We start from the raw sequence: 141,337 nt of genomic DNA on the forward strand, positions 1-141,337 counted from the left end.
CTTCCTTTAAAAAACACAAGTTGTGCTGTATTTTGGCAATATAATCCCCATACTTGTAGTCACACAAAACCCACCAAGAACATTTGGCGTGACCTGCCAGTCTGCTGAGAGGCTTGGCAGAAACAGCCATTCCTTCCCCACAGTGATGACATCACAAGTGATGTCGGCATGAAGTACAAGGACGAAGTAGAAATCCCAGTGAAAGCTTGGTCGGATGCTGATGTTCCCTTGTGGAAGCGGATGAGGTGCCACTCTCTGGGGTCTCCAGCTAGGACTACAGGTCCCTGGCAGAAGCCCTCAGTGTTGGCTGTACCTGGGGAAACAGCACCATCTATTTGCAGCGTTGTTTTACGAGTGCCTTTGCAGAGAAGACAACGTGGCCTCCGCGACTGGGTGTCTGTGACCCATCGGCAGGGCTGGGGAACCCATCCTGGAGCCAAAGGCTTGGCGTAGCATCCTCTGCTGTCCTAGGTCATGTTGGGTTAGACCTTAACTCCAGGCACCTCCCTCCAGCCCAAAGGTTAATGCCTGATGTTTGCTCTGAGTTCAGGGTTATGAGTACGAGTTGCACAACGTGCGTGCAGGGACCAGGGGAGGGAAGAGGCAGGAAGGGTCCACAGACAGGTCAGACAGCCCCAGGCTAGGGGCTTCGTCTCAGATTTGGCTCTCCCTTTCCAAGGCAGGGTCTGCCCTTCTGCTCCCACGCACAGACATGAAGACACCCACCCTGAGGTCCAACACCCGTACGGGTCTCAGCCCCTGCCCCACATTTCCCCATAGCTGCCTCGGACAGACGCCAGCCCATTGGGGTCCCAGAGCTGTCTGGGGGGGGCAGAGGTCCCAGGAAGTTGTTGGCCTCACAGGACCACGGGGTAGAAAGTCAGCCTGCCCCCAGCTTTGCTCCGGCCGGGAAAGCTGTCCCCACCCCAGCACATCCCTCCTCTGCGGGGAGAGCAGCTGGGCGAGGGGCAGGGGGACGGGGCTGCCTCCAAACTCAGCTCAGCACCCCTCAGGGTTGGACCCCCATGTGCTCCGGGTGACAGAAGTGACCTAGGACCCCCCGTTTCAGCTTTAGCACAGGCTTGGGAGGAATGAAAAATATCTGCTCTGTTAAACCTGCTGGAAAAAGGGTACAACGGGTGGTCTGGGGCATCCAAAGCATAACGCGTAGTCTGGGGCATGCAGAGGTCTCGTGGAGCAACCGCTACTTCTTCCTGCCACTTTTCTTCTTGCTTTCGATCAGGTGCAGCCCCTGCTTCTTGATGTCTTCCCGGGTAAGGACAAGGCCATGGTCTTTGTCAGCAAAATCAAAGGGGTCTGGAGGAGAGAGCGGAGAGGAGCGGGCTGGGGAGGGTCTGCGGGGCCACCTCCGCTATGCCCGTGTCCCCAGGGAGAGCTGGCACATTTTGGAGGGCTGGTGGCATCCCGGAGAGCCATTGTGCTGAGCCCCTGGGCACAGACACTGCCAACTGGCTCTTCCACCCCAGTGTCCCACGGTGACCAGCAGGACCTGGTGATGCCACCGCTGTGGCCCATCTCCAACACTGCTGGGGATTCCCATAAAGATCTGGAGCTATGGGGTGGTGGGTACAGCTCCTGCTTTGTTAAAATAAGGTGGTAAGCTGCCAAAAGCTCATTGTCTCCTCCAAGAGCATCCAATAGGAGGAGGCCACAGGCAGAGCCAAGCACTGGTTATTCTTCACAACCAGGTGATTTTGAAGACGAGGGTCTCCCTCCTTGCCCCACAGCATCTCTCCTTATTCCTGCTGTGGTTCAACACTCACCACCCTGCTGGCTGCCTTTCTTCTCCCACATCCCCAGCTAAAACCACCACCCATGCTCAAAGCCTCGGAGACAGCCACGGCCAGCCCCAAGGTCTGGAGACAACTCATGGGTTGGGGTCTGCTGGGACAGTGGGAGACGGGCAAGGATGCCCAGAAATCCCAGCGGGCAGGGGCTGGGACCGTCACTGTGGGACGTGTCCCCACTGTGCTCTCCTACCTTGGACCCTACTGCCTATGTCCTCCAAGGAAATCTTCAGGTTCTGCGGATCATTCGCGGTTGTTTTCTCCAGAAAATTTCTGACCTTCACAAAAGTCTGTGAAAGACACCCTGGGTTAATTGCTGAAGGGGAGGTGGGTGTTACGACCCAAGGGGTGCCCCACCTCGATGTCCCCCTGCGGGGGACTCTCGGCAGTGCCCAGTGCCGCCTGGGGCTGAGCTGCTCCATGGCTTTTCCCTGGGGCCACCTCCATCCTCCCAGCTGGAAGGATGGCTTGGGATGGGCCATCCGGGAGAGCCCCGTATGGGTCCCCAAAGACCACAGCAGGGATGGAGGCCCCGCAAACCTCGTTGTCCTCGTCAGGGCTGTGGCTGCGGGGGGGCAGGTCAGCCAACCGCTGCACCAGGTACTGCAGCTTCTGCTCACAGTGCTGGAGCTTCTCCTCCACTCCCCTGGCCTTGACAGAATCATCCTGGAGTCAGAGAGAGAACAACAACCTTGGTGGGGAAAAATGAGCTACTTGGTGGCTGCACCAAGTGTCACCGTGCTGTGCCGTTGCACTGCCGAGCACCGGCCGGGGCCGTGCTCTCCCAGCGCCGCGTGGGTACCTGGCCAGGCACGGTGATGCCATGCAGACGGACGAAGAGGTTGTCGATGCCATTTTCAAACTCAAGCAGGAGCTCCTGGTTCCTCAGCATCTGGGCTCGCATCTGCTCCAGCCGAGCCTCTTCCCACTGCAGGTTCATCCTCAGCTCCTCCTCCAGCATCCTGGAGCCAACCACATTCACATCCATACAACTGCACAGGGGTGCAGAGACACCCCAAATCTGTTGCAAAAGCTGCTCAGGTTGCCCCCCCCAGCCCCAACTGCAGAGCAGAGTCGCTGCCTGCAACCCAGCTCCACGCTGCTGGTACCACTTCCCACACCAGGCAAGGAGCAAGGGTCCTCCTGCTGCCACAGCGGGAGCTTTGGGTGCTCTGCCAGGACCAGAGCTGGGGGAGCACCCTGCTCAGAAAACCTCTTGGTGCAGGAGGGGTGGGTGCCTGCAGTGGGACGGAGGAAGGGGTGCCCTGTTGGGACACCCATGATGCGCATTTCCCCCCCTCAAGGATGGTGGCCCGGTTGGCACGACTGTCCCGAGGCCAGCAGCACCTGGTTGTGTTGGGGGGCTGGCGAAACTTCAGCTCAGCCTGCTTCAGCTCCAGCTCCTCCAGCGTCTCCTTCAGCACCTGCTTCTTCTCCTTGCACTCCTTGACGTACTGCTCCAGGTCCACCGAGGACTTCTGCTGTGCCAGGAGCCTGCCGGGGATGTCCTGGCCGGGGGAGAGCATGAGGACTCAGCCCACGGTACTCCTGCACTGTACAGGATCCGGGCCGTGGCCTCGGGGAGGTTTCTGCACTGTGGACCGCTGCAAGCTCATGTCATGGAGGAAAGCAGCTCCATCCCTGCCCACACAAGAGGGGCTTTGGGGGGCTCCAGGGGCAGAGGAGAGCAGATAACCCCGCAATGAAACAAGGTGAGCAGAGAGGTCTCAGCTCCTCGGGGCTTGACCAGCCCAGGGTTTTACCGGAGATGGGTTTTTATGTTACCCAGAGGCGGGAGCACTGCACTGCAGCCTTGGCCTTCTCCATCTTCTCGGTCACCTGGGCCTTGCCCTCCATCTGGGACTTGGTGGCCTCCAGTTTGCTGCCTGGGGTGGGAGGGAAGCGGGAGGGAAGGATGCCTGTGGCTGCGCCCATGTCCCACCCTCCTGCACCCCGACAGGCACTCACCCACTGGCAGGTCCTCCGGGTGCAGGGTCGGGAAGTCCACGGCGAGCTCGTACCTGGCTTGCTGCAAGGATGTTCATCGTCACCCCCCGAGCTGCTGGCACCCTGGGGGAGCTGGCCCTGCAGCCCCCCCCACCCATGGGGGACTCGGCACTGATGCCTGCCATCTGCCCACAGCCCTGCCTGCGCTGGGTCCCCCCCAGCTCACCGCTCTCAGATGCCTTTCGCTTGCTTCCTTGAGCCAGAGTCTGTCGATGTGCACCTTCTGGGCTGCCAGGGAATGGTACCTGAGCTCTCTCTCCGCAAGGAACTGGGTTTCCATCTCGGTCATGTCCTCCTGGAGCACGGAGAGAAGGGAGAAGTGGCTGCCAAAGCCAGAACGGACCTTTGTGAGCCAGCTGAGCTTCTGGAACGGCCAGCATCAAAAATGACACCCCCCCCGCCCACGTAAACAGGCTGGGAAGGAAACTGGGCAAGGAGGGCTAGAGGATGGAGCATGCTGCCTTCACCATGGCTGGTGCTTCGGGCAGGCTGTCCCCAGCCCCAGGGCAGCCTGGCCCAAGAGCGAGACCCGGGAGGAGCTATGGAGGCATCTGGGTGCTGCGGGCAAGCCCAGCTCAGTCTCTTTTGCTCTTTATTGCAGGAAGACTCACCAGCCCGGGCACGTGGTGCTGTCTGTGGGCTCTGGAGGGCGGCAAATGGCCCCAAGGTGCCCCGGACCATCTTACCGTGGTTACATCAGCAGCTTTGAGGGCTTCCAAGGCCATGAGCTCCATGTCTTCCAGCTCCCCATGGTACAACTCGGCCATCCCACACAGGAGGTCCAGGTGCAGAGGCAGGTGGGCCAGCTCCTGGGACACAGGGAGCCACAGCACGTCACCCCACCGAGCCCCAGGGGTGCCCCACGCTGTGACAGGGGATGGAGGAGAGCAGGACTACCTTGCCAATCGAGGAGGGCGTCCCACCACCGCAGCCCCTTGGGCACCTCATTGCCTTTGCAGGGGGAGCGGGTGGGACGATGGCACGGTGAGGAGGAGCTCACCTTCCTCAGGACATCCCGCACCGCCAGGTACAGGGCGGTCACCTTCTGTCCAGCGTGGACTTTTGTGAGCATCTTTGCAATGTTGTTCTCCAGCTGGCGAACCACCTGGGGCAGAGACGGCGGGGGGGACACACATGGGTCCCAGGACCCTGCATGCCAAGCCCTGCACCCACCCAGGGGGTGCAGGGGTTGGATTAAAGCCCCCCACAGGTGCTGCCACCCCAGGAAGGGGTCCTGGGTACCTGCCCCTGTGCCTGGTGCTGCTTGTCAACCGTCTCGGTATCCTGCAGCTGCTGCAGCCGCCTCTGCAGCTCGTCCATGGCTTGGCTCCGCTGCCTCAACTGGTACAGCAGCATGTTGCATGTGTTCACCTGGTCATAGATTTCAGCCCGGAGCTTCTCCTGGGCCACCTGGATGGGCATGCGAGCATTCGCCAGGCTGGAGGCAGGGCTCACTGGGCACCCGCGGGAGAAGGGGGTCCTGCCTGGAAAACTCCCCCCAAGGTAGAGCCGGGGACACTGGGACATTGCTCCGGGACATCGTCACTCCCTTGGCAGGATGGGGTCTGGGAGAGCTTTGCTCTGGGGGGCTGGTTGGGGTAAGGCAGAGGTGAGCATCTGCTCATGGCAGCGGTGGGTCGGGCTTAGGGACTCTGCATAACGCAGACCCGGGGCTGGGTGTCAATAAAATCGATCAGCGCCCCAGATGTGGATGCTGGCAGAGAGCGGCGGCACCGCTCTGTCCCCGCAAGAGGCCCCCAGGCAAAGGCAGCTCTGCAGTGCCACTGCCTCTGTCTCCACGGGCTTATAACCAGGTCATAACCTTGGGACAGGCAGTGAAGGGCAGAGACAGCATCCCCAGGGATGCAGCTGGACCCCACAGGAACCCAGGCAGCCCCGGTGACATGCAGGGTTGGACGGGCCAAGAGCTCAGAGAGCTAAAGGAGGACCTGCATGGATGGGTCCTGTGGTGGAAAGGGACCCATGGGACCACACGTGAACACCCCATGTCTCGTTGCACCAGCCCTGTGGGGCTGTCCTTGTGCCGGCACCAGGTCCCTCCACCATGCACCCTCTTCTTCTGAGCGTCCCCGGAGCTCCAGCCCCCTGCGACCCTGCCGTTACCTCCACCGTCTTCCTAGCCAAAGCGATGCCCAAGTGCTTCTGCGCTCCGCAAGCCTCGGAGATGGTGAGCTTGTTGCACTGTGGGCAGGAGAGGGGCAGAGAGAACATCACCGCCAGCCTGGGGACGGTCACATCCTAATGCTGGCCTGTGCTGCCTGCTCCCGGAGAGGACCGGCAGAGGAGCCGGCTCTGCAGGGCCAGCACCAGGCAGGGGTACAGCAGATGGGACCTGCCGGTACCTTCTGGACAGTGCCCAGGGCATGGACGTCCTCCTGCACCGCCTCACGCAGGCGGGGGAGCAGCCCCCTGTTCTGACTGAGCTTTTCTTCACATGACTGCGTGAAAAACTTCCTCCCTTGCTCTGGAGGACATTAAGGCGCTGTTGGTACCATGCAGGACGATGGGGGAACCAAGAGCCCCCCGCCCGCCCCGGACCGTCCCCGCGAAGCCGAAGGGGCAGCACCTTGCAAGGCGATGAGGGCGCGCAGCTCCTGGACGCGTTGGCTGAGGTTCGCCTTCCGGCCCCGCACGGCGCTGGCGCTCCCGCCTCGGCTCTCCAGCCCCGCTGCACGCGTGGCAGCCATCGCGGCTCCGCTGCCCGGCGCAGACGTCGGCGCGGACGTCGCCGGGCTGCGACCACGGAACCGTCGCCGTGGCACCTGCAACTGCCGGACGCCGCACACCTCCTGCTCGGCCGTCGCCTCCCGCTCGGCCATCGCCGCCCACAGCCCCTTCCTCTCCGCTTCTGCGGGCAACAGATTAATTAATAACCAATTACTGAGCTCTCTGAGGCAGCCGAAGGCAAGGCGGGCAGCAGGACGGGCAGCGGGGATCCCAGCTCTGTTTCCCATCACCGTGGCTACGGCAGTTGCCACCCGCCCAGCCGGGGGAGCCCCCCGAGCCCCACCACAGACAGGGCGAGGACAGTTTCAGGGAAAACAGGCGTACACGTACACCCAAACACGCTGCCAGCGCTCTCCTGGAAGCCGCCGGCTTATTCCAAATGGCCCGAGGAGGCTATTACTACCTAGATACGTACCTTCGGACATTTCAGTTAATTAACGGTTGTGTAGGGAGTTACGCTCCTGTTGAAACAGGCAAGAACAAACCAACTACCAATACTGGTATTTATTTTGATGCTTACCATACATTCTTGCTGAACTACAAATATGACAAGAAATGCAAGCATGTACATTTATTTGTTGATAAACAAAACCAAGCTTCCTCTACCAGAGCAAATCCTTAATGTTTGATTTGCAGAAAAAGACTCGATAAGGAAATTGCCTTCCTAGCACCCAGCTCGTAAATCAGCTTAGATTAAGTTTCTGTAACTCAAGATCTTTAACCTGCAGCCATCCTATTGTGCTCTAGGTGCTGAACATCAAAAACAAAGAAATTACGGGATTGTGAAATCAAGTATTACCAACACAATATCATCTGAGGCTCTTACTCAGTGTCTCACTTGCAGATTTATGAATTGCACATTAGCGCTAATTGCCAGTGACAAGTGAAATATCATCATTATCATCTTCAGTGCTTCATAAAGTATGCATGAAGAGATGGCCATTTGAAAAACGAGCAGTTAAGGGTTTGTACACACAAGGAACCTTGCCGATCTGACCACACATGTAGAGATCTCCACATCGAGGCTGCGTCTACATGGCAAATACAGTAATTATGCCACTAAACTTTCCTAGGCAGCATTTAAACACCATGGAAGATTACCTTGGGGGCAAGAGAAAGCATTTTAAAATGGATAAAATGGTTCAAGAATCTCCATTTCACTGGCCCTCAGCAAAACTCAGACCCTACAGTGGCAAGTCCTTCCACAATATTACTACAGAAATTTAACCCAACCTTGCACAAGCTCATGTCAACAGACTGCTGCGGAAATCAGCTTCCAAGGCGAAGCCTTTGACTAAGGATCTAGTCCCGCAGGCCCTCTGTGCCTGACACGGCAAACCTCTCCTCCTCCAGCTGACTTCAACTCTCCCTGCTTAAATTCTAGAAAATTCACAACGTGTTAACGGTACGAAGGCAAAGGTCACATCAAGAGTACACCCAGAGCTCTGTTTAATTCTCCGACAGCAGGCAGAGTCACGCGCTCTAAAACTAAACAGCAAAAAACGAACACAACACATGCTCATCTGGGAGAGAGGTCCGGTCGTCGGCTAGCCTGCAGCTCCTGACTTGCTGCGTACTATCAGCACGGAAACAGGTACGTAATGCTACAGGCTCCTTAAATTCCTGCTGGTTTAGCTTTCAGTCACCCCGGCACATACACCGTGCCTGGTGGTATGTATTTTTAGTATCTCCTTCTCCAGTTGTTGTCCTCTCTTCCCCTCTTCTTTGAAACGCACAAGTTCAACTTGAAAGCATTTCTCTAGCGCAGCTGAAACAAGATTTAACAGAATTATCAAGAACTATATACCGTGCCTCAGGAGCTGGCTGGCAATTCTGTGCATGTATTAGAAAGCAGCATAAAAAGACAGAGGATAAAAGGACAGCTGCCCGAATTGTTCTCTCTCGCACTAAAAAGGGGCACACACAAACAGTTGCCGCTAGGGAATTACAGCCCAACAAAAGCCTGTCTAGTCCAATGGCCAGAGGCCACCACTGCTTGTTCGAGATTCATTTTATCACGTGACTGAGAACAGCTCACAAGCGCAGGCTACCCCTTCAGCCTACAAAAAGCATCGCCACGGCCAGAGATACCTCCTGTACTACTAACAAAAATAATTATTTTATTTCTTTCTGTATCTATCATATATAAATAGACAATAATTCATTTTTATTAATGTAGCTAAATATATTTTACGAATAAGTTATTTGGAGAACATTTTTTCTAAGTCAGCAAGTACTGTTATATCCAGTGAAGGAACTCTCTAAGAATGGTCCTTTAAAGTACTCTTAATTATCAAGCCGCCAATTATGGAAGTCTAAGTCAGTTTTCACGCTGCCAAGAGATTGGTTTTTAGACATGATCCACACTTTGCACCTGTTTAGAAGTGAAATGCAGCTCTCTCTTCTTAAGGTTCCTCTCCTCACATACAAAACCCACCCTTCAGCGACCTATGCAATCTTCCACTCAACACTTAATGTAAAAATGATTGGCACCATATCAGTCAAACACTCTTCAATAGCAACCTGTAAATTAAACCAAAGCTAGAGTAACTTCCGTATTGCATCTCAACTCCATCCTCATTAGTGCAACTCTGACACAAAATGTTCCTACAGGCAAAGACATCTGTAAACCAAGCAAGTGTAAAATGATAAAAAAACCCCACACCGCATGGAAAAATCCCAAAGGATTAGTGTCAGAAAATATTTGGCAGCAAGAGATTGGAAAAAACATGAAGGCCTAACAGAACAGGGTGGCTAACGCCAGTCATTTTGTAGGGTGTTGTTAAAGTAGAACTGCTGCAGGAAGGTTTTCATTATTCAAGCTTTTCATCTCCTTCCTCCACGTCTTTCAGACTGAGCACTTCCAGTGTTCCTTTCCCTTTTGTCTCACTCCGGATCAGCTCATCAATCTCTCTGAAGCAGCCCGGGTCAATAAGGCACACCTGAAACGTTTCACATTTCATCAGTCAAGCAATAGTATTTGATTTTCATCAGCCCCTTTTCAAGGTCTAACATTAATTTTCATTAAAAAAAAAAAGTGTTTAGTTACTAAGAAGGACTTTGCAGAGTTGATAAGCAATTTCTATCAAGTAATCTTTCCACAGAAGTTCTGCAGTTCTGTTTACCCATGCTGGCCATGTCTTTTGACAGCTGGGATTGCTAGATTCTAATCTGTTCTCAGAAAGATTTTTACTAATACTAAATTTTGCTTTACCACAGCCTGTTTTTTAAAAAACTAATTAACCACTGTCCAAATACAGGCCTGACCCACCAAATAAATAAGAGTAACATTCCATATATGCAGAGAAACTCATCAGTGTTGTTGGATAATTACTGCTAAGAGAAATTACACTGTGCTTCTCCTCGGCCTGAAGCAGCAATCTCGTATATACGGCTACTTTCAAGCTTACATCACTAGGATTCTGTGAAATTAAAAACTACAAACTGCACCTCTGATTTAGAATCTCTGGTAGACTGGCAATTTATCTAAACAACTTCCATATATTAATTCATCTTCTAGTAAAATGTACAGGTGTAGTCAAATCAAGTATGAAACCCAAGGACTGCTTTATGGCTTACAATTTCCAACTGTTCATGGAAATCTTCATTCTCAATAACTTTAATCAGTGGCTTGAGCTTCTCTTTCAGTTTCTTCCCCTCCTTTGCCGGAAGAATAAATCGCAGCCTCATGTGAGCACGTTCAATTTGCATGGTCTCCTTTAACTGTCTGATCACTTCCAGTGCCTGTAAAGACATTAAGAAGAAAGCATTTACACACCTGCTTAAAAAACGCCACACAGATCAAAATCTCAAATCCTTTGCATTAGCTTCAGACACATTTCTCAGTACTGATCACTGCCACTTTGCTGCAGGGAGTTTGCTATTACGCTATTTTGATAGATTAACAGGAAAAGGCAGAGTTCTTGCTGTTTGTGATCACTTCAAATACTTAAAAAACCTGTCTGAAATAATGTTAAATAGCAGTTATACTGCAAAACAACAGAAACCCATGCGACTCAGATGCAAAGCCTGATTTACTACCTCAATTAAAATAAATGATAAAACTTTTATTTCTGTTCCAGGCATATCACTGTTGCTGCTTAAATTAGTTTCTTTCTTTCTCAGTTCCCTGAATTGTCAGAAAACAAACTGCATGAGCTTCAGAAGCTGCTTATATCTGGCATTCAACTGCCAGCCGGCTGGGTAATCGCTCTGCGGGCTTTAGACCACAGGGCTTTGTTGATCCTTCTGTGACTGCTAACAGAGAAACTACACTTGAAGACAACACCTCTGAGCAGAAGCCGATTCTGCGAGAAAACTAACCTGCTGCTTCGTGCTCTTGTGTGGTTTGACGGAGTAGTGAATATCCTTCATGGCTCTTTCTATAAGGATTACTGTGTATGGCCTCTTTGTTTCAGGATTCACACATTTGTCAGCCACAATAGTTGCGATGTCTCTAAACATCTGTTCCAGCTGTGTGTGTCGTTCTTTGTCGGATACCTGCAGCTCCCCTTTTGATAAAATCTGTACAGTAAAAATAATCAGTTAATAAACATCACAGATTTGACTAAAGAGTGAAAACTCCAGTAACTTTGTTAAATTTAACAATTGCTTGAATGGTTTGGTTAGACGTGAAGTGCAGAAAAAGAATCACCATGTTAATAATGTACATCATTATGACAGACAACACTGGAATGACTACAGACAAAAACCTCACCACAGAAACACTAAACTACAAAAACAGAAGCGCAGATTTACTTGAATTCTCATCACCCACAACAAGTCCACAGTTCATATCCCACCAAGAAGGACTAAGAAATTAGATCTGTTCTTAACACTTCATTGAACTGTCCAGAGTAAGCAACTGTCCCCTTCCTTCCTCTGCATCCTTAATAATATATCTTAGGTGAGAAACTCTTCAGTGCTGGCTAACCTTTTTCCCGTGTCTGTAGACATCAGCGCATAGAAGCTGTATGTTATACAGAACACTCAGAACTCTTTTCAGCCAGATGCATATATAAAGTTTAAGACTCTACCACAGAGTTACCACTCCTTTCTACCCATTTCTTAACAAATAAACAACCCTTTTGCCTACAGTAGGGCTGCATTCTACGAAAACCTTCCAGTACCTTTTCCATTACATAAAATACTCAGAAAGTCTTCTCCCACCTTTTATAAAGCAGGTAACTGCAAAGCGGTCGAAACCTACCATCTTACAGATTTCTGTTTGGTCATCCGTCCCAAACGCTTGAACGAGATCTTCCTTCTTCGCCACCTGGCCTTTGGAAACGTTGACAAACACCGTGTGTGTCTGCAGGACCTCGTCGAGGTCTTTCTCCCTGGGGATGAGGACAGGGTTAGAAAACTTGTGAAGTCAGCAATGTAAGAAAGAGCGCACGAGTTTTTAGCGAGGACGAGCAAGCCCTGCTGCCAAGGGCTGAATCAGTGGAGCCTGGAAACTTCTATTACCGAAATGTCACCAGGAAGGGCAGGGGGAGTGCCCCGCGGCGCTCCCCGCTCCACACAGGCCCCACCGTCTCCCCGGGCTTCACAGCCGGGTACCATGCAAGCTCGCTGGCTCCACAGCCAGGCCCCAGGCGGGCCGCCTCTGCCTCCCTCTCCTCCTCCTCCTCCTCCCCGGCTCCCTCCACAGCCGGGTCCCACACGGGTCTCCCCCCTCCTCGCCACAGCCGGCTCCCCACACGGGTCTCCCCCCCACACCCCCCCCCCCACACCCCCCCCCCCCCGGCCGGCCCCCCTCGGCCAGGCCCCGTCGGCGGCGGGCCCGCCACTCACGCTCCGCTGCGCCATCCCATGACCTTGTTGCGGTAGCAGGCGATCTCGAAGCGCTTGCCGCCGCGCCGCACCCGCACCACGGCCACGTTGGTGAGGCGGATCTGGTTGGTGGGGGTGAAGATGGACATGGCGGCGGCCGCTGCTGCGCCACCGGCGGGCGGGTGCGCGCGGGGCCGGCGGGGCGGGGCCGCTCCACGCTGCCTCCCCGTTGGCCGCCGCTACGCCTTCCCCTCCCACCTGTCGCGCCAGCAAAAGCCGTCCGGAGGGAAACGGGGAGAGGCGGCGGGTGGCGGCCGGAAGGGGAGGGAGGCGGCACATGGCCTGAGGCGAGGGGGGACTCTGCCGGTGAGGGCGGCGGGAGCCTGGTGCGGCGGAGGGCCGAGGGTCAGTGCGGGGGCCGCGGTAATAACCGGGAGGGAAGGGTGTGTAGATATATGTGTGTGTGTGTGTGTGTGTGTGTGTAATAACCGTGAGGGGGTGTGTGGTGTCTGTGTGTGGGGGTAATAACCATGAGAGAGGGGGTGGGGGTGGGTAATAACAGTGTGGGGTGTAATAGCCGTGAGGTGGTTACTGGGGGGGGGCAGAGGGGAATGGGAGGTCTGCGTGAGGGGCTTGTACGGAAGGGCAGTTACGTGGGTGGGGGTGAGTACAGAGGAGGAATTAAATGGGGTGGGCTCGGGGGGGTGCAGAGGGGCAGGTACTGGGGTAGGCACAGGGGTGAGGGATGGGGGGCAATTCCAGCGGAGGGGTCAGGCAAGGGGGGGGGGGGGGCTGCCATGGGGTAATTGCAGGGGGGTGAGGTGGAGAGGGGTACCCGGGCTGCTGCGGGTTGCTGGAGCCCCCCTCGAGGGGTTTGCTGCTTGTGTGGGCTGGCAGCACAAGGGCGAGCGCTCTCAGCTCTCTTCTTTTGGGAGGTTCAGTGTTGCTGGTGGAGGGGTGAGGGGCATGCCCTCAAGCTTTTGATCTGGTACTGTAAGTAACAGCCCAGGGGAAAAGTAAGATAAAGTTGCCAGCCTCTTGGAAATACTCTCTTTCTGTGCTCTGGTCCGATGTCTGCAAAAACAAGAGCCAAGAGGACTGCAGATAACAGAAGGAGGGTGTCGTCTGTGTTTCTCAGTGAATAGGTGTCACAAACAAGCCTTATTTAAGCTCCTGAATGTTTCGTATGAAATAGGTAATTGCAGGCACTGCACAAGCACGCTCCTGGCTACAAATTATGTACCCTGAATGTTCTGAACCCACTTGAAAAATCTCGGTTGTTCTGAATCAAACCTCACGCACATGATAGAATTCTGAAAAAGTACTTTCAATTGAATCTGGGTTTCAGTCTGGCCTTGAAACTCTGGGTCAAAGCTGTTGCAATCAGTGTGGTGTCTAATGCATATAAACAAGGGTTGTGTTCAGCAGCGAGCTCTGTGGAGATGATTTCCCCCTTGAAATGGAGCTTTCTGGCTCCGGAGATCTGCACGTGTCGAGTCTGTGCAAAGCTAAGGCCAGTACAATACAGTAGATGTTTCACAAGGACTTTTTACTTTCAGACACTTGCACAGCGCAAGTGTTTTCTGCCTTTCCTTATAACAGAACCTGCCCTATCTAAGAAAAACTCGGAGTTTCTGTATGACAGGCTAAAATGTTGGCTTGGATACACAGATGAAACTCAACTGACACACCTCTGAGGAGGTGAAGGCTTCTTGATTCAATTGTACTGTCTCATCTTTAGCCCAAAGCTGTTTTCTGCACAGCCTGAGGAACAGCTAATGGCATGAGGCTGTGGGTACTGTATGATTATTTTTTGTGTGCTCGTTCTAAATTCATACTGTAGGAATCTGTTCTTGCTAAGTCTGTGATTCATTCTAGATTTAGATGTCTCAATGGATACATGGGACTTCTATACTTGCCTGGTGTCCTTATGGCTGCACAGATGTTACATCTATTCTGCTGTTGCTTTTGGGATCAGCATTTGGATGGTCATTCAGTTCACCACCACCAAAACCAAAAAGAAGGTAACTGAACATGTAAGCACTTTTGTCTGAGAAGACCCCAAGAATCTGTGTGTGGAAGTGTGAGTAGTTGCTGGGTAAAGGTACCCACTGGTTCAGTGGAATGTGCTGCTTCACTGTGGGCCCACCTAGGTTGTTGCAAATCCCAAATGTAGCTTAGTTCATCTGATGGTTATAATCCTCAGTCTGGACTGTCATATGTTTGTGGGTAACTAAATGCCCTCGTTGCTCTGATGTTAGAGCAGATCTCAGCTGAACACTTCTCACTTCGTTACTGAGAGAATGTGTCAGCCTGGGTTGCTCTGTCACTTCAAGTAAATCGCTCTGCTTGTGCCCAGTGTTTTCATGTTCATGTTTCCAGTGATGTTAATGGCAAGGTTGGACTGGTTTTAGGATGGGAGTGGGATTAGGCCATTCAGGAATTTAAAACCTGCTCGCGCAGGTGAGTGAAGTTCTGCTGCACGAGTTGGGAGGTTCTCGGGTTCAGCTGGATCCTGTTATCTCCCCAGTGTGTGAGATGAGTGTATGGTAGCATGGCCTAGTTCAGAGAAATAGTTACTCGTGTGTTTCTCTAGGTGTGAGAGAAACTAAAATGCTTTGACTGTTGCATTTGCATAGTGCTGAGAGTCTGGTCACGGGATTTGAATTTTAAATGCTTTTGGGAAAATGGGGTTAACATCACTTTGAAAAGGGGTTGAATACAACACAGCGCTTGTTTCATAGGGTGAAAAATCCAACAGGAATCCCGCTGCTTCTGAAGGAATAGAAGACAAACTAGTAAATGGATATACCACCCTGCAGGCAAAGGAGCTCTATGTTGCTGGGGTAAAGATTTTCTATGGGTCTCAGACTGGCACAGCAAAGGTATAAGTTACTTTTTTCACATACGTGAAGTTGATTTGAAATATTGTTGAGATTCAAGTATGTTGCTTGACTTAAATTTTTACACAGTGCAGTGTTTCTGAAAGTTCATCAGAAAGTTCATTAGCTCATTAGATGTCATTGCCCAACATGAAAGATAAATGAAAATTATATAAAAATAACAATGTTTCTACTGCCTTTAAGTGGGGCATGCAGTAGAGACATTGATTATGAAGCTTAAAGTTTACTCTTAAAATATACTCTTAATTTGCTAGCAGGTCTTCTTGGAGAGAAGTGCTGTTTTAGGTGCTTTCTCAAAAAGAAATTTAATTTGTTTGTGTAAATGTGAAACCATTAGTCATTAAAATTCATGTAACTGTTCTTTCAGCCAGTGTACTTCTTTTTTTTTTTTTTTTTTTTTTTTTAAATGTGAGGACTTATAGGTCCAGTGTCCAGTTCTCATGTGTCGTTGTTCTTTCTGTGCTGGGAGAAGTCTTGTGACTGGGCATAGCAGGGCTTGTTTGACCCTTACGACAGTTGGGTTGAAGTAATTGATAACTTTCTACGTTTCTTTTTTCAGAGATTTGCCAAAGGTCTGGCTGAAGCAGTTATTTCCCTTAATTTGCCTGTGGAAGTCATTAGCATGGGAGACTATGATCCAGATGATTGTTTATCAGAGGAGGTAGGTACATCATAAATATGAATAATAAATACAAGTTTTTCCTGGGATTGTGAAGGCTCTCTTCCTCTTATATTTCTCTCCTGTTATCCTGGAAATCCCCAAAGCTGTGTGTTGAGAACTGCTTTCCTTCTACATAAGCAAGTATAGCCCATCAACCCTCAGCAGAAAATACCCAAATTTTGAAAATTTCTAGGAAAGGATCACATAGAGTATTTTGATGCTGACAGTGGCTTTGTAGGAGCTAGTTCTGTACTCGGGTGCGAGTTATGTGTGAGTGGCTGCACCAGGTCCCCCTGTTCTGTCTCTGACAGTGTGCACCTGGGGAAGGGTTCAAAACCAGAATAAGTAGATGGTGATGCTTCTGCAGCCTTCATAGACTTATAAGTTAGAAACTTCTTGTGAGGCGTATTTATATTGAGTAATCCTTGATGGATTTTTCTTCTGTGAAGATTGATAGTTGCTTTTTGAATCCATGGGAGACTTTATTGCTGCAAGAGCCTGAAGAAGCTGTTGATTGGGGTGGGGAAGGTTCAGTTCTGTTTTACCACTGTGTCTCTGTTAAGTAGGGGAAAGACAGCTTGATATCTCTTGGCTAATTTAAGATGGCTTTGCAGAGAGGATGGCCATTCACCACCATTGGGATTATCACCTGCAGCATCCCACACCGAAGACTATTAACCCGCTTAGCAAAAATCTTGTCTTTTGACTTCTTCCAACTGCCCATGTGTTACAGCTCTCCTCGTGATGTAAAGTGTTCTGAAAAAATGCAGTGATCTTTTCTATTCTGTTGTGTTTATATTATTAGACAACCAGCAGGAACATTTGTGTGTTCTTGGTAGCTACGTACACAGATGGACAGCCAACCGAGAGTGCAGCGTGGTTCTGCAAGTGGTTAGAAGAGGCTGCGAATGACTTCCGCTTTGGGAAAACGTATCTGAAAGGCCTCAGATATGCTGTGTTTGGCTTGGGAAACTCAGTTTATGTTGATCATTACAACACGGTAAGTATCTCCGGTGCACCTTTGATTTCTGCTCCTCTGAAAGGCTAAGCTTTCTTAAATGCTACAAAACTGAATGATATGGGTAGTTTGTGTGAGAATTGCAGCTGTTGTGCAGACTTGATTAGGGACTGGGTTTAGGGCATGGGCAATGCAGCTTTGAAGCAATTGTGCTGCCCTTTTAAATGGGAAAGGAGTCCTGTAAGTGCTGCATTAATGTGGGAGGTGTGGTAATACACTTGATAAGTCCTTACTGAGTTAATTTCCCGGCTTTGAAAGCTTTCTGTCAGTGCATGAGGGCACAGTACTGTAAACCCTCTCCCTTGCTACCTTCTAGTTTAGAGTGCTTTTCTCGAACTTAGGTACTTTGCTGTATTGTGTGGATCTTAGCTTTATTTCCTGATGTAAAACATGATGGTGTCTTAGCCTGGTAATTAGTTTCATCTCAGTCAGAAAAATGGCATGACTTGTCACCAGGTTGTTATGTTTGTATAGCTGGGGCCACATGAAACGTGTTACGCGTGTGGCCATTTTGACCAACAAGCATCGCACAAAGAAGCTTGTTCCCAGAGCTCATCTCTTATCGCATCAGTGTGATAGCAGGGGTATTTTCAGATGGGAGCCTGAGGGTGTGTGGTGATGTTCAGACTGCCTTGTGTCTGCGCGCTGAGTCAGCAGGTGAGAGGGAGTCCAGAAATCCCTGCCTTGCAGTCCTGTGCAGCTCACTAGCCCTATTTCCAGGCTTGGTCCTTGCTTTCTTAGTTGCCTGCTTTGTTTAACTTGGGCTTCATTTAATTTCCCTCTAACTTTCATCCTATCCTAGGTTGGAAGAAATATTGACAGGTGGCTGTGGATGCTCAGTGCCAGCCGTATCATGACTCGTGCCGAGGGGGACTGCAATGTGGCCCAGAGCAAGCATGGCAGCATTGAGGCTGACTTTGAAGCCTGGAAAGCCAAGTTCCTCAGCCGGCTCCAGGCACTCTGCAGAGGGGAAAAGAAGCCCTGCAGTGGGAAGTGCAAGAAAGGGAAGTGCAAATCTCCGGGGAAGCAGAGCAAGGAGAGCTCAGATCATGAACACAGGGCATCAGAATACGAGAATACTGAGGTAGAGCCAAAATCCATGGGACCTTATTGCTGGTTTAGTGCCCGTTGGGAGCACTATTTGACTTCTCTTCTTCCTCCTACAGCCAGAGGGGTGCTGTGGGAGCTTGATACTTCTTTGTTCTGGAGCAGGGGGGGGAGAGGGTGAGATCCCATGGCAGATAATGAGTAAGCCATCCAAAAAGAAGGACCAAAGAATTAGGGATGGCATTTACGTGATGAGGGAATCTTCCTATTGAATAGGGCGAGGTATATGTTGTGACAGACGCTCCAGGGAGCCAGTCTGGGTTCTCATCAGAGTCTTTGCTTTGTCTCATGGCCAGGTCAAGCATTTAGTTCCCTCTGAGCCTGCTTCCACTTCAACTTGTGGAAGCTTAGGTGCTTTGCCTGCATCCCAAGGTTTTTCCAAAGGCAGTTGGGGGAGTGTTATCTGAGCAAGCCCTGGATTTCCTCTGAATGTGTCCACTGTAATCATTTGTGTATCTTCTGGAGTGTTTGTTGATTGCAGGTTTTGAATAAGAAATCTTCTCTTGCTCTACAGTGCAAGACGCAGACCTGCTATGGCACTTAAGTCCTCCCTGCAAGCCATTTATTGTGGGTTGGAAATGATTGCTATGGCCATGTTGAATTTTGTAGGAAAATAGGGGCTCTTCTGGCTGAGTGCGTTGGAGAGTCCTGTCCGCTGCAGGAACAAGAGGAATAAATCTTGCTGTTGCACCAATGCTGTTGTGCTGTACCTTGGCTGTATACAGAAAGGGAGACAACTTTTCTGCTCTGTGAAGAGTTTGACTTGGAAAGCAGATCTCTGACTCCCTGTTCCTTCAGACAGGGGCACTTGGAGGAGTTAAAGGGGTTTAGGCTTCCGGATCATCATAGTATGCAGTGGGAGTTGGACTCTTCTGTATCGCTTCTCATGTGCTCAGATAGGCACATGAGGAAAACAGAGCAATCTGGAGGCAGGATATCTGGACTGAGTTTCAGGTGCTCTGTGTGCTACTGAACTCTTAAAAATACACACTGATAAAAGCCCCAAGTTTAAATGCATCTCATATGTGTTGTACAGGTTATTGGTAGGCTATTCCTTGTTTTTCAGTAGTCTTTACTGATTGTGAGAACTGATTTCACTGGTTAGCAGAGACAAAGGTCTTATGTTTAACATTCAGATACATTCCTAATTTATTTTTTTTTCTCTGATCTCTTACACAGGCAGAGGAGTTGTTTGAAACCAGTAGTGAGGAGGAGGCTGATGCTGAGGAAGCTGGAGGCACGAATTCTGTCATTGATGTTGAAGATCTTGGCAATATCATGAGCCACATGAAGAAAGCAAAGGTACTGCTGTTACAGCACGTGTAGGACTGTCAGGTCTTTGTCACTGATCAGTTGCATTGATTAAAATATTACTTGCTGGACTCAAATCTGTAGGGTCTAGCTAGAGGGAGAGTAAAATATAAGCTATGGGAGAACCTGTCCCAAAAAAGAACATACTTGGAGGTGTGTTGGACATAGTTACCAGCTAACTGTGACTTGTTCACCAAGCAAATGCTGCAATGGTAACCTGTTATTTTCAGTCTGAGGAAAAATTACTTCCACAGCTAATATTCAGATCTGAATGTACATCTCTGCCACTGTGACTCACAGTCGAGTGTCTAAACACAAATCTTGTTACTGTGTCTGCCTGTGGGTATGTCGGCTGAAGTGCAGGCGTGTGTTCTTCTGGTATGTCATGGTGGAGAGCAAAGCTGCAGCTGAAGTAGTAACACACTGCTGCAAGACCTTCTGTGTCTTGCTCACTGCTGCCCTAAGATGAGGTGCTCTGCAAGCATAGCAAGCCAGTGAGCTTGATCTGACCTGTGCTGAGCCTGTCAAAGATAACCGTAATTCCTGCTTCCTTTCAGGGTGTTACTATCTCTGTTCCTGTGCGGTTCTGTTCATGTTTCTTTTTCTGTGTTCAGTCTGCAAACAGGATATATCAAACTCATTTATTTAGTTAGCACACAAAAAGGAGTGAGGATGTGAATAGCTGCTAGGCTAAGCCTTAGCGTGCTCCCCACACTCTTTGCTGGCCGAGCAGTTGGCAGTCGGGATGGGAAGGCTTGACCCCAGGATGGACCTGTGATGTATTGTGTTGCCGTCTGCTGACTGTTTCCCCCTTAGCAATCTTTCCATGGTGGTGTCTTTCCTCATGAACCCTTGAGCTGCTATCCATCCCCCTCTCAACAAACCTGCCTCTGTCTGTAATTACACCTTCCTTATCTTGCATGCCTCTACGGTGTGGACTTCTCGCAGCTCTTTCCTGAAGCTGAACAATTTCTTCAGCAGTCTGAGCCGAGATGACACCGCTGGGCCACAGCAAGCCAGGCCGTGGATCACAGGAGGCTGCGTCCGTAGGAGGGGAGGAGGTTACAAGGGGAGCATGGGGATCTCTGCTCCTCACTTTAGGGAGGGGGAAGGAGGTAAAGTACTCCCTGCTGCTTGTAACAAACTCTTAGGAGAGTGGCCGCACTGACTTGGGGGCAAGGCAGACTGCTGTGTGAGAGCTCCTGTCCCTGAGCTCGTATGGACTTGTGCACTGCAGCTTGCCAGAGAAGGGTGGATGAACCGTTTGGCTTTCCTTTGGAGGGAGAACGGATCAATCTTTCTCCCCGTGTAACTGTGCTGTGAAGTGGTCCTATTTCTCCTCTCCTGCGTGTGCTCACCACTAGAGGTCACTGACAAAAAGGGAACTGCGTTTTCTGTAGCAGCATGCCCTGAGAGATGATTTAGACCAGGGAAGGGAGGTGGTGTCGTCTAGAAGTTTAATGAAAAATTAGGCTTTGACTTTTCACTGACTGACAAAATATGGCAACACCATGATCAGAGAGTAGTGCAAACCAGGAAAACCACATATCATAGTCCAGTTTATGAATGAAAAGTGAGCACAGCAATAAAATACTTCCTGCTTTTAGCTTCTCATGCTGATTGTTCTGGTAGTGAGCACGATTGAAGTCAATGTGGTATGGTTTTATATGTAGGCAGTGAAAATTCATTGCTGTCTATGACTTTGGCTGATGCATGATTCAAACAATTAACTACTTTCTCCTTTGCTTTCTTGTTGCTCTGCTTGAGTGATGAAGAGGCCTGTATGTTGTACATACAAGTTACTACAGAAGTGCAGGTATCTCTGTAGATCAGGTTCTTGTGGCTCTGACCCAAGTAGCCCCTCTGATCTGAGGGACAGCTTCTGTCTGAGCACAGACACTCATCTGGAGTTGTAAGCTGCAGTTTTTGATCTGCTGCCTTTTCCTTGGAGGAGATGGCAAACGGTTGTTCTCCCATGACAGCTGGATGCTGCCCTTTTGCATCTGCAAATGGTTAAATCCTGGGAGCACAAGTGTTGGTGTGGGACTGGAAGTACACTCTTACTGTGCATGGAAGTGTCCTGGCCCTTTTGGATATGAGCTATTGTCAGCTGATGAGACAGGAGGCCCTAAAACTGTGGATCAGCCTTTCTTTGTCACTGATGCCACTGAACTGTGCTGCCGTAGTCATGTCACAGGTTTTTGGATTAATTTTGAAGCCTTGAACGATGTAGTTCTCATCACTGGCCCCTTTATTCCTGTTCTGCATGGTTGATCTGCCTAGCTGCAATCTACGTTTCTGGTTTCATGCTTCTGTAACCAGAGCAGGTAATGGAGAAAGGGCCCTCAGCAGTGACTTCGATGTAAATCCTCAGCTCTCTTGAATGGGGGTGTCGTTTCCAGCGTGATGGCAGGATATAGCTGTGTAAATATTTCATGAGGGAGCCTGAATTGATGGCTATCCCTATCATTAGCTGGGAGAAAGAATGACTTTGTCTCGGTGGTGAATCTCCTGGGGAATGTACGCATTGGCTTGCAACAGGTTTATGCAAACACTTGAATTGTAAAATGATCCCGTAGGTGCAGTTATTCACTATAACGAAAATAAATGCTGAATACTTGATATGAAAGAGCAGGATGATCTGCATTTATGAAAGTAATTTGTCATGATCAGACTCTCTTGCTCCCAGGCGGGAAGATTTAGTTGTTTAAATCCAGTGCATCTCGGTTTAAGTCACATCCTCACTTTAGTGGCTATGAGTTTGTGCTATGAGAAGTTTTCTTTTTCAGATGAGTAGCATTGTCCCTTTAGCCGTTTTTTCTCTCGCAAAATGCTGAACTGTGTAAAATTAGTCTGACGCTTTTGTTTTACACTGATGTAATCTGTTGTCTTGCAGTAATCCCTACCAACACAGGCAAGTGCTTTGGGTTTTTGTATCTGAACTATCCATATACAAGCTAGCAAGTTTGAAGAAAACTTGTGTATTTCAGGGTTATATCACAGACACTCCTTCATATGCAGAGTTACTTGGATTTGAAATGTGCCTAACAGTTTTTAGCATGGGTTTTGTGGATGTCAGTGTTGTGTATTAACTCCTCTGCATATGGGAGATAGAGTAGCAGGTTCTGCCTAACTCAATATAGTTAACTTGAAACGTTTTAGGGTCCAGCTTTGATCTCTTTTGTGGGCACGTATTGCCTCTTGTGAGAATCACTAGCAGATAAGACAGATGTGCAGTCACAGATAGTCATAATTCCTTGCTGTCCTGCCTTTTATGGGATAGCAGAGCGAGGCTGTGGAGGGTGGGTGTCTCTACTAAATGTTTGCTCGCATCTCTGCAGGTGATCTTAACTTAATTTTACATCCATCTCCTGTTGCTTGACTTGATGGAAATCAAGGCTGAGTTTTGTTTTACAGCTTTTTTTTCCCATATGCTGCAGCTTCATTGTACTTTACAAAGTCTTGTCAAAGGGCTTGAGACAGGTACTGGATTCTTGCAGTCATTTGGATCAGGCAGATGGATTCAGGAGTTCAAGGTGAATGCCAGAACCTCTCTTCCTCGTAGAGTTGTAGCTATTACATACTCTCCCTTGGAAAAGAGATGGATTTTTAAAGAGCTTCTGAGGGTAAAGTACACAGTTCAAGGTGATGGTGCCTTCTGCACACTGAATCTGAGCACAAAAACTGGCATGAGGTTGGGTGGCAACAGAAAATCATTCTATAAAATGATGGCTGATACAAAGGTAAATTCCACACTTTGTTTGCCAAATCTCATACTATGTGGTGATGACTACTTCATAGCTGCTAAAATCCAGCCCTTTTTTTTCCTCTGAGTAATTAAATTTTTGGAACTTGTTGCAGGTGATGCTTATTAGGGTCCTGAACTGGAATCAAACTTTTATGTCAGTACAGATAACACCTATGCTTTCATGAAGGGAATTGCTAGGCATGAAATTCCAACAGTGCATAAGATGACCACGGCCTGACAGAGGGCTGGGGAGGTCTGATGCTGTCAGCTCTGAGGCTGCTTCTCTCAGGTGCCTGATGATCCAAGGCTGTGGTGCCAGGCGGGGCTGGATGATGCACAGCTAGGTGGGTGAAGGTCTAGGTTTTCTCTGCATTTACTACCCTTCCAGCTGCTTGTTTTTAGGCTGAGAACCTGGGCCTGTTCTCCAAATTGCTTTTATGCAGCAGCAGAAGGCAGTGGTGGTTCTTAGTGGATTTAATAACTAAGTGGACTTCTAAGTTTTACAATTGTGGCACACTTTCCCTGTCCTCCAAAGTTACTCCCCTGAAATGTATTTATCAGATAAAATGTGAAATCTAATCGGTATGTTTGTGGCCTGCAAGACTGCTATTAATCATAGGGACACCATTTCTTAATGTAGATTATCTCCCACAGCTGGGAGATTGTGATAAACTAGAAAGACAGATCAATCTAGACTTGTTCCCAGGGAATGAAATGGCTTTATTAACCTTCATGTTTATAAACTGCAGGCATGAGTAATAGTAATAATAATATCCTAATTTTTTTGGATGGGTTGGGAAGTAATCGAACGGGCATATTTTTTGACACAGTTTTGAGATTAATGTTCTTGTTTTCTAAAACAAAGAGTTTAATGATGCTGATAGTCGCATTTGCAATGCAAATATGGAGGAGGGGGGTGTGTGAGAGAGCAAGACTGAGACTGAGTTTACAGGAAACAAAATAAGTCCCAGAGAACATGTTCAAGAAGCTTGTTTACTTCTATGTCCATTTGCCACAGGGGAGGTTTCCTGATCCCCTTTGGCACTCTTCCCTAAAAAAAATCATCCTACGTTAGCCATTTACCACCACTGGGACTGTAAATCACACCACTCGCAATGTTTCCTAAGAGCCCTTTGGGAGCGTATGACTGCTATGGAAGACTAAACTTTGCTGACACTGGGTGAAGAAACTTCTAATGAAGTTGGCTGGAGTTTTATTTGAAATGGGGCAGTGAGTGTTAAGGTATTTAAGGTATAAGGTTTACAGACAAACTGTTGTATGCAACTTTGTGTTACAGGCAGAAACTTTTTAGAGTATGCAAGAATTGTTAGCCATATTTTAACTGAATTGAATAAAGCTGGGGTACTTCACTGTCAGATCTAGAAACAGCTAAAAATTACGTGCACATTCAGAGCTCTCCAAAAACTTTCTCAACTTTTAATGGGTGAAAGATTCCTATAGGAAAAATGTGCTCTTATCTGCAACAATTCAGTCTCTGGGCTAGATTTTGACCTCTGCTACTCTGGCTCAGAATTCAGTGTGATCCTACATTTTAAAATAAGCTTTAAGAAATGTCATTTAACTGCTTGGGGACTACTTCTAGCATTAAAATCTGGATTTGTCACAGGGACACTTCACCCTTCCCCTTTCCTGTGTTCAAATCTTTCTTCTCTAAACCTTGGCTATTGAAAAGAATCACAATTCATAAACAACATTACAGGAGATCTTGAGGCTTGCATTTTCTATGTAAGACTTGGGAGTGCCCAATGAAAAAGAGGAAAAAAATAAAAAATTACTTTAAAGGTCTTTAAATTGGAGACACATGGATTTGACGGGTGGACCACTTGGTGGATAAGGAATTGGCTGGATGGTCACACTCAAGAGTTGCGGTGAACAGCTCGATGTCCGAGTGAAGAGCAGTGATGAGTGTTGTTCCTCAGGGCTCGGTATTGGGACCGGTGCTGTTTAACATCTTTGTCGGTGACATGGACAGTGGGATCGAGTGCAACCTCACAAGTTTGCCAACGACACCACGCTGTGTGGTGCGGGCAACATGCTGGAGGGAAGGGATGCCATCCAGAGGGACCTTGAGAGGTGGGCCCGTGCGAACCTCACGAAGTTCAACAAGGCCAAGGGCAAGGTCCTGTACATGGGTCGGGGCAATCCCAAGTGCAGATACAGGCTGGGCGATGAGTGGATTGAGAGCAGCCCTGAGGAGAAGGACTTGGGGATGTTGGTTGACAAGAAGCTCAACATGACCCGGCAATGTGTGTTTGCAGCCCAGAAAGCCAATCGCATCTGGGGCTGTGTGAAAAGAAGCGTGACCAGCAGATCGAGGGAGGGGATTCTGCCCCTCTACTCTGCTCTCTCGTGAGGCCCCACCTGGAATACTGCATCCAGCTGTGGGGCCCCCAGCATAAGAAGGACGTGGAGCTGTTGGAGCGAGTCCAGAGGAGGGTCATGAAGATGATCAGAGGGCTGGAGCACCTCTCCTATGAAGAGAGGCTGAGAGAGTTGGGGTTGTTCAGCCTGGAGAAGAGAAGGCTCCGGGGAGACCTCATAGCAGCCTTCCAGGACCTAAAGGGGGCCTACAGGAAAGCCAGAGAGGGCCTTTTTACAAGGGCATGTCATGATAGGACGAGGGGTGATGGCTTTAAACTGCAAGAGGGTAGATTTAGATGCGATATTAGGAAGAAATTGTTTACTGTGAGAGTGGTGAGGCACTGGCACCGGTTGCCCTGAGAGGTTGTGGACGCCCCCTCCCTGGAAGTGTTCAAGGCCAGGTTGGATGGAGCTTTGATCAACCTGGTGTAGTGGAAGGTGTCCCTGCCCATGGCAGGGGGGTGGGAACTAGATGATCTTCAAGGTCCCTTTGAACCCATTCTATGATTAACCTCTGGCTGGACATTTTGTCTTTGACATGTGGTATGATACTGGCTTCCTTGCCGAGCCTTTGTAAAGGGCTTTGAGATATATGAATGAAGATTCTTTGCCCTGAGTGGTAGATCCCATATCCCTTGCTGTTCTTTAGTCTGTTGTAAATTAGTCAGTAAATGGGTAGTGAAGCAGAGCTGATAGATCTAAAAAATTCTGGAAGGCTGAAGTCCCCCTGAGTATTGGGCTTCCTCTTTATTTGCAGCCTTTTCTTGGCCACATCTGTTGTTGGAGATGATCAGGGCTTAGCCTGCAGCAGTCCAGCCCATCTGCTTACCATTTCTCACAAACTTTGTGCTGCATTTCTCAGGTGGCTTTTTTCCTGTGCATTTTTTTAAGGTTCTTGCCAGCCAAATAACCCAGTTGAACAGAAGTCCACAAATCAATGCACAGAGTAATTATCTGCTGATGGTAACTACTGGGAGAAGCATGGAGGAAGTGGCCCATTGATGTCATTGCTGTATCCAAGTAGCACAAGGATGTCCTGTGGGAGCACAGCATCTGTTGCCAAATAAATACGTTGTTTGAATAAGGTGTTAGGCGGTACAGTAAATGCGTCCATTTTCTGCTAGACAAACCCTGCAGATTGGTCATTCAGCAGCGCAGCTGGCAGTAAGCCTGTCCACACGTAGTCTCCAGTCAAACCATCTTTTTTGCTGGAAAAGCAGCTTGTGTGGTTGTGTGCATGGAACTGCGCTGTGTTCCCCTTGAGAGGATGAAGCACTTGAGTTGTTTCCAACTCTTCTTTGGCCTGTAATTTTGGAAAGTGGGGCTTTGGGTCTTGAGGGATGCTCTGCAGGGCTCCTGGATATGTCTTGGTCTGTTTTCCTAATTGACTAATTTACATTATCTTACAGGCAATGAAGATTGATTATGGTAGAAACCAGGCAATTTCCTTTTGACTTTAATAATGTATTCTTATGATAATCTTGTGGCCTCTCATCTAATAGTTCTGAAAAGCTGGTTGATGCATATCATTGAATGGGCTACAGACCAAAACTATTAATTTGGGTGCTTGGAAGACTTGTACGCAGCTCCCACTTGGGGAGGAGGCGGGTGGAGAAAGTGCAAATAGGGACTTTCCCATGCTGCTCTCCAGTTAGTGCTGACTTCTGCTGATTATGAGCTTGCCTGTAGTCTTTGGCAAAATGGCCTTCCTGGGAAGGCTAATGCAAGTGAGGAGTTGTGCTTGGGACTCTCATGGTCCTAGGAAAAGTGTCTCTTGGCTTGACACTTTTCCTAGTGTTTCATAACCTGTATTAACACTTTATGGTTAGATGCTTTCCTGTGTTACGAGAATTCTGAAGACCAGTGAAAGCTAAGGCAGATAGGAGAACCGACTGCTGCTCGCTGATGTCTGACTTGTGTCAGTGCACTGGATGCCTTCCTTTCTGTGGAAGGCATTCAGGTTTCTAATACAAAATAGCAGTCTGCAGTCCAGCCAGGTGCTTTGCTTATAAGAGCTGGCTTTTCCACCACGGATACTGCTGCTAGGAAATGCACCTCTAGCTGGTATTAGCTCAGATTGACTGGAGGCTTCTTCAAACATAGCAAATGATTGCAGAATCAAAATTCATCACACTTTCTTTTTTTAAATGTGTGCGTAGCGTTTTGACCACTTGAAAGATTGGTGTTGAAATGAAATGCCCTTTTAGTCCTAAACTGTAAGGAAAAGAAAGAAATGGAGTGGAGAAGTCTTACAGAGCCATTTTAAAAAAAAAATCTGCAAAATATGGCAAGACATTGTGAAAGGATGTGTGCTGCGTGCTCTGTGTGTGAGAAAGCAGAATAGACTGAAGTGGAAAATCTTACTGGTTTTAGGCTGGGCGTTTCAGGACAGTTGTTAAATCATGTTACCTGGATTTCAGTTGTGATTATTGTAGCACGGAAGAAAGGAATAAAAGTGTGAATATATGGCCCAATTTTCAAATACAAGCTAGTCACTTTTGGGTGGAGACAGACACATTTTTTAATTTTCATTGTTTTGCTTCCTTTGAAAATCAGTCTTCTTTATGGTGTGTCCAAGGAAGTTTCCCAAATCAAACAAATGTCAACAGAATCATGCAACACTATGTGAAATGGAGTTGTGGTTTAACGACACCTTGTAAAAACCTTCCCTACAGCAGAGCAGTGATGTTATAGCTCAGTGAAGCAATCTTAAAGCCCACTGTAGCCCTGCAGATATATTTTTAGAGTTGTGATCTGGGTATTTTTTTGTCCTTGAGGATTCTGACTGATGTTGAACCTACAAGAAAATGGACGTTAGTGGGATCATTTATCCTTCTGCATTTCATAGAAGATGTGCAGTGCCCTTTCAGACCGATTCAGTCGGATAGCAGCATAAGTCTTCTGGTCTTCATTACTTGTTTGCATGAGTTTGGGTTTTAAAATGCTGTTGTATACGTCCAAAAATCTCCGCATTGACTTTTCAAACAAAAGAAAATGCAAGATTCCCTCTGTGGGGGCTGAACTGCAGCTCTGTTTGAATAGCATCCTTTCTTTGGATGGCAGGTGGTACCTGCTGCCTTGGAATAATGTGAGGGTACGCTACAGTGTAGTAAGGTAGATGTGGATGGAGACTTCTTTCCAGCTCATTATTGAAAATTCACAAAGGTTTCTATTCCAGGAGAAGAAGAATCTCTCTTCCTAGTTTTGGGTTTGGTTGGGGGTTTTTTGTTGGTTGTGTGTTTTTTTTGTGTTTTTTTTTTTTTGTTGGAATCAGTCAGAACTACTCAGGGGCTTTCCCCATTTTAGGGACACTTCTTGAAAAGGCATGCCATGATTTTTGCTTTTGATCAAGCCACCTCCTATTTCAGTCATGGCAAGGTAATGGATTGCCAAGTTCCCCATCTCTCAGCTGTCGTGCTTTCAACCCTTGTCTGCTTTTTGCTTCGGTTCAGGCTTTTGTGCTTAACTGGGCAGCGATGTATGGAGTGGGTATGTAGCCTGTGATTATGTCGACTCTAGTAGCTATTTTAATAAGATTTTCTTGCTGTTGGGGTGTTTGCTGGTTCACCGATTACTCAATTCAAGTTTCCAGTATTCATCTTTGCTCACTTGCAAATGCTCAAAGCCATTTTTATTGGTGACTGACAGCAGCTAGAGTATCCCATGTTGCTGTAAGATTGGCAGGGTGTTTCATCCGTGGACTGAGCAAATTGCAGTTCTGTCTCCATTTGTTATGGCTGGGTTGTGACAGCCGGAGTTTTGTACCTGGAGCAGGAAGGTCCCCACAGTGCACTAGCAGTGTTCTGCTCCTCTTCTGTTGTGTTCAAGAGTATCTTTGTGGAAGCCTGCTCCCTGTCCCGTTCTTTTTCCGTGTGTTTTAGTCTTGCAGGACGGTTGCTTTGTAAGGAAATGAGTGCTGTTCCTGTGGGCAGCCTGATGTCTAATCAACTTTCAAAAAACCCTCATGCGGTCCTTGCCTATGGTGCCACTGACAGATGAGCCTGAACTAGGGGAAAAGTTGTCAGCTTTTTCTAGCTGTCCTCTTGCCACTGGAGTATTGCTTCCAGAGCTCTGCTTGGTGTGAACTTTAACTCTTCATTCATGTAATTCATAAACTTTAATACTTCATTTAATGACTCCCCTGGGAAAGTTTTACTAATATTTCTTGCTGCCAGGCAGTCTTTTCCTGATAGCCTTGCCAACATTTTCCCTTAGCACTGGTTCTGTTAGTCCTGGCTCCAGCCCCTGATGTATTACTGTTTTCTTAATGTTTGTATCTTTCATTTGTTAAAAGATCCTGGAGCCTTTTGATGGATGAGGCTGTAAATCACGACAAGGCCAGGGGTTCCCTCTTGTTTGACCACTGGGAGGTTAAGCAGGAAAGAAGTTTAGTCAATATTGAGATATTCGGGGTGTCATTTTCCTTCTGGGAGTAAAAACTTCTTGGGGAATGTGTTTTTTTTCAGCCATGGCACATCAATAAATAGAGCCATGAGGCTAAAAATGCTAAATTAAGTTAATTTAGGGAATACTTCTTTGCATGGAGTTTAGGGGTCTCTTCTGTTTTTCTCATCCCTGCAATATTAGTTTGAAGAGTGTTTGATGTAATAAAATGGAAGACACAGGGAGATACCAGGCACCTTGACATCCTGGAGAGAATGCTTCAAAGAGGAGGAGAAGTGGCAGTAGCACACCCTGTTGGTCATATTTGGATGTGTCTGTGGATGAGTTTGCTAGGCATAATTGTAGGAAATCCTTTGAAAAACTTGAACTCTGATTTATCAAAGGGGCAGCAACACCTCTGCCTTGGCAGGGAATGCTGAGGTCCTTGCTGGTGTCTGTGCCCTGTGTGAGATACCCTCTGCTCTTGACCCACCAAAAAATGGGCTTCTGCCTGCCCATAAAGTATGTGCTGCCTCTGCTTGTATGAAGGGAAGAGATTTTTTTTTTTGCTTTCACCTGTAGAGGAGGTGATCATAAGTCCTTACACCTGAGGCTCAATTGCCTTTATTCAGGTCTGCTTCAATGGCAGTAGCAAAACAAAAAAACCTCCAGCAGGCTGCAGCAGGAGCTGTGCTGAGCCTTGAGGTACCAAGGAATTGGAGTGTATCCCTAGGTTTTCTCATCTGTCGGTTCTTTCGTTTGTGAACACAAACCGGAGGATGACTCTTCAGTTTTTTGGCAGGGAAGTATTTCAAGGGCATGAAAAGCTGGCTCTTGTCACTACTTGCTTGATTTGTTATGGAAAGACAGTAATTTGCCTTGGATTTACTACAGGGCTTTCTGCTAAATCACTAGAACTTGAGAAGTTTGCTCTGTGCAAAGTTAACTTTGTTCTCTCCACTCAAACCCTAAATAATAGATATGACAGGTTTATTAAGCAAATAAGTAAAACTCCCAGGGCTGTGAATTCCATTTCCCACAAGAAATATCTGAAGCCAGTCACTTGCCAAACTGAGCAAGTCAGGTATTACAGTTCAGAGAAAAACAAATGATTATTTTGTTTACAAGCTTTCACATCAGGATGGGGGGGGGGAAATATTATCATCTCTGAGGGGGAAAATTATTATTGAGATGTGTCTCTGCCTGCCAGTAAGGCACTTTTACTTGTTGTTCTTAGGTGCTTTTCTCAGATATTGCAGTAACAGGCAGGTAGAAATGCAAACCCTTTAAATTCAGAAAGACTTTTTCTGTATCTGAAGGCTGTCATGGATGGGATGTCTCATTTGTACTGAAGTCAATCACTGCATTTTTAATATTATGATGTGCTTCATGATGCATATTTAGTTATTCTGGGAGAATTAACCTGGCGTGAGATTGTAGAGCAGACAGGCCAGGATGTGTCCACTTGTAAATCCTGCCTAGTGTTTTGCTTTGAGTAGCTAACAAATCTGTGCTAAGATAGTGCCTTTCCTTTTTAAGTGGACGGCTGGGCTTAGTTCTGGGTTAAATGATAGCTTGTGGGAGGAGAAGCTCTATATTTAAGACTTAATAGTTAAAAGATGAAGATTTTTATCTCCGTCCTTCCTTATGCATGAGGCTTTTCCAGTAATATTAATATTTTACCGTTGAAGCATCTTGCTGATAAATGAAGATCAAGTCTCAAGAAATGAGCTCTTAAACCCAACAAATGACAAAGTACTTAATAGAGCTAGCCTTTCAGAGAAGTTTTGGTATGTTATAGAAACCAATGAAATCTGGCCTAAAAACTCAGCAAACTGAGTGAAACAGTAGAAGATGGAAACAGCTTTCTCCTTCGGTAAGGACCACGTTGTGTTACTGGTTATTAGAAAATACCTTCCTGCACAACCTCCCCGAAACTGTGAGCAAAGTCTTACTCAAAATGAGTAGGAAAGGTGGTAACCTCTGTCCCTAAATGTTTTACTTTCCTATTCCCTTCTCAAGTGCTTATTAGCAACTCTGTTTTGTCATTGAACCTCAGAGTCTGTGTGGTTTTTTAATTTTTTTTTTTTTGCTTCTGAGGCACCTTTTATTTTCTGAAATTTTGCTCAGGTACAAAAGAAATCTGTCTGTGTCTAGGAACGGCTGGATTACTTTCCCTGTTTGTGAAGAACACAGTTTGGCAAGTCAAGAGCACTGGTTTCCTTAGTGATGCTAATAGTTGGTGGGTGGACTCAAACTGGAAGTGTTTGTATGAACTTCTTGATGTCTTTGGCACAAAAGAGGCTTGGATGTGAAATAGCCTCAGTTTTGTGAAAACAAAATGTCCTCTGCTGGTTTTTGTTTGTTGTTTATCCATAACTCCTTTAATATTTCAAAAAAGCCATAAAGGACTGACAGATTACAAGTTGCATGAAATATCAAAGTAATTATTTACACTTTCATGCTTCTTTGTGCAGACATGAAACAATAAATACCCATAAAGTCTCAGAAGTGACACTTAATACAGCGGGGGATTCACAATTTCTTATGTGCTAGGGTTTGCTTCTCCTGCTTGTAACTTTATGCTAATACGTGATATTCCTGCATTTGGTTTTAAGTAAGCTCCAAGGGCTTAACTGTGTCTATAAAGCAGCATCTGCTGGAAGCCAGACTTAGGTGGGATGCTGCAGCTCGTGTATCTGGAGTTGGCTGCGGGGCAGGGGGGAACAGCCTTTTCTTACAGGGCCTTCGGTGGTCACTGAATTTCGGTGGTGCACATGGCTGCTGCCTTGGGTGACTTGTGGAGAGCACAACTTGTACTCTGTAAACTCCTGGGCTAAGTCATTGTAGTGATATGGCTTTCTTCCCCGACCTGTCCCAAATAATTGGGACAATAGCTGCTTGTCACTCCAGGCAATTGTGTGTCAGGCACAAAATGGTTTGTTCTCTCTGGTTTGCGTTCTGCAGAGAGATAAGGTTATTGTGCAATCATGAAACACTTGGGCTTAAATCCTGGAGTCCCTCTCACTCTCAGATGAGATTCAAATACCTTGTTTCTTAAAATGTCCTAGAGAATTTTATTGCTGTGTTAGTAGAACAAATCTAGTGTGTTGTGGGTTTTTTTCTTTTTAAATTTACTGTCCTGGATTACTGAAGGGTCAGAGTCAGATGGGAAGAGGGATAAAATGCAGGATTACACGAATGCAAGAATTCACGTGTGGGCACTTGCATCAGTTTTAAGGTTAGCAGGTCTGTGACTGAACTGTGCCACAGTGTTTAAAACGTGATGCTTGAATCTAAATGGTTGTAATTCACTGTCTTTAAACAGAGAGAACGTGAGCTCGAGGAAGGAGACGTTGGAACGAGCTTGACTCACGAGAACGCTAGGAGGACAGAGGAGGGTGAAAAGAGAGAGATGATAACCCCGGCTCTGAGAGAAGCGCTCACAAAACAAGGTGAGGTTCTGCAAAGACCAGATGGTGGACCAGGCTTTGAAGTCTTAGTGGTAGACTTTTAATGGAGCAAGTGAAAGATGGTGTTCTTTATGTTAAAGATACTGCTCTGGACCCTCAGTCATGGTTGGCTCTAACCAGAGACAGGACAGAGATAAGGCAGGGGCTGTTTGTACCTGATTGTTGCAGGGGAAGAATCTAAAGCTGGGTAATGTGTCTCAGCGTGATGCATGCTATAGCATGTGGAGAGTGATCAGAGTTCACAGGGTTTAATGTATCTGCTAAGGCAGCTTGAGAGAGAAGATGATAGTCCCACATGCCTCTGGCTCCCAGAGTGTAGGTTTCTCAAGGAATATTTAAGATCAGCGTTGCATCTCTGTTTTGCATCTTAGTCCCCTGCTTTTATTTCAAACTCTGATTTTGTTACTGAAACTTGATTTCCAGAAAAGGAAGTAGTTCAAATGAACTTTAACAGTCCACTAGATGATTAGATCAGTAGCTCTCCTATGAGCTGTAGAGAACAGTTTTAATGAACTTAATGCCTTTTTTAAAACAAAGGACAAGCATGAGAAGAGCCAGACACAGCCCTGCAGTTCAGAAGCCGCACTTCTGAGTGGCAGAGCCAGGAGAAGGGTGATGTGAGCTTCCCTATGCTGCTCAGTTGGAGACTAAAGGGAGTTTAGTCTAATTTCTTCTATCTCTTAGGATGAGAGTGTGCTCAGTCTTCTTGCTTGCTAAATCGATAGTATCTTTCCTTATGCTTCTGAGAACGCACTTCTGGTTATTGCAGTGGAGGCACCTTGCTACAGAGCTGGTCTCTGAAGTTCTAACCACGTCCTGTGTGAGTCCGGCAGCTGTGGGATCCCAACACCTTTGCTCCCCAGGATCTCAGCCGTTCTTTGGCCTGAGCTTTTGTAGGTGACTGGTGTTGTGTTCTGCCCATCAAGTGTCTGACATGTTTGGTCGTTGGGTTTTTTCATTAACCTTAGCACAGCTGTAAAATAAAGAGCGATTCTTTATATTCATAGTCTGAAGGAGTAAAGCAAAGGCTTAGCGAGGAGTGGCAGTGACTTTGCCTCCTCTTTGTGTCCAAAGTGATGCTGCTGCCGGCTGGGACCAGTGGAGGGACTGTAGGAGGCTGGTTCAATACATCTTTTCAGCTTCAATTCTGAAGGCTGTAATGTGGTGGCAGTTACACTGCAGCGTGCTGCAGAGCAGCTGGAGCACTGTTACAGCCTTTTATTTTTATTTAGTTAGTTACTACTGTCTGTGTTTGATCCAGAAGTCTAATTGTTCTGTCTGCCTGCAAGGAAGTTTAGGGGACAGGTGGATTTGGCTAGCAGGCCTGCGGGAGTGGGCTGCTGGAGACATGGCTGTCTAGAAATGGGCAGCGAGGAGGTAAGCATGCTTCTCTGCTGCAAGCCCCCTGTTTTGAGAGGTTTGAGGGGCTACTGACTCTATGGAAGAGTGCACCAAGTCCCCCAGACATCTCAGTTTTTGCTTTGGGACACAGGAACCCTAGATGGGCTGTGGAGACTGCCTGTGGTACTGACTTCTGAGAGGGGAGTAGCAGGTGGTTTTCAGCACCCTGCCCTGGCTTTTTTTTGTGGTGCAGGGCTCTGTGCTGGCTCTGCGTCGTGCCGTGGTAGTCACAGGAGTGTTTCACACTGGCCCACTTTCTGACCCAGTCTGTATGGGTTCAGTTTTGGGGAGTGAATGAAACTGTGCTTTTCTAATGGTATACAAAAAGTGGTCATTTGGAAATGAAAACAGTGCTGGAGGGAAGGTCACCTTCCTACCGTAATTTTTTTGACACAAAGGCAAGCTCCCCAGAGAACTCAGATTTTCTTGTGATGTTCCAGGGACAGGAATTCATTATTCAGATAAGTAGGTATGTGTTTCTCCCTTCCTTCGACATTCGGAGTAGTGCCAGCATTGGATCAACTAGTAGCATCTACTTACATAAATCTGCAGTTTCAAAGACTTAAAACTATTGTGTCTGTATCCTTACGGTTACAACTGCCTCTTGTTGGCACAGCCCTCCCCTCCTTTCCTCTGCTGCTCACCTAATTCTTTAATGGTCACTCAATAGTGAAGAAGAGAAGCTGCCTTTCTTTTTTCACATCATATAACATTTGTTTTCTGCAAACACACCAAGACAGGCTTATGTGGCTATAAAAATAAACCAACTCCCTCCTTCCCTCAGCACCATTCCCCCCAAACTAAAAAGTGCAATGTAGTCAAAAGATAATCTAATTGATGTAGCAACAACTGGTTGCTTTGGGTGTAGGTTCGGTGGTTTCAAGATTATCCCTGAGGGCATAATTAGCCCAAGAGAAGGAAAAACCAGTACTAGTGATTCAGGAGAAAGCTGTTCTTTTAAATTGTAGTTGCATAACAGAAGTTTGCCTTTGAACAGCATCTCTTCAGACTATTGTAATGCTCACTCTTTTTATTTCGATTCACCTTCAGACAAATTTACCTTCCTGTAGGCAAACTGAATATCGCTTAAACAATGGTTTTATTTTAGCACTGGCGTTGAATTTCAGCTAAATATAGCCTCACCTATTGGGTTGTATAGGTGTTAGCCCTTGTAGTTGCCTGGTTGCAAATACCTTTATAAAAGATGCTCTGTAATAGTTGTTTTTTAAAGTCATAGCCAATCTTGTGTTGTGAGAAAACGCTGATTCCCTTTCCATCAGTGTTCAGTCTTGCATAAAATACAAATACAGCACAAACTATTTAGTGCCTCCAAGTAACAAATATAGTGGGAGAGAGAGGCTGACAGTTTAAGTATATGGCTGTGTGTTATATCTGCAGTGGTACCATTTTGCTGTGTTAATGCTTTAGTAATTTCATCTGTTTAGGTAGATGTCATGAAATAAACTGAAAATAGAAGCAAACTTTTCACGTTAGTGTTTCCTGTGGTGATCAGTAGATACAGCCTAACACGTTTGCATTTGCTTTCTGCAGTTGTTTGTAGATTCTTGAAACAACCCCTGCTGGGCTGAAAGTTTTTTTGCTTGGCCTGGGTACCAGGAGGATTTTGTACATGGCGAAGTTTGCCTTTCCAGAGCTCCCGATTTTTCAGGAAGTGCATTTAAATCCTTCTTTAGCTTTAGAGGGAGTCTCAAGCTGCTGTTTTAATAGGAAAGGTGACTGTAAAAAACCCAGTGTGAATCCATGGGGGTTCCTTCAGCGTCCCCTGTATCAGCCGTGCTTATTTTACGAGTACAAAATATTGACTATCTTTCACGTTTTCCTGCTGCTATAAAGTCAGTATAGCAATAGCGCAAAGACCTGTGCTCTGTTCGGGTTGTTAACCATCGTTAGTCTTAACCGCTCTTTGATTTGCCAGATGTTTTATTGATAGTGATGGTCAGACTGAAAGCCAAAGAAATTGTCATGCCGAATACGAAAGCAAAGGCTGGCAGTTGAGGGAATCATGGTTTTAGTGCAGCTGACTCTTGACTTCTTGAAATATTTGGAGGTCAAACATGATGTCGCACAGTGACAGCCAGTTTCATCATCCCTATCAAGTTATAGTTGTATTTAGCAGTGCTTCAGGTCTTCTTTGATGTGCTTCTCTTAAATGTGCAGGAATAAAACAGAGAGAAAACAAACTCAAACCCCTGAAGAGCTGATTGTTTGCTTAGGAGATTCCAAGGACCTGGATTTCTTAAGCTGCTCATACTGTGTATTTCTGACATGCTCTTTGCTTTGTTCTTTTCTACTGTAGCACTACTAAATAAAACTGCTTTTCGTGGTAGGCAACACAATGGGAATGGATTAATGATACCCAAAGACTGACCCCACTGACATTGTATAAGTTATTCTGTTGTGTCTCTGCTACCACAGGTACAGTTTTGCTGCAGTCCAGTTAGATTGTTCTGTCCTTACTGGTTAAGTAAGCCTACAATTTAGCACCGGAGTGTCCAGGATACCTCTATTTTACTTGTATCCGAAGGCAAGTGGTATTAGGAGGCAGCTTGTATCTGAAATAGTGTGGGCTGCTTCAGTAACCACTTATTTTCATGCTTTGACTTCATGGTTGATCTAAAGATATACTTTGATCTATGTTTTTCAGTGTGTATGGGCAATCAAGAGGCTGACTTCAGAAAAATGTTGAAGACTGGGCTTTTCAAGTGCTTACCAACCTTGTTTGAGATTAGGTTTTTAGAAGTACTTGATGGCTTTTGCTGTCCACTCTTGGACTGAGGTTTCTGGTGCCTGCAGCTCTGAGCTCTTCTGACCATCTCAGCTTGGCTCACTGTGCTGAGCTTTTTGAGTGTCCAGACTTTGGAAATGAGATCCACTGTGCAAAGACGTTGCACAGAGATTGGTGCTGCTGGATGTATGCTTTTGCAGGCCGTGTGCTAAAATGTTTGCATGCATCTTTGGGATTTGGCATGCTTTATGTATGGCTATTAAACTCCAGGTGGCACTAGCAGCTCACAGCTGGGTCAGGGATTAGTAACACTGGTGCAGTCCCTGAAATGTACCACAGAATTCAAATGTTGGCCATGGGAAGATTAAAAATTAGTTTGCAAAACAGCAGATTATTCTTAGTAAGCAGAATAAATACAGTGACCGAAACCAGGCAAAGTTAAGCCTACTAAACTTTCTTGCAGTTCCTTAGAAAATGTCTGTGTAAATAAACAGTGAATACACAGTTAAAGAGGAAGAATTCAGGAAGCAGAAGATGCTGAAGTCCCACAGTGTGGAAGCTGCCAAGAGCTGGTGGTGAGCTGACTGCAATACTAATCTGCTGGCACAGATGTAGCAGCTTATCAGGAGTAGAGTAGATGGTGAAAGCTCTGGTTTTGCAGGCCTGATTCTTCCCTTGTGTAGTTACTGGAGGTGGTAGAATTACCCCATGTATAATAGAGGAAAATAAGCATAAATGCGTTTATATTTGAAGTGCATCCTTTTTTTTCCGGTTTTGGAAGGGCTTTGGCGAGTATTGGTCTTTGAAATTAAGTCTATTAAGCTGGAACAAAATACAAGATATATTCAGGCAAGGATAAAATTTGCTGTCCTTTCTTCATAACGTGACACTCTCCCCAAGAAAGGGGCCACTTTTATACAAATGGAAATGTGGAGAAAGAAATGTGCCCGGAATGACTGAAAAAGAGCGACTCAATAAAACAAACAAACAAAAGATCTTGTCTGTAGCAACTTGTAGTTCTGTCTCTTTATGTATTTGTTCTGAGCACTTGAAGAATAGAGTTGTGCAGGCTGGCTGCCTTCTTCCACTTGAAACTTCAGCCGAAGTTGACACTGATGTACAGTTCTTAAAGACATCAAGTTCCCGAAAATTCAGAAAATCTACCTATGAATAAAGAGAGACTGAGGCTCTCTTCCTCCTCACTGAACATCATGACCTCTGAGTTATGACCCATCCTGTTTGGCCAGCTGGTTACTGCTAGTTGGCAAGGATGAGATTTTAGGCTAGGCATGCATTTGCTGTCTCCTGCCCAGCCATCAGGCCACCCAACATTGGTAGAAGATGCGAGGGGAGCTGGAGGTATGAGGCAGGGCTACAGAAGGCACTGGAGGGAACCAAAGGTCCTCTGTGGGAGAGTAGGTGAGTGTGAGGGGAGAGCCCAGGGTCCTGGCAATGGCGCGAGCTGTTGCTCTGGCCCTAGCAGGGGAGCTGAGGCAGCGCGAGGCATGTGTTTGTGGGGAAACTGGTTCTTCTGCGAGACAGCCTGTTCAAGAATCCCATCATGTTTTCTTTTATTCTGCCTACTTTGCAGCCAGAGAGTGAATTGGACGTGCTCTCCTCCTCAGTGGAGCTTGTGTCTTCCCAACCTCCCAGACAGAGGCGTAGGGGTCCTTTTGCTATTCAGAATATTTGAGGGGCTCTTATCTTGCAGGTCTTTGTCTTGGATGCAGTGTCTGAGAGCAGTTGGAAGGTGACTTCTGGAGATGGCTGGTTAGTTCTGTTTTCTTAGGATTGTTCTGGTGGATGGTGATGGATGCTTGCTTGCCAAGCCCCAAAGATGCCTTTGTGGGAGTAGGGGAGCAGCTGTTCTTTTCTTGGGATGGCAAAGCCAACGTAGAAGTTAGTGAAACTACTTGGGCTGAGGGGCGGACATCCTTTCTCCATCCCACCTTGGGTGAGAAGAAGGCTCAAGAACTTGCAGTTGATTTGGGGGGGCGCATTAAAATAGGATGGGCTGCCCTGTTGTTAATGCCCATGGCCTCACTTCTATAAGACATACTTCGCTGTGGTTGCTACTAGTGGAGGTGGCCAACATGACGCGATCATGGCGAACATTTTGCAACAGTTCAGCAAATGGTCTGGCTTACCACGTTGCTCTTTGTCAAAGGTGCCAGATACAGAAGGCTTTTCTGGTTTTTCTTCAGTATTAGTTGATGTAGGTGAAAATATCAGTGGTCTCTGGCTGTTTTTGTCAAAGGCATAGTTTGACAAGAAATTTTGCATTTGAATATTGGAGGTTTTATATTCCTACTGCGCAGGCCGTTCTGTGCTGCATAGGAAAAGGTGCTCTTGCATTAAAATGGGCATCTGGGTTTAAGTGAAAAGCCAGATTTAAGAATTTTTTAGCTCTCTTAGGATTGGCTGTTGAGGCTGGAATTTATTATAGCTACTGGCATTCCCACCCTTGAACTTTGCCGGTCTCATTTTCTTGACAGTAGGTTAGGTTTGGTTTGCCTGCTGAAGCAGCTGTATTTCCTTCACTAACCTTAGTAGGCTTTTACTATGTGTTTAAAAATGTTCAAGATGTTCTTTGTTTTGTGTATGATGAGAAGGATCTGAAGCAGCGTTTCAGCAGCTCCACTGAAAGACCGAACTTTCCATCCGTTTTGGAATGACGGTATTTTTGCATACAAGGTGCATTCCTGCAATCCTTTCTCATGTCCTCATTCCTGCTTTGAGTTCATGGAAGCAAGTCCTTCCACAAATCACAAGCCTTTTGTACTTTTTAAGAGCACTTCCTTCTTTTTCAAAAAAAAAAAGAGAAAACCTACAGTAGGTCTTGATGGGCTTGGCAAGGGTTTCTTGAAGATTGAGCAGTGCTAGGAATGAAACTGGAGGTTTCTCGTATCATGCTTGGGCAATCTGAAAAATTCCACTGCCAAGATTCCGCTTCTTTCTGTATTTGTATAAAATACTGATATAACTTGAACAGGTTCCTTTCACCAACGGCATTTCTTGTTTTTTTTTTTTTTCTTAATTTTCTAGCTTTAGTCAGAACATTGTCTTTTGGGTGGTGGCTCAAGTGCAGCAATTGTTACAACTTTCAAAATGGTCCTTAAAGTGGTGGTGATGGATTACTGCTGTGTTGCTGACCTTCAGCTCTGGCCCTTTTAAACTGCACTCTTGCAAAACAGCAGGAAATGGGAAACTTTTTTCCCTGTAAACATTCTCCATAGTGTGAAGTTCCCCTTTCTGCACCGAGTTTCAGCTCTAACAGATAATCATTGCTTCAAACCAGAGGGCTTTTAAGGAGATTGCTTGATAGAACCACACTGATTTGTCAGCTGTATATTACTTTTCTTGGAAAAAAAGCCTTCTGAAAGTCATTTGAGTTTGTGAAGCACAATGTGACATCAGATTGGCTTTCACCAAGCTTACGGTGACTGCACTCTTGGAGAAGGATGGCTAAGTCTTTCTTGTACCTTTTGGGGATTTTTCAACCACTGATCTACTTTGTTCTTCCATAATTAAGTCTTTTGCTTTGTGCTTTCAAAGTCTTCTGTTGAAGCAAGCTTTTGGTGCTGTGAAGATCTGAACTGGAAGCTGTCTTTGGGTTTTCTTCTGGACATTTTGCCACGTCGGGGTAGTCAGCAATCTTTGAAAGCTGTTCAGTATGGCTGTCTTACAGATGCGGTTTTTAGATAGTGCAGATATCATGAAACTGCTTCTGATAGGGACAGTTGTACTTGTAGAAATTTGGTTTATCTTATATGCTCTGCTTTCAAAATTAAAATAACATAATTGCTCACATATGCATATAATTCATCCACGTTCAGGAGCTTAGAAAGACTTGTTATGTGTATGGCACTGGTAAACTAGCAAAATCACAACCAGAATACCTTGATATCCTGGAATGTGGCATGGGTGTATAGGCATGGGTGTATAGGCATGGGTGTATAGGCATGGGTGTATAGGCATGGGTGTATAGGCATGGGTGTCCTGTCTCAGTGGCTGAGAGCTCAGTAGGGTCCCTTGATGAATTCTTTGAATTTCAGAGAATGGACTTTTAAAACTATTATTTACATGATAGAGTTGAAATGCTGCAATGTAGTTTTAAACGGTCGCAGAACAGTTTTGCCCCAGACAACGGAGCAGTCACCATCTGTCACGCTGGCCATCTCTTCGGTTAAAAGTCTGTCTGTGGTCTATTAAACTCCAGTTGGATTGTCAGGGCGAGCAAACACCAAATGTTTATCAGCCTAGTGTTACTGCCTGATAACACTCATTTTGCCCAAAAGCTTGTTTAAAAGCTTAATTCATGTCTTATTATAGTAAAAAATGACCCTTAATTTCAGTGAAGTTTGGCAGGCTTCTAGGTCATTCAAAATTTATCATCTAGAGCAGCATCAACTAATACACAGACTTCAGATTAGACATTCTTGTGCCTTTAGTCAGGAGCTGAGCTGATTACTATGAGCCTGCTTATAATTTAAGGAATCCTTTGAATATTAGGCTGTAGAAATAATAAATGGATTGGTTTTGTCAGCCTTAGTATCTGAAAATACATAGGGACTGTGAGCAGAGTCCCATCAAGACAACACACTGTATTGTTTGGAAGGTGTTGTACCCAAATATTCACTTAAGAGTTATTGCTCCCAAGTAATATACCTTAAGAGCAAAGTAGTGAATGTGTTCCCAGTGAGCCTGGGCATACATAAGTGCAGACTTCTGGGCCATCAGTAAGATTTGATTCAACCACCATTTCCCTTGACAGAGCCACAGTGAAGTTGTGGCAAAGCTGATGGAAGAGATGAGCTAGCCTGAGCTTTCAAAAGGCTTGTTCAGCAGAAGCTGGGATGTGGAAACAGAACTGAGAAGACCCTCAGACTGGTTCTTGAACTCATTTTCTCACATGTTTGGTTCGAAACTTAGCACTGCTTGGTTCTTGCTTAACCCTTTGTACTTTCTTTTAGCCCAAACTGGTTTGCTGCCTGTGTTACTAGCCAGCAGTTAAGCACGTGCTTGAAGAAACAGGCTTTACAGGGGTGGAAAGCCTCTGCTCGCCTAGAGTAGATGTGTAAAAAGTGTTCAGCCTTGGTCACTGATACTTTATCTAATATCCAAGTCTGAAAAAGCATGGCATGGCCAGTGTTCACTGCGATGGCTTAGCAGGGTAACCACACTTTCTACCAGAGGAACCTATGTGGTGGAGACCTGAGTTCAACAGCTTCGTACAGTGGTTTTAAGACGTTCTGCCTGCAAGTATATGCTGTTTCTTCCTGTAACCATAGCTGTGTCTCCTGGCAGCAGCAAACAAGATGAGTAAACCCCTTCTCATCACTAAAGCTGGCTGAAGTTTGTACGACTCTGTTTTGATGTTGAACATGTACAATTTTCTTGGCCTTTAAAGGAAGCTGTGGGCGATCCACATGGTGGAAGTTGATTTAAGTAACTTAAGAGAAAATGCTGCAGCTTTGGGCTCCGGAGCTTGGCACCTTGCTCAGTTTAGCTGCTTCCTCTCTTCCCTCAAACAACTCAGTAGCAGATCTGGGCAAGCATGTCCTATTTCCAATTTTAATCTAAAACCTATTTTAAAGCAGCCATATTACTTCTACTGACAAGTGATCTGTGAGAGAATAATCTTATATGAATGCTGTTGCTGGATTCTGAAAAATGGAAAAAAATAAGGCTAGGGCTGTGCTGGTTGACATCAGCAAAGAGTCTGGCTTGGACAGCTGTATTAGAGGGAGGAGGAATGCAGCACCATTTTCAAGGCTCGTCAAGAAATCCTGTAAGGACACAGATTTTAGCAGCGCAGGGAGGTCTCAAGTGAGATTAGACCTTGCTGGACAAACCTGTTTGCAAAGAAATGTTGAAGAAATAGGCAGGACAGACCCAGGGTGGGAGAGGTGATGTGATGCAGCCAAATGCAGTTGTGCGTACTTGGCTGTGCCTCTGACAAGAATCAGTCAGAAGTTGCCACAAGGTCTTCTGGGTCTCATCCAGTCCTAGATAAAGGTGTCCCCAATATTGCATGTGGCTTTGGAGACTATCAGTTCCATGTTAGAAGTGCTGAGCAGGGTTACACTGATGTCTTTCTCCAGGAAAGGATTGGATGATCTGCTATGTGAAATACCAAGGCTTTTTGGTTTACAGCAGTTCTTTCTTCCTTGCTATATTGGGGGTTATTCATTTGGGGAGGAAAATGTTGAAATACTGTCTATTCCCACAGAGCTGGAGGGGGAGAGGGAGCTCAGGACATGGGAGCAGCCTGACAGTGAAGTCCCCAAAGCCTCACTTAATCTGGCAACTGGCCCCTTTGCCATCCAACAGGGGATCCCCACTGCTTGCTCCTGCCAGCCACCTCCCCTGTGCTGGCCCAAGTGTTCATACAGTCTCCTGGAGAGTCACCTCAGGGAACTGATCAGGCTAAAATCACATGTGTCCTAACCCCCCAGCAAGCTTAGAGGCGGTGGGAGGAGACAGGAGCAAACAGCAGGTCAAGAAGAAAGAGGAGACTGGGCAGATCTCTGCTGGGTTTAAGTGACAGAGTAACAAGAGCAGTGTGCTCTCTAGATGCTGTGTGATTCCTTGTTAGCCATGTGTGTCTTCACATGGTTTAATTTTTAGCTGGTGCAGTTGTTGTGGCATCTGCTGTCACTGTAGTTCCTGGCTGGCTCGGTGTCCTTGGAGGTGTGGGGGACTTTGGGATGCAGTCGCACTCCCCTGGGACCTTGCTGTGCAAGAGATGCACGGTGACAAATAGGCAGGGCAGGGCAATTGTGCTACTTTTCGTTGTAGGAGGTGAAGGCCAGTTCTTCGGCTGAGCAGAAGGCTTTTTTCCCTATTAAGTTCATGCTGGTTGGCAGGAAGGAGACTTGATACCTAGAATTTGATTTTTCCCTTGAAAGTGTTAATATAAACATCAGCCTAAAGCAGCTGGTTGAGACGTGCTGGGTTTGGGGACAACCAGGCCATTGACGTATAAACACTGCCATGTGAATGACACAGTGAGGCTTCTCAAATCCCTCTTATTTTTATGCTGATTTTGAAGTGACTTTTAATCCTTCAGACATACTGGTCTCTAAGCACTTTTTTCAAAGAGGAAAATAACCCAACTCAAGCAGTTTGGGTAATAATAGTACTTAGTGCTTAACGAACGTTGTGAAATTAATCCTCCTGGACCAATAAATTTAAATGAAATTGTGTTGTTCTTGGCTGGGGAGTGGGGAAGTGATGTGAGATCAGCTTTCCTCCGGGCACAGAGCAGTGGCTCCCTCACTGCAGCTCCACCCCGGCCAGTGGAGATGGAATTGGTGAAGCTGTGAGGTTTGGGTTCAAGCTGAGCCCTGCGTTTCAGTTCTCTTCCTCTGCCCTCGCAGCTGCGCTGTGCGTCAGATGTTATCCTCTAGGCTTGGTCAGACCTGCCAAGGAGCAGTGGGAATTAGATCTCCTTGGTTCTGGGGAAGTCTGTTCTAGGGTGATGGCTTAGGGCCAGGGAGATGCTTCTGGTTCCCTGTCCTGCTCCCTCCCATGTGCTGTCCCTTGGGGTCAATGAGATATCCCACATGGCTGGGCTAGACCTGTTAGTCTGCTGTCCTGTTATATGGAGAAGTCTTCTGGCCACCCCCTGTCGATTCAAACAAGACTGAGCAATATAAATAAATCTCCCATTAAGAGAAACCGTTTCAAGTTGGCCAAAGTCCCTTGGCTGGCCATGGCCTTTGCTCTGATGTTCAGGCTCCCAGAATCAAATGGAGAGTGCTGTGGGTGGGCACTGATATCTTGGTGGTGGTGTCACCTTTGGGGCAATGGGGAAGAGCAGCATTGAGACTGTGATGCTTAATAATTTTGTGTATCAATTTGTATGTTTTGTGTATCAATTATTGCAGGTTAAAATCAATTGTTTGATTTTTTTGTTTGTTTGTTTTCAGGTTACAAATTGATTGGAAGCCATTCTGGGGTGAAGCTCTGCCGATGGACAAAGGTACGTTCGCTTTTCTTTTCTCATCTTATAAATTAAAAAAAAAAAAGCTAAAGGCTTATTCAGGTATTACAATTTCCAGATGACACATCCTTTAAAAATGTGGTATTACTTGCACAAAAACAAATTCCATCTTCCAAGCTGTAGTTTTGCATTTCAAGCTATTAAAATCCCGCTGCGAAGAGTGAGAATGCGACCATGGCAAAGAGCTGGGAACATAATTTTCTGTTGTTTTTCCTGTTATTCTGCTGTCTGCTAAAGTATCTCCTGCCTACTGAAATATATGGCAGGAGCAGAACACCGCAGAGAAAAGTGGGAAGGTTACGTCACCAGTGTGAGATCTTCGGAAACAAAGATAACACAGTCCGTCATTACACCTGAATGGGCACACAAGGGCATTTGAACCTGTTGTTCTGTGACTGATATATCTGGTTTGCGACAGTCAGTGCTCCTCCACTGGTTTTCAGCATTTGTCAAGTAAGATTTAGATAGCGAGGTAACTGTCACTTGTTAATGCTAGGACTTTTTAAAAATTACTCTGTGGGAGTGTGTGTGTATGTATATGGTTGTGTATAATATGTCCGTGTGTGTGTATGTACACATATATATGAAGAAAGTCATCCTCCAAGCCCTGCAGTTGTGTATTGTAGGCTATGTAAGCCAGTAGCTTTTCAAGTAGTTTGCAGACTTAGAAACGTTCCCAGCAGAGGCACGGAGCCCTGTAGAACAAACTTCAGCAACTTCAGTATGTTTATTGTTTCGGCTGTCCTTTGCAGGTCCCTGAGAAGCTCACAAGTTGAAAGCTGGTCTATAATGTTACACACTTGGGGAGTAATGTTGATATAACATACTAAAGCTTTCAGCATTCGTGGGATGATAAACTAGGGGAATCATCACCTCATTAAAATGCCAGCACATCTCTAATTCTTGCACTGTGGCAGTGATCAGTTCCTTGGTCTCTCAGCGCTCTTTTGCTGCATGATTAACTTTGTTTATTTTTGAAAAGACCTCTTTGAATGGCAATCACCAAAGTGGGTGGCTGCAGTGAGGTTTTCTTATTGAAATGCCTGGTATCAATGAACTCTTTCATCAAAAGACTTGTTCTGGTGAATAGTTTAAAGAGCCCACCGCTGTATTGCCATGAATATTTGTGAGATGTACTGATCCCACTGATGCTTCTGCTGTTTACTCTTACAAGTATTTCTCTGTTCTGTCATTTTTTAGCGTCAGAGAAGGCCATGAAATGTTTAAAGAAAAACTTGTCAAACTTCATCAATGCTGTGACTGAGAGAGAAAGCCAGAGAACCTCTTTTTATTAAAGAACCGGAATTTAATGCAGCACTGTAAAGCCATTTCACAAAATAAATAGCAGCTCTGTGTGCTCAGAAAGAACCATACTATTTTTAGCTTAAGCAGGAATTGAATGTAAAGTGTTCTAATAAATTGAGCTGAAATTGGTTACAGGCAGTGGCTTTGGCTCAGATTTACACCAATATGTGAATATCTTCAGGAGGCTTGTTTGAGATTTGTATCAGTGGAAAGCAGGAGCAGGGCTAGAAGGATTAGTATTAAGTAGAGTTTCATAGCGATATCTCAGATTAAAATGACTGTGTTCTGTCATATTCTGGAAAAGAGCATAAAAACTGCCAATTTTAGGAAGAGTCTGTTGATTTGGCTGTCTTATGAAATCCAAAATATAACTTGCTCTCCTAGAATTTGTGAATCTCCTGAAATCTCTGTTGGGGAATGGGTAGAATAAGCAGCATTTTCCATTTTGTTTAATCTTCCAACTGTATAACAAGGCTGTGCATATGTTAGGGGTTACCTGTATATTCTTTCCCTGCTGCTCCTTGGAGACTTTCTTGTGGATCACCAGGACTCTTCAGGTAGAGGAAGGTAGATTAAAAGTTCCTATGTCATATTTCAAATTTTCTCTTGAGAGTAGTAAAGATTCTTTCTCATTTATTATTATTTAACTGAGATAACGAAAGACAGTCTTTGCTCCAAGCAACTTGCATGCTAAATAGGAGTTAAATCCCGATGGGAAGGCTGCTGTGGTTCTGCCGTGAAGGAAAGTGCAGCATCCTGCTGGAGCCGCTGACTGGTGTGAATGAGGGTTTATAAGGTCAGGGTATTTATTTAATTTAGTGCTAGAAGAAATACTCTACCAGACAAATGAAGAGAATTGAGCGTTCAATAGGGCAGCCTTGAAATTGATCCTTGTTACTCTTTAGTGAGCTTTTACAATAATATTTCTTGCAGCTTAAGTGGCTTTACCTGCTTTCTTTTGTTGGCTGATTCAGTTAAAAGCTTCAGTAAAGCACATTGTTATGCTGTGGTTTTGCAAGTGAGAAGTTATTGATTATGTTAAAGTTTCTCTCCTCTAAAACAGTTGTAAATTTGACATCATAAATGCCTCTTTTTCTGTAAGGATGTATATAAACAGTCACGCTATATACTGATCTGTGTGCTATGAATTTCTTAAAACAGACTGCATCTGTCATTGTTCAGACCTGCTCTGCAGCCGTGACCTCGCTTGCAATGTCTGTCGCGGCTGACTTTGAACACCGAAGTTACTAGTGACTGAAAACTGCAAATACGCCCAGGGAGCAGATTTCAAACCTTTGCACTCAGTTTGGTTACAGATGGTGTGTTTTAACTTTCTTGGTATTTGTATGTGTCTTTCTCTGCTGTTAGTCGATGCTTCGAGGCCGAGGAGGCTGCTACAAACACACGTTTTACGGAATTGAGAGCCACCGCTGCATGGAGGCCACACCGAGCCTGGCTTGCGCAAACAAATGCGTCTTTTGCTGGAGGTAAAATACCGATGCAGTTTTACTTTGGGATAGGGGCTCTGTTCCACTCTGTCCCTGGCCTGTTCCTCAATCTAGGGCTGTGTTGCTTGTGTGCCCTTTTCACTTGGAAATCGGGGGAGGAAGGGTTTGGAAGGGAGCGGCGTTGCTCCCCCTTCCTGCCTGTACGCCTCTGCTTCCGAGAGCTGTGGAGCCTGTGGGTCAGGGATGGCAGGAGGTGAGCTGGGTGGGTGGGCTTCACATCTTGGAGGCTGAAGAGGATCTGAGGGCTCCCCAGTGCCACCTCCCCTAGAGCTCTGTCCTGTGCAGCCAGGTCTTGGGCCCCAGCAAGTTCAGACTAGCTGGGGACCAGTGGAAGGAGGAATCAGGGAGGCAGGAGACAGACACCTCTCTATCTACCGCCCTGCAATTCCCACTGCCACCTGCACCAAGCACTTGGTAGGGGTTTGGTTCCCTCTGCAGATCACTGACTGGGACTCCCCGTGGCTCCTGGTGCTCTGGAGAACATGGGCTGGCTCATGTTGTGCAAAGCCACCAAGGTGCTAAGCGATGTGAGTATCTTTGTTTTGAAATTGGACCATTTTTCTTATTTAAAGTACCTTCACCCCCACCAATTCAGTTGCATTATCAATGAGTGAAAAGTGATGATGACTTGGTAACTGTTGCCTTCCTAAAACAGTAGTTAAGAAATGACTTCCCATTTTAGTCAGTAAAGTGACCCCCTCTTCTCAGAGAAATTACTTCGTTGTTAATTCTCTAAAGGAAAAGAGCTTTGCCTGGATCTAAACTGAGCTGCTCTAGCACTGCTTACTCACTGAAATGCCTGGGTTTCCGAGGGAGGTTTTTGCTAGGCTGGGGGAGTGCAGGATGGGATCGGTGAGAGAGACTGAGAGGCTCAGCAGAAATAAAAGCAGTGACGTGAAAGTGTCCTGAGTGGGAGGACGTGGAGGTTATTCTTTGAGCTCTTTTGTCTTGTACCTTGCTAGCTAATTCAAACCATGGGGGCTGCGCTTCCTTTGGTATTTATGCCTACCCCAGGGGGCTGGCTGCCAATAACACCTATTCCATCCCTGAGTGTCCAACATGGCAATATTTCCATGCAAAACCAGCCAAATTCCTCTGAGTACCACTTTCTGTCTTTCATAGTCTTCAAGTTTAATAATGGAAATATTTCATGAGAATATTTAAATTACAGCATCGGTGCGAAAGGACTGCTATAATTTTGAAGGCACTTTGAAGCTGTCTCCCATGTTAGGGTTAAGTATAAGCGTTAGACACTGGTCATCCTGTTAAGTTTGCATTTGGGAATCTATTCCAAAATGTTAATTGGTGCTCTCGATGGGATTTCATCGAGTGGCGTTCCTCAGGGGTCGGTATTGGGACCAGCACCGTTTAACATCTTTGTCGGTGACATGGACAGTGGGATCGAGTGCACCCTCACAAGTTTGCCAACGACACCAAGCTGCGTGGTGCAGTCAACATGCTGGAGGGAAGGGATGCCATCCAGAGGGAACCTGACAGGCTTGAGAGGTGGGCCCCGTGCGAACCTCACGAAGTTCAACAAGGCCAAGGGCAAGGTCCTGCGCATGGGTCGGGGCAATCCCAAGCACAGATACAGGCTGGGCGATGAGTGGATTGAGAGCAGCCCTGAGGACAAGGACTTGGGGATGTTGGTTGACGAGAAGCTCAGCATGACCCGGCAATGTGTGTTTGCAGCCCAGAAAGCCAATCGCATCCTGGGCTGCATGAAAAGAAGCGTGACCAGCAGATCGAGGGAGGGGATTCTGCCCCTCTACTCTGCTCTCTCGTGAGGCCCCACCTGGAATACTGCATCCAGCTGTGGGGCCCCCAGCATAAGAAGGACGTGGAGCTGTTGGAGCGAGTCCAGAGGAGGGTCATGAAGATGATCAGAGGGCTGGAGCACCTCTCCTATGAAGAGAGGCTGAGAGAGCTGGGGTTGTTCAGCCTGGAGAAGAGAAGGCTCCGGGGAGACCTCATAGCAGCCTTCCAGGACCTAAAGGGGGCCTACAGGAAAGCCAGAGAGGGACTTTTTACAAGGGCATGTCGTGATAGGACGAGGGGTGATGGCTTTAAACTGCAAGAGGGTAGATTTAGATGCGATATTAGGAAGAAATTGTTTACTGTGAGAGTGGTGAGGCACTGGCACAGGTTGCCCCGAGAGGCTGTGGATGCCCCTCCCTGGAAGTGTTCGAGGCCAGGTTGGATGGGCTTTGATCAACCTGGTGTAGTGGAAGGTGTCCCTGCCCGTGGCAGGGGGGTTGGAACTAGATGATCTTTAAGGTCCCTTCCAACCCAAACCATTCTATGATTCTGTGATACCCTGGCTTGAAAGGACACAGCAAATAGCATGTTTAATGTGCAAGTTTTGTTGCTTTTCTTCAGAGCAATCTAATGACTGGGAAAAAAATGTACTGCTCATGTCTTCCCCCCCCCCCCCCCCATGTATCAGCTAGCAATGGTGCATTTAATTCTTCAGTGGTGACTGTACTGGTAGGAAGAAGACTGCCATGCATATTACTGTCCCTCTGTCCCTACACAGAAGGTACATCGTAAACAGCAAACAGAAAGCAATAACATCAACAGAATGAGGCATTTTGTTCCTAGTATTGCACTGCAGACCATTTAACACTGTTCCCCTTCAAAATGACCCAACTCGGTATTTCTTAGCAGCAGCAGCCTGCGTCTGGAGTATGGGACTGAATCAGGGAAGTCAAACAAGTGTAAATTGAAAAGTGCAGTAATTGGGATAAATTGCCATGTGCGATACATTCCATGTGCCTCTAACTCATCATCCTGTAACTGTCATTTGTCACTTCTAAGAGGAATCCTGGAAACAGTAGCCCTAATGATAACGAATGCTAGAATGCTTATTTTACTAATGGTAACAACCTGAATGCAAGGAAACAGCTTTCCAGGGGACTGTGCTGAAAAATGTTCTCATTTATTTACCTTCTGCGGGTGAAATGGGTTGCAGTTGTTTGACTCTTCCATATGGACTGCAGCTGTCTGTCTTCTATTCTCAGGCCTCTATCGAGTTGGAAGACTTAAGGCTCAGTTCGAGACTAATCCCAAGGCTCACTTTATGTACACCTTAAGCCTGACATAAACCAGAACTGCTGCTGAAAGAAGCTTTCTTCACTTTGGTTGCTTTTTCAGATCCTGTGCTTGGGCTGCTACAGCCTTCATGTGGCTGTGAGCTGTGCTGGTCAGGTTAATTTGGTGTAGGAAGAAGGGACTTCCAGATCCCCTCTCCTCCCTACTGATTGCATGTCAGCACAGTTCACAAACTCTGCAGCCAGGGCTATCTATATGCTTTTTATTTTAAACCCACCATGCCTTACAGCTTCTTAATCATGTGAGACTAAATGTAGAATTGCAGGCACCGGTGGCAGGGTAGGATAAACGTGTTACCTGCTTATTAGCAGTTACCATCTGTGCTGTTGGAGACACATGAAGCAATAGTTTTGATCTACTGTTGGCAAAATGTTTTTAATACAGGTTTTATGCCTTGCTGGTCTCGTTGTGCAGCTCTGCACACTAAGTTGCAGATAAGACTGCTGTGATTCTTTTTTTCTTGATCTCTTCTTTCAGGATTGACATTTGTAGAGTCTGCCAATGTTTCCAGCTGCATAACCACTGCAGCTCTCCCAGGATTGCTGAGGAAAAGGCCAAGGAGCCTGTTTGTTTTCTCTTCCTCACTTTGGCAAGAAACGCTGTAGTTCAGCCTCTTTCCCTGGGAATTGGATGTCATTGTAGTTGGCTGGTCGTGACTGACACACTTTGGCCCCGAACCAGGAATCATGGGTGGAGCCAGCATCCAAACACACTCAAAGTTAGGGTTTTTGTAAAAGATGTAGCTTGACTCTGCACTGGAGACCTTCCTCGTCCCTGGAAGCAATATGTCCCTGGTAGATATCAAGCCTGCCAGTGCCCCCTTACTGGTGTGACCACTGGCTTGTGCTTCCCTGCCTCTCCCCTTCAGAGAGCTGGCTGAGAGTTTGGTGATGCAGGTTTATAATGTGGCAGCTGCTTTGGAGGACAGGAAAAGCAGATCGTTCGTTTGTATGGTGTTCCCTCTGCAAGGCAGCAGTCATGCTGTGTTGAACTCCTGAGCCTGTTGCATCAAGAGCATGGGGGTGGTGGGGGGAAAACCCCACACCTTAATTACTGCACCATCCCTAAGTCATAATTCTCCCTACAGAAATGGTCTGTCACTATCTGTTACTGCTCTCAGCTGGTCTCGCTGCGTTTGTAATGTCTCTTTAGCTTAATTGCCCCAATGGAAATGTGCAAGTGACCAAATCTTATAATCAATTAGAGCAAGTGTGGGGAGTGAGGCTTTCTGACACTCCATTGCAGCACAATCACCAGGCAAACCTGATTTGATTATGTTTTCTGGCTGAGTGTCTAAAGCCCAATCAATTATTGTGGAGAGATGGAACAGCTACATAAGATTTAAATTAATAGGGTTTATTATTTTTGCATCTGAGGAGGAGGAAACCAGACAGAGTGGAATATCCTGTAAAGAAATTGGTTCATATTTCTTCTTCTGTAACTCTATGATGTTTATACCTGTACTGAAGATTTCAGCTTTAGCTTGTACAGTAGGCAACAGCTGAAGTTCTGTTCAGATGATCTAAATAAGTGTGGCCAAAAGCTAGTGAATCACAGTAAGCCCTGCAAAATTATGAGGTTAAAAATTAATAATCTCTCACAGGAGAGGTACTTAATAAGGTCATTAAAAAATTAAGAAGAAACTGAAAACATAGATTAAAACAAAAGCTTCTTCTCATTAAGTAACTTGGCTCCAGAGGTTAAATTCTTCAGGGAAACGTGAAATATTATAATATCAAAGGAGTTGACGCTGCAAGTTTGTAAAACTTAGAACCTGAGCCTGAAAGCTCAGAGTCTCCTTCCATCTCCAGCCACCAGTCCTTGTTCTGCTAAGTTAATACTCTCTTCTCCCAGTGTTTCAATTTGGTTATTTTTTTGTTTACAGAATTAATGTATTGTGACCCAAGGTTCATTGTTTCCTTCAGATTTGATTCTTCACTGGTTTGTTGAAGCCAGTGGGCTTTGGGCCTGTCTGTCTTCCAGGAGCTCTTGCAATAACCATATAAATGGCGTGGGGGACAGGACATCATAGAATATACCGAGTTCCTGCCCCTGTCAATGGTTAAAAAAAAAAAAGTCTTGGTGCCTTTATGTGCTGCTCTGCCAGCACTGTAATAATCTGAGGCATTTCTAGGAGAAGATGTTACTGTGGCCCATCAGGTGAGCTGGGAGCAGACGCTGGTGACTGTCTCAGCTGGGTGCATGTGTGCCAGCTCGCAGGAGCGCTGGCACTTTGAGGCGCTGGCAGTGCTGTTGGTGCTTGAGGTTTGCGCAGGGTGGGGTGGCATCAGTTGCTCAGTACTGTGCAAAAGGGTGTGCTGCTCAGGGTGGCTCTCAGTATTAGTTAGACACTGTTTTGCCAAATCAAGCACAAAAGTGTGGGGGTAAGGTCACTGTAAATGCGGTTAGTCCCTGAAGTAGTATCAGCCGTGATGAGGATTCCCGGCTTACGCTGTGCAGTGGGCAGTATTTTCATTCCTGTTATGCAAAAGGGTTATGATAGGAAGGAAAAGTACCCTGCCAGCAACTTACTGTGATTGAAATCTATGCTTTTCATCTTATAGCAGTACACGTTTTCCTGGTCTTGGACTTGTTGAAGGCTTTTGTGGTTGTCATTATTAGTTTACATATTTATGGTATCAGTAGTGAATATGAGCAGATGATTGGCTATGAAATGCTCACATGTGCCTTGATAGTTACTGCAGGTGGTTGGTGACTTGGTACCCAGTTACAGTAAGTGAGTAACGTGATGGAGTGATTATGGGCTTTGAAAGCAACCTTGTACATCTTGACATTCAGGATAGTTTTGAAATAGTCTTTGAGACTGTGCTGAGCATGGTTCTGCTGGGAAGGAATGAAATACGTTGACACAAGCACCGGGCAGACATGCTCCAGCACCTCAATGTCTGTCTTGTAGTGAGGGGCCCAAAACTGAACACAGTATTCAAGGTGCGGCCTCACCAGTGTCGCGTGCCAGTACCAGAAGTGGGTTCTTCTAAAAATCTTCTGAAGTTCAGTCCTCTCTTAGTTCAGAGGAACTGGCAAAACCAACCTGGTCTAAAGTCCTCACTATTGGTACTATCATGAGTTGCTGCCAGCTGTTGTAATATGACCAAGTAATCTTACAAGGAGAAGACTAAATTTATTTTGATGGAGCAGCTGATTTGAAAAACCTTAGGAAGTTAGTGGGAGTCCAGCTGCAATGCACTCCTAGTGAAAACGTAGAAGTTATGGGTTGATTTATTTTAAGCTAAAATTCATCAATTCATTTTGGGCTTTTTCACCTGTTTCTGAAAAATCTTTTTATTTAAGTTGATTTTCAAACATGAGAAGTCCAAATTTTCTTTTGAAAATACTGAATATTTTCTCATTTTTAAAATGAGAGTTTTCTTTGGATGTTCAGATATCCAAACATTTGACTTCAGCCTTATTTTCCCCAATTTTTTCTTCTCTAAAATTGTTTAAATTTATCAGCATTTAGGAATAATTCCATGCCTTTTGAAAAGCTTTTTCCTCTTCCTGAAATGATTCATAATAAACCATTATTTTTCTGATTCCTACAGCTAACAAAAGATTGCTTAGAGCAACACGAGAAATAATTGTCTGTTATTTAACAGGAAATTTCTATAGAAACATTGTGTTCCTCTTCCTCAGACAGCAGTCTAAATAGGGATTTTTTTAATTGTTGTTCCTATCAAAACTTTTCTTTTTCTTCTTAAGGTGAGTGTCATCCAATTTGTAGAAAGTAGATCCGAGAGACTTGAAGTCTCTATCCCCACCACAAGGCATTTTGCAGTCAAATGGAAGTTATGAGTGTGTAATACCATCAGCGTGGTGATCTTTTTACTTGCGTGTTGTCCTCCCTGAGTTTGCATCTCCAGCCAGGTTGGTTCCACCTCAGATGTGGTAAGCCTGCCTCCTGAGCCACCATTCAACTCTTGGGAGCTGCTGAATAGGACCAGTCCAGGACACAACCCTGCAGATGCCTTTTGGATAGATCTAGTGTCCTACTGAACCAGTGGTAACTAATCTTTGATTCAAGTTTTCCACCCTGATTTGTGCTCTCTTACAGAACAGTGCTACTTACAGAGCATTTCTTTGAGCAGATTATGAGAATATTGGGTAAGATGGTGTCAAAAGCTCAACCTCTTCTCCTTTCCCTTTTGCCTACAAGGACCCATGATGCTCTTGGCATGAAACATTCTCAGCAGGTTCATGTTGGCCGTTACCTATTTCAGTGCTGTGTTCTGGGGCTCACAAGCACTGATTTAATCTAGGATGTCCTGAGGAACTGGAAGTTAAGAGGGGCTGGTATAGAAGTCTTTGGCTCCTCCTAAAGTGAGCATTGCGTTTGCACTTTTCCAGTGTGTTTTCAATCACTTTTACATGCTCCTCGCAAACTTTCAGCTTATTGCTAGTGACTCTGATACTGTCAGCCAATTCATCCAACATCCTCTAGGGTGAGTTTAACCATCCTAGTGAAAACACTTCATTTAGATTAAATATCTCTAACCTGTCCTCTTCCTAGTCCAGTCTGGGCTCTTCCCATTGCTGTCAGGAGAAAGCAGAAGAAAAGGTGCAAACAGGTTTCTTGTCATCACAGAGGAACATTAAACATTGTTTGCTTGTGCACTGGACAAGCTTTTTCTTGGTCTTCCTCTTACTCCTCACATCATTATAGGGAAAGTCGTTCTTGTTAGCCCTTTTGTATGTCCTTTGCTAGTTGTATCTGATTTTTTGGCTTGACCTTTCTGATTATGACCCTGTGTTCTTGTGCTCTTCCTTTTACTTTCAGCTGGAGGATCACAAGGTTGCAGAAGAGCCTGTGATTCTGCCAGATGGGTTTCTTGTTGCACTTCATATCTTTGCTTTTTATTGCCTCAGTTTGCAGTTCTGCCTTAGTAGGGTTTAAAAAACTGCCAGTTCTCCTGAACTCCTTTGCTCTTAAACTCCTCCTCTGGGCTCTCACCTGCTGGTTCTCAAGGTTCACTGAAGTCTGCTTCTTGAACTCTCTTGTTTTTATTCTGCTCTTTCCCTCCTGTCCCTTCCTGGGAACGATGTGCTCTGTCCTCTCATGATCACTGCCACCAGCGTTTCCTCACCTTCATGTTCCCCTCCAGGTATCAATATCAATCAGTTGATCACCGGAATAAATGATACTTTATACCCGTGCTGCATTTTCCCTCAAATTTTCTTGAAAGACTTCATAATACTAAGCAATGTTCACAGAAGACAGCGACCATTTTACAAAGGTATAAAGCAAAAGCTGATTTATTGAAATAATACACACGTGATCGGGGAGGCACTGCCCCACTGAAGCATACACCTTCACAGAGGTCTGACTGACTGCCAGGGACGCTTTGGTAATGTGGGCAAATAATACTGGTAGATCAAAGGTCTGATGAGAATGCAAATAAGGCTGGATTGGAGGCAGTTTTGTTAGCCAGGGGAGAGCGGGAGCGAGCTGGGAGCTCCCCATCATGTTTCATGCAGTCTTGCATTGCTCCATCGTGGTGGGGTGCTGTGGCAGTGATGGCTTGTCTCTGAAGTATCAAATCAAACCTGTTTCACACCTGGAATCTCTAATAAAATAAAGGTTTTCTGGTGTGTGTGGTTTTGGGTGAGATTTTTTTTTTGCTTGTGTTATTTTGGGAAGGGAAGGAATACTGTGCACAATTACCTGCTGAAGACTTGAGTAGCTGGTGAGGTGGATGATGTGGAGGGTCACAGAGCCTGCAGGGGAATGGGAAGGTGACAGTGAAATTCTCTCTGTGCCAGGGACTGTGAAACAATCTCATCAGCCACAAGACATTACTTTTTCCCCCCTCGATTAGAAGAGAAACTGCTTTTTGCCAAATAAGCTGCTTTGTAGACATGACCTGGTATGTTTATTAAACAGTTAGAATGTGTTAAAAATTCAAGGACTGGTAGACACTAATAATTAATAGCTGTCCAGCATGCATCAAGAGCCTATTGATTTTCTGCCAACTTGCCCTATTAAATACACAAGGTACAAGTCATGTAGTTAAACATGTAAGAGTTTTATAAATGCCTTTTATAGTTGGCCTTCAGAAAACTTTCCATGTTGGCAGACAGGAAAAAAAAAAAAGGGAAATTAAAACAGCTTTGCTTTTTGAGCTTAAAGGATGTTTGAGATGGTAAACTAGTTTGAGAGCAGCATTTGAATCTTCGCTCTTGAAGTGGATGAAGAAATGTTTGGGCCAAAGGGCTGTTTTTATTGATGCTGAGTCTAGAATTTGTGTGTTTTAGCACTGTCAAAGCATGGAGCTGCAGGTCTTTCTCACTTGGAGAAGTCAGTGGGAGTCTTCTGATTGTCTTCAGTAAGCGCTGGACCAGCCACTCTGTTCTGAAAAAGCGCTTCCCTCTGTCTTTTCTCCTTTAGTTAAATGCTGGGCATCATGTCCTAATGCCCGTGTAGCTGGAAGGCTGAATATGGCAGGTAACCTCACAGTCATCTCCGTGGCTGACTTCAAGGGATGATGGAGAGTGGTAGAGGAAACAGAGATCAGCTGGTCAGAAAACAGTTTCAGAAGTATATATTGCTTGATCTTGTTTTCTTGTCCAGAGCTATGTTAATCCAATAGTGCTATTTTGAAAGGCACTGCAAAATATGCTACTCTTCTATTAATAAATTATTCTATGAGCTGCAGTAGAATTGGTAGGGGAAAAGTGGAGGAACTCTTGTAGCATATTTTGGAAGAAACCATGAGAAGACGGTGAGAGTACAAGCACAGAAATTCGTTGATTTTTCTTAGGATGATACTTAAAGGCTGAATTATCCCTGTTGGATACCAATCTAAGCGCAGCAAGGTTAGTGGGAAATTCTTCTCACCGGGGAGAGGTTTGCGCCCTTGTACAGGCGCTCTCTGGGTTGTCTTTGTCTGGGTGCGAGCATGATGGGTACCGTATCAGTTGCTTGTAATATTTCATTTGTTGGTCAGGATGCATTTTTTCCAGATGACTTACAATGGCCTTGTAACGTTCTCTCATGCTCATGAAACAGGGAACGGGGAGAAACTCCATATATCTTCCAGGTGCTTGGGTGGATTTGCCTGGGTAGGCTTTTTCTGTTTTTGAAGAAAACAAAATATGGGTGCAGTAGTCCTTTCGGGGTAGGCGAGGTTGGCTTCCTAACCCAAGGTGACACAGGCTGTCCCTCAGATGGAAGATCAGTGTTTTTATCCTGCAATCTGCTTGGCTCAGAGAAATTAATATTTTATTTTTATTTTTTGCATTTGGGTTTCAGTAACATGGTAGCTAGCAGATCTCAGAAGTGATGACAAGCCCCTGTTGAGTATATCTGGGAGATTAACCAGATCCACCAGCAATGCATCTCCGGCATACTGCAGACTTCCTAATCTCTTCATATAGTTTGAAGTAGTCTGCCCTCATCTGTCTTGTTAGTAGAGCATACACAAAGATTGGGTTAGAAACAAATCCTGTCCTTCTCAGAGTGGCAGTTGGTACCTTCACAATGGAACTAAAATGGCTTAGGATCTTCCTTTTCTGGTGCTTCGCGCAGCTGTGGTCAGAAGAGGAGGTAGAACCAGTTTTCCTTTCTTTACAGAGCTCTTTCTGGCTGCAGAGCATCATTTTAACTTAGAAACCTTTTACCTGTGATTCAAAATAGGTATGTTAAGTTTAATATTAAACTGCAAGGTCCATTCTTTCTTCTGGGGAGACTAGAGCCTGGAAGGAGAGGGGTATGAGAATGGTGTTCAAAGATGACATCTGAAAGTTGTCAGAAGCAGGATATTGCTGAGAATTTCTTGTTGCTTTTAATATTATTAAACAGTGCCGAAGTCCCCAGGGCAACAGATGGGTTCTTCCATGTATGTTACAAGTGACAGTGAATAACTCTGTTTTTCCTTCAGACATCATACAAATCCAGTGGGCACAGAGTGGCGATGGAAGATGGACCAACCTGAAATGATCTTGCAGGAGGCTATTGAGAACCATCAGAATATGATCAAGCAGTTCAAAGGTAACTTTTCCCACTTCTTCCTCGTTAATGATGCTTTTGGAAGATAACCAGCGGTAGCATCTTCAAAGCATGTTCTGGTCACCTGTGAAGTGCTGGGAAGGAGGCATGAGATTTATAATATCAGAAAGATGAGTAAGTGAGAAGAAACTTTGTGGCACACTTGTTTTCTGAGATGTTCTGCCTTGTTTTTGACATGAGAACATGAGTCAGCCATTGGGTATCTACCGCTGCCTTGAGGGAGCAGAGTGGAGTTGCCTCTTGTGCATCTTGGTAGTTGTCATATCCTTTTCCTTGGTGTGCACGGAGGCTTCTGCAGTGGTTAAAGCCGGCCTGGATGATGAGGAATCTTGATTCTTATGTAAAAATAAGGGCAGGTAGAAGGCAAAAGGAACTGACCTCTAACCTGATAGGAAATGTACTGCCCAGCCTTAATCCCCTGGGAGCTTTTGTGTTAGCTCTGAAACTTCTAGACTGCATTTTTTCTCTTTAATGAGTGAGCAGTAGCATGCAGGGTATTATTATTATTATTTTCAGGAATTATTCAGTACATCTGTTTGTGACTGAAGCTGCAGTTACACAGCACCTCTGAGAAGTACTGTATTTTGCTTCCCATAGGAACTCCTTGTGAGTTTGTTATTTATTCATTAAGTATCTGTATCTATAGATGGTTGGGGTTTTTTCTGTTTTCCCAAATGTGATAAACTTGGTTACTCTGCCAAGGTCAGCTTTGTGTGCTGGGAGGGCTGGCCAGCTTGGCGGGACAGGTCTAGGACTCCACTCTTCCTAACTGACAGCGGAGGCTGTGTGAGCAGCAGGAGTGGAACGAAGCATCCATAAAATGTGCAGAGTTGAACCTTAGTCTTGGCTGTCATTTTGGGAACCCATTTGTTTCTGTTGGCTGTGCACAGAGAGAACCCAATGGATTAAAAATGTGACAGGCAAAAAAACCCCTTCTGTCAGCAGAGCAAGGTTGCTCTGTCTCATTCACTGGAGTTATACAATAGGCGGAAAAATAACTCAAGTTAGGGCCTCATGAGCTTCATTTTCATCAAGTGGCTGGTTTGAATCATCTTGCACTGTCAGACCAGCAGCTCCAGGGAAGCCAGTTCCCTAGGAGCTCCCGTGCTGAACTGGATAGGCAGCAGCCGGAATAACCAGACCTGGCCGCACTCTGCCTGTTGCACACATGCGGTCTGGTGGACTGGATCGCAGCTCTAGAGCTCGTCCAAGGGAAAGCAGTGAAGGTGCTATAGTGGGATAGGGAAAAATGATGTTAATTTGGTAGGGGAAGCTTTCTTTGGGGAAGAGGCAGTGAGATGAGAGGAGTCGGTGGAGGAGGTAGTTGGTGTCAGTAGTGCGTCTTCCTTCAGACTGAGCAAAGCAGCACTGTCAGTGCTTGAGGCAGGGCAGTCTGTAAGGAAGTGCAGGTCTCGTTTCCTAGCCTGGGTGTTTCTTTTGCACTGCAGCCGTGTGGGGAGAGTGCCGAGTTAAGGCAGGATGCCTGCAGCAGTGCTGCCTGGCTGGCTGGGCCAGAGCTGCTGCAGGGTTCGTGGCTGCCTGTTAACTCAGCTGGTGGGATGCAGTGCCAGCACAGCAGGAGTTTGGGTACAGGTGGTTTGCATGAGCGAAGAGCATGTAGGATGTCCAGTCTTGTCTGGAAGGCTGTAACAACCATAGAAGACTGTTACAGCTATAAATAAGAGTATTCATGTTTAACGCTTAAGGCACTGAGCACTTTTCAAGCTCTACTCTTCTACTCAGTCTGTTTTGGATACCCAGGCTCTTAGATGAGTTGAAATGTGGCTGGGCATGCTGAAAGAATTATGATCAATAGCTCGAGGTCAGTTTGGTGGCTAATAACAAGCAGGGTACTTCAGGGGTTGATCCAGGAAGCTATGTTGTACAAATCTCCATCAACAGATGATGGGGATGATGATACTGAATACACCCTCAGCAACTTTGCAGGCGATACTAATTTGGGGAGGGTGGCAGGCACGCTCAGTGGCACAGCTTTTACTTCAGGGGGACCTTGAGAAACATGACTGTTGGGCCAATAGGTGCATGTGGAGTTCAGCAAGAAGTGGAAGGTTCTGTATGAATGTGTTATAACCCCATGTCGGTCCATGCTGGGAGACCCACCTGCCATGGTAGAACAAGGGACAACAGACTTGGGTTTCTGTTTGGGAGGTTCAACGTAGACATCAAAATAAGCTTGTCCAGCCAAGGTGGTGCCCAGAGAGGTGGGAGAACCCTCCAACCTTGGAGGCTTTCAAGTCTTTTAAGTAAAGCCATTATCATCCTGGTCTAGTGTTGGCAATTGTCCTCTCTGAGCAGGAGGCTGGACTAGAGACCTGCAGGAGTCCGTCCTAACCAGTAGTTCTGTGACTTTTGTTATGATTGTTAAAATTTAAAGTCTTAACAACTCCCTTCCTTTTTATGAGGCAGGACTTGACTTAAAATAGTAATTTATATTTGCTTAGGAAGAAGCCACATGTTGTTTAAAGTGATGACTAGATTTGCACGCAGTTGCTGATGGAGTATCGAGGGTATAATTGTGAAGGCAGGAATTGCCCTCGAGCTGTGCAGTACTGGTGCAGTGTGATGGCAGTGTTGCCCCTGTATGGCAGAAATGTGTGTTGTTTCCACTAAAGAAAGGTGAAAAGCAAAAGTTATTTTGCAGATGCTTGAAAGCCCTACCTTCTTCTGAAAGCTGAGTGCAGGAATCTGTTTAAACCCAGCTTCAGACTAAGGAATAACCCTCTCCTTCCCTTATTACCCCCGGTGTCTTCCCAAAAAGGGTTGGGGAGAAGGAAAGATTATAAATGGACTTGGCAGCATCTGAAAATATTCCCAAAGTGTCGAGAGGCCTGTAAGGACATCCCAATTCTCTCTTTTTGGAGCTTATTTTCTACTAAGCAAATTTGCAAATATTCCCTGAAACTTGCTTGTGCATCCTCAGCACAGTTACCCTTGACTTGCAACTGTGAAAGGCGAAAGACCAAAAAAAAAAAAAAAGCTCTGGACTAGAACTGTGCTGCCAAGTGGAAAAAGAAAAGATGTGTTACTTTTTCAGAGTGATAGATGGCAACGTGCCTCCTGTCTTGGGAGCCTAAAAGCAAAAGGCTTATTAAGGAGAAGAAAAATCAGTAAGAAAAGCTCAGTAGCTCGCTGTTACATTTTGTGAATTTTACATTGTCGCTTCCCTGAGGTGCATGTGAAAATATTGTTAGAGTAGAATCAGTGAAAGCAAAATTGAGTTGAAACACTGTGCCGTAAGCTGAAGCCAGGGAGAGTTAAAAGATGCGCAGTGTCTTGCAGGACATAAGTCCCCTGCGTGCCATGCCAGAGCTGTCCTCTGCCGGGTTGGAAGTGCCTCAGGCAGAAAGCATGACTGGCTACTTCCAGCAAACTTAGCAGCACTCCACAAATAGTAGGTCGGATTTTATTATGATTGATTTTAAAAGAAAAAAAACCCACCAAAACCCCACAAACCACCCCAAGGCTTGAGCAGTGAGATGGACTAGATTGCTTTGTTGAAGAAGGAGGACAGGTTGCGGCTGGGCTCTGCAGCGCTGGCTGGGCAGCCGCAGGGCCTCCAGAGGAGTTCCCAGCAGGGTGCTGCGCCCATCTGAGTTGTTTGAATGCTGAGCCCCAACGTAGAGCAGACCAGCCTATTTGGGCTACTGGAGAAGAAAAGCATAGGGAAAATGTCTTAGCTAGAGAGCCCTCAAGGCTCTTGAGTGTCTGGTAATGTTGTTCAGATAATACCCAAAGCTATTTGAATAAATTGGTGCTCTTTCTAGTACCAGTACTGCAGCTTTGCATTCAGGTACACACATAGACATCTCCATGTGCCGCAGGGAATGGTGAGCTAATCTGGTGCTTTCTTAATTCCACGCATTGTAGTAAAAATGAGATCTTTGAAGGAACAGAAGAATTCTTGGGGACCCTCTATCCTATAGGATATCCTAGAGGATAGCCCTCTGTCCTGTAAGAGTCCCTGTGCATGCTTTTAGAGGTGATGATGTGTCTTTTATTGTCGCCATAGTTTGTACTGTTTTTGAAGACCATAGATGTTAGTTTGTGTCACATAATTCTCTTTTAGAGTAACTGATGGAGAGACATCTTACTGACAGGGAGCTGAAGTGGGAAGGTGTGAAGTAGTTTGTTTGATGAATATGTCTTTCTAGGTAGCGGCTAGTAAATCTCTGTGCCCTTGCAAAGGGCACACACAGAATGGAAACGTAATTCAAAAATAGGAGAGTGGGAGTCTCTGATAATACAGCCCAGGTGCAACTTGGGGAAAAATGAAAAAACAAACAAAAATTCATGACCTGAACTAGGAAATCCTAAGACTACCTGTGTGTCTTGCTGTAAGAGTGGATAAAACAGGTTCCTTGTCTCCCCAGCCACCCAGGAACTTGTGATGTCTGGTGTACAGGGACTTGCAGAGGGGTGTCCGAAGTCAACAACCAGCCTCACCAGGGTGATGTGCCAGATGATGCTTTTCTTTCACAAATTAAAGTGCACCAGTAGGAGAGCAGCTGGAATCAGCTTTTCAGAGGAGATGTACTGACCAAAGGAGGCTTGGCTGCGTGCTCTGCTGAGATCTGAGCTCGGCAGGAGCTGAAAGCTGTATGCCACTGCCTCTTGCAGAGGCTTCTCAAGTTCCTACGGCTCCACGCTCCTGGACCTGTGTTGGACCTGCTGCATGCCATACAAAATCTGCCCAGGCTCTGACTCTGCTGGAGTTCATTGAAGGCTCACCTACAGGAGCAGAGGTTGAGTGCTGTAGCGGTATGGCAGCCGAAAGTGCAGGAGAGTTCATGCGCTCCCTGGAATACCCACTAATCCTGTTTAGTTTATCCTGTCTAGCTTGTGATTTATATGGTCAAACGATTGCATACAAAACCTCTACCCTCCTCTGGAGTGTATTTACTATATGCCAGATTTGCTGTAAACTGTTTGAGAAAGTTACTCTCAAACTTTATGTGATGTTGGAATTCTTTTCTGTCTGCTTATAAAGCTGGCACGGTAATTATCGTAGTCCAGTTGGAAGATGCTGAGAGAGAGAAATTAATTAATTCCAAAAATGACTTACAGTAGCTTTAGGAATAAGAAAGTTAGTCCTTTAATCTCAGTGTGTGGTTGAGATGCTTCTTTCTTTTCAAATAAAGTCCTCATTTAGTACTGTCAAGTTTCTGCAGCATAAGCATTAGTCCTGTCACTTATTCAGGACTGAGCCTGGCTGGTTTAAAATGCACTAAGCTTCACTCTGATCGCAAACCAGCTTTTCTATGTGAGGCTGAAGCAGTATCCACGAACACCTCTTTTTATCCTGGCTTTGCAGCATAGCATGTAATTTTCTGTACTGATTGAGCTCCAGTGTCTAGGCAACGAGAGGTGAGCTGAGGACCTGGTTTCAAACTCAAGTCTTTGTTTTTTTTAAAACAGACCAACCCCCAGTCTAAAACCTCAGATATTATTCAAGTACGTCAAGGCACGTCAAGGAAATGTGAAGTGACATATTTGGAACAAAGCTTGTTTGTAGTCAGGTGATTTTGTATGGGGTCCTGAGCACTTGGTCAGATACAGATGGACTGGAGGAGTATTCGCCTCTCCCCTGCCCTCCTGTGCGTATAATAAATATGGCTCAGATTGGTTAAACCTCCAGATAGCATTTTCACGTGGACACTACAGTTGAGCTCCTTGTGTTTTCCTCTTCGTTCTGAAATGTCTCTCGCTGTTCAGGACGGTGTCATGTGTTGGGTTTTCTTTTTGAACGCATCCTCTGTGGAGTTGCATTTCCTGTGGTTGCCAGTATGGATTCAGACCTGGCGCTTGGTGCTCTGCTTGGCGAAGGGTGCCCAGCTCCTCTGGGGAGCTGGTCATCCTGGGGCTGGGGGGCCACGGGGGGTCAGCAGCGGAGACAGACATAACCTGGTTTTCTTTTTTAAGACGCCTACTTGAAGTAGCATTAAACTGGCTCTTGTGTTTCAGTCTCAGCACTCAGGCAGCATCATTGAGGTCTTAGCAATGGAAAGCTTGACTCAAATGTTACTAGAAAATTGCTTGCAGTAGTTAATTGGGCTTGCAGTAGCTAACAAAGCCCCAAGCTCCGCCTGTCTGTGCATACACTGTTTTGTGCATTCCTGCAGAGCTGGCTCAGTGGGCACTGGCTGTGCCCTGGTGTCCCCTCTGGTTCAGGTGGGCTCCAGCTGGTTTTGCTCAGTCTTCCTTGTGCCAGGGTGTATTTTAGATACAGATGCATGGTTTGGGAGGGGGTTTAGTTGATTTTAAGCCTGTTTTCCCCTCTTTTTGCAGGTGTGTCAGGAGTAAAAGCGGATCGCTTTGAGGAAGCAATGACAGCAAAGCACTGTGCACTCTCACTGGTGGGAGAGCCCATCATGTACCCGGAGATCAACCGGTTCGTGAAGCTCCTGCACCAGCACAGCATCTCTAGTTTCCTGGTTACAAATGCACAGTTCCCAGATGAGATTAGGTAAGAGTTGGACAAAATACCTCCCTACTAAAACATTTGAGTGCTGACCTGTGTTTTAATTCCATTTTATCGCTCATCAGAGTCAGCTCTGCGTGAGCACTGACAATGAAAAAGCCCACTCGGCGTCTATTTGATTTTAACCTTAATCTCCCCATGCTCTTTCTCATCTCTCTCTCCCCCCGTTTGATTTTCTTTTCTATATCTCTTAAACAAAGTGTGATTACTTCTGAAAGTGAAGAGAATGTAATATAGTACCTCCTGGAGGTCCGAGTGAAGGAGAACAGCAAGCAAGCTGCTTTTAATGCTTGGGGACACAGATAACTGGTGTGAGTGTTTCCGACAGCTAGAGCAGGAGACCAAACTCATAAATTGCCTTTTTGGTTTGTGTACTTCTCTTGCAGTCTGATCTTTGTTCTAACGCCTTAAGACCAGCCATAACGGCTCAAACCAAAGATCTGTACAGCCCAGCATCTCCAGCAGGACCCTGAGTGCAGGATAAGAAAAGGTGAAAAGCGCATACTCAGCTGCAAAAGTGGGATCAGTAGTTTTTAACATCCCTCTCAGAGGGACTTGAGCTAAACGTTCAAAACATTTTAGTGAACTCTGAAGAAAGAGTCCTTACAAATGCAAGGAATCCCTGCTTCTGATGTTCTTGAACATCCAGGCTGCTTTTAACGAAATCTGAAGCAATGTAGCAAGGAAACGCAGCACGTGGTGCGAGCTGCAAGGTGGTTGGGAACTCGTCAGAATACCGTCAGCTAACAACGCTGACAGAGTCCAACCCTGGAGTTACGTGAGCGCGTTAGCGGAGCTGTGTGCGGGGTGGTTTGGGTATGTCGCTCCGCTTGTCATTTCAGCTCAATACCTCTCCGTGTTAGCGCTTTCTGGTAGAGCTTCCTTTTCACTTCCTTCTCGTGGTCTGAATATGGCAGTGAGGGGGGAGGGCACGCAACTTTTGAGTGAGTAATTATACGCTACAAAGGCATTCCAAATGATTGAATAATTGTGTAATCAAGTTACTTTTAAGTCATGTATTATGTGCCTGATAGACAGAAGTTGCTCTTTCCTAAAAATAGCATTTTAAAAAGAGAGCACACGCTATATTTTGAAGCTGCGTTTCTTAGGATCTGCTGAATGTTTTTTAAAAAGAAACAAAAAAAGTGATAAAATGCTAGTCTTGCTGTCTTAAAAATTGCGACTGATCTTTGGCTCATCAAAGCAAATGATTTGCTTAATATGGGAACTGAAGTATGCACCAAGCTCGCTTTTCCGTTGTCAGCAGAGGGGAGCTATAGCCTGAAAGTTAGTCCTAAAATAGGGAGCATGACCTCTGGCATCCAGCGCGCAGATGGGGAGCGTGGCCTGGGGTGTTCGCTGGGTTTAGGAGAGGGACCGGCTGGCTCTGCAGACCCCCTGGCTAGGTCTCCGGCATGGTGCTGCCGGTGCCTTCCTCTCTCCTCTCCTCTCCTCCTCTTGTATTTGGACTGCAGCTTCATCTGCCTCCAGGCATACACATGTTTTCATAAAGTGAAGGAGTTTTTATAGCATGTGAGCTCGTATTGAACGGTTACCTGGCTCTTGCCTTCTTCCTCCTCTTGTTTCTGATTAGCGGCTGTGAACAAGAACCCTTGCATATGTGTTTGCATTTATGAGCATCAGTAATAATAATGAGCAGATGCTTATTATTGCTCATAAGCAAATGCTCATTTTTATTATATTGATGTTTCTGTTCTTTGTATCATTGACTAGGCTGTGTCCTGTCTGGCTTGTGAAACCACCTCGTGGCTGGTGGCCTGAAGTCAGTTTATTGCTCTCGAGTTGTGCTATGCTACTCAGTCATGATTTCTGCCCAATTGCATATGTGGTAAATGCCATGAATTTGATCTCCTGAATGCGATCTCAGCTGTCTAAGCTAGCTTGGAAATTACAACCAAAAATTAAGGAGGAACATTGGAAAATCCATCCTAGTACCATGCAACTAGATTTCCTGTTAATTATGAAATGTAGCTGTGTTCCAGGAACATCAGTTTGTGCTCTGCTTCTCCCTGGTGCTGGCTGGACCCATGGCTGCCCTTTCTCCTTGTTTCCCCTTTGGCAGAGCATGCACGAGATCGTCCTGGCTCCAGTCCCAGCCATGGCAGAGCCCTGTGGACCGCTCCATTTCGGAGCAATGTGGGGCAGAAATCCCTCCCTGGGGTCTCTTCTAATTCCTTGATTTTCTCCAGTATAATAGGGAGTCTGGTTCTTGCCTGTCGCTAGGATTGAGATCCTCAGAGAAGAGGTGATTTTTTTTTTTTTTTTTCTCAGCTCATGTTTTGAAAAACACTCACTCCATTTTCAGTGGGGCCCCTTTTAATTAGGCAAATGCAGCATTAGGTAAAGAAAAGAGTATTTTGGCTATGTTCTTTGAAACTGAATACTTTAATCCACTTATGCCTAGAACATTTGGTCATTTTTGGAGATTGTGGCTTTGGGCTGCCAGTCCAGATGAGCTTGTTTACAAAACAGGGTTTTTTTTAACCTAAAATGTTAAATTTGTTCTGGGCTATTTCATTATTCTGTCTAAATACATACAGAGAGAATATGTTCAGATAGGTTGTTTGAGCGTCGATGTTAAGTGGATTTTTCTGGACACCAAGAGCTCTGCTCGGTCTCATTCTGGACAGTTCTTGTCACTTTGTCACCTTTTGGGGAGGGCAGGGGCTTTGGTGTATTTTTAGGTGGCACTGTTTGGCAGCTGAACAATAGTTTCTAATTTCTTCCCATCTTCTATAAAGAACCAAATCAAGCTGGGACTATAGCCTGCTCATTAACAGACTTCACAAAAAAACGCTTGCAAAATGTTGTCCTAAAACTGTTAAGAGCTAGAGAGTTACACGGTGCAATTAGGATGCTGGCATTTCATCTTGGAGACACCAGGGTGGAAGATGCCATGAGGGGTGGATGTGTGTTACACTCACTGGCTTTATCAGTTTTGTCTGTGACAAGGGAGCTTGTTTTAGGCTGTTCCTCTTAATGTCCTTCGTTATCCCTTTGCTAATGGACTGCAGCGTTGCTGCTTCTCCTTTATACCCTTGGGGTTTATGGAAGGGATTAGACTCAACCCGGGCTCTTCACACAGCAGAGGAGGTTTAATCTTTTTAGAAGTTACCGCTGTTGGGCTCACAGATGCTGTGCTCACCAGCATTATGTGACCAGGAAGACTATACTGCAGGATTTATATGAAATGAGAGCCTTGGAAGTGAAAGGAGAACACATTGGGGGATTGTGCTTGGTTTTATTTTCTAAACAGCTTTGTTTTCCCTTCAAAAGTTTATTGGACTGATGATGCCAGCTGCAGGTCAGGTAAGTTCAATGTGCCCAGCAGTAGAAACTCGCTGAATTATGGCTGTATTTCTATTGAATGGGAGTATTTTTCCATGGGCCAGGGCAAATAGAACTTGGGGAAGGGGCTGAGCTTTATGGTTTTTAACCATGAGGGCTGTGGTGAGAAGCAGAGCCTTTCAGTGCCTTACATGAACCCCTGGCAACCTGCTCTGGGAAGCCTTTCTGAATGTGTTACAGCTACACTGGAGTGAAATATGTTCCAGTTCAGTGAGGAAAAGATAATTAAAATGTCAGCCAAGGCCTCTGTATGTGACGTTCTCAGCTTTGGGGTGTATTGTTCAAAGTAGGTTCTAATGTCTTGCTATTAAGATGATGGTCACTTGGCAGAGATGAACCACTGGACTTTGATAGTTTTCCCTGTAAATACTGTATAGTTCCTGTCACTACTGGACCAGCAGAGCAGCTTGTTCGCAGATACTGTATTTTATTTGTGCTTTGGTAGGAAAACACAAGTTCAGCTAGCAGTAATGTCTGAAAACAACAATTCCCTTCTGCTTTTTATTTCCAAGGAACCTTGAGCCGGTAACGCAGCTGTACGTCAGTGTGGATGCCAGCACCAAAGAGAGCCTGAAGAGAATTGATCGACCCCTCTTCAAGGATTTCTGGCAGAGGTTTCTAGACAGTTTAAAGGCCTTGTCTGAAAAGGTACTCAGTTAAGAATGTATTTTTAAATATTTTTTCTTCCTTCTGCACCTTACCTATTCAGGACAAAAGTAAAAGACTTGAGAGGCTTAAAATGCACTGTGGAATGGGTTCTGGATGTGTTGGGAGCATATTTACATGTTTTGTACATTAAGGCATATAAAGTCCAGCAAGTCTGGTTGGTTTTCCATGTGGGGAGAAATTTAATGACAAAAGGAGAGCAGAATGTGTGTCAAATGGGACAGTAAACTCTGCTGTGAATATAAGATGCTATGAGTGTTGAAGAGATTATAAAATAATAGACGACTTCCTAATGAAGCCTTTACTCTGAAAGGAGGCTGCTGAAGGAAAACTGGAAATTCAGGGAACCCTAGGAAGAGTCATAAATCCCCATGTGCACTTAGCACTGGTTCTCAAAGGTTCCCTTGAAATTGTGGTACATAAAGGACATTAAAGTGTGTGTGCTGGAGTTTACTAGCTCTAGTTGCCCTCCTGCTACATGGAAACCTGCTTATTTCTGGAATATTTACCCAAAACAGTAGATCTGAGCATAATAGCAAGGGTGACCCTTTACACCGTCAGTGGTTTGTAGTAGTTTGTGTCTGTCTGAGACAGCTGAACAGTGACCTGATGGCCCGTGGGATCCTGTCTGCTGCTGTCAGCTCAGAACTTAGTCTACTGTGTAATAGTTTTTGTAGTAATTAATGAAGCACTCGTGGTCCCGGCATCACATGAATTAATATGAACAGTGCTTCATGAGCATGTCTTCCCTCTCTTATTTACTGATACTGTGCTCTGATGGAAGCAAGTACTTCTGTTTACTGATTTGGCAGAAGTTGACATGTTACCTGCTGAGACGAACAGACAAGAGAGACTGTTTCATTTGAATAATGAGTTTTTCTGCCTTCTGAGGTGAAAATGTTGGACCGTTTTCTGCCAAATGTACTTACATTAGCAAATCTGGGAGACTCGGTGTAATTGAGTGACACTTTCTTCTGCAAAGCATGTGAGTAGCTTGATCAAGCTGCTTGTGAGCAAGTGTGCCGGCTGATCTTGTTAAGCAAAATCTCAGGCCAGACTCTGAGCTTACTGAAATCAGGTACAAACTTACGAAGTTCATGTGAGTGGAGGAGACTGTGGAAAGAAGGGGAGCCAAAATATTGAAGGCAAAAATATTGAAAAAGTCTTTTGGGAACTTGCTTTTGCCCATCTTTTCTTTCCTTCTGCCTCTCTTGACCCTGGATAGATGTGGTTCATTCATTGCTGTGTGTTGTCAGAAATTTCCTTGCTAAGAATTGAAGGTGAAAGTATTGGCAAGTCTGTCCATACAGCTAAAAATACTCTGGTCAAGGTGAAGAGGAGAGGAAAAAGAAGCTCAACTAGCAGGTGCATTTTCTCCTCAAAGCAACTGCACTTTGAAGGGTCCTTGAAACACTGATAACACAAGAGCCAATTAATAGCTGCTCCAGTTGGTAATGCACTGTTCTGCCAGCCCCTGCTCAGCTGCATATTGCATCGTCACACAGGGGCGACAGCAAGAAGTCTTGGGGAAGCTGCTGTTTGTTAGGTTTTTCTCTTAATGTTATATACATGGTCCTGGTATTATCCCGAAATTATCTTGAACTGCTTCTGAGCGGAAGCACCTTTCTGTTCTCCTGAGCACATTGCTTGGTGTTCACGTGTGATGTTAAGCACCGTTCTGTAGGACTGTGATGAATGAAAGGTGGTGAAAGCTAATGCATCTGCTGATTCCTGAGAAGTACAGCTCCTGTTTCAGAATAGGTGGGGAAGTGCTGATACATTGTGTTGGCAAAAGTGATGCTAATACATCTGGAAACAAAATACAAGTCCCATATTTTCATACTGCCTGACAAACCATCCAGGCTTATTCAGTTCTGAGACTGAGACAAGCTGGTATTGCAGCTGATACGAGTCACTGCTAATAAGAATCATGGATAGGTTTGATCTATGCACATTTAAAAAATAAAAATGGGCGAAGGGAGTTCTTAAAACACAAGCTGTCCCTTGCTGTGCTTGCCATTGTGTTGCTTGGCAAGTGCTGTTCCTGCACAGTTACCCTGCTCGCTTGTGTGTCTGGCTGTCCCCGGGGCTCTGTGCTCGGTGCTGCAGGGATGGGTAGTTAGAGACAGGTCCTGCTGCAAAACGTTGATAATCCAAACAGACGAGTGGGAGAAAGGAAGAGGAGAGGACATGGTCCTAGATGAGAAAGGAGTGAGGATGTCCTTTTTGGCTGTTCTCTTTCCTGACGCCAAAAAGCAGGCTGATTCTTGGTAAAAACAGAAATGGAAGGGCCTGGGCAAAGAGGTGGATTTCAAATCTGTTGCCTTAGTGAGGTAGTTGTACTAATAATGGATTTCATGATTTTAACTGAAGTTCGGCACAAAGTTCTTGAGCCCTTAATGAAGGAGTGAATTTAATAATGAATTGTTCCTGGTATGATTTGACAGCATCATACAGCATGTTGGTGATTAGTTGCTACAGCATTTTCAAAGGAAGTTCAGAAATAAAAGATAAAAATCTTTTGTGATATTTCTTTCTGCAGCAAACAGCAAGAAACCCCCTCTTTGTTCACTACTATTTGGAGCAAGTTTTATCCTTTCTAGAGTGATTCTCATTGAGATGATCTTTGTGTTAAATTTTCTATGCTGAGAAAAGTTTTTTGAGAGGAGTTTGTTAAAAAGCAGGTAGACTCCCAGAAGGCTCCGTTTGTTTCTTGTCATGTGTCTTCTACCCTCCAAATTAAGTGGAAAGACCTTAACATGCAATTTAGAATGTGCCCTTTCCAAACGTCACGTTTGAAAAGTCTTGTAGTCTCGTCCTCTGACAGCCTTGAGTTCATAAGAAGGATTGAGAGGTGACTTGACTTGATAGACAAGCACTTGGAGGAAGCACTAAGGATGTGAATCCTTATTCTCATCATAAGGATGAGAAATCTCTGTTCCAGTAGTTGAAAGGCATTTCTTCCAGCCATTGCTGCTTCATAATGCTATATCCAAATGAGAAATGAGGTACAAATTAATAATGAGGGTCCAGAAGCTCAGGAGGGAAGAGGTAGATTTTTCCACCCCTTGAAGCTTTATGGTCAAGTTGATGCTTTTTTCAAAAATACCATTAACCAAACATGTGCTGTCGGAGCAAGAAAATAAGGAACTGATGTTCTGTGAGCTCTCATCCACCAGCAGTCAGATTTGTGATCCATTTGTATTTTGACTTTGTGCTCTGTTTCCTCAGTGTTACTAGACCAGATTCTGTAGGTTGAGAAACTTTGAAAACTGTTGTTCTTGTTGTTGTTCATAAATCACCAAGTGTTTTCCCAAGTGACAGGGATGTTGACTGAGATGAATGGGAATCCCCCACTGAGTTGCTGATACATGAAGCAGGGATGCAGTGACCCAGTATGGCAGAAGTGCTCACAGATTTCTACCCAAGCACTTTGAAAATAACTGGAGAAAAGACGGTGATGGACATACCAGCAGAACATGCCCTGTTTATGGTTCAACATTACATTGCAACATCTCTGAGCATGCTTTTTTCCACCTGTTGAGGGAGTAAGACAACTCTTGAGGCAAGTGGCTGCAGGTCTACGGATGTTCATGGTCTTGGTGAGCACTGGGGAAAAAGGTCCCTGGTGTCACTCAAGTGCTCTGAGGAGCACTCTTCCAACTTGACGTGGTGTCACCTTGTCTGTCTGTATCTTCTTGACTTAATCATGATAAATCCTGTCCAATCTGCTCGATACACTGTACCTTATAGTACTTGCTGTGCTGCCAGACACCAAGTAGGCATTGCTGAACTGCTTTAACTTTCAGAGGACAGGTGCCAATGTTCTCTTAAACAGATTGGAGCCATGCACAAAGCAAACGGGGCAAAAAACCCTTTAGGTTAATAGATGTTATGGCACTGCAGGAACTGATGATGAAGCAGAACCTTATCCTTCCTGTCCTTCCAGGAGGGTCACAAAAAGCAAAAGAAACAGCTTGTTGGCACTTTCTGGAGTTCAGTCAGACTTGTGTCTTTAGACATCATATGCAACTCTGGCTTTAGATCTGGGGTAAAACCTTGCCCTCAATCTCTTTCTACTTCAAGGGAATTAAGATTTCATAGAGAAACAGGGTCATGGCTCTGTGGGCAAGGTGTAACAAATGTCTTTTTTTTTTTTTTTTTTTCCCTTTATTAAAAAAGGACTAAAAAAGGGAAATTCTTAGCTCTACTTGTCCTAGGATATCACATATTTGACAGTGCTTGGATTTGGCGCCTGTGGCTATGTACTCCTTTCTGGAAGGTACTAGAGGTGGTTTGTCCAGAGAAAGGCATGAAATATAAAAATGTTTCCTATTACCATCTTTCACGTCTGCGTTTGCACACTGCTTGCAGGTAGGTCCTTTTACATTTCTGGGTGATGAAGACACCAGCTTGCATATTTAAACGTTTTCAGGCTTGCATCTGGTGCTGTTTACTTTAGTCTCTTTTTTTTTTTCTCCAATGTGATCCTTTCTTCAAAGTTACCCTTGGCTTCTATGTGATTACAAACGTAGTGTAAATACGTTGAGTTACATCTTAAGCACGTTTTAGTGCTTATTATATAAAATATGACAGTAACAATTGCTTTTATGAAAAGAGCACATTTGATTTGCGTGGAGATTATTTCTGTGGTTACTGGGGGAGGGGAGCTGGTTTGTAGAGCCTAGTCTGATGTTTCTGAGCTAAGTGACTTTTTAAGGAGAATTTAAATGTAAAATTTGCAACAGATGTTAGAATCAGCAATCAATTTTGCCACTATAAATTTAGAAGAATTTGACTCTTCTGCACAGTAAATGCTCTCCACCAGCTGTGTGCTTGTTTTAATGGTTTTGCTAATAAGACTTCTGGTGTAAGCCTTTTGAAATGCAGTATGGCGAGTGTTACAAAGGTGCGATGTTTAATACTAAGTTATTGTCTCTGAAATACATCATCTCCTTTCAGTTTAGCTTACAGCAAGCAGCAATCCAAATAAGGCTTCAGTGAGATTCTTGGCTGCAGGGGGAGTGAAATCTTACTTCTCCTGCCTGTTCTAGTACCTCTTGGTTTGCTTGCAGGCAAGAAAAGGGGAAAAATGTTCATAAATACATTTCACAATCAAAATTATATGTTATTCCAAGCTGCTGGTTGTTACTGTGTGTCTTAGGAAGACAGGATAGTGAGGCCTGGGGAGGAAGGCAAGGTGTCTCTGGCCACCCAGCGAGCCTGAGGCAGAGGTGGGGGTAAAATCCATGTTGTCTTAGTCCTTGTCCAATGCTTTGTCCGTTAACCCATGTCAATCCCATCCTCCTCATTACTGCCTGGTGCTTTGGGGTAGCCAGGCCAGTGGGCTATTCATTTGCAGCTTGTTTTTGCCAGGGGAGCTGTTATGGCTGCAGAGAGGCTGCCCAGCTGCCATCCTCCTGGGCAGAAGGCACTTCTCCCCCTTCCCATGTCTTTTGGAAATGGGCTCTGACCTATGAAGTGTAAATGGGAGAAACAGAGGGCCCTCCTCCTCCTCCTCTTCCAAGTTGACTCTTCTCTTTCACTCCTTAACTAGCACGCATTATTTAGCTTGCCTAGCTTTTCTGCTACTTAACATTTAAGAAACATTTGCTATTCTTACCCTTTATTAAACATGATCTTTCTTTTGCCTTGAGCTCTTCCTAGAGGCTGCATGAGAGATGCCAGACTTGGCTTTTAGAGAACCTGGTTCAAACCAGTTTCTATTCCCCCTTCCAGTCCTTCTGTTATTTATTAACCCAATCACTATCAAAGGGCTGCTCTGTTCCTTGGGGCTTGGCTCTGGGAGCCAGAACTCCCAACTGCCCCAACAGACTCCGTGGTCTTGGGGACGTCTTCTCACATTTTCATTCTCCAGTTGTGAAATAGAGCAGCAGTCTTCATGTAAAAGCGCCCCGAGAAGACAGAGCGTGTGTGTGTGTTTATGTGAACTCTGAAAAAGGAAAGAGCAAGCCTAAAATTCTGCTTGTGGCAACCAGGCAAAGGAAACTTGTATCTGGACTTTATTTTAAAACATGTTTTTATTTAAGCGTGTAAAGTTGAAGTAACTGGGCCAAATGCCATAGATTGGGATTGTGCAGAGCATTGCATAATATTCCGTTCTGCTAAATGCATTAGCTGTTGGATTTCTCTACTCACTGACCAATTATCAATGGCTCTAGCATGGTGATTCAGATAAGAAGCATTTATTGGGTTCATTGAATCTATTCATTTGACATTTCAGGAAAGATGAGTTGACAAAGCATCTGCAAGAGTGATCTGTTTTCTCATCTCAGATGGTCAGCGTATAATTGAGGCGAAAACGCTGCAAACAAGAAAATGGATTTTATGGGAATGTGGTAATGGGTGTGCTGGTGCTCCTCAGGAGCAGAGGGAACATACTCATGGACTCATGCAAGGCAAATAAAAGCAGGAAGACTTACTGCTTTGGAGGGGGTGAGAAATGCTCTCATAGGGTTAGCTACAATGGACTGGGTAGTGCAGGTGTGTTCGGATGACAGAGGCCGGGTTGCTGGGTCCAGGCTTGCAGAAGTAGCTGGAGTGACACATGGACTTGGTGCCACAGGGCTGTTCAGTGCCGTGTGCTGTCTGGTGGGGTGGGCTCTGGGAAGGCTCTCCTCTGCTTCAGGGTGAGATCAGTGTGCTCGGCTCAAACTGCTGCTGAAGGTGATTTGACCTAATTTGGTTGGTTTGGGGCTGAAGCAGCTGAGGAGCGCTCGGTCTCTTCCTCTGGTTCTCTGTTAGGGCAGGATCCTACAACAGGTGGGTGGCAACAGAGCTCAGGGAACGGTCATGTCTTCAGTCCTCTGCTTGTCAGTAATCTTCTTCCTCAGCTCCCGTTTCAGCTTCTTTGGGTTACCTGAGTGCCAGCGAGAGCAGAATCTGACCCTCAACTTCCTTTGTCAGATTGACTTTTAGCGATAAACCAGCTCATGCGAAGAAGTGCTGTTTCTCCTTGTTGCATGTAGATGTTTGTGCCTTGGCCCGGTTCCTTTGTATGGCTCCTCCACCCTTAAAAATCCAAAGGGAGCTGGTGGTGTGAGTTGGGTATTTGTAACTTTGGATGCTTGCTGGTGGATGTAAATGATGGCTGTGATCAGTGGGGTGGTCTGTGATCTCCCAAACCACGTGCCCCATCCGTCGTTTCCATAGCTGCTGAAGTCACCCATCTGGAGCCTTGTTGACTTGCAAGTTGTGCGCTTGAGAGCCAAGTCCTGCATTTTCTCCTTGGATGAAACTGCTGTTAGATTTGCCACTGTAAGAAATGCGCGAACTACAACACACAGATTCAGAGTCTCCTCTGAAGCTGCTAAATTGCTGGAACATCTTTCATATAAATTTGTGGAGTTTGTCTTGTACATACTTGAATACAGAAAGCCAGTAATTAGTAACAGTCACAAAAGGTCAAAGCAAACTGGCAAATCAAAGGTGATTTATTTTTCATTTTTTACACAATTAAGGCCTTTGTGATGGGTGAACTCGACTTCTGTCAAATTTGTTCAGCCATTTCTAAGTGCAATAGTCGGGTGCAATTACTGTGCTGACTAATTTGGGGATCTCCCTTTCTTGTTATCCCGGAAGAGCACGTGACTGCTCGTAAATCTGTTTGGTGGAGGAACTGATATTAGAAGCACTGTAAATGATCTCCTCTAACTGCTTAGTTCTAAAAACAGAGGAGCATAGAGAGTATAGGTGGTGGTGAGCCCTGAAACTGGAGAGTTGATGATCCATGGTGCTAATGCAATAGTTTACAGACTTGTAAAGATGTATGTCTGCTTCATTGCATTTATTTCATTCTGGCTTTGTGTTGAAATTTGCTTAACAATCTTGAGGAGCCTTACCTCCCTGTAGGGCTCTTCTGAAGAGTCCAACTTTCTGTGAAAGTAGGAGGATCTGAAGGCTTTTTGTAGAGACTAGGTGTCTAAAAGAATGCTTTAATTCGAGACATTGGATTTTCGGATGTCAAGCATGTGCCCCCCAAGGCAGGCTCCTCAAGCAGGAGTAGAAGTTGCACTGTGCATCCAGAGACACTTAGTACTTTGTTAAATCACTTCTTGTGATTTTTCTAAGAAGCAACATAACTTTTGAATCCGTATATCAGGCTCATGGATACCTTTGAAATGTGCAAGATTTTATTACTCTGTTACAGATTGGACTCAGACTCCTTTACAGAAGGTGAAGATATGCATAGCATAGCTATCTTCTTCGTCCAGTGTTTGCTGGCAGCCTTCCTGCCAAAGGCTCTGGCCGTGCCGGCAGTTGACCAAATAGAAAGTTGCCAGTTTTGTTCAGGCAGATATGCAGCTTCCACAACTAATGTAATTTAACAGTTGAATGTGTGCCTCAGTGAAACTAAGTGAGGAGATGGTGCTCATCAGTAGCAATGCATGGTGCCTCATGCGAGAGGTTTGCATTCAGGCAGGTTTATGAAGCTGGCTGCTCCCCAGCTGCTCTGCCGGAATGAGACTTGGCATTTAGACCCTGACACTAGCCCTGGTTTTTGCCATCACTTTGGATTACCTCTACAATTTGTGTTAAGAGGTTAATTCTCTTTCCTTCTTCATCCAGCCTCTGTTGCATTGAGCAAATCCTTCTGGTTCTGCTCTAGATACTCCATTTTCATGCGTTGCTTCTGTTGCAGTTGTCTGTGGGGAACCAACTTATCAATCTGATGGAGCAATACCACACTTTGAGTGAGGTGGGGACAGCAGAATGCTGCACGGTGGCAAGTGAAAGCTCTAGTGTTCTGTGTGATGCTCCAAGAGCATCCCATCTCGTAGCTTTCAGAGATGCCCAGTTACTTCATGCTCATGTCTATGCACTTGAGAGCACATCACACACAGAAGTGGGACTGAGAAGAGATGAACCTTGCCCATGACTGTCTCCCTTAGAGCTGGTGTACATGGGGATGTCCCCCCTAGTAGGTATAAGCAGTCCAGATCAGGGGTGCAGTCTGTGATGGTCACCCAGTGGTCCTGGGACATGTGAAAGAGCTTGTAGCTGTTTTCAACATGTCGAGACGGGAGAAATGGTTGCCTGCGGTGGATTGCTGGATGCCTCTTTGCGCAGCTGCGAGGGGACCGGAGTGCTGCACAGAAAGGTAGTGGCAGTTCCTTTGCGAGCAGAAGTGATTCTTGCCTTGTGAGCTGCCAGTCTGCAGGCTCTCCAGACGCTGCTCCGTGATGCTGACCTGGCTGTGAGATTGGGGTAGCCAGGAGGGGAAACTTTCTCAGCAGATGGAAATGATGGGGCAAGGGCTGAGGAGTTCAAGTATCGCTGCCTGCTCTCAAGTGGTGATGCTCTACAAATTTTCCTAGAGTATATCTGTAGGGAGTAATCCTGTAAACCAGTGGGAACTGAAAGGAGTCCAGCTCCTCAAGGCTAAAGCTCAGAGGGTAACTGCTCAAAATGAAGACCCAGATACAAAGCGTGTGGGAGCTGCTAAAAGGTTCCCAGTGCTGCATCTGAACGCTCAGGTAGTGCTAGCGAGAAGTGTTTGGAGGGGGGCTAACAGTGGCTGCTGGCAAACAGCTGTGTTGCAGCAGGATTGATCTCCAGACCCCGAGCGCGTTGCAGAGCACCGTCCAGGTGCTGTTCAGGGGCTGCTTTTACAAGCCTGCCCGTGCGGAGCATCATTCCTGTGCGTGCTCGGATGGGGAATGTCTAGCGTCACCTCCTGGCACGTCTTGCTCTGCCCCAGCACCGTACGGGAGTGCTCTCAGTCCCCAGCTCAGGCTGGAGCTCGACTATTTAATAGGATGGGCAGTTAGAATGTTTAAAGCTTATTTACCTTTCCATAATGTTTGTTACTTTAGAGTCTAACTCCTGAGTTAGGGCTTTACAAGAGCAGTAGGCTTGCAAGGATTGCTTAATCAATAAGAAAGAAATTTATTTCAGACTCCTTGTTTATGTTGTTCTTTGTTAAATGAAATGGGCAGGATTTTCAGCAAATTGTGGTGGGGCTTTCAGTTCTATTTTTAGATGATTTGGACAAAACCCAGAAGAAAAATATTATAAATCCTTTGCTTCGCAGACTGCGAGAGTGATTTTTAACAAGGTAATTATGTTTTTATGGCGGATTAATCTCTGCTTTCATCATTTGACTCTTGAAGTTGCATTGCTGGTTTGTTGTTTCCCGAGATAACGAGTGTCAGTTTATTCTCTTAAATACAATAGCCCCTTCCCAGGCTTCGGTTGAGCCTGTGTGCCATGCTGTTAGTCACGCATCCATCGTGTCTGCATCACTGACTGCTGCTGTCTGAGTCTTATACCTATGAAAGTGCTAACTTTTTGCCAAATCATGGATTTTCTTTTTACTTTACAGACGCGATGCCTCTTCGTTTTTCATTACCCTGCAATTGCTCACTTAAACCATCATTATTACAGGATTATTTGAAATGCAGTGTATTCTTCCATCCTGTATCCCCCATTGCTGAGCAAAAAGCACTGATTTTGAGGAATATTCTTTTAGAGCCCTGCAAAATTTCAGTGGGATGTTGTTTTCCTGGCTGAGATTTCCAACTACAGAGGTCCATAAGGAAGCATCCAAGTCTTTGGCTGTATGTATAAATAACTGCTGGGATGGCTTAAGAATACTGAACACCTGGCAGCTGACGTGAGGGAGACTGGGTTCCTCCATTGGATCCAAAGTGACTTTGGTGAATGTGCAGTTCATTCTTTAGCCAGAAGCGTTTGGCTAAAGTTGAGCTCTGTTTTTAAACTGCTCTTATCCCTCACTTTCTTTTTTTGCACATACGAATGCCGTTCAAGTTTTTTTCTTTAAGTTCTCTAATCTGTGTGTTAAGATACTTTGCACATTATTGTTTGAGGTAAACTTTCCTCCTTGTCACCCTCTTCGGGGCTCCCCTCCTTGTCTGTAGTTTGTTCTTAATATTGTCCTTCTCTTGACTTCCTTGCACTGCTAGGGTTACAACTGTGCACTATTAAGTGACATGTTTGAAATGATGCCTCTCCAGGACCACCACACCAGGTACCGCAGGCTGCCCTCGTCTTTAGCCAAGCCTGAGACATCAGGTCATGGAACTAGAGGGACATGACAGTGTGGAGCTGTAGCTGGGACACTTTGGGGAATGTGAAATGAAAGGAGGCTGTGGGAAGTCTCAGAGGATGGTTTCAGCTCTTCCCCATCACAAGACTGGCTCTGGATGCGTCTTCTCTTTCCCACACATGACTGGACACGAGTATGTCTACCCTATCCTATGACCTTGCACGCAAAGTGCTGGCCCAGACGAAAGTAGAGGTGCTTAAAGAGAAATCATTTTTATGGTCAGATCAAAGCAAGTCCTGGATTCTCCTGGATTTTGCACCTCTGGTGAAGGGGCTGTTTTGCAGATGGGATGGAGCCAAGGTGGCCGAGCAGGTCAGCTGCTGGCCGAGCTCCTGAGCTCGTCCTCACTTTGCATTGAAGAGCAGCAGCTGGAGCTGGACAAAGTGCTTGTCACTTGGTGCCTGCGTGGCAGGTCCCTGCTGCTGCGGCAGCTGCTGCTCCGACCCGCGGGACTGCTGCCGTGCTTAATTGGAAGACGCCCGTGCGGAAAAGGTCCTGATCTCGCCTATATTTGGGAGCCTTCACAAGAGCATCCCCTGTCAAGCTTCTGGTTTAAGTCCTTTCAAAGTCAGTGGGACCGGGGCACAAACTTGGAGCGTTGCTGAAGGCTTTTATCTTGGTGAAAGGGCTTTTTAGTTTCACGAGTTCACTTACTGCTCAGATTTGAGCCTGTCTTTGGTTGTGATGACTCTTTGGCACAGAGCTACCCAGGCTCGTGCTAATGCTTTTTCTGGCTGTTTGGTGTTAAACATACTCTGTTTCCCCAGAAAATGAAATATCGTCAGGCTGTGTGGTCTGTTTAACACAAGCTTGATGTGGTTTTTTGCTGATGATTTGATATGATCTGTTTTAATGCCATTCTTCTATTTTAAGTTACATTGCATTGGACTTTTTTCCCTTGGTATAAATTTTACATGATAATTCCTTGAAACTGCCCTAGAAATGTTGAAAAGAAATAAATAGTCACTGTAATATTGTTCGTGCTGATTCACAAGAGTAAGTGTATTAAAAATGAGTCCATAGAAAATGGATAAGGAGCAGTCATGGTTCTGGATTTACTTAAGAACAACATTTTTAGGTCTCAGAACAAAGCTGTTGCTGTACTTTGTTTTATTTCTAGAGATTTTGAACTAAAACTGATTAATTTCTACTGAAGTGTGAAGCAATAAAGTAGATTACAAGCAATAGGTGGCGAGTACAGGAAGAATGATTGTGGAGGGGAATGTGACTTAGGATGCTGGTTTAGGAAGGTAAGATAATGAAATTTGATTTATTTTCTCCTTGGTTTCCATTCTGGTTCACTTATTCTTGTGCTTCGTACATCAGCAGGACTGCTCACAGGCTGTGGGGCTTTTCTGGTTTAAAATTCTGGCTTGGGAATTAGGGCTGATGTGCTTGTCTCACTCCAGGATTTTCTTTTTATTTCGAGGCAGAATTTCAAAGCTGATCAATACAAATCGATTTTGTATGATATGAGAACAGTTATGTTGACTGACTTCTGTCTGTTAAAAAAAAAACTGGCGCAAACCAAAAGTCTGACTTTCATGTTTTTGTAATTATTATTCGTGACAGTTTTTTCGTCTTATTTTCAAGGCTCTAGAAGAATGTGAAATTTCGTATGGCTGTCAGACTTGGCACCTCAGAATTATAATACTTTATAGAGACAATTTTGTTTCTTACACAAGTATATTAAAACTGAAAGAATTACAATCTGCTTTACTCCTTGGCCTTTGTCTAAGGGGACTGAGTTGGGATCCAGGTGTCAAGACGAGATGTAGGACCAGTCCCTCATCATTTGGACGCGGGCACCTTGTAACTGGTTTTATTACGTGATTCTCTTGCAAAGAGCAGGAATGGGTTTTGCAAGAAAAGATAGCACCAGGTTTGTGTTTTGTTTTGTGGTTGTTTTTTTTAAGTTTGGGTTTTTTTTTTTTTTTAAAAAAAACATCCTAGTTTCTTTGGCATTAGAACTTGAATGTTGTGCTGGAGCCAGTGCAAGGTCCAAAAAGAGGGTGGTGGTGACAAGGTTGGTTTTTCTCCCCTGTGCTGAGGGTGACATGGGGACAACTGTCGTGCTGTAAGATCCTGGGCGAAGACCGAGGGCTTTGGTGCTGATGTGCAGGTAGATGCTGGGGTTGAGCGCTCTCGCTTTTTCCTAGCAGTAAAATCGAAGTTCTGAGCTTTGCTCTGGTTTTACAGCAGAGTAGCTAATTGTTAATTATCCTATGGTAATATGCACCTTTTTTAGCAATGAAGACAAAGCCTCGACTTGCTTTAAACTGGTGTATTAATAGCAAATGCTTGAACAATGTATGTTTTTAGTAGATACCTACGCAGCATAACCTATTCAGGTTTTTTGCTTTAATGACTATATTAGCGTGAAGAAAGGAAGCTGAAAACTTTTGTGCTCTGTGCTGAGTTAATCTTTGAAGGGAAAAAACCTCCTCTGCTGTGCAAATCAGCTGAGCAGAATGCTCTTGGGTATTTGCAATGTGACTTTTAGGAGGACATCATCTCTCCAGTGCCTGTGTTCTGGGCTGGTTGTGTAGTGATAGATGAGCTTGAATGAAGTGATGAGCCCTTTATTTAAGGGGAGGGTCCTGGTTGCCAAAAGAATAGATTAATCTGCCATCCTTTCAAGGGCACCGAGTCTTTCCCTTATGATGTTCTCCCGAAGCGTGATGGGTGCCACAGCTCATCTGCAGAGCTTCTGGGAGCCTGGAGGCTCAGCAGTGCTGGATTTGGGAGAGGCAGAAGTGATCTCCAGTCCTCTTAGAGACTCTGTCTCCAGGCTGAACTGGAAGGGTTTGGAAAGCTGTGAAATTTGGGGTGTGTTGGCATTTGAGATTTCCTTTTGCTGTGTTTTGGATCTTTTATCCTTTGTGGGGTTGTACGCATAAAGATGTGTGTTATTGAATATGGTGAATAGATACTTGGCTGCAGGGTTGTTGGTTTTTTTTTTTTCCGATCGCATCCCTGTGACAAGTAATTTCCAAGTGTGAAAATTGCTTTGATATCTTTATTCAGGACTCGCTCACTTAGTAGGGTGTTGCATAACCCAAACAAGGGAACCGAATCGAGTCTTTGGAGAGGACGGCTTCTCCCTTCGCAGGGGCTGTTGCTCGGAAAGGGCAGCTCGCCTACTGCTGCCGTGCGAGAGCAAGGAGCCTGCCAAGAGCACCAGCGCTGTGCCGGGCTGCAGGCTTGCACATGCGTTTCAGTTTTTAGGCTGTTTTGTATCATGATCAGAGCGGGTCCTTGCCAGCTAGGAAGCTCTGAAAATGTGTCATGAAGTCAGTTTGCAAGTCGAGCCTTTCCTTGAAAGGAATAAGAAATATTAATGAAACTAAGAAGCTGGCTTTTGAAGTGGCTTCCTGCTCATCATCTAATACCTGCAAAGGATCTGTGAAGTTGTGTGAAAGAAAGAGCAATTTTGTTTAGAGTCTGCATCATAATTTCTTGTCCCCCAAGAGTGCTTCTTCCATTTAAGCAATGCAGTGTTTCTATTGACAATATTGGTTTTGTTACTTGAGATTAATTAGCTACAAAAATGTGGATTTATGTTGAGGAGTCTGTGAATGAAATGTCATTTTCTAACAATAAAATTATTTTATCTATATCTAAGGAAGGTATATGAGTGTTCAGAATATGTGACTTTAAGCTAGCAAGTTGAAATAAAAATCTGAGTTTTATTATGTTTACTTCTAAACAGTAGGATGCTGTTACTCTGCTTTATCAAAAGAGCAAGTTCAAGTGACATGATCCAAGGTAAGGGTCTTGTAGGACCTCTGTCCATGGTTTGGAGGAGGAGGAGGCTTGTCTACTCTTAGCCCTTTGCCCCAGCCTTCTCCAGTCCTGCTCCCATGGCCTCCCTGCCCTGGCTGGAGAAGGGAGATGCTCCCCTACCCCAGCCAAACTCGTATCAGTTCAGCAACCTGCTCTTTGCAGCACAGTTGACGTGTTCACCCTTCCCTCTTCCTCCTGAGATTAGAGCTGGAATGTTTTATGAAGAATAATTATATTTGATCTACAAAAAGATGAATGTTGAGGAGGAGGGAATTAAAAAGAAATGATAAAAAAAAAAAAGCAGCCCCAATCCCTCTTGGTTATTGAAGCAAGAAGGGAGCACTTTGTCAAACTGACATGTGAATCCTTTATTAACATCTTCTGGGCTGGTGGATGCCGCGAGAGCAGTGTCACCTCATGGGCTCGGTCTTGGTCTGAGGTGCGTTGAGTGGTTTGGCTTTGAGATTTGGCCATCGGCAAAATATGCGCATGCAGAAAACGTTCATTTGCAAATCTTACAGGACTAGCAACATTTTAGGATGGCTTCAAAGGAAAACATAACCACCTTGGAAACAGGCAGAAACGTCAGTGCTGCTGCATGCTGCTCTGAGGGCTGGGCTTTGTGCCGCGCTCGGCAGGTCACCCCGCTGCTCTTCGAGCTGGGCTGCAGAGCTGTCACAGTGCCTGGTGTTGTGTTTCAGCGTGAGCTGCTGGAGGGGTGCAAGCGTGCAGCAGCCAGGCGACTCGTCTGTGGGTTCACCTGAGTCTCGGCCACCCTGCGGAGGACGGAGGGAAGGAGCCGCATCCCTGTCTGCTGGCTCCAATCATGACTTTGAGCTCTGGCCACGGGGCACTGCTGTTGCTGGGACCAGGGCATGAGACACTCTTTTGAGACAAAAATTCTGGTCTTTTTGTCTGCTGAGTGGGAGACCAGCATGTCAGATCCAGTTAATGAAATGGTTTTTTTGTCATAAGTATCCTTCCCTAACCCTGTTCAGTTTTTTTAACTTGTGCCCTGTTCTGACATTCAAGGGTTGCAATGTTTTTTGGGGTAGCTTGGAAAGATTTTAGCAGGAGTCGCCTAAAGGGAAAATACTGCTTTTCCCCAGCTTGGTTCTTCATTCCTTTGTCCTCAAGTCTACTTTGTCCTCAAGTATTTGGGGAACAGAAGGCTGAGCTGGCCCCTCTTGACTTGCATTTCTGGGACCCTGTTATAAAAGGGTGACAGTTGCTACATAGTTTTCAGAATGCAATGAGAGAGAAAGTGCAGTATCTCTGTTTCTTGAGCATGCTGCCAACACTGATGTGGTTTATGTGTCCTCCAAAGAGTAAGATTTGAAAGACTTGGGGGAACAAGTCATAGTGTGGTATGTGCCAAAGTGGTTCTCAGTATTCTTTTCCTTAAGATATTTCTTGGACAATATTCTGTATTAAGATGCCTTTAATGGGCCAATTACCACGTACAATCCCAAAGAAACCGCATTTTAGAGAAGTTTCTTATGATAACCTGAGCAAAGGTTTGGGAAAGTAAGGGATATTTGTATAAAATTGCTCAGTTTCTACGCATATGCTCAGTGTCCTGTGTGGGCAAAAGCACCTCATTAACTGCTTTTTGTACCTGAGACTGTGGGTTGAGAGTTGGAGAAGTTGTCCCTTTGCTCCTGAGCGCTGTGCGCTGGCCTGAAGGAACATCTCCCAACGTGAAGGACTTGCAGTACCCGATGCTAATTGTCCTTAAGCAGCAGCACAGGCCCTTCCTGGTGCTCTTTTGGCAGCTGTTAAGGATGGGCTTCGCGCTTCTGGCATGTGTTGTGACCTGTGCTTGTTGCCATTACGATGATGTGCTCTGTCAGAATAGCATCTCCTCCTGAGTCAACTGATTTACCAAGAGCAAGACTAAAAGCATTGCTGACCCTTGAGCTTTGGGACAGAGAGGGGATTTCCTGGCAGAGAAGGGTGGTCCTGCAGGGATCCTGCTTTCTGGGGCATGGAGCATGTGTGGATGCCTGGAGGAACCCAATAATGATGCTACTTAACCTCTTGGGAGGCTGCTGAGATTTTCAGCAGGGCCAGACTCCTCCATCCTTAGCCCTCCCGGCTGCACGGTGAATGTGCTGTGACCTGCAGCCGTGCAGCAGTTTTGTTGTGTGCCTTGCAGAGACAGAAAGCGAGATGACCTCTCCTCCACCACTCAGCTGCAGATTGGAGCAGAAGCATCGAGAAGTCCAGCACAATGTTCTGCTGCGGCCCAGTGAGGAGACCGGTTGGGCCTGGAGTGCAGCCAAAGAGGCTTCGTTTGGCTTTCAAGTGTTCACAACTGAAAAAATAACCCTTTAATAGTCAGTTATTCTGTTTCTGCGATCAACTCTTTGTAAAGCATGCTCTTCAGCCATGATCTGAATCAGGAAAAGGCTGAAGACTGCTGCTGAATGCTGTCCTGTTGCCCAGGCTGGATGAGCGTACTCGGTGCTCAGAGCAGAGGGTTGCGTTGGAGCGAGGATGCATCCTGCTCTCAATGCAGATGTGCAGGCATCGTGCCATATAACCGCTCTGATGAACTCCATGGTTTTCATAGTATTACTTTAAAAGTTATTCTGACTTCCCCAGCTTGAATAGATTTGCTTCAGTGTACTCAGCTGCTCTTCTCTCTGCTCCCAGTTCTTCATTGAGGTCTGAATTGCTGGTTATTCAATCTCCCTTGAGATTGAAAGGGCAGTAGGGCTGCCACTCCAGCTGTAATTAGGCTGCTTTGCTGCAGTGTGTGCTGTCTGTTGCCCTCCCAAACTGTTTTGTGCCGATGCTCACCTGATTTATGGGAGCCTTCTCTAACAGCTGCTGCTTGTAATCCTTCCTCGTGGAGGTGGTCTGCATACTCCTGAAAGGCACTTGAGGAAAATCTGCAACTCCTAGACAGGCAGGATGGGAGCTGTCGAGGTGGGAAGGCACCTCTGGAGATTGTCTAGTCCTGCTAGGATCCAAAGCAGGATCAGCTTGGTGGGTTGAGTGCTGAATATCTCCAAGTGTGGAGACTCTCCAGGCAACCCCTTCTGGTGTTCAGTTACCCTCCCTGTAGAAATTTCATTTAAAAATGCAATTTGCTGTGCTTCAGCCTGTGCCCATTGTGTCTTGTCCTTTCCCTGGGCATTGCTGGGAAGAGTCTGGCTCCATCTGCTTTACTCGCCCCACCAGGTATTTCTTTACAAGGGCATATTCTCTTGTTTCCTTTCCTGTCTCTTATTTTCCTTTGCCACCCCATGGGCATGCACGGTCCTGCCGGGCCCCAGAGCTGCCCCTTCCTGGCAGGCTGATTGTCTGCATAAAGAGCTTTTTGGCGTAAAATAGATGCGATTCCACACCCTCAACTATCACCTATTTGAAAGGCTCGTTATCGTATTAACTTTTGCTTTTCTGCTAATGTTATTCTGATGGCTGTCTGAAGTGAAATAATGGTTGCTTTTCCTGGAAACGCGGGGCGTAAAGCATTGCAGTCTGGTTTTATACCCTGATGGTTTAGATCATTAAATTCTCAGGCTTAAGCTCTTATTTCTTGTTTTTCAGTGCTTATAAGAGGATCTCCTGGGGCCCTATTGTACAACCAAATACAAATAATACATTAATAAAACAGGATTGTGTATTTGTACTGCTGGCAGTCTGTAAGGATTACTTGTATATAACATTTTGTGGTATTAGGCCCTTAGTCGTTTTGATCTGTCCCTTCTACCACTTTTAAAAAAAGTGGCTTTTCTCTCTGCTGAGACAACGCTTGAGAGATGTTGCCCTCCGGAAAGAGGTTTCTTCAGTTGCAATATTAATTTCTGATTTTTCTATCTTTTTTCTATATCCCTTTGGCAGTGTTTTAGTTAGTTTACCTGCTTCTTTCACCACCGGTCGTGATTAGTTAATACAGTTTTTGTGATAGTTCAGTTATTGAAGTGACGGATAGTACACACAGACTGCAGTTATTACTTGTCAGTTAGTGCTGCCCTATGGGGGGAAAAGCCCTTTTAATGCGCTTGTAGCAGTTTTAGTTTTATGAAGTACTTGAACTTCAAAGTTAGACTTCTGAAATTATCTAGGATGTATATTGGAGAGTATTAAAAATGAGATTTAAATGGGAGAAAAAACCACCTCCCTTCATGCAAGCCTTCATTGCTGTAAGAAGAAACACTTGCTGAAGCATTGTACTTAATGTATATTAGAAAATGTTGTGATAAAAGTAAACTGATAATGTTTCATCCTTTCCACAAAACTGTTCTTGCAATATCACATATACTTGGCTCTGGCAGCATTCCTCCTGTGTTCAGCCTGTCGGTCTGACCTTCGAACCATTTTTTTGGTGGCATTTATGTTTAGTCCCTCTGCAGAATGAGTTTAAAATGAATTTTTTTTTTTTTTTCAGAAAAAGCGTTTGCGTGCCTCAGCCTAGTTCCAAAGTAGGAGAGAGAACAAACTCTTAGAGTTATAAGAACAAAGCACAGAGAGTGATTAGGGATTAGCCCCAAAAAAACATTTTTTAGATTATAGAGAGAAGAAGTGAGATGGTCCCAGCAGTTGCAGGCACCAAGATGCTGGGCAGAGGGTGTCCCTGCTCACCCTGGCTTGCAAGATAAGTGACTGGACTTCAGACGCCGGAGGGGAGGGGAGGGAAGGCTGGCAGGCTGCTTGATGGTCATCATTGTACATGGATGTCCTCTGCCAACATAAGATTTTTTTGCAAATGTTTGTATTTTTGCAAAACTTTTGCTGGTCCAGTTGGCTTTTGGTCGTGTCTGCCTGAGCGCACGTCCCCCTGCTCCAAGGCAGAAGCGGCTGTTGGTGGCTATGTGCCTGCACACCGGCTTTCATGTCACACCCTCCCTTTGTATTGGTGGCAGCCACTGGGAAGCAGGGCAGCTCTTCCAGTTGCTGTCAGTATTTTGTGGCCTTCCCTGAACCTGCCCCATCTGCCCTGGCAGTTGCAGGGACCATTTGGGAAACAACCAGGCATGTATAAAAAGTTGACAAGTGCTGGAGGCCGTGCCTGTGATCCCAGGAGGAGGCAGGGCTCCGTAGGGTCAGTCCTGTGTTTATGCACCCCAGGGGACCTCTGTCTTCTGCGTTGGCAGAGGATTGAGCCACATGTGTAAGAGCAAGCAAGAAACCTTCCTCCATGCTGCCTCCTGGAGAGCTGTCCCAGGGAGAGAAGTCCCAGTGGTGGCCGTAAGTGCAGTGCTCGGGATTGGCAGATAAGAACCGAGTGTGTATTTGTTTCCTCTTTAATAACCGTTTATGTTGATTTTGCAATCTGATTTCATCCATTTTTAATAGACTAGACTTGGAGGTTTTTTAAATGTATTGCTTCCACTATATTTTGGCAAGAACCATGAGCTGTGGGCAGTCCCCTCCAGCATGGTCTCCTGTGGGGTGTGGGTGCATTTGACACATTCATCTGCCAGCAGAGATGGAGGGGTGAACCAGTGTGGCCCCCCCAAAATCACAGCGTGGTCCTCTGAAACCACAGCGTGGCACTCCCGGAGTCATCTCCCTCCAATCAGTTTTTGCTGCCAACAAAGATGTTACTTATTTTTTTTTTTTAATTGCTGTGAGTGCTCCTTTTAGCCACTAGTAAACGTTTTCTGTCCTTTTGGAGATCTCATAAAGGAATTGAACCTTAGGAGAACACCCGGTGGCATTTTCTAAGCTTGCTCCAAGCAATGCGGCAGTACTGTAAATGACACTTGTCACTCATGTGTCCTTCAGGGTAGCAAATGCTCTCCTGAACTGCCAGCACTTCGGTGACCTAAAGGTCTTGCCCTCACTGCTCAGCAGAGGTGACATGCAAAGCTCTAGTCGATCCACTTCGCACTTGGGCTAGGTATAAATATATTTCATTAGTCTATAGGAGCTTTCCATACATCTATTGATATTATTTATTACCCTTAATTCCGGCACTTGAGACCAATTTCTGCCTGGTCCAGTCTCCCATTATCTGTATTTCATGCTGAAATCTCCTAAATAGCAAGTATCTGCTGTCAGAAGATCAAGTGGATTTTCTAAGACTTTCATCCCACAAATGGATTTCCTGTAGTTTATTTCTCTGTGTTAAGGTTGAGATTTTCTTTTCGTTTCTTCCTTTTTTATATCCTCCACTGCTGCATACTCTTCAGCCAGCAGCGGCGATGCTGCTTGTGCTGGATTTAACAGGATGCGCTGTCCCACTCGCTGTGTGCTCATTGCCAAGCTATGTTTTCTGTGTTTTCTATGCACGACAGAGATGTCCAGAAATTTGCTCTTAATTTCAGCACAAAACCATCCTGCCAAAAAAAAAGAAATGCCCCTAAAGGCTTCACTTCATGGTGGACTCCCCACTCCAGTGATTGCACTGGGGACTTGACCTCCCAGTCTGAGGACTGGGTCTGGATCAGCAGCCTTTGGTAGGGGCTAGTATTATAATACGATTTTTATTTACTGTTGCCTTGAAGCTGCCTGCATTTGTTTACCACTGTGAGCTGACCTTTGGAGAGACATTTCTTGATTAATTGGGTATCTAATCACTTCAGATGATTGACAGACGTGTGTGTATTGGAATTTTTCCTCTTGTTAGATATTTTCGCTCTGGTTTCTTCTTTCCCTGTTATATGGCAAATGATGCGTTTATTTTTTGTATTAGTTCCTTCATTGTTTTTCCTCTTTAGTAATTAACTGTTGATTTCATACTTGCCTGTTGTTTTTTGGCCCGAACCTTTCTTTTGCCAATCTATTCAAATCATAAGAGTCTCTTGTTCTTAAACACGTGCTTATATGCTATGGGTAAAGTAGAGGCCAGCTATTTTAATTCTTGTAATAATCATTCTTTCAATAATTCTTTGAAGTTACTCTCCACAGACTTTCTTTAAAAAAAAAAAAAAAGCTCTGCCTTTAATTATTTTCTCAAGACACTGACTCCTTGTAGGTATCGAATCCTCTCTCGTGTTTATTCCCCAGAGAATTTTGCAGGTTTACCTTAGGTTCCCAAGATGACAGGCAAGAGGCAGGGAGTGCGTTGGGACACTTCTCCCTGCATTGTGTTTAGTTTAGTTTCTGTATGTATGTACCCTAAAGACCTGCCCCTGGCTGTGTTCAGATGTTAGCGGGAGGAAGAAGATGCTCCTGTTTTTTGTTTGTCCTCTAGTTATTTGTTAGTAAATAGTCTGGAATGTTTCCATAGCAAACTGGTGTAGAAATTTTTTTTTTCCCCCTGTGGAAAACATAGAAATGTGTTTTAGGTAAGTGATGTTTTGATTTTTATACAGAGGGCAAAATTCACTTACGTGGCATGTAGGTCAGAGGCTCTGAAGGAGTAAAACGTGGCTAGATTGGGGATTGGTACTGGGAAGTATCGGTTTTATCTGGGGAGGGGTAATAGCATGAACTTTTTAATAGCCTTGGACTGGGACTCAGGGTCCCGGGATCCGTCCCGGCTTTGCCCCTGGCCAGTAGATGCTGTCAGGTATTGCAGTGGGAAATGGTCTGAGGTTTAGCGACGGAAAGTTCTGTTCAGTAGCAGACCTCCTTGTTAGCTTATCCTTCTGGGTTGAAAAATGTAATAAACTGAATAGTGTGCATGCTTCCCACACATGGCACTGACGTTCAGGTAACCTTGTGCCATGGGCACGTCATGGGTAATAGGTAAGGGAGAATCTCTTAACTCAACCTGAGTCTAAGCCTGGACTTCATGGAGCAGGAGAATTTGATTCCAGCCTTTGCTGCACTGTGAAGTCCCAGCCCTGGGATACAGCCTGGCCCTAGCCGTGGAGTCTTGGGTTGCTGTGGATTTGTTACGGTGCTCTTTTGCTCTGGCTAAACTGGTGCTTTTGTCACGTTTTACAGTCTACAGTGTGCCAAGGAAGGAAAATGAGTTAATTCAAAAAACAATTTTGCTGGAAGATTGCTCTAGAAATAAATTCCAGAGATAAGTGAAATAAAACATTAGTGGAAGATGAAGGGAAGGAGGGGGGAAAGATGGAAACAAGCAGATGTAAGCAGTGAGACTGGATTTGTTCCGTGGCCAAGTGCTTATATTGATAGTAGAAGTCCTTCTGTCACCAGTAACTTCTTTGGTGAGCAGCCCTTAGAGGGGAAAATCAGAATAACTCCACGGAAAGAAGTTCTCAGAGTGCTGTCTGCCACTGTGCGCAGAAATAAGTCACGTCTGGGCATCTTGGAGAAGCACTGGTGTGGTGATGAGCTGTGGCGCTCAGCAGTGGGATGGAGAGGACAGGTCCACGCAGGGATCCTGCCAGGCAGAAATCCAGCTGCCCTGCTGCAGAGGGTAATGAGGGGCGGATGCTGCTCTTGTAGTCGCTAGCGCTGCAGCTACTGTGTTTGTTCCTAATGGTTTGCACCACACTTCTTATAAGGCTAGGTCATAAGCAGGGTATTTTCAGCGTTTCCTGGTTGTGATTTTAATTGTCACTTTGTGCTTCCAATAAAATGTTCTGCGTAACTGATCACGGGAGAGCCTTTTCTCTGCGATATCGTACCTGATGTGCTGGAAGAGTTCGCGGACAGGGGCAGACAATGGTCTGTCTATTCTTGTTCGTCCTGTCCAAAAGTCACCGATGCCAGATGATCCAGCTGGAGGAAATAAAATATCTGTGTAGCAACTAACGGTGAGATTTTATGCCTGGGGAAGCAAATCAAAGAGAGATAAACTTCCTGGTTATTTTCCCATTAAGTTAAAGCTCCTGTGAAAACAAAGTGCCTGGGATATATAGAGGGAAGATAAGTCTTTGTACAGCAAAAGATGGCTCAGCTCACAGATGCTGTGGAGTACCTTTCTTGAAAGAACAAGTGAAGGTGGCTCTCGGTTTGGGTCTGGTTTGTTTTAGCCCTTGGGTTCTTGGAATAAAGTAATGATTTTTTTTTTTTCTGTTTGAAGCTGTGTGCAAGGCTGGAACATCCTCCCTGTGTCAAAATGTGTTGCTAATGTAATTTTTCCTTTATTTCAGCAACAGCGCACTGTTTATAGGCTGACACTGGTGAAAGCTTGGAATGTGGATGAACTCAAAGCCTATGCTGACCTGGTATCCCTCGGTAAACCGGACTTCATTGAGGTCAAGGTGAGCTGCACGAAGCTATTTTATTTTTTTCTATCAGTATTTTACTTTTTTCCTCTCCCCATTGCCCCCTCAGTCTTAAACTTACACAAGTAAATGCAATTCTTCCAAAGATTTCAGTGATGCATAAGGAACTTAGCTCTTGCTTTTAATGTGAGGCAGCCAGGTTTCTAATATCTTATGTGTGCATTTGGAGTAGTCTTCAGTGTTATGCAAGACAAGCTTTGTACCAGCCAGCATCAATTTCTGCCCGACAGAATCATAACCCTCTGGTCTTTTTTATATTTCTCAAGAAAGCAGAGACTGATAAATATTCCTTCTTTATGTCAACCAACATTTTAAACAAAATATTCTGGGACAAGCTGGTAGTTTGTGGTATTATTCTTCCCATCCTGGTCTCAAATTCTGGCGGGGGAAAAGGTGATAATGTCTGGTTTACTGATGTGGTATTTGTCTGGCTGTGCAAAATGGGGAAATATTACCCTCTGGGACTGGAAGAGCTACTAACAGGAGCATGTGAGATACAGCAGGGCAGGAGGTGCTTTCTCTTGAGGTTAATCAGTTTAGTATATAGAGAATGTAAAAAAGGCACATTACAAAGTGTTCTGTAAAGAATCACTATCAGCATTTTCATCCAGCAAATCCCCTGCAGACCAGCACATTTACCTCAGGTCTGTATTTTTGCAACTCTATTACTCCTGGACTTTCTCTTTCCTTTCTCTTTTCTCTTTTCTTTCTCTCTTTCCCTTTTTTTTTTTTTTAAAACCTTTATTTACTGTGGCTTTGAAGAAAAAGCCTGGAGTTTGCTGCAATTTCCTTATGAAACAAAACCCAAAGGTTTTGATATTATCAGTATTGAGAGGTCTCTTTCTCTCTGAATGTGCTGCTGGAGTTGATAGCTTAATACAAAATAAGATTTTGAGTGTGGTTCGGGGAAAAAGCCTCACTTTTACAATGTGTATCAGACTGCTTTATATTCCTCAGGTAAAGCCTAGCAGGAGGAGTGCTCCTATGGGGCCCTTCCCACCTTGCATCTCCTGACTCTCTTACTGCAGCCTGGTTGTACAAGATCCTTCCAGCGTGCGAGGAGGGCAGAGATGAGTGTGCACGCCAGCATGGAGTATGAGGCTGTCAGTGTACGTGCTACTTAAACTGCTCTGTCGTGTGTAGCGACTTTAATTAGTAAAATGAATCGGGTGTAAGATAATCAATGCGCAGATTCCCCTGAGCGCTCTCCAGGGCAAACATCTGTCTCCTCCAAGGCAGAGGGCTGCTGTTCCCTTTGCCTGGGGAAGGATTCAGCCTCATAGTCGTGGTTTCCCAGCAGCGTGGAGCTCAGCTCTCTCGGCGGCTCTTCCCTGGCAAAATCATGCCTCGGACTGCCAGGGAAATAGGTGAGAACAGAGGTGGTCGTAGATATACTCCTGGCACTCTTGCAGCTGGAACAGGCTCCTGCCCACACTGCCTCAATAAAAAATGTCGTCTTTGCACTTCAAGTGCTTCAAAGTGCTTGTCGGATCTCAACCAGCGAGGACTTTTCTCCGAGGAGGGGTTATATATTGAACACTTTGCCCTGTTTCCGAAAGCATGAACTGAGGCAGAGAGGGGCTGTGTGACACTGCCAAAAACCACGTGGCATGGGGGCGTAGCTGGGGGTTCAGCCTCGCTCGTGTACCTGCCAACACCAGCTGCAAAGGGGGTTCAAAGGGGTTGCAGGACACAGAAGGCAGAAAGGTGCAGAGGGAAAGCACGCACTGTCTGGCCACATGCTGTCGGGTGGGTTTGGGTCTTCTCGTGGACTGATACAAGTGTGAGTTTGCTGCTTTTTTGTTGTTTTTTAAAGTGTATGCTGTTTAATGTTACTTAGTTAAACTTGCAAGCAGGATACCTTGCTCTAAATGTCATATTTTCAGAAATATGACATATTTCTGAATTTCCAGCAGGTAAACTAGTTTCTGCAAGTGCTGGAGGACAGAAGTGCCCTTCAGGCAGGGGGCTGATCCTGGCCAGAGTGTGGTGTCGTCAAGCTAAGGGACAGAACATCTTATGCCTCAGTTTCTTCCTCTGTGTATGATTTAGTGTTGTGCCTATACTGTGGCCCCAAAAGCAGCCTGTAGTTGGCATATGGAAAGTCTCTTGTCTTTCCAATCCCAAGAGCAGTACTCAGGGATGCAGGGAAACTCAGGTTTAAGCCTTTTCAAAGGATGCAACATCTCTCTGCCTTGTCTCTGCTAGTTGCTGTACTTAGGCAGGGAGTGATGAGGAGAGTCTTCCCTTCCCTGGTTACAGCTCTCATTAAAAACCACAGTACAGCCTTTCACAGCTTCATCACGATCTGTATACTCAAAGTCCAGAAAACGTCTTCTACAGTTTGCTCTTTGTTTCCAGTCTAGTGGAGAGAGGATGATTTCCCAAAGCTCTCAAACCCATATAGCAAGTCTGACAGCAGCTAAGCCCCGCAAGACAGAAGCAAGCAGCTGAGTACAAGAAAACACACTCGTTCCTTTTTAGCTTCAGCAACAGAAATGAATTGTCAGGGCGCTGCTCCACCTCGTTCACCAGCAGGCTCTGAAATAGTCTCCATTTTTTTCCATTTAATTCAGCTTTTAAATAGAGCTGTGCTGTCCCATTATCTTAATTTTGAAGACAGGAAAGTGGGGTTCGTAACTTGAAGTACGAAGCACGCCGTTGCGAGCAGCATTGCTGGAGCACCCATTCGCAGCGGGAGCTGAGCTGGTCTCATCGCTGTCTGAACCAAATGGTGCAACTCTGTGCTGGCGCAACATTTGGGGTCTAAATGGCATTTCCATCCTTCTAAAAAGCCAGGAAATTTTGTGATGGCTTCCCTGGAGCAGTGGATTTTCTTGACACTAAATTGTGTTTAAATAGACCCGAAGTTGAATGAAAGGTCTCGCTCACAGATTTTTGAGATGTTTTTATGTGAGAGCAAGGGTTTTTTAACAAAGTTGCCTTTCTTCCTTGCCTCTTTGGAGCAAGTGTGATGTTCCAAAAGGGGGGCACTCGGTGCTCTGCAGAGGGGAAGCAGCTCACACTAAATATAGTATTAGCCCAGTCAGTGGTCTTATTTGTTTCGCGTAGTTTCATCTGCAAGTTCCCGCTAAACAGCAGTGTTTCTACAGTGCGGAAGATTTGGCTCGGTGGGGAGGCACGATGGCTTTCTCCTCTTGCTGCACTGTCTGTGACTCTGAAATGCGAGGGGTTTACATGGTTTCTCACCTCATGCGTGGAAGCAATTCTTCCCTTTTCTTGGCCAGAAGGAGTAAGTGACATGTTCTGGAGTGGCTGATGAACAATGAGTTGTGTTGCTGCGGGGTAGTGAGAGAGTCCAGCCGAGTACCAACAGGAGAGGCTGACAAGAGGGGATGTCATCTTAAGGACAGCTGCCTTGTTTGGCTGTCCTTCTCTGAAGCATCAATTGATTGCTGGTGCGGTGGGGTGCCCCCCGCGCTGCTGGAGACGGTCGTGTTGCTGCTGTGCCTGCGCTTAGACCCTTACCCCATGGTCTGACCTAACTGAGTGGGTTATCCTCCTCTGCATTCAGCTGTGCGCTCTGCAGGCAGCTTGTTTTCATCTGATCATCTTTACTCCTGGCTTGCAAAGCTCTTGTCCAACGCCCTACCTATGAGATCAGCCTTCTCTTACGGCAGGATCAGTGGTGCAGATGGCCGCTGCAGTGGTTTCAGAGGCATCTGAGCTGCGCTGTTGAGCAAACTGGGGTTGAGAATGCTTCAAGGTGCTTTGTTACTTCTGCCTGTGCACCTGCGGGGTGAAGCAAAGAGCCGAGGTCTCTGTCCCTGCGATGTTTGACTGCTCTGGAATAAAAGGTGAGCAGATCTCCTTCTCAGCAGAAGAGGGGCTGCAGTTCATACCCCCCCCCCGCCAAAGCCTGGGAGTTTGTGATTGTGCAGGCAAAGTGTACGTAAGCAGAGTGATCACATAGATATAATCCCACAGCATTCAAAGTGATGCTTGATACAATAGTACATAAAGTCAGGAGTTAAATTCTGACCCAAAGGAAGACAGATAGGGTTGAGGTGTGTTCGAATCTAGCACTCGTTATTGCTGTCGGTATTCCCTTTCATGCGCTCTATGTATTGATCTGCACTTGGACAAAAACTCCTGCCAGTGTTAACCGGCCCCAGCAGTTGTGGTGTTCACGCAGCATTTGTGACCTGGGAATTTTCCCCAAAAGACTTGATATTTTTGATTCAAAGTAATTTCTTGTGTTCCTTTGAGAATGAAGCATATTGAAGAATCTGTTTGGCACGTGGATAGGGCTTAGCATTTTTTTTTTTTTTTCAGAACCCCAGTGTGATAGGTCAAAAAGGCAAAGACCAGGTCCTGCTCAAAGCAAATAAACAAAAAAATATTACAAGATACTGCAAAGCCTCTGCCAGAAAATGAGGCTCATCTCAGCGGGATTTCCTGGTTAAATACTTGAGATAAATGACGTTCGTTTAAAACGAACGTAGCTAATCCACTGTTGCTCCGGAGAGGCTCACAGAGTGGAGTGGATAGAGATTTAGATTCTTGCAGGGCTTAATACTTGTTCTCATTTACATGAGTATCTTACAGCAGTGTAACTCTGTGGGACCCTATTCTCTTATTTAAGCCAATAGAAATTAGCCTTGATTACCCTTGTGTAAAACCCAAGTAAAGGAAGTATCAGTCATGTGGTTATTAAATACGCATCAATTTTATTTATTGCCTTAGTGTGTTTTAATGCCATAATGTCACTGTCATAGTTGTACAAAGTTGATTGTTATATTTAAGATCTAGAATGTGCCACTCCTCTTTTTGCAATGTTACCCTCTTTTTGTTTTAAAAGCCAGAGGCTTGTGTTGACATGCAGTATTTTGCCGTTTATATTCCTTCTTGAACCAAAGGGGCAGAAGGATTTTCATATGAAATGTAAATGGGTCCTAAGGAGATGAGTCGTGGCACTGCACAGAATTTCCTCAAGCCTTCATGAAATCAATTTTCAGCCACTTGAAAGCACTTGTCCCTGATGATTTTTGTGCAGCTCCAGTGCAGCACCCTCGTGCCGAGCTCATGCTGGTGGATGGGCTCGGTGTCCGGCGGAGCTAAGGACGATGTTCTGGGACTGCACCTCCTGCTCTTGGTGTCTGAGGCTTTGCTGCAGAATTAAAATGACCAAGTAAATGTCTGGAAGGAAGGACCAGAGGGAAGTATCTGTCCCAGTCTGCTCAGTCTTGTCATATTAAACAGTAAAGATTATTTAAGTGCTTAAAATAATGAGGAAAATGAGCTCTGCTTTAATGAGTTTTTAATTGCATGCAGCAAGAGGCGATTGCCCCCACCTGTCAAAAAGCTATTCAGAGTCTTGCTGCCATTCTAGTGTGCGTTTAGATGAAGAGAAGGTGAAGTTAAAAAATCTCCTATCCTAGTGCCTGCTGTAAAATAAACCCAAACAATGTATAATTTCCACACCTAAAAAAAAAAATCGAGCACTTAATGTCCTCTCAACCTCAAGCCATGGGTCCAAGGACAAGACACGAGGCGTGGATGGTCCAAGGTGGCAGGGTAGGCAGCGGCAGGGCTGCCTGGGGCTGTGCCCGGGGCTGCACCACCTCCCCATCGTGCTGGAGAGCTGCAGGGCAGCTGGGCGCCCGAGGGGTCTGGCTCTGCTGGATAAATCCCAGTTGCCCTGGCCTGCTGTGGAAAGCTGCCTCCAGGTGGGTCCCGAGCAGCCTCTGCTGCAAGCTGTTCCTTTCATTATTAGCATCCGTGGGTGACAGAGGCAGGGACCTAGCTTGCTATTTCTGTTGATCCAGCTAAAGGTTACAAGTTACTAATAGATGTGTCTGAGGAGTTCCGCTTGACAGCAGTGGGTTTTTTCATGCTGTGAGTACATAGTAAGGCTTGATAACAAGTTTCATTGCAAACATAGGTGTATGATTAAACTTTGAATTTTCAAGTGACCCTGCCACACAGTTCTATCAAAAAGTCAGTCTTTAGTCCAAGCCTGTGATTTAATACAAATACATTTCTGAAATTGAGGAGGAGTTTTTGCAGTCCGGCACTGGGCGTGGGTGCAAATGTACGCCTGATGAAAATCCAAGCTAAAATGGATTGTTCTCATCTATTTTTTGTGTCTCAATAAAGGTTAGCAGCCAAAATAAGTGGAAAGCATGGGGCATGGAAATTGCATTAGGCTTGTGAGGCTTTTAGATATGACCAAGGGAAGCTATAGAAAATAGAGTGCGGAGACTGGCTGTGTGTGGCCCAGTGTTGCTGTGCTCAGCTAACAGTCTGTAATAATAAATTTCTGTCCATATCTGAGTGCTTGCTTGCAGGAAAAGAAGGACTAGCACTATGTACTGTGTTTTGTGGCTGGGGAAACTGAGGCAGGGTAGGAGTGGGTCGTAGCAAAGCAGGTCACTGGCTGAAAATTCACCTCCTGCCTTCTAGTCTAAGTCTTTCTACTCCTCCCACCTCCCTCTGTGCAATCACTCTTTAACAGGGCATAAGGAGCAGGGGGGTGAGTGATTTAACAGTGGCTGTTTCTCTCTCAATATCTATATGGCTCATTTTGAAGAGCTGGAATGAAAGGCTACGTCCAGCATTTCAGAGTTCAGCTTTTACAGGAGGAGTCCCTTTGACTTTAAGGGAGACGCTGAAGATTTATGGGCCGCTGTAGCACCGATCTGCATCTAGCCATACGTGTGGTGCATCTGGAGAGCTGATGTTAAATATTGGGGTTATGCTGCGTAACTAACCCTTTCCATTCCTGCTTTTCAGATTTAAGTGACACAAACCAATGTCCTTCATTAAATCAACTTGAAAGCGATTATTAAAAACAACCAATGAGCCTGAATCCACTCCAGCGAGGAACAGACGTGCATGAGAGCTTGTGTATATAATTTGGACAATGCACACTCTGCAATAAAAATGCTTATGATCCAAGCATCAGCAATCTATCAATATGTCATTTGAGGCTTTTTATATTTATCTTGGGTCAGGGCTGCCCCAGTTTTTAAACAGTGGCTCTGTCACTCAGCAGCTTGGCTGACAATTTGTACTTCTGTTAATTCACACGAGCCTCAATTAAACAAATTTATAATTTGTGGGCTAGGAGTTAAGAAAATTTGCTTGTTTGGTAATTAAGTTGGGAAGCCTGGAGTTTCAGAGTTGAGAAACAAAGCGCTGTCATATTTAGTTCCCTAGTAATCTTTCCTTCATAGCCCCGTAGATTAAAATGATTGCTGGCTGTCGAGATCTCCGGCAAGGAGCCAGATCGCAGTGGAAGAAATGTGCTTCTCGTGCTTCCTGCTGCAGCGATAATCATCTTGGCACAAGGCGTTGCTTAAATACAGTTGTGCACGCTCAGCTCCGTTACAGCAGCATGGAAATCCAGAGCACGCCCAGCATGGTTGCTCTGGATTCGTACCGGCATAACCAAGAATAGCTGAGATGCTTTTCAAAAGGCTTCTGCGTTTCAAGGTATTTGGTCAAAGCTATGTGGCATGATCAGGATGCTAAAAGCACCCTTATTAAAGACTAATTAAGAGGCAGCATCGTTGATGTTGCTACTGCAGGGAAGTTGATGTAAGAGCTTAGGGTGTACAATAGAGTGGTTTCCTTTTTTAATACTTGATGTTTTAATAACTGTCTTCGTGTATTACTGAAAAATATAACATGACCGCCCTAATCAACTGTTCACATTTTTTAAGTGGTATCAGCACTGTTAATTAACTCAGGTTTTAAGAAGTTGGGGAAGCTGAAAGCTGATGTGCTTTCATTCGGTGTGCTGCTAAGCTGATTTTCATTGATTTGTGCTTGTGAATTAATCAGTCATCCGAGCACTTGGTTATTCCATTTGCCTCTGTGCTTTCTTTGCTTGTAAATGATATCTTTGAAGTTTATTAAAAGAATGAGTCATGTTGTAGCTTCCTAAGAATTTTCCCCCTCTGTAGTCATACATTTTTCATGCTGCTCAAATCATAATCTGTATAATGAACGTGGGGAAAATATTGCTGTATGGAGCTGCGTCTATACGGCTGAGCTTTGGAGATACATATCCTATTATTTGCGTGGCTGGCTGCTCTAATATAAGAACGTTTAAAATCTTTTTCAGACTTTCAGAGCCGGGCTAAAAAATTAATGTACTTCCCTGTTTAGCACTCCCCCGACTTGTCTGCGGTTGTGCACAGTCAGCCTGTTTCCACGCTGGCTCTGAGTTATGGTGCGCGGCTCTAATATCCTTTGCTTGGGCAGATTAATAGAGGAGGTCCCTCATAAATCTACCGGTGAGAAAGTAATTGCTTCCAAAACTTGCACAGTTTCTAATTAGCATGAGTCTGTTTCTTTTCTGGCCCTACTTAAGCACTGCGTGGTTCACCTTGCTCTAATTTTAAGTGTTTGCAAAGGATCTGTCTCTGTTTATCGCTGGACGTGACATGTTCAGCTTTAATGTAGGTGAATGAGGTCTTGGGAGTGCAGTGTCAGCTGGGACCAGGTGCCATAAACATAGCGTGGATGCAAATGCCACTTAAAACAAGTAGAAGTGTTCTTCACAGAGGAAAAACATGAGAATGCAAAACATAATCATCCATAAAATTGTGTGCGCTCTGTTTTAAAGACCGGTGCTTGATGGGATTTTGTGACTGGAATAAAATAGCTCAGCCAAAGAGCAAAGGTGATGAAACCATCTAGGGAGGTACAGAGGAGTTGGGCTTTTGTCTAGAAGAAAAGCCGTTTCTTGTGTGAGTTTGCCCTTTTGGGTGCCGGTGGGTTTGTGACCTGTGGTGTGATACCACAGGTTAAACCAGTTGGATGAGCCTTTAATGAATTTTATCTGGAAAGAAAGAAATAAGCAAAAATACATCTCAGCAAGCCACATACTGCTGAGATAATTTATGAGAATTTTACGAACTTAATTAGAGGTGGCAAGGCAGTAGTGAATTTGAGGTTATGGCTAAGACTAAATCAGTAATTCAGGAGGTTCAAGTGATCACATCTCCAAATGAAGAGCAGCTGATCTCAAAATGATGAGGCTCAAGTTGGGTGGAGTGGGGTGTAGGAGAACTTGAGGGGTTGCATTCACTGACCAGTGATGGCTGCAGGGCAGGGAGCTGGCTGCTGCAGGGGGTGGGTATTGCAGTGACCCGGAGGACCTCAGCTTCTGTTGCAAGTAAATCACCCAAACCAGCAGTGCTTGTGTCTTGGCTTTATGTAGGGCACAGCAGGAACACGTGTCCCGCTCCAACACGCTCTCCTTCGGTCTGTTTGCTGTATCAGGTGGTTGGGAAGGGAGCTGGATTAGATCTGAGATGAAGGTGTCCTTTGAACAATGCCACTTCTAAATTAGCGACTAGTTTTGAGTGTGCTTCCAGAAAACGATCAGAAAAGCTGTTTCCCCAAAGACTCGTGCTCCTGCCTGATCACACTAGTGAGCTACAGAGCTTTGCAGACCGATGTGCGGTGTGAAGCTTCTCTCCGTGCTCTGCCCAAGGGATGCTCGTAGTGCTCGTCACATCAGCCTGCACGTGCTGGGTACTTTCCACCCCATGGACTAGCTTTTTTTTTTGGGTGCAGATAGAACGTGCCAGCACTGCGTGACCTTTACTTCTGCCAAGTGAGGGGAGATCGGGAGCGATGGGGGCTTTGGGGGCGCGTGAGCGATGGTGCTGGCCTTTCGGCTGGCAGACGCCGTTGGGTGGGAGATCTGCAATCAGAGCAAATGAATCTTATAAAAAATCCCTCGATGTTTCCTGGGGACGTTCGCTCTGGGGCGATTACTTCAGCTCTCAGCGTTTCACAAAGTAGCATGGACTCTTTGTGGAGAGGTAGGATTATAGAAATTCCTCAATTGTTCTGGTGGCCTTTGACCAAAACAACACAAGCTGCTTTTTAATGTCATCAAGTCAATTCTACTCATCAGTAAACAATAAGCCTCTCTGCAGCACCAACTTAAGCCTGGATTTTCACCCCCTCTCTGCGTGTGCGGGAGGCGCAGGCAGAGATGGACTTTTTTTCCAAACAGTTCTCAGTATTTACTGAATTAATTCAAGCAAAAGATAGTAAGAGTGAGATGAGCTGGAGGGAGTTTTTACAAATGCTGTTATATTTTTGGGTGTTTGCTCGTGTACTCAGCCCTGAAAAATAATCTGTGTGTTCACTGACTGTGTTTGCACTGGCTTTACTGTGCCAATGTTATTTTTGTGTGTGGCTCATGGCCCTTGATATCCAGGGGGGATATTGAGCAGTTTGGACAAGTGCTCCCAATCTCTATTTTTTTTTTTTTTTTTTTAAGAAGGGTCTGGAGTGCTGAGTGCCTGGCAGTCGCTGTAGCTGTCTCCTCCTGTACGTGAGGTCTGAGGGGAAAAGCAGGGAGGAGCACGTTCAATATCTTCCTTAAAATGCTGCCATCCCCCCGGCAGGCACTCGGTGAGCAGCCTGCAGACCTCCATGCGAACAGAGCTGCCGATACCAAGCCAGAGAATTAAAGGATAATCTTGGAAACTGGTGACTTGTGTTTCTTTAGCTAGATGGAGGAGGTTGAGCAGAGTTTTCCACCTGGTTTCTAGAAGCACTTGGCCATGTCAGGCTTCGTGTTCATCCTTTCACACCGGTGTCGAGGCTCTTGGTGGAACCTTGGATCACTGGAGGTAGCAGCACAGCCAGCAGCCGACCAGCTCTTGTGGTCTGCGCCGTGGTCACCGCGAAACAGCAAGCTCATCGCTGAGCAGCTGGGGTACTTCTGCCTCCCAAGGAGAGGATGAACAACAGAGCAGCACCTTCCTCTAGCCTTGAAATTTTCTTACAGTTTTGTAAGTCTTGTCCTAACTGGAAGTCGGAGGAGCAGTGCTGCTGTGGAGAGGAGCAGACCAGAGGCGAAGCAGGCAGGATTAAGAAGATGAGGTTTCAGCAGTGCTGCGATGCTGTCCAGGGCGGCCGTCCTTCCTCCCCCATGGCTTCCCCCATTGTCCCGTGCAAATCTTTGTCTCCCTTTTTTCCAGGCTGTAAAAGGGAGGGTAAGAGCACATCCCTCCCAGAGGTGTTGACTTGCTGGCTTCATTAAGGATTGTTAGGTGCTTGCCCACTGCAGAAAAACAGCTTAGACGAGCACAGGGGCAGAAGCAAAGCCCTGTTTTTTCTGGGGGAACTCTGTTTTTGCCCCCAGTGAAGATGCTTTCATCCCCATGGAGTTGCTTCTGGCTTAGCAAAGGTCTTAGAGAAGGGAATGGGTGATGTGGCACTGGACCATGCAAATTCACCATTTCTCCACCTTTAAAGCCCAATTCCATCCGTCTGGTTTGAACCTAAAACTAGCACTTGTCTTCAGAAGACCTCAAGGTTCACAGACATCCTCTGTTTTGTTCCACTTTTGCACTGTTTAATTTTTTTTGTGATTTTGCTCTTTGTACTCTCAATCACACACTTTGTGCATGCACAGAAGAGAAGGATGATTTGCACACTTGCAGATATTTCCCCCCCCTCTTTTCTTTGGAAGGAAAGGTGTTTAAAAAATCTGCTGTTTCTCTGGGCTCAAGCTGCTGCTACCCTGCCAGCATCTGCATCTACACCTTTCTCCTGATGAGCTGGATCTCTGCCAGTGCTCGGTCTGGGCACCGCTGCCTGGTGGGACTCTCCCCAGCCCCTCTGCACATGGATGCGTAATGCTTTACAAATGCCTGTTTCTTACATCAAAACTGGGAGTATCTTAATTGTTCTATAAAATGACCAGTATTGGGAAGAACATTGAGATCTCAAGATCCAAACAATCATGTGAATAAAACTGAGCATTTTACTCAAAATCTCCAATATATGTATTCATAGAGCCCCAGGTTATGGTTACCTGGGTCTCGTTGCATGGGCACCGCGGGGAAGACAGAAAATGGGTTTCTGACTGCAGGGACTGTCTTTTCATCTTGATTGCCAAAATGGTCTTGATCTGGGGCAGCTACAGCAATCGTCTACAGCTAAAATAGGCGGGTTTTGATTCTCTCGTAATTAAATTGAACAACTGGAAGCAAGGAGAGCCAGCACTGTACAGCTGGGGGAGCTTCCCTGGGCACAGTTAGGGAGGAGGCCACATAGGATGGCTTTACAAGGGGCTGGAACAAGATTTGGATGGGTACTAGAGGACAGTGGCAGAAATCACAGCCTTGGCTTGGAAGGGGAGAGGTCCTTACCTCTGTGGCACATAGGACAGTTATCTCTAGAAGTGTCACACTGACTTGTTGCATTGGTTGTTCGCGAGACTTTCTTCTGGGCACCTCATGTTTCAAAACCAGGTGACCTTCTCAGAGGTCCCTTGGTAGCTCAGGAGCACGAGCATCCTCCATTTGAATGCTTTTAAAGCTACTTTCCAGGGTAAAGACTAACCTGTGTTTTACTGCTGGGGAAGCCTGGGCACACAGTGGTTTTGTGATGTGTCACTGAGGGAGAGACTGATTTTTGATGCCATCTCCAAATTTGTTGCCTTTCCCTAACATACAGTGTGGAGGGGGGACAAAACCGACTGTTTTCAGGGTTTGCTGTGGCTGATATGCTGGCACTGCCCTGAGCTTGTGAAGGGTTAAGCTGACAGTGACGGTTTCCATGTTTCTTCTCAGGGTGTGACGTACTGCGGTGAAAGCTCGGCCAGCAACCTCACCATGGCCAACGTTCCCTGGCACGAGGAGGTGGTGCGCTTCGTCCAGGAGCTGGCTGACCTCATCCCCGACTATGAAATCGCGTGCGAGCACGAACACTCGAACTGTCTCCTGATAGCTCACAAAAAGGTGAGACTGTGCCAGGGTGTGATACCAGGCACCGTATCTTCTCCTTGGAAGTGTTGCACAATTGCCTTATTCCAACACATTTTCTCTCTAGAGTTAGCTGGATACTTTTTGGAGGGAAAAAAAATGCATAGCATATATTGCAGAGAGTGCTGTGGAATAGTTACTGAAGCCGCTGCAGGTTGCAGCCAGTCGCGATAACTCACAGCACTACTGCAGCAATCCAGGCAAGAAGCATTTAATGGCTGCAGGAGGAGCTCAGTGCAATATGTTGTGTGCTTTGTCACACTCGCTTTGCCTTTTGAGAAAGGCAAGAGCAAATCTTGTTGATGTGGGTCAGCTGGTTTGTCTTGTTTCTGTTTTTTCATGATGGTTTTCAGTGGTATATACAGCTTTGTAAGGAAGCTACACCAGAATAGGTTAGGCCTCTGTTTTTCCTCTTCTGGATCTTTGTAATACCTACCAGAACTGCAGCCCTTCTTCCCTTCAACCAGAGTTGAAATAATGCATTTTTCTTCCTTTGGAGAAATAATTTTGGCAAAAGACATTATGTGAATGTTAACAGAGGATGCTTTCATTTTGAAACTGGAGCTGCCTTTCTGCAAAACTGTTTTGCAGGACAAATGAAGCAGCTAGAACAATTATAGGCATTCTCCGTCCTAACGATGGAGAAGAGGTAGTGGTGCTGCCTTCTGACACCAGTCCAGCATCCCTTATGCTCCTGGAGTGCTTCGCAGGCCAAGCATGGCTCAGCAGCCTGTGTGTGTGTGTAAAATGATTTGTTTGAAACTTGGGTCCCTTCATAAATACCATCAACACAATTTGAAATACGAGTGAAATACTACCCCCCCCACCCCCCCCCCCCAAATTTTAAAGGATGCAGGATATGAAAAATATCAAGTACAGTTTGACTTTCTGAGCTCCAGAAAAGCTTAATAGAAAGATAATAAAAATGCATAATAATGTGCTAGCTAGGCAACTGATGGAGCAGCTACTTATTATGCTAATTGTCATGATTTTACTCTTTGCATATTCTTCGCTTGTGTTTGCTGAAGTCACGAACGCTCTCGCGTCCCTTCCCTCGCTTAAATGGGAGCTGCTTTTAGTGAGTGGTGGCGTAGGGCTTTCCATGCGAGGTGATTCACAGTACGCACAGGGAATAACTGGTTAAAATCACCACTTGCAAAAGATCCACAGAATTTAAATCAGTGTTTGAAAATTATTAGAGTCTCATTGTTGAAAACTTCTGCACAGTTACAAAACTGTTGCTTGCTTTTGCCATTTGCTGTTTTATGGGAACAGCTGTAAAGGAGCAGAGAAAAACGGGATACCTGGCATTATTTTTGTTTTAACTCACCTTAAAGTTGCTTTATTTACAGTCTCAGTCTTGGTCGTTGCCACTGGCAACTGTGCAGAGCAAATCCTTGAATGTGAAATATTCTTTTCCGTTCTAAGGTGAAGGGCCCAGGGAAAGAAAGGGAACAGATTGCCACCTAACTTATTGATGCATAATTTAAGTAACGCCATTAGTAACAAGAATAGATTGATACTGGCCCAGGAGGAATTCAACAGCTGCTTTGCTTTCCAAAGCCATTAGGAGAGGGCGTCTTTTGGAAACAATCTATACTCGGTACTAAAATAACTAATAAAAAATAAATTTATTTCTGTTACATTTAATTCTGAATTTCAGGCTCCAGTGGAGAATAAAATTCATCAGCGTATATTATTTGCAGAAAACTTGTACTCTGGGAACAATCAAACTGTAGTGAGTAATTGCAAAATCAAAGGTATCTTTAAAAAGTTAAGGAGTTGCAGGAAGACAGTAATAAAAATCATTAGGAAATGTGACTTATTTCACTGTGTCCTGCTAGGTCTAAGTTTTGAGGTGTTCAAACAATGCTCATATTAATAATTTTAAACGCCAATATTGTGATACCAGCCTGTATGAAAGAGTCTGGAAATGTCAGAGAAATAATGCATCTTGCTTGTAGTTGCTGCTCCTTGATTTATGGAGAATCATTGGCACCTGCTTACTTGATGAATAATAGTTTAGGATTTAGGCTCTTAAGGCCAGGGATTTAGGTAGAAAAAGGGATTTTAGGTAGAGAAAACTCAGTTTGTATGTCTGGTGTTACTTTCTTTTCTTGGGAAATCAAGAGGCGATGCAGAGATAGGAGCTATTGCATTTTTGGGGTACCTCAGTGTCTCAAAAATCTACCACTAGGCTTTCAAGTCTTTTCCCACACACACACCGGGTTTGTTTTTCTCCTGCTGACCAGAAGTGGGTTCCTGATGTCTGAGTGTCTTTCTTGCAGTTGCCGGTGAGGTGCTTGTGAAAGCCTTTCAGGATTCAAAGGGTCTCGGAAAGTGAGATGTGTCCCACTTAACCTCAGAGAGCAGTGAATCTGGCACTCCTGCACTATCCAAGGGCAGCTTAAAAAGTCTCATAAACTTAAGCCTTACAGCAAAATGTTTGTTTTCCAGTTACCCCTCACAGAGCTGTTAAAAAAAAAAAAAACCAAAAAAACCAACCAACCAAACAAAAAAAACCCAACCAAACCACAGAGAACACATGTGCCCCACTCACAGTGACCTGAAAAACCATTAGTTACTGGTATTTCCACTTTTTGGGGGGGCCAGCTGGGTATCAGCTTCTTAAGCCTTGAAGGACAAGCAAAGACAACCAGGGTTGAGTGCAGCCTTCCCTTGGCTTGGTCTGGGCTCCCATGGGTGGGAGAGCTCCTCTTCCCTGTCTTTTCTGCATCCTCCTCCCAGCTTTCTGCTCCCCCCTGCATGCTGGTTTCCATCTCTCCTTGAGAGGTGGCCAGTGTGTTTTGGCTCCATCCTCTTTGATTCTTTTCTTTAGCAATAGTGCTAAATTCTTGAGTAATTATATTTGCTTTGTAGCAAATCCTATAAACACCATGGTACAAAAAAAAAATCTAATTTATTACAGCGCTTTTGAACTAATTGGCTGAGATATTGAGACAGCAGCAACTTTATAATTTAACAGTTAATTCCAGTAACCTTTTCCAGAGAGAGACCTTAGGCGGCTGCTTTTCCTGGGTTGTAACAATAAATGTATCCTTGAGACGACCATAACAAGTGCCTAAGAAGGGGGCATGTGCTGCAGCTGCCTCGCAGGAAAGATATTTTTTTTTTTTTTGAATAAAAGTTAGCATCTTGGTAATTTCTTGAATAAAACCCTCAGCCCCGCTTTGCTGAATTTGCTTTATGCGTGTGTTTACCACCCGCTCCATTGTGTCGAAACGCTTGCCTGCCAATTGTCTCCTATTACGTTCATTTAAATATCTGCCTCGCTTTTGCAAGTGGGTTGTTTTCCAGCCACGTTCTCCCTGTTGCTTTACAGCCACGAGTTTCTCGTTGGTGCACTTTGTATTGTGTGCTGCTGCTTGGTCTGGTCCTTAGGTCTGCTAGTATGTGTGAGCATCCCTGCCTCTTCCCTGTGATGGTGGGGTTGATTTCCATGTCAATTAGCCACACATAGCACAGGGAATAGTCCCGAAATCACACCCCTTCTTGCTCTCTTTGGAGGTCTCGGTTAACAGGGTGAAATGAATGGCCGGTGAGCTCAGAAAAGCGGCTGTCATCATCCATTTTTGCCTTAATAAATGGATATGCCTGACTTCCACAAGCAGATCTGAGTCCATACCCTGGATCCAGATGCTCCCTCGTGGTGCGGATGCAGTCCTGTGCCCCAGACCTCCCTCGGCTCACCGGTTGGATTATTTCCCTGGTAGACGTGGTCTGGGTTAGCGCTGCGTTCTCCCGCGCGGCAGGGTGAGCCTGGCATCCACAAAATGACCCAAGGCAGATGCTTTTAGGAAGGTCCCTGTAATAGTTTCATTTCTCATAACCAAAATGCAGTGCTGAGGGTACGCAGGGTACCTCCAAGGCAGGTGTCATGGGTAGTTTGAACTGAAATGAGTTGTGGGGAGACAGTAGCCTGGCCGAAGGTGCTCATCGCTCTCCATCAACCAGTAAATCTTCCCAGCAAAGAGGGAATCTGCCTTTTCCTTCCCACTGGGTTTTCCAGCACCGCCCATGTCTGTACCGTGGGGGCTCGGATGGGATGCGAAGGCTTCACGTGCATCCTGGCTGCGCTTGCAGAAGGCTCGAGAGGTTGGGTGAAAGGCGTTGAAGTTGTTCCATGCTGAGCATTTCATCTATATTTAGGGAGGAAAAGGAAGCACTTAACTACCAGCTGCAGATCGACTAACAAGGGTTATATTAGAGAAAAATAGCCCATCACATTTTATTTCCTTCCTGCCTTGCAAATCATTTGGAGGGTGTAAGCTGTCCTTGCGATCCAGCATCCCAGATCCAGAATTTGGATCACGTTCTCTACCTGCTTGCCCATCAGTTACCCCGTACCTGTGACAGCATTACAGTGCAAGGGGAAAACCAAACTTGGGTTGCTGCTTCGTGTCAGAAGGTCACCAAATAGGTGCAACATCCCCGTGTGTGCAGCAGAGGATGGGGTTACTGCTCAGCTGAGGACAAGGTGTCTCAGTAGCCAAAGAACAGCCTTAGTGCAGGTGTGAGTACGAAATGTTATGGTTCCTGAAGGTTTTTTTTCTTTCCGTTGTCTCCTTCCAAATAGAAAGGTGGCTCTGCTGTGCTTGATCTGTTAGTTATTAAAAGATGATCACAGTTGTGCTAAAGTAATCTGTTTTTCATCCATTGGAATTAAAACTGTCTGGATGTAGCCCTGGCTTAATCGGCAGATGAGATGTTCTGCTCTGCAGTGGGTAGGGATTAAAAAAAACCAACTGCAATAATGAATCTTTTCTTTAGAATAACTCACACAAGATTAGATGTAATAAATAGAAGCTAACGAGTTGCAGAGGAATGGTCCCACGGGCACAGGGCCATACAGTGCTGGCGAGGGATGGTGCCCGCCCAGCAGCGCACGGGTCGGGTCAGCGTTGGTTTGGTGTCGCCTTTTTGTTTCACTCTCTTGGAAAACACAATAGCGAATCCCGTTTCCAGGCATTCTAGCTGCCAGCTTTGGAAGGTGTTTCATCTACTTTAACATGTCTGATTGCTAATGAGCGCTTATTTAAGTCACTGAACGTATAACTACAGGGCTACTTTTTGTTTCCATCTAAAATTGATGGAAACTTCTGGTACTGTTAACTGTTCATAGATACTGTCTGCAAAGGTGCTGAGGGGTTTAAAGCTCAGTTATTCCCAGGGCTCGACGTCACTGTGCAGATTTTCGTTTAGCCCCATGGACATGGGATGTAGTGAGACTCTCACATCTGCGTGCCTGGTGTCCTGTTGGATTGGTTATTACCTTCTGTTGCACGCATTTGTAACTTAATAACGAGCTTAATTTTAATTTCTTCCCCCTAAAGCCTGAGATTACAACTGGTAATTAAAAAGAAAAGTTTTTTAGCTTTTTAACAAGCAATATGACCCTATTAAGATTAATTTATCTGCAATATTTCTTCTTTTCCTGAGTGACTCCAGTTCAATCACTTCCACTGTTGAACAAAGGGAGCCTTAAATAATTATGAGCCTTAATTAGGTGAGAAACTGTGTAGTAATTCAATGAATTATTTGTTTGACTTGGAGAGCTTTATACTGGCAGGTGGCGCAAATAGTCATAGCAGTTGTGTAATATAAGTGCTTTGCACTCCCATTATATATGATCTGTTTAATAATACTCTGTGTGAAAGTGTAAAAGCTGTTTTGTTTATTGCAATGATGGGCTGTCTTCAAATTTAAATTAAGGAGCTCGGGATTGGAGCCATCAAGATCACTTTTCCAGCTGCCTTTTTGATGTCGTGCCCAGAGAAGTGGCTGATGGCGGAGACCAGCGATAGGAAACCAGTAGCTGAAAGCTGCTGCATTGCAAATCTGGAGTGGTAACTAATTCCCAAGTGCCACATTTGACATGGCATTACCCTCTACTCAGACATCTCCTGTTTCAGGTACCAGTGGTCTTAAATGCTTCTAAGCCAAGCGACCTTGGGAAGTGGAGTGGGAAGATGTGATTTTATTTTTCAGAAGTGGAATCATAAAGGTAAAGACTGGCAAGTCAGCCATGGCGAGAGCGGGATGAACCTACCTGTCCCAGCTTCGCACATGGCCTCGGCTGCTGCAGTATTTAAATTCCTGCAGCCTGCAAGAGCCCAGCTGCACCGTCTAGACAGTTCATGAGACTTCTGTCTGTCCCTTATAGAAAATCCAGATGTGTACGTTACCCCACCAAACGTGTGGATGTGGTTCACAGAGCGATTCTCTGCAAGCTTTGTGCTGTTTCTTTAGGACCAATACGCTGCAGCAGAGCTGGGGTCTGTATGCGTCCCCTGGTCTCTTTGGGGACAATGAAAATGTAAGAGGAAATAAAAGCGATGATGGGTGTTAACTCCTGCCCCGCCACGTGGCCAGTTGTGGCCAGCGTAAAAAGTTGCTGGGACGGATTTATTTTTGTATTCATATATCCACATGTATCACTGCAGATTGATGAAACTTGCCATGTTTTGATGCTGCTGAGTTGTTCCAGCTGCTGCCAGGGGTTCTAAGGAGAGGAGCATTTCTACTACAGTTTTTTTTCTCAAGATACTCTTAATATAAGCCCTGTAGTGTGCCCGTGTGGGATGAGTGGTCTTCAGTAACCCTGTGGGCTGTGAGCTCACCGACCTGAGATGCACACTCTGCACAGCTGGCAAGAGGCTGCATGGATACTTGAAAACAAGTTTTTGAGTTTCAGGACCATAGATATGTAAGCATGGAATTAAAAATAAATAAATCTGCTTAAGACCTGTGTGCAAAGCCACACTCCATCTCCCCAGAACAATGCTTTTCCTTAATAGCAAAAGAATATATTTAAGCTCAGCAAAGAAAGTATTTCAAGGAAAGCCACTGAAAAACAGACTGAGGGTATCCTGACTGCTTCTCCAAAGATAATTCAAAGATAAGCTTGCTTCTCAGGAAAGAATATAAATGGAGTATAGTAGCGGGGTTTTTTAAATCCCTCTGTGTGTTTAAATGCTCAGGTGGTGCAGGGACTGTAATGTTTGCAGGCTCTGAATGCATTAATTCCCTTAAAAAAAAAAAAGTCTTCGTGCACAAAATAACTTTGGGGGGGGGTTTGTTTGGGTTTTTTTTTTTGTTTTTTTTTTTTTTTTGGAAAGCAATGCCCTGCCTGCAACACCGAATGCCTCTTGCAGCCCTGGGTCCCCAAAGCCACGGGTAGCAGCGTTGCTGTTGGCACTTGGGGTGGGGGTTGGTTTGCAGGTGGCAGCCGGGAAGGGGCCATGCAGACGGTGCTGGATCCAGCTGCTCCGTGGGGAGAGGAGACGGGGAGCGGGACACCCCGCAGCACAGAGCCCCTGCGTGAGCTGTCAGCTTGTGTTGATTGGCTGGGATTTTAACACTCAGGCAGGGAGAAGGATTAATCATTTCTGAGTGTCTAAGAGCAGAGCTGGTAGTTGGGTTTAATTTGTTTTTTGGGATGGGACATAGAAGTGTGGACTGGGAAGCATTGGACCTGCTGGCCTTGTAAAAGCTGAGTTGCTGAGACTTGCTTTTGCAAAATGCTCCTTTAATGTCTCATCCTATGTGCAAACCAAAATAACCGTTGACTGAAACATTTGGCAAAGCCAGGTTTTAAAATGCTGGAAATCATAACTAGAAAAGCCATCCGAGGAGCAGTGGGCTCTCCGTGCCCTCCTGTATGATGCTACACCAGTTTCTGTGCCTTCCTGCAACCGAAGCACGCGCTGTTTTCCCTGCTTACCACTGATTGATTTTTTTTTTTTGGTGTGGTCTTTAAAACTACGCATAAAACTGCTGTATTTAACCATTAAACCCTGTGCATCTGCCTGGGAAGAATCCATTTGTTGGACTACTAAATGTTCATGTCCTCGAGTAATTAAAGAGTAGCTGTTGCAAGACCCAAAGCTCTACTTTCTCTTCCCAGTCTTGCCTCTGCTCCTCAGGGATGCTGCGTTGCAACAGAGCTCATCGGAGAAAGGTTTCCCATGGGTCCTCTCCCCATCGGGGACGGACTCTGTCCTTCCAGCCCAGGGTTTGGTCTGCAAGGAGCTGCAGCAGGCTTTGCCCCACTGCTCTGCTTTATTCCCTTATGTAGCCCATACTATTTAGTCCTTTCCTGAAAATACGTTAATTTTTTTTTAATAGAGAAAGACCAGAGTGAATGGATGAAGAGGAGCCTCCTCGTTTCAGTGTGTTTTTCTCTGAAGGAAATATAATGTTATCCTTGTTAGGACAAACTAATTGATTTTTGGCTAACTTCCATTTTTCAGTGTTAGTGTTTCATGTGTCACCATCTCTGCCTCTCTTCTATATTTTGTCCCTTCGTATAAACCCTGTGTCTATTTCTCGGCAGTTATGCATGTCTGGAGGAATGTAGTAAATTGTACTACTATATTGTCCTCAATATATGTGTATGTTTTTACCCCCCAAAAATGGCTTATGCAAATATGTTGATAAGAAAAGAAATATGTAGTGTGGCTCTTCTCAGTCATGAATGTTGATGGGTTTCTGTAGCAAGAAGCTTCTCTCTCTGCAGTCAGAGCAGCTGTAAACCTACTGCAGAAGATAATTTAAAGAAATTTCCTGCTCATATCCAGTCTTGCGAGTTATAAGAGAGAAGGGAGGTGTTAGCCGTGCTCTGTTGATGCTCCCAGGTAACTTGGCTCTCCATTTTAGTCCTGGCTCCTGGTTGTCTTTGCAGTATATACATTAGTTTTGCTATAGACTGTTTGAGGGGCTGGCCATGTCCATGGACAACACAACCCCAGGCAGGTGGCTCCGTCCTTTTGCACCATTGCCCTGTGGCTCCCCTGGGTCCAGCCATGCCATTCCTGGCAGAGGTGTGTAACCCCTTGACAAGTGTCCCCAGTGATGGTCCAGCATCACGCCTAGAACTGCTTTTCTGGGCTTGAAGGCCGTTACGAGTTTCCCCTCGTTCCCTTTGCCTCTTGTTTTCCCAGCTCGGGGCAGTGCTCCTTGCCCTGGCTTTTGGATCTGCAGAAATCAGGCAGGTTTTGCATTGCTGTGCACCGGTGCCATGTCTGTAGGGAGTGATCGGTGGTGGGACCATGGGGACTGGAGCTTGGGGACCAGAGCTCGAGGATCCTGGGAGCACGAGCTCCGAGGGGAAGGCGTGTGCTGGCTCCTGTGTCATCTCGCTGCTTGAGCGAAGCCCTCGGGGAAGGCAAGTTTGCCTTTCCAGACAACACAGCCTGGCTTCAGAGCCAGCTGAAGGAACTTTATTACTTTTTTTTATGATGCTAGCTTAAAAAAAAAAAAAAAAAAAAATGAGGGAAGAGTTTCAGCCATTTGTCGATGTATTTATCACCTTAAAAGACTTAACCAGGTAGTGAAAAATTCAATAAAAACCCTGACCGCATTAGTCTGAAATAACACTGATGTTTAGCATTGGCTTGCCTGTTATATGGATGTTGTGAAACTATCTTGAGTCTTAAATCTTTTGTTATCTACGGAATAATCACAAAATTGTTAAAATCCAATCTGTAAATCTTGTGGACAATTGAGGCTGTTCTCTCCACCCCATGTTTATCTGTTTTTTATTCCTCAGCAGAAGTAATTGCTTTCCATGACATACTTAAAGGATTGCTCCCATTTCTTCATATTTTATAGCTGTGCTATTGCAGCACTAAAAATATTTAATATTATTTAATCTGCTTTTGTAATGAATCCCAGGCAGCCTTCATTTGGTTGTTCTGGTGGGAATGGTATCGTCACCTTAGTCTGCAGCAGGCGGCTCCCAGCCTTAATAGCTCTGTTGTGTCAGGAGCTGCACGTTCAGGTGGAGTCAAAATTAAATCGCTTAAAATCTCACTTTGACCTAGCCGAAGTTCAGGATGCAGAGCAACGCATGTGGTTTATGCAAGCCTGGAGGGTTTTATCCCCAGGAAAGCATACGTAGTGCTTCACGCTAAGGGGAGCGAGTGATGAGGGAGGAGAGGGCAGAGGTCCCTTCCTGCCACTCACCAAGCCACCTCTCGGCATCCCACCTTGCTCAGGAGCACAGCCCAAAAGCCGGTGGGTCTGGGCACGCTGCCTGCGGGCCAGCTGCGTCCTTGCTCGCTCCACTGCGCGCTTCCTCCGGTGGCCTCTGAAAGCTTTGCTGCCCAACTCCTGGTGACGGGGACTTTTTGGGACTGGTCTCTCTGGAACAGAGATCTTCGGTTTTATTTCCTTCTGCCACTAGTCTCATCAAAGGTCACTTACTCCATGGAAGAACAGCTGATGTGGTGAGATACAGCCACGGCATGATACGGGGGGAGAAATAGTTTGCTTCTAAAAAGAGAGAAACAATCTGATTGTATGCCAGAAACTCATGTCAGACTCTCATCCCTGTACAAGACCACTTCTGGCGTCTGCTGGGCAGTGACAGTGTTATACTGATGTTGAAGCTGCTGTGGATGATGAAAGCACCAGCACTGATGCCAGCCCATTCACAGGGTGGGGGGTTTTTACCCTCCCATTGCCAATCAAACCGGTTGTGAGTGCAGCTGCATCGCCATTGCCTGGCTTGACACAGGAATGGTCTGAGCGGGGCTTCTTCTAGAAATAGTCTAGAAATAATTCTCAATATCTCCTGCAGGTAATAGTACGCTGTTTTCATGCACTTTCTAGCTTTAAGATTCTGGAGAGGCAGATATCTACGCCCCAGTTTGGGCTCAGGGTGGTGGCTGCAGTCCGTACCCTCGTTTCAGCTGGTGTGGGTGGCACCAGTATCTCCTGTAGCTTTGGTGCTCTTGCTGAGCCGCTTTTGACCACAGGGTTAATGGCTCGTTGCAAGCTCCCCCTTCCATCCTGAGATTAGAGCATCCTGTTGTTTTTCAAGGAAACGGGCTTTACCGAATTACTTATTCAGTTGAGTTCAAGTCACGGCGGCTTTTTTGTTCTTTATGCGCTAGGTTTCTCTTAGTCGGCCTCAAGGCTATCTAGGGACCCATCGGACGCGTTAGGAGAGCTCCGTACCCATCGTGGGAATAAGCTCAACAGCTCGTGTGCTAAACAACTCTCCCATGTGCTATGTTTGTTAAAGGCTTTTGCTGGATCCTGTGGGGTGGTTTGGGGCTTTTTTCTTTTGCCCTTAATTTGTGTGAGAATCTTGAGCATTAGTGAATCAAATTTGGGGGAGCAGGGAGTCTTACACATGGTGTGAACTTGTCACCTAGCACCTCCACATGCATTGGGAGGGAAGTTCAGGTCTCCTGAGCCTGGATCCTCTTTGGGACCTGCCGCTTTACAGGCGATACGTTGTCTCCTCTGCTATTGCTTTCCTTGCGGCTGCGCACACTGGCAAGGACGTGTCGCCTTGGTGAAACATGGCCTCCACGTTAGCATATGAAGAATGAGCATTGGGTGAGTTTATTTACGGGGAGACTTGTTCCCCGCTGTTATGACTCTGCAGTCTCACATCTCCGCTCCGTGCGGAGGATGACTCCTGCAAGAATTCGCTGTAATTACGCAGGCAGCAATAGATTAGCTTTAGCAATGTTTGATTGCAGAAATTTGCAGGAGTCAGCAGTTTTTCCAACCAAAAAAGCTTTTAGCTCTTGGGCAGAACGTCAAGTGCCATTTTAAATGCATAGCCATCAGGTTTTTGAAAAAAACAGGGAGTCAGTCTGTGTTCCCTTTTTTCTTTTCTTTTTTTTTATTTTTTGGATGAAGTGTGTAATAAGCTCTTAGCTCAGATAAATCCTAATTGAGGATTCAGTCAAGGCTGTTGCTAAATTAGCAGAGCAGGTCTGCTAGACGAATGCAGCTTCAGCTTGTCAAAATAAGCAATTCTTAAAATTCTCCCGTGGAAAGAGGATTCATGTCATTAAACCTTTTTTATCTTCCCCCGTTCACAAACACAGCCCTCTTGCCCTTTTCAAGAATCACCCAAATCCATCCCAATCACCACAACACATGGCTCTGGTATTGCTCCCGTACCATTTTTGCCAGGCTCTGGCTGCCCTGGAGTCGGTGTCACACGCTCTGAACAGGGCCTTTGGTTAACCTTGGAAAGGTCCCTTCATCAAAGGGTACCTGGGCATCGCTCTCAAATTTACACATTTCCTCCAGGGCTCTTCCAGTTCCCCAAACCAAGGTCTTTCAGGTATAAGTGACACCTGGCAAGCGCAGACATGCCTGGGAAGGCTTTGGGATGCACCCTGGGAAGCGTTCCTCCTGGCAAAGTGGGGCTGAAGCGGTGGTAGGATCCGGTACCTTGAAGGGTCCGGCAAAGCACCCAACAGTCAAACCCTCGTGGAAGTTATCTGCTGGTAGACAGCACTAAGCAACTGAAGCTGTAACAAAAATGGCCATCCTGTATCTGTGGTGTCAAACCCCGTGCATGAAATGTGGCTCAGAAACAGTAAGTTCTGGGTATTTGTCCACCTGAATTGCTTTTTTTCTATTAAAGCAGTTATCCTACATTAGCTTCTGGATGACTTTACCCTGGTCCTTAATGTGGCTAGAAAATTAAAAAAAGGCTACAGCTAGGTAACCAATTTACTATGCATCCTGCTTATCTTAGCATAAATGTGGTATTTGGTGCCCCTCATTGCTCCCTGCCTCAGTAACGTGTTCCTTTTCCTTCCAGTTCAAGATCGATGGCGAGTGGTGCACCTGGATCAACTACGACCGCTTCCAGGAGCTGGTGCGAGAGCACGAGCGGAGCGGCAGGTCCAAGACTTTCACAGCGGCCGATTACGCAGCCAGAACTCCTCGCTGGGCACTGTTTGGGTCCAGAGAAAGGGGATTCGATCCCTTGGACATAAGATACCAACGGAAGAACAAAGCGAGAGACATCTCTGGGTGCTGAGGTTAGGTTGGGGCTCGCCGAACTTTGGGCTGGCCGGCTGCTGAGTTTTGGTCTCCATTTCTAGGCTAACACTGATTTTGAATCTATTCACCTAGATTTTTCTGATGTTTGATATTGAGAAGGAGGGTAAAGCCTTTATTTAACCCTTCCCTCCTGTTTTTAGGGCTTCTTGGATGAAAATATTTATAACGCTCTCTATCTCAAGATAAATCACAAATGGTGCATGCCAGCAATTTATCGTTACTGGCAGCGTGATGAGGGAGGCAGTGGCTGTAGTCTCGGCAGCGGAGAGTGTTTGGAGTTGGATGTGGAGGGGTAGCGTTCATTTGACTTCTGTGCCCTGCTGCGAGGAGAGCCCGGCACGTGCTGGCACCCAACTCAGCAACAAAATGTTCCACGTCCATAAGGATAAGTGCCAAGGGGATTTGAACACCACAAGCTGGTTGGATCTGTGCAGGTGGGACCGCAGACAGATCTGGATCTAAAAGCCTGAGCCCTGCTGGAAGTATCACTGTACAGACAGTAACATAGATTTATGTATTTTAAACACTGGTGCCAATTCCTATAAAGACCTTGTCCCATCCCCAAGAAGCTGAAGCTTGGGAATGGTGTAAGTAACAGCACCCCTATTAATATCGTCTGCACCTTCTGATATCTCTCCAAATATCTTCCAGCTTCATGGGTTTGGCAATGAATATTTTCCAAGTAGTTTTATCCCACTCCCCCAGCAGCCCTAAGCAACATATATAATTCTTCAAAGCCCCGTTAGGCTCCTGCTGTGTGTGTCTGGTGTCCTGCTGATGGTGAGGACGTGCTGTGGGGAGCCAGCAGGCTTGGGCGTCAGCAGATGGCTTCCTTCGCTCCAGCCAGGCAGGTCAGCAGTGTTGCTACTGGTTTGGGTGGAGGCGGTAATCTGAGATAAATGAAAACTGAATGCGGTTGAGATCTCTTGTGTCAAGAAACCAACTCCTTTAGTTTGGAGAGGTGACATTTAGGCACGAGGTCTAGTGACTTGTCTCAGAGAGCAACACCCAGGGACCCTGGGCCATGCCTGGCACTCTGTTTGGAGGTACTGCAGACTGGCTGGAAAATTGCATTTAAATGAGAGGGGGGCAGGTGGTTTTCTGTTGGGAAAATCCCCGTTTTCACGTGCCGATGACCTTTCCCTTTCTGTTTATGCAACGTCCCTGTCGGCTGCAGTCCCTGATGAGTTGCAAAGGATCAGTGTGCAAACAGCTGGGGCAGAGCCCCGATGTCCGGCCGTGCCTTCAGCTGCCGAATGGCTGAACTGGGCTACAACACTACTGCTTCCCGGCTAGCCTCCCACGCCTCTGCCGATGGCTTCCACCCTTTGGCAGCCCCCGAGGCACGGGGCAGCACTGGCTGTTCTCCTCCCTCCCTCCCTGTACCCAGCCAGCCTTTTGGGGTGAGCGGGCTGTGGTGTGGGAGGGCAGCAGACAACGGGGCTCCCCTGTTACCTCAGTCTGCTGCGCAGTGGCTTGACCTGCTCCAGCTGGAGCCCTTGGGCTGGGGAGCCTGACTGCACCAGCTGCAGAAAGAGCTTGCATTTACACCCAGAGGTGTCAGCTGCCGGTGGGAGGAAAACCGCAGTCATGCTCGAGTGTTTGTGTTCTCCCGATGAACTCCAGGAGCGCAGATCAGAGGCGTTCACAATGCTCCCACCTTAATGGTGAGGTCCATAAGCCTGCGAGGCCCAGCGCCTGCCGCACTGTGGATAGGACTGTTCCTGAGACTGTGGTTATTTTTAAAAAAGAACCTCATTTCTTAAACTGTAAAAAGTGTTTATAAAGAAGAAAGAAAATAAAGTCATTTTTCCCTAGAGCACCTTTGTTGTCATTGCTGTATGAGACTTTGTAAGAGGGGATGCTAAAGGGTTTTTAAGGAGATCAAAAGCACAAACATTGCCGAATATCTTCTTTTGTCTTGATAGCACGTGGAATGGAAGGGAGAGCATCCGTGTATCCGTGGATGATACATGGATAGAGGCTGCTCTAACAGGTCAGTCACCTGGCTCCTCTCCCCAAAGCACTGAATGGAGGTTGGAGGTGGTGAGGAGAAGTCACCATGCTTCCTCAGGCTAATGCCGAGCAGGACATGCTGGCACCAGCAAGCCCTGGGGAGGGACAGGACATTTTCAAGCCATCTGTCCGTCTTCCTACAACAGAAACCTGACACAATAACATTGCTGCTTTGTGTGAATTGCACCACCAACCGTGGGACTCTCAACCCCATGGTGTCCACGCTGCGTGATTGCATCTGGCTGGGTGTGCTGAGTGTCCAAGCCAGGCTGGGGAGACCCTGTGCCCAGGCCACTGTGTGTCATGGCCTGTCTTGAAAGCTGCTGTCGGGGTGAGCCAGGCCGTGGTCATGGTGAGATCTCATCTTCTGGGCTGATAGAGCTGTTTCCTGGCTAAGACGTGTCCACGTGTTTCATCCTTTACAGCCCTGTTCATGGGAGCTGGCGAGTACCAAGCTGAGCTGGGAGGGCACTTGCTTATTGCCGCCTTCCACCAGAAAATGTTTTTTTTTGTGTTCTTGGTGATACATTTTGCTGTTCAGTGAATGGTGGAGGAAAGACATGGATTTGTTAAGGCATTGAAAACTCTGGGTGAGGATCTTTGTGTATTTGGGTCAGTGGTAGGCACCTGTCTTCAAGCAAGGTCTCCAAAATGACCTTTTTCTTCCTTTCCTGACCATATTTTAAAAAAATACCTCCTAAATCCTCATGGGAGGTTAGTCTTAGGGATTTGATTTCCTTAAGAAACAGGCTAGAGAAAGGACACTCTCCTTTCCCCTCAGGGAGAAGGATTGGTCCTGTTCCCACCACAGCTTCACCAGGGGCGATCCCATCCTCTGCTCAGTCACGCCTCTCTTTTCTCGGTCATGTTTGACACCATTTAACTCCCATCTAGCCTTTGGGGTGAAGGTTAGCGGCACTGGAAAGCCCAGATGCTCTGTGCTGAAAGATTTGAAGCTGTTAACAGGAAAAAATGCGTTTACTAGTGAGACCTGTACTCTGACTCCTGCTTTGGATGGGAGGGATGCTGTGTGGAGAAGGTGACTTCTCAGAAATTCCCGGTGTTGGACCACATTTGAGTTAAACACTGCTGTGTTCTCGGCTTATTTTGCAGAACTAATGCAGTTTGAGTCAGAATACCAGGGGTGAGATGCAGCTACCTGAACACAGACGTTTAGTAGGTGCAGAGACCTCTCCAGCCACCAGCTCTGCTCTGCAAGACTCTTGGAAGACCTGGCTCAACATCTGCCAGCCCAGGCAGTTGTCCCAGGGCATCTCCCAAGCCACCAGATGTGTGTTTAGGTAGTGGTCTTCCCTGTTTCCTGATCAGCTGTGGGATTACTGTCATCCTTGTTCCTCTGTGTGACCTCTTGTCAATGTAGAGCATGGGGGGACCTTCCTGTAGCCAAGTCCTAGGGAAGGGAAGCTCTTCATGCCAAGAGAAATAAAGGTCCACAAGTATTTCGCTGCCTCTTCATCACCAACCTCCTGTGGGTCGGATTAACTGAGGTCAGTGGCAGCTTAGGCAAGACATGAGCTTTTTGTGGGACTCTTGTTAACCCTGGAGCATCAGTTGCGTGTAAGCGCAGCTGGAGTTTTGGGCTGGCATGTTTGGTGTCCATCATAACCCACTGTATTCCCCTCGAAGGTGCAGGAGAGCTGGCATCCAATTCCTCCTTCCTGGGCCAGACACCTCCATCCTGCACCCACCTCCCTGACAGACGAAGCAGCCGTAAATCACCAACGTTCACCCCAATGCCTTGCTCGTCCACGGTGAGCCCTGGTCGCAGCCGGTGCTGCCCTGGGAGAGGTGGCCCCGCGCCGGAGGAGCCCTGGGGCTGCTGCCCTCAGCAGCTGCCGTGGTGATTAGCACTGCGCGTACAGTGCTCCGTAAAACCCCGGCAGAGCCTTCCCTCGGAAATCCTGGGGGAGCCCTGAGGAAAACTGGCTGCGTCTTTTCTCTGCGCTCTGGCATTCGCACTATTTCTGCTCCCAGCCCCCCTTGGGACACACAAGTTGCTGCCGTCCCCCTGCCACAGCGCTTCTCCACGGGCCGTTTGGCTCAGTCGAAATAACTTGTTGGCGCTGTAAGAGGCCTCTCCCTGATCCTCCCTATGTCCTCACGTTCCCTCCATCCTTCTCCCTGATCCTCCCCACTGTGCTCCAGGGCTCTGGGGCAAGTCTGGGCCGAGCGGGTGCTGGTGGCTGGTTTGCAGCCCTGGAGATGGTGACCCACCACCGCTGGGGCTTGGCAGAGAGGACAAGGTGGGTGACCTGCACTGAGGCCAATGCCGCGGCATCCCCATGGGGATTGGCAGCCAAGATATCTTCGAAAAATCACGCTTTCCCCTGCTCGGCGGCTAGAGGGGAATCCACAGCCCCCAGACACCAGGCAGGACGGTAACCAGGGCTGCGGCCTGCCCGCTTCTCCCTCCTGGGCTCCAACTGACATCTGGAAGCCGCTCCGAGAGCAATTTGGGCGGGATTCGCTCCTGCAATTACACTTGAATTGCCTTGTCTTTAAGCAAATCTTTCAACGCGCGTATCCGAAAGCAATGCGCTTACACAAGTAGCTTTCAATTGTCCAACTTAATACAAATCACCATCTAGAGCTATTTCGGGGCCACGCTAAATTGAAGAGCCAGCCAGCCAGCTCCAGCCGTCTGCAGGCGGTCGCGGGGATCGTGCTCCGGGTGTGCTGGGCCCAGGGAGCTTCGCTTCTGCTGGCAGGGTTTTGTTTTTTTTTTACCTGGTCTCGAACAGCAGCACTTCATACCTCACCTGAAATCGCTTCTTCTGGATTTAAAATAGATTGCCACTCACCGGGATGCTCATGCGGGCTGGAGGATGTGGTTTTTTTCACAGGGAAGTTTTAATGGTGTGGGATGCACTCTGGAAAAAAAAAGTGATCTTTAGTTAAATGAGGTCTTTTCTATTCTGCCAGAGAGCGGTAAAAGATCCCAGTCTGGGAAAACCTCTCCGATTTCAGGATCAGCCCGTACTCTTGCGATGGTGATGCTCTGTCGCTCTAAAATATATTTGACTTAATAACTGGGTAGTGCCAACCCATTTCCCATAGGTTTCCATCTGGACCAGAGCCACCCTCCATCCAGCGGCACATGCTGACGGTGCTGCTGGGGTGCAGGGGGGTCTCCATCCTCCTCGCTGCCCCCAGGGCTGCCCAGGACCCCCCCAAAGAACCGCCCTCCCTCCGGTTTGGGGGGGTCTGCCCAAAGCCAGGGCACGATGTGCTTCCTGGGCGCCGTTTCCAGCAAAGAGGGACCTGTTGCTTCAATAGCCAACCTGGAGGCTCGGGAGGTCCCATCCTAAAGGCAAAATGGGCAAAAATTATTTGAACGGCTTAAAGCCAGGGAGCATCTGAGGAGCCCAGTGCCCCGGCTCCTCCGCCTGGTCCAGCTCATCCTTCCGTGGCACAGGCTGGCATCCCTCCTCACCGCGCTGCGGGCTCTGTCCGGCCGCGCTGCCGTTGTGCCCTGACTCACGGGGTGAGTCATTCGGGATGGGGGTTGCGTTTCATTTTTGAATGAGGATAAATACATTTGTTTCCAAAAACCTCCAGCAGGAAAACATCCCCCAAACAGAGAATTGTCATCCATCAGCTTTGTCTTCATCTGGCTCCGCTCCTAAATCATTTATGATGTTAGAGCCGCTATTGTGCCTCGAGGGGAAAGGAAGAAGATATCTGAATTAACTGAAGGAAGGGCAGCTTTCTCATTTCGTCAACTGCAAACTGAGCCAGGAGTTGGCAAAGGCTGCGGGCCCCGCGGGAGGGGACCCGACCCAGCAGCGAGAACATGTGCTGCTCTAGCAGCTCGCTGCGATGAAGGGGAGGCAATTAATCCTGGGGAAATATTTCAAAGGAAGCCCTTGCTTTTCTGGAGTTGAGCTTTCCTGGAGGTGGGAGCTCACCAGTTCCTTCCCCTCCTCCTCCTCCTCCTCCTCGGCTCCATCTCTGTCTCCTCCCCTCCCCGGCCAAGTGAGGCCGACCAGCGACTGCTTGCTGCAGCAGGGATGGAGGTGGCAGGAGCTCCTGGGTCTCATTTCCAGCAGTGATGGGACATTTAGGAGGAGGCAGGGAACCCACGCCAGGCATCACCCGGCTCCTTCAGCCGGTCCCAGTCTTCACTCCCAAAATCCAGGGAGCAGCGGCGCGATTGAAGCCGACGAGAGCACAAAGCGGGGTGATTTTATGGCTGTCACCATCCACTGCCGCATCCCTGGTGCCCACATCCCCCTTCCAGTGTGGAGCACGAGCCCATGTGGCTGCATCCTCCAGCTTCCCGTAGCAGGGCCACCGTGCTTGGGTTGTCTCCCTGGTGCTTAGACAAATCTTGGCCTCTCGCTTCACCCCAAAGCCTTCCTCTGTTATTACTTGGGAAGACTGAGGAAGAAAAAGTCTTTCTGCCATTTGCACGGCCCTGGTGACCCCATGGCATGAGCAATCCTCAAAAAGGTGATGCTGAGGTGATCTCCCATCCCAGGAGACACTGGGAAATGTTCGCAGAAAGATGGCAGAGGTGGCGATAACCGCCTCTAAGAGCAAACCGCTGATTTAAATTAATTATCAGCATCTTCTGCAAGTGGGGAAGCCCCAGGTGGAGAGGGCCCACAGGAGTGGGAGGGCGGGGGGTGCCCATGGTGGGGAGATCCTGGGCTGGCCCGGGCCAGGGGCAGGGAAGGGCTCCCGAAGTCCTGCAGCCGCTGATGCCGAGGGCGGCGGAGACGCAGCGGGGCCCTGGAGATGCAAAGAGGCGGATACCGGGAACTGTTATGTTTAGTCTGGTGATTTAAAGCATTTCTCCCAGAAGCTGCTGTTTGTGTCGGACTGGAAATAATTTATTGTCCCAGCAGGCTTTCTATTCGTTTTACTATTTATTCTTCTTTTTTTCACAAAAGCCTGCCCTGTGTTCTCAGCACTATCCCCAAGGTCTCGTACCCCGGCTGTGACTTCCCCTGGTTCCCGGCCAACCCTCTGCCCTCTCCCCAGGGACCGATGTAGCCAGAGCTCCCTGTGCTGCCTCCCACAGCCAAGGGGGACCTGCCGTGAGCGTCCCTGACGGGGTATCGCTGTGCCGGACCTGGCCTTTTCCTTTTATACCTCTAAAAACCCGATGTGGTGGCTCGGAAACGCCACTCGATACTGCCTCCCTGGAGGCTGGAGTGCCCAACCTTGGGGCCGCCCCATCCCGGGGCCACCCCATCCCGGGGCTGGAGCATCCTCTCGCTGTCTCCCAGCCTCTCTGTCCTTAGGCTGCTAAGGCCACAGCTCCATACGTGTATTAAAAGTGTCCAAAATGGTTATTCCCAATGACAGGTCTCCCAGGACGGCTGTGGGCTCCTCCGAAGGATGCTACAGGGGTAGTGAAGATGCAGCCCTGCACTGGGGACGGCATTCCTGCATAGGGCTCCCCACTTCCGCTGGGAAATTTTGGGGGAAGGCAACACAGAAGATGCCAAAAATTGCTGGATCTCCGGTACAAGAGGGTTTGTTACGGCAGGAACGTGCTATAGCAGCTAATCCCTCGTCCCGGCTGTGCCGGTGCGGTCCAGGTCAGAGAGGAGCCGGGAGCAATCGCGCTGGCCTGGGGGTCCGAGCTTTCCAATAAATGGTAAAAAGCTCAGTTCTGGTGTTCCATGAAATTTAGATTAAATCTCTTGGGAGATTTAATTAGATTTTTTTTTTTCTTTTATTTTCTCCTACATTTTTCTCTACCTTCATGTATTTTAAACTTTGCTTTAAGGAACAAAGTAACTAAAGGAGGGGTTTTTTTTGAATGAAGAAGGAAACTTTTCAAGGGTTTCACAACCTAAAAATCAACGTTTGAACTGGAAGACGAGCTGGGAAGGGTCTTTCCTTGTGGACAGTTTCTGCTTCAGTGATTTGGTATTTTCACATTCTTCCCCATCTCATTTCAGGGTGGGCTCAAGCCCGTCGGGCAGCTGCCAGGATGGGTGGGTGCTCGCTGCCGGGACGTCCTGGCCACGGGAAGCCAGACCATGGGATGGCCCCAGCTCCCCCATTGCACGGTGACTGGTGGCATCTTTGGAATTAAACTTTCTAAACCAAAAAAAATCTTTTCAGGATAGATCAGAATCCATGAGGAGGCTTGCAAGAAATCATTCCAGCCAAAAAAAAAAAAAACCTTGAAAAAATTCAGAACAGCAGCAATCGCTTGGAAAAAAATTGTGCTTAAGTGCTGATGGGAGAAATCCTCCAAAATGGGGTGCCTTTGTTTTGCTCTGACAGAGCCTGGCTTGCCTAAGCTTGAGCCAGTTCAGCTCCCTAAACCAGCCGAGGACTAGTCCCTTGTCTGCAGGGTGGGTTGGAAGCCCTTGAGACAAGGGACAAGGGGACGTGTCCATTCGCCTCCTACAAACACCTGCACCCGCGCCAGGGCCAGCTCCATCACCTCCATCCTGCCACCGCATCGCCGTACGCCTTTCCTATCGCCGGGATTTTTTAGGGATGCTGATAATAACATAATCCTCACCTCTGGGGCAGCCATCTGGGAGCTTAAACCGCCGCTGCCTCGCTAAATTTCATCCTCTTTGCCAGGGGCTCAGATTAGATCAGCTGTTTAAATCATCTTAGCACTAAATACATGTTATTTGGAAAACAGAGAGAAAGCATCAAAGGCATGAATAATTAGCTGTTAAACGCCACAGCCACGTGCGGTGGCTTGCCCCAGGAAATGTGAAGCTGCTTGTCAAATTATCCGCAGCCCCCCGAGCCGCTGAGCTGTTGTCAGCAACTGGTAATTGCTCCTCCGGCTGGGACGGGGGGAGGACGGCGGGTGAAACCCCACTGGCAGGTTGATTTCCCCCCTAATCACGAAGATGGGACCTGGCTGTGAAGTTTTGCAGCGAAATGGGCTTGTTGCAGCCTTTGCTGTCGCTGTGTCCTGGCCATGAAGCTCTATAAAGCGTCTATAAGGGGGGAACGATGCCTTTAGGCACCTGGTGTCTCACCTATAGCATCTCACACCGTTGTTGGAGCCGGCAGAGAGGCAACGCTGCCTCCGCTCCCCTGGCCTTAGCATCGATATTTCCACTTCTTACTCCAAAAAGCCACCGGTGCTGGGGGGATGGAAAGCCTGCAGGGAGGTTTGCATGGAGCTGCTGGCATCGCAGGCAGCCGTGCTGCCTGCATGGCTGCCTGCACCCTGTGCTTGGTCACCAGTTCCTGCCTTCCCTGCTTAAATATGTGATATAAAACACATCCACTTGCTTCTAAATGTTTGCTTAATCAGAGTTACTCATTCCCACCCCATAGCTGTTATATTCCTCTCTGGCTGTGTTTGGCTCTGATGTTTCGGCAGCCCAGGAGGGACAGGGTGTCCCGGGCATCCAGGAGGTCGCAGGACTTGGACGTGCAGAAATTTCAGCCTTTTTTTTTGGGTCAGGTCCTGTGGTCTTGCTCAAAACCGTCCTGGTGCAGCTGCCCAGCAAGATGATGGTAAAATATTGCCCTTTTCCCCATCTCCCCACTCTGCCACCGCTGCTGTGTCCCACGCACCCACCCTTCCCTGGGGGGAGCAACTTTAGGGTTTTCAGAAATACGTTCATTTGGGGTTTATTTTCAATAAAAGGCAAGATCTGTAGGAATCCAGCCCAGAAACACAGAAACAGACCCACCAGCACTTTATTTCATTGAGGCACATGTGCTTGGCATGGGCAAAGGTGCCTCCAGTAATTCCATGTTTATGCCGTCCCTCAAATCGTGCTTATGAACAGCGTGATTCAACTCAAAGAACTGATTTAAGAGCCATATTCGCTGATCGACTGCTTGCTTTGAAGCAAGCCAGGTTCGAAGAGGCATTTCATCCCGAGCTGGGGGGGTCCGGCTCCATTGGCAGGCCATGCCTCCCATCGCACCGTGCCCCTCGCTGCGGTGCGGGGACCTCCGCTCCCCTGCGAGGCGGCTGCAGCGCCCGCCGCCGGGGCGAAGTCCCGTCAGCCTGTGACGGGTAAGGGTATAATTTACACGTGGCATCAAGGCTGCCGCAAAGGAAAGTGCAATAACTCTCCTTGGCTTTTTTTAAAATAAAAGCTGCAGGTTATGTATCATTTAATGAGATCCTGCAAGTCCTTTTTTAGGTGAAAATAGGCTAATTAACAACAATAATACAATAAAACAATAAATAATAGAACAGTAATAACAAAGAGAATTAGTTGTGGCTTACAGTTTCTATTTGCCGCCTTGGGACAAGTCTGTGGCTTCAGATTCTGCTTTCCCCTTCCCCTCAGGGGATGGGCACTGATGGCACATCAAGGTGCCCTTCGGGTTTTGGGGAGCCGGGGGCTCCCATCCTCGCTCCAGCCCCTCCGGACTGGGGATGGCTCTTCCCAGGCATCCGTCACCAGCTCCGATCTCTCTGTAGTTGCAAGCCAGAGAAGTGAAGACACATTTTTTTTGAGCCTGAGGGTTTAACTTGGACTTTTCTCCTTTTTTTTTTTGCTTCTTGCCCAGATGCCGGCTGGACATGCAAAGCCTTAACCCGTCTTTTCTATTTCTGATTAACATCCAGCCCTCTGCCTGTGAACCGCTGCATGCCAAGGTCTGTTTTTCCCCCTGGCCGTGGTCAAACTTTATCAGGGGCTGGTGGGGCATCCGCCAGCATGGGCTGTGCTTGATATAGGTTATAACAGAGTTGTCCTCTCCAGCATGTGGTGATGGTGGGTTTTGTTGCACTGAGGCTGCGTGGTCCTTGCAAGGGAGCTAATAAATAAAAGTCCGCCTCAGTACCTTTGCATAGGATTGATGCTGTGTGGCATATTTCAGCACAACGTGGGGTTCCCGGGGGGATTTCTAGCGTGCTTTGTTCTCCTCCGGCAGACCACCCTGTGAATGGTACGATATATCGTCCACGTATTATGGAAATCTATTCTCCAGATTAATGCAGAAGGAAAACCAGCAGTGAGCTCTGCAGGCAGGAGCTGAGGCTGTGAAACGCCGGATCGTGGCATTAGCACGCTAATAATAAAATATTGTTCTTTGGCGGCAGGCTTACAGCATTACAAGAAAAGCTGCTCTGAGCTCTGCTCAGCTTACGCGGGTAGTGCCGAAATACCTGCGCCGCTGCTCTCCCAACGTCTGCTCAGAACAAAGCTTTTTGGTTTCTTTAAACAAGTAAGCTATAAAAGCTGCTAAACACCGCCGAGAAACAGCAGTGAGAAGGCAAGGCCACAGAAATTGAAGTTGTTATCCAGCTTTTTCAACTCAAGCCTCACTCGGAGGGATGGGGGATGGAGCCGGCAATCTCCATTCCTGGTGATGTCTCTGAGCCCGGGCACATTTGTGACATCTCAGGGTGGTGGCATGCAGCTACATGCATGGCCCCATGCAGTGGCCAAGCGGAGCCCTTGGGGACATGGGGGCACAAAATCCCGCGTCCTGTGGGAGCCATCTCCAATGCCGAGCTGCCTGCTGTCCTTGTACCCTGGGGATCACACGGTTTCTAGAAGGTCTGCAAATGCCCACTTGGAAAAGGAGCAAATGAGTGTGGATGTGTGTGGTGGATTGGCCTTGGTTGGCTGCCAGGTGCCCACCCAGCTGCTTGCTCACCCTCCCTCCTCGGCAAGACGGGGAGAAAATAAGATGAAAAAGCTCATGGGTTGGGAGAACGGCATCAAAGCTGCTCAAATGAAGCACCAAATCATGCCTCCTGGTTTGAGGAAGTGATGATGAACGTCTCCTGGCCACAACAAACGCTGCTGGAGCAGAGAGCACCTGAGGAGCTGCGTGGCCTCGGCATGTGGTTGTGTAACATATGGTGTGAAGACACGGAGCTAAAATCAATGTTGTCGCTTCCATTGCTGCAGGCACCATGCATCACTCAGAGGAGTGTGCCAAGGTAATCACCACCTTTCCTTGAATGCATTTGTGGCTACTTTTAAAATGTCAGGGACAAAGCTGGTTGCTCAAATTCCCTGTAACTAAACCAACTTGTTCATCTCATGGAGGTGGCCCCTCCATGATTAAGTCAGCAGCGGTTTTGGGGCTCACCTTGCAAAGAGGGACCATGCTTGGGGCAAAGTCTTCCTTGGGGATGGGGCATCACCTTGTCCCTGGGTTTCCTCTGGTCCTGGAGCTCTCTGCAAGGCAGGTTACAGCTGGAGAGCGGATGGGGACACCATGTTTTTCCTCTTCACTCCCTTTGGGTCTGCCCCTGCCCTTGGGGAGAGGATGGGACAGATCCCACCAGCCCCAGCGGGGTGGTTAATGTGACCTTAAAGACAAGGAGTGGACACGATGTGGTTTTTCAACAGCCCTGTAAGAAAGCAGCAAGTTTCACTTAACAAAATGAGGGGTAACATCTGGCTGGGGTCTCAGCGGGGATGGAGCACCCTTCCCTGCCCCGGCTTTGCTGCAAGCTGTCTGTGCCCGCTGTCAGCAGGCTGCCAGCCCATGATGCTGTGCTTGTCCTGGGCGTATCTAAAGGGAGCCAGACCTGCTGCCTGTTATTTTAAAAGGGAAAATGTGAAAACAGCAAATGGGAGTTGGGTCCTGGAGTCCTCCCTGCTAGGGTTGCTGGCTTTGATTGCACTGCTGCAGGCAGCACCTCCTTAGGTGAGCAGGGCTTGCCAGTGCTCTGCTGCATGCTGTGCTGGGGCTTAAAAAATATGTTATTCCCACATTTTCCCTTCTTTACATGTTTTTCCCTTCTTTATATTTTCCTAAAGATTTTGGGAAGACTCACAGCAAGGGTGGTGTGCATGGCTGGAAGCATCACGCTTGGTGCTCCCACAGTGCTTGCCTGGTACGGGAGACCCATGCTTAGCCCAAACTCCTGGGGTACACACTCCCATAGCAGTCGGTAATATCAAATCTATGGGAAGGAGATGTGTTTATCTGTGGCGTCAAGGTGTTTGCTGCTTCCCCAGAAGCCCACCATGGCTCCTTGAGAGCTCTTCTGGAGAGCAGCAGCGAGCATCCGTCTCCTCCTGCACCCTCATGCACCGCAGTAAAGGTGGACATGGCCAACAGCAAAACCCATTTGGTCCCTGTAGTTATTTTCATAAAACCTCCACTTTCTGCAATTTGTGCTCTCGCAGGGCAGCGTTACAGGGTATTTCCCACGCCTGTGAGGGCCATGCTGCTGTGTGGAAGCAGCAACGTGGCTGGCAAAGGGCTCTGGAGGAGGAAAACCAGCAGCGGGGGATTTCTCTACAGGTGGATCGGGTTTGCTGCCAGGACAGCAGGAGGGAGGGACTTGGGCAGGGCACTTGGGAAGGTTATAAAAGCCACGGGGGCTGCCCAAATGGAAGGAGGTTGGTTTTAAGCTTCAAAGGTAGATCCTTGAGCATGGGGGAGTTGATGCCGAAGGATGTCTCTGCTCATGGATGGTGCTTGAGGTGAGTTTTGCAGCCTGGTGGGACCAGGGATGGGGATGTGCTGCCTGTGGTGCCACATCGGAGAGACTGTGCTGGTGGGGTTAGTGGCGACTATGGCTTCGAGGTCCATCGGCCATGTTTCTTGGGGACCCATGAGGCGAGGGCTGCTGGCAGCTCTGCCCTGCCAGACCAGGCTCTGCTGCAGGCAGATGAGGAGGGTGCACCCCACACCTGGTAGTGGGGTTAGAGGTGGCAAATGAATCCTGGCAGGCGGTGGGTGGGAAACCTGCTGGGAAATGGCCATGAAACAGAGCAGTAATTGCTCCAGTGCTTTACAGCATTAGCAAAATTAATCTTATAATTTCAAGAACAAAGGAAAAACGGGATTGCTGGGATTCTTTTGAGATCGCTCTGGCCTCTCAGCAGCTGAAAAATCATCTCCACCGGGAGCCCCGGCATGGACCGGTTCCCTGGGGGCTGTGGTGCTGCCAAGAACCCCATGGGCTGAGAGGAACAGTATGTTACTCATCCTGCATCTCCTTTTGCATGAATCCTTCATTTTTCTCCATTAAAGCTTGGCACAATGGGAGATGTGTTGCGGGGAGCCAGGTGACCTCGGCATTCTGGGGCGGGTTGGGCAGGAGCTGCTAGAAGCACGCTCTGACTTCCCAGCAAAGGCAAAATATGTATATATATTACTGTATTTCAAAATATGTATATATATTACTGTATTTAAGGTCTCGTTTATGCCTCCCACCTCTGTCACGGCTTCATCGTCCTGCTGGTCCTCCCTCTGCCCCATCTGGGTGCTCGTGCTCCTCTCCTTTGTTGTAGAAAAGCGATTGCAAGGTCGGGCTCTGGGTGTTTCTTTCCTGCCTGTGAGCGATTGCCCCAAAGGATGCTGAGAGCCCTCAGCGATGCTTCGACCTCCCCTGTGGCAGTGGGGGCTTCTCGCTGCCTTCATCCCCCTTATCTTGGGGGGATGATGCTGAGCCAGCAGCCAGGCTCTCAGGCCAGGGCTCCCTGCCTGCACTTGCGCGTCCAACCCGACGTGTCACCAGCAGATGCAGGTTTAAGGACTCCTCCAACCTCAGCCCAGGCACAGGAAAGCCCAGGCATGCCAAACTGCCTGTTTTTCCAGAACCTGGCCCAAATTCTGGGTCTGGCAACACATCAGCATGGGCGATACTTTCAGTGAAGGAAAAAAAAGAAAGGCAAAACTGCCAATGTTTATATTGAAAGCTTGAGTTTCAGACAATAATTTGTAGGTGAGTGTTTCTTTCCTGACTTCATTCTGGCGAGCCTGTCTCAGATATGTATTTCCTGCTAATATTCTAATAACCAAGTGCATCAAACTGATGACTGTTCATAATTGTAATCCTGTGAAGCTTCCGTAAAAAACCAAATGAGCTCTGTAGAGCCAGCTGTGTCTTTCTGAAGTGGTCTCGGGTATTTTTTTTCTTAAACCAGGTTTTCACATGATTTTTATAGTCAGTCTCTTCAGAGTGAGGAAGGGTCGGTAGATTTTCTGTCCGTGTTGGCAGCCTTTCCTGGGCACCCGACCTGACCCCATGATGTGCTGAGCTGCCTTTGGAAGAGGCTTTGTCAGCACGTACCAAGGTGACTGTAGCAGAGAGCAAGGAGTGATGGGGCAGGGGTTTCCCCAGTTGCAGCTGTGCAAGGGTTAATTTGGGTGTCAGTTTTGTTGCAAGGGGGTGGGAAGTGTTTGCTTACTAGACCCCAGATGGGCCGAGGCTGGTGCCTTACCCCAGCTGCCTGTGCTCACCCGTGCAGCAGATATTTCTTGGTTTCGTGTTTCTCCTCCTCCTCCCAAGATTAAATGGAGAACACAGGGAACATCCAGGCCCTTTTGAACAATCCTTGTAAAGCTCTGATCTCTTCAAAGGCGCTGTTTGATGTCTGCCGTAAACGATGCTGTGCAGGTTTTCCTTACAGGGCTCGTCGAGGCCGTGGGTGGGATGTTGCTGGTGCACTGCTGCAGCCGTCTCTGCCGCTGGAAGGGGAGCAGAGGGTCCTGGGTTACCCAGGAGCTGAGCCATTGCTTTGTGGCAAGACTTAACCCAAACCTGGCACCAAATCTCCCTAAATCACTCGAGTCTTGGGAGTCTTGTCTCTGCAAGAGATCTGGATGTCCACAGAGTGGACTGGGAGCCCTGGGAAGGTGATGCTCTGGGGACCACCACCCTGGAGAGCCACCAGGGAAAGTTGCCAGGCACTAGTCACTGCTCATATCCTGGTCCCCTGCTGCCAAGCATGGCTGTCCCTGCTGCCTCTTTGCTGCCCATTGATGCCACCTGGTGTGCAGGAGGAGGGAAGGGGCTTTGCAGGGATCTCCTGTGTGAGGGCTGCTGGCATCGCAGCAGCAGAGGAGGCAGCCCTGGGGCTGGGGCTCAGCAGCTCTGGGGAAATCTTCTGGGATCTCCTTGCAGCTGGCTTCCTTCACAGAGAGCTTACAAAGTGGTCCTGATGCTCAGCTGTCCCCGTCGCAGGTGATGCACATGCATGACGCTGCAGTGTGGGCTTGCAGCTGGAACACATCTGCACGCTCCTTTCTCGGGTGCGATGTGTAATGTCCCAACATACTTATTATTGTTAAATACCCAACAGTAACATGTGCAAATATTGCTATTTGTATCACCATTTCTGGTCTCAGAGTAGTATAAAAAGCAGCTACCAGTGGTGTGTTTTTCTCACTATCTTAACAACTTTGTAGACTGAGATCCTAAGTTTTAACCGATGGATGGAGGATCAGTTCTGTAGGAACACTGGCAGCAGTCAACTGCTCCACATATGAAACAGATTTCAAACTCACATAAGCTGCTTCCTTTGTATATATGTGCTGAAATCACATTAAATGTAAGTAGTGCTGAGTAAACTCAGATTCGTAGAAAAATCAGGAAAGTCTGAGACAGAAAATGAGACTTAATATTGTTTAGGTATTCAATAATATTTTATATTAATAGTATTTAATATATTCTAGACTGTTCCCAGATTTGTTTCACTGTTGCTTTGATAACATAATGCGGGGTTTTTTTGATGTTTCATATCTTCCATCTAAAGTCTTCAAAGCACTTTGCTGCCATCAATGAAACACGCTTCCCCACATGGCTGGGCTGGGTGGGCTCTGTGGTCCTCGTTCTCAGTGTTTCTCTGTGCCTGGAGGCCCTGGTGATCAAAGCCTCCTTGTGCATCAGGCTTTGCACGCACACACAGTAGTTGCAGCTACTCCCTCCCCCAGCAGCCCTGGCGTTAGCAAACGTGGGAGATGGGAATGTTGCAGCCTCCTGTGCTCGGGCGGAGGTGAAGCTCTGGCTCCGCGCGCCCGTGCTGCCTCCATCCTTGGAGGGTTTTATGACCCACCTGGATAAAGCCCTGAGCAACCCGGTGTGACCCCATAGCTGACCATGTTTGAGGAGAAGGTTGGGCTGGAGACCTCGGGAGGTACCTGCCAACCCAAAATATCTGGTGATCATCTTCACCTAAGAGCTGAGCTTTGCCATGGGTCATCCAGAACGACAGCCTCCCTGGTACTGAGCCCCCCTGGCTCCCACCACAGCTACCCAGGATTTGGGGGTGGTTTAGCTCCTTGCCACATTGGGCCATAACGGGAGTCATCGTGAGTCCTTCCTGCAGCAAAGGCAAAACATGCTCTGCTGCTTGCACCACAAAGCCACCAGAAGACCCATTTTTTTTTTTTCCCACTGGCTCTTCCTGTGGTTTTTGGATTTTTTTTTGGGGGGGGTATCTGTTTTTTCTTAAAGATCTTTAAATTTTTATCAAAAATCAAACTTTCCCCAAGGCTTTCTATATTTAATCAGCAAATATCATCTAATTATATGGGGATAAAGTAATTATGTGTCCCTCAGCAAACCTACATCTCTTTCTTTCCCCAAGGGGAGGAGAGGTCTTCCCTCAGGATTATGTGATTAAATAGAGGTTTAAAAGAGAAATCTTGCTTTGTTACTTAAAGAGCTTAATTTGAAATCCTCTCAGAAGTGAACTGCACTTTGGAAATGCTGACTAAGTGAACCGTGAGCTGATCACCCGCCTGGGGTCCCACTTGGTTGTGCACCCTATGCCTGGATGCAGAAGCGAGCTCCAGGTGGGATCAGCCCTCGGCCAGGGTCTCGGAGCAATCCCAGTGTCCTTCATTATGGCTGGCCACCCCTGGTTTTCTCCTGAGACGTGCTTTGAAACAGCCGGATGGGTCCCCCCTCCTTCAGTGGGATGTCAAGCCTCGGGTGGAGCCTGATGGTGTTGCCTTGGGATGAGCCCAAGCATTTCTGATCCACTAAGACCATGGGAACTGCAACTGGATATGGCCGAATCGCCTCCAGAGGCATCTCGCCTGTGTCTCTCCCCACCCTGGTGAAGTTCCATCACTCCCAGAAGATCTCCAGTGCTGGTTTAGCATTAGGCTGCCCCATGTCCCGATACAACTTCACTGGTTTTCCCTGGTTCAGCCCTGCTTCTGCTCCACAGCACCCGTGGCCCTGGTGCTGGGAGGGGGGTTTCCTGCTGACTCTGCTTTGGCAGGTCAACAGTCAGGCATCTTACCCTAAAGAAAGGTTGAAAGCCGTGTCACACATGTATACCTGCCTATATATGTATTTATCAGCTCTACGAGGCACAAGAGCTATGGACTTGCTTGGGAAAGTTCTCTGAGCTACTGGTAAGCAGAGGAGCTGCTGGAGGGAGGACCCGCTGCATTAATTCATTCAATACAGGCAAAAAGTGTCTGAAAAGCTGTTACACCTCCTCAGCAATGTTTGCCATGCTCTGCCTCTAAAATTTTATGTGCGTTTATCGCCCAATAGAGAAGTGCTGGCCGTGTGCTACTCCCACGCACTTGGCAGGCGTGAGCACTTTGGAGAATAACACCCGGCGTGGTCACCGGGGCCAGTACCTGATGAAAAAAGATGGAGGTAGCTCTGTCTTGTTCTTTCTCACCACCAAGAGGCCAAATCCCCAGCTGTGAGCTCTCCTAACAGCCCTGGGTATAGGTGGTAATTTCTCAGAAGCTTTTACCTTTTTAACTAGTGTCAGAAACAAGAGACGGGACATTTACAGGCTTCTGTAGCTGATAGAAAACTGAGAGGCTTCACAAAAGGACTGGAAAGCCCTTCCCAAGCTTTTACTTCCGTGCTTGCCTTTCTCTTTCAGTTCACGTTACCCAAGACTGTCATTTTTGTTCAGAAGAAAGCACATTTGGGGAATTTGAGGGAGTTTTCTGGTGTGTTGAGCTGTCAGCTGTAATGCGGCAAGTGTGGCAGATGCCACCAAAGGAGGACTCAGGTTTTCTGGCAATTCTGCACTGTGGTTTTGAATGGGAGCACAGGGAAAGGGCGAGAGGAGAGGAGGGACCAAGCTATCCCAGAGCTCTGCCCATACGTTGGCTGGTCCCCTGCTTAGAACTGGCAAACAACAGAGAAAGGCAATAGAAATATCCAGGGTGGACATATTAGCCCCTGCTGCAACGGACACCGCTGTGGTGGGCACGCCAAGGACACCGCGGTGGCCTGTGGGTGCTTGAACCACAGCTAAAAATCCAGCTGGCAGGTTCAGGGATGGCATCTGTAGTGGCTGTTCCCGAAGATGCTGCTCGGAGAAAGACCAGCTATGGGGCTTAGATGCGAGCATCGCCCTGCAGCGTGCTGGTGGGAGGACACGGTGTCCTCACCAGTCCTGCTGTGAAGCCACCACAGCATCCTCCCTTAACATCGGAGCATACCCAAAGCCTGGTGAAATGTGCCTGCCAGCTCTCCTGCTAATTTAGCCTTGTGTTTTACCACGCTTAACACCATTATGTTGCCCTGTCCCCTTCCATTGCCCATGCGTTAATGCCAGTGGACACTGCTAAGCAGTGGCTTATCCCTCTGGATAGCCCGGGGCCAGGCTCTGGCCATTAAAACTGCATGGATATTTTCCAAGGTTTGGTGAAAGGTTCGTTGAGGCTGCTCTCCTTCCCTCTGCTCTTCCGTGGATGTAGTGTTCCCAGTGAGACTGCAGGCAGCTGTAGAGATGGGAAAGTGCGTGTGTGAGTGCAAATCAGGGCAAGGCAGAAGGAGAAAAAGGAATTCAAGGAGATATGCATCTCCCAGAAGCCTGTGTTAAAAGAAGACAGTAAGCTGGGATGAATGATGCATAAGATAAAAAGTCTAGGGACAGCGAGGAGGGGAAAGAGAGAGTTGCGTAAATGGGGAAAATATATGAGAGAGACAAGGGGAAGAGCCATAAAAGCAGGGATGTCATTTATCAGGACATGTTTCATGTTTGCAAGAAAAAAAATAAATAAATCCACTACAACTAAACTAACAACCTTGTGGCAAAAATTCAAGCGAACCTCAGGGAACATCTTGGAGGGTGGGTGGTATGAAGGTTCAGTAAGCTGGGTTGCATGATGTTATTTACTGTTTTTTTGCATATACCAGAGTGAGCAACAACTCTGATGAGCCCTGCTTGGGGCTCCCCAGCACCCCGCGCGTGCCGGGTCCCCCCAGCCAGGCCAGCAACGCACGGACCTCCTTTAAATGGGCTCCTTTGGGCTGTGAGGGTGGGAAGGGAGAGGGAAAACAAGGGAAACTAAGAGCCCTCAAGCTCTTGAAAATTGCTAAATTGAAAACGCTTAATCTCATCAGTATTAATGATCTAAATATATATGTGTGTGTGCATATATATATATGTGTGTGTGTGTAGTGCAGAAGGAAGGGTTTAGGGAAGGGCTCCCAAAGTCACCTCTCCGTACAGACCATGCACAAGGAGGATGCAGATGGACACCCGTGGGCACGGACACCAGCACAAGAGGTTTGCAAGGCAGAGCAGTGAGCCAGTGCCTCGGGGAACGAGAGGTGCATGTTTGAAAATAAGATAGAAGGGGGGAGCAGGGGCTGGGGGTGACCGTGTGCTGGTCCCCTGCAAGAGCAAACAGCGCAGCTGGTGTGGCTTACGGCTGGTTTTGCTCCGGAGTGATGGGCTGTGGGGGTATCTGGCCTAATAAAAAGCTGAGCTGGAGGGAAGGTGGGATAAGAGCTTGGGCTGCGGCTGTGTTAATGGGGTCTTGGTGCCAGGGAAGGAGCTGCTGGCCAAGGAGAAGAAGGAGAAGCAGTGGCCGTCCTTCCATAGGACGCAGAGCTGGTCTCCTTGGAGGGATGTCTGGAAATGCGGCTGTAAACCTGGTATGCATTGCAAGTAGAAGTAGCTACGGGATATTCATCGTATCCCTTACCACGGTGCAGGAGCTACTCTGTCATCACAAACCTCCGTGTTACTGTGGCTCCAGGCTGTCAGACATTTCACACACTTTACAGACTGATGTTGCCCGTCTCCAGAGGGTTACAGCTGCTCCTGCAGTAATGTCTGCAATCATGCCGGCGTTGGAGGGTGGGTGTTCTCCCTGACTCCCCTTGCCTCTGACTCCTGCCACCTGCCAGATGCCGGGTAGCGCGTGGCTGGATTACTCTGCCCAGGTTTGCACCCAGAGTCGTGTCCCCAGTGTGCTACAGCCGAGGGAATGGATCCAAAAAAGCATTGCTATGAAATTTTAAAACCCTTGGACTGGATTAATTCAGCTGACCTTAGCACTCCCTGCTAGTCTAATGGCCATTGATTTATTCTGCTGATGTTAAACCTTTAACGCTAAAACCAGGCTTTGGGAGAAAGGTCTTTGCTTCCAATGACAATGTGTAAGCTGGGTAGCGAGAAAACAGCTGCAATAACTGCGTCTGCTTTCCTCCCCCTTCCTGACCACCCTGTTAAGCTTTTCCAAACCCCTCTGATACTGAAGCCCCTTTGCCAATGGTTGGTGCACAGTGGCCCCCTGATCTGGGAGACATGCTTTGGGGCATGGCCTCTTGGATCCATGGGTCTTGCTCCCTCCAGGACCTTCACACCCGGGTCTGCGTTTTGGTGGTGGGCTGACCACAGGTTGTGTTTGCCGAGCACTTGTCTCCCAGTTTGTGCATCTCAGTTTGTGCATCCCAGAGTGGCACCAGGAAAGCATCCCGGCCCGGGTTGTCTGGTCTCTGCATGGCTCCGCTCCATGACCTGTCTTTTCTTGGCTGTAAATATTAACGATATGAGTTAAGTGGAGTTAAGAGACTGCTTCAATTATTAAGTAATCCCTCAGTAGACTTTTTCTCTAGGAAAGGACGGTGGCATAACACATCTTTACCTTTATTTTGTAAATGCTGACTGAGTGCATTGAGCAGTCCAGGAGCACTGAGTGGGCATGGTTTGCTCTTGTGGTCTTTGCAAAACGAGTGAGTTCTGGTGCTTTTGCTGTTTGTGAGTTTGAGGTACCAGCTCCACCATTCCAGAGCAGCAGGTACAGCATGTTCTGCAGAAATTAATGACAATAAAATTAAGCTCGCTGCCAAAACCCAGGTCCCAAAGGCAGGC

General features: G+C 46.5%; 3 protein-coding genes across 3 annotated transcripts; 1 reads left to right on the forward strand and 2 right to left on the reverse strand.

Annotated features, from left to right (window-relative positions):
• Positions 1-1,204: 1,204 nt before the first annotated feature.
• Positions 1,205-6,655, reverse strand: CCDC183 (coiled-coil domain containing 183). Its single transcript, XM_050909182.1, has 14 exons — positions 6,403-6,655; positions 6,179-6,300; positions 5,940-6,017; positions 5,058-5,225; positions 4,816-4,920; positions 4,502-4,624; positions 3,982-4,110; positions 3,777-3,837; positions 3,594-3,694; positions 3,156-3,316; positions 2,611-2,800; positions 2,349-2,474; positions 2,002-2,098; positions 1,205-1,317 (listed from the first exon to the last, which is right to left on the reverse strand). Exons 1-14 carry the CDS (start codon positions 6,653-6,655, stop codon positions 1,205-1,207), a joined length of 1,827 nt encoding a protein of 608 aa, XP_050765139.1.
• A 397-nt stretch (positions 6,656-7,052) lies between these two features.
• Positions 7,053-12,499, reverse strand: SBDS (SBDS ribosome maturation factor). The gene is made up of 5 exons (XM_050909080.1): positions 12,360-12,499; positions 11,773-11,902; positions 10,887-11,087; positions 10,143-10,307; positions 7,053-9,505 (listed from the first exon to the last, which is right to left on the reverse strand). The coding sequence occupies exons 1-5, from the start codon at positions 12,485-12,487 to the stop codon at positions 9,377-9,379; spliced, it is 753 nt and encodes a 250-aa protein (XP_050765037.1). The 5' UTR covers positions 12,488-12,499; the 3' UTR covers positions 7,053-9,376.
• A 1,729-nt stretch (positions 12,500-14,228) lies between these two features.
• Positions 14,229-121,368, forward strand: LOC127024504 (S-adenosyl-L-methionine-dependent tRNA 4-demethylwyosine synthase TYW1-like). Its single transcript, XM_050909094.1, has 16 exons — positions 14,229-14,374; positions 15,083-15,223; positions 15,801-15,902; positions 16,708-16,902; positions 17,723-18,004; positions 19,207-19,329; positions 33,180-33,306; positions 45,406-45,458; positions 48,153-48,271; positions 59,299-59,408; positions 65,733-65,910; positions 69,807-69,942; positions 93,805-93,915; positions 106,515-106,682; positions 119,305-119,527; positions 119,690-121,368. Exons 1-15 carry the CDS (start codon positions 14,231-14,233, stop codon positions 119,524-119,526), a joined length of 2,211 nt encoding a protein of 736 aa, XP_050765051.1. The 5' UTR covers positions 14,229-14,230; the 3' UTR covers position 119,527; positions 119,690-121,368.
• Positions 121,369-141,337: the final 19,969 nt, after the last annotated feature.

Source organism: Gymnogyps californianus, chromosome 20 (genome assembly GCF_018139145.2).
Source record: "Gymnogyps californianus isolate 813 chromosome 20, ASM1813914v2, whole genome shotgun sequence".
NCBI lineage: Eukaryota > Metazoa > Chordata > Aves > Accipitriformes > Cathartidae > Gymnogyps > Gymnogyps californianus.

Coding starts and splice junctions, on each gene's coding strand:
- CCDC183 (XM_050909182.1), bottom strand. CDS start 6,655: ATGGCCGAGCGGGAGGCGACGGCCGAGCAGGAGGTGTGCGGCGTCCGG. Junction 5,226..5,939: donor TGGCTAGGAAGACGGTGGAG/GTAACGGCAGGG, acceptor ATGCCCATCCAG/GTGGCCCAGGAGAAGCTCCG. Junction 3,838..3,981: donor GCGAAAGGCATCTGAGAGCG/GTGAGCTGGGGG, acceptor ACATCCTTGCAG/CAAGCCAGGTACGAGCTCGC.
- SBDS (XM_050909080.1), bottom strand. CDS start 12,487: ATGTCCATCTTCACCCCCACCAACCAGATCCGCCTCACCAACGTGGCC. Junction 10,308..10,886: donor ACAAGAGCACGAAGCAGCAG/GTTAGTTTTCTC, acceptor ATGTCTTTACAG/GCACTGGAAGTGATCAGACA. Junction 9,506..10,142: donor TCCATGAACAGTTGGAAATT/GTAAGCCATAAA, acceptor GAAACGTTTCAG/GTGTGCCTTATTGACCCGGG.
- LOC127024504 (XM_050909094.1), top strand. CDS start 14,231: ATGGATACATGGGACTTCTATACTTGCCTGGTGTCCTTATGGCTGCAC. Junction 33,307..45,405: donor AGAAGCGCTCACAAAACAAG/GTGAGGTTCTGC, acceptor GTTTGTTTTCAG/GTTACAAATTGATTGGAAGC. Junction 59,409..65,732: donor TATGATCAAGCAGTTCAAAG/GTAACTTTTCCC, acceptor CTCTTTTTGCAG/GTGTGTCAGGAGTAAAAGCG.